This window comes from Camarhynchus parvulus, chromosome 10, assembly GCF_901933205.1.
Source record: "Camarhynchus parvulus chromosome 10, STF_HiC, whole genome shotgun sequence".
NCBI classification, from domain to species: domain Eukaryota; kingdom Metazoa; phylum Chordata; class Aves; order Passeriformes; family Thraupidae; genus Camarhynchus; species Camarhynchus parvulus.
The window spans coordinates 1,058,880-1,180,775 of record NC_044580.1 but is presented as its reverse complement, the minus strand read 5'-3'; the positions used below and the strand labels follow the sequence as shown (position 1 = coordinate 1,180,775).

Genomic DNA, 121,896 nt, shown 5'->3' with positions numbered 1-121,896 from the left:
CAGAACCAATTTTTGGGTTTGAAGATAAAATATCCCAGGTTAATAGAATTTATTTTTTAATGTGTGTTTTCTGAAAAATGTTTTAAAACAACCTATTTCAAAAGTATAACATTAGCACAATTGCTACCATCATAGGAAGCAGTCAGATCTTTGCTGGAGCAGAAGCTTCCCAAGTTATTTCTGAAGGATATTGGGAGTGGGAAATTGCAGGTCAAAGGGCAGGGGATGATGGGGGAAGGCAGCCAAGGTAGTCACTTTGAGTCAGAAGAAATCTGATGAAGGCTGTTGGTTAGCAATGAACACCTGCAGGTTACATGCATTCATTGAAGAATTTCTCAAATCCAAATTATGGAACAAATTGAAGGAAAAGTGGCCACCTTATGGCCACCACATTTCTTGAATTTTCCTCCCTACTGTGTTAAACAAATGATATCATTTTGCTGCTGCATTATTTTCAGCTTCCTGTTTTTAAGCTTACTGGCATTTCCTCCAGTCCCAGAAAAACTAATTTACTGAGAGATTATAGAACAGTTAGTTTGTGTTGGTTTAGGCAGACACTCAGATTCTGTCTGACATTAAAGACTAATCTCTACTTCCCTTTGGCTTGTGGATAAATGCAACAAACTTTCCACAGTCACATGGCTAAATAAGGATCTTTACAAGTAGAGCAGGAAAATTAGTGTGGTCCCTTTGAAAAGTTGTATACACTTGAAAACAGCAGCTCTCATTGGAATCTTGTGTCTGATGAGCATCAGTAAGATTCCTGGTTTGTGCTTCCATGTTCTGTGCTGTCAGCTCTGAGGAATGGAGATATTTTTGGCAGTGGCCCTGATAAACTGGTAGGCCATAAACCTTGATACTCAGATAGGAGTGAATGATGATCAGATGTTTATTTTGTGGTTTGTATTAATTGTGTAGTTTGGTTCTCCCCCCCACCCCCAGCATTTGCTGCAAGTGAACAAATTTTGCTTTTTCCATCTAGTGGCAGTCTGTCTGCATGCATCAAAGCACCAACAGGCTTTTCCCTTGCTTGTATGCAGAGTATGAACCATCATTCAAGGAGACATCTTGTGAGACATCCGGGCCATGCTGGCAGCTGTGGCATAGTGGAGGTGGCCTCATTCTTCTCTGTCATTTGCCTTTGGCAACTGAGTGTGTAGAAAGAGGTGGTGCAAGCAGGACACACACACCTTTAAGCTACAAAGCAATTATTTGTTGCCTTATGCACACAGTTGAGACTGACAAGTTCCCAGGCTAAGGAGAGCTGGCAGGGACCTGACAGCAACAGGGGAAAACAGTGTTCTCTTGTTCCCTGGTACCAGCTCACCCTCAGAGCTGCTGAGTTGCCATCCTTTTTGAATCCCTGGTTTTTATTCAGGTCTTTATGCCTTTCCAGGAAGTGACATTCTCCATCTCAACAATCTTGCCTCTGTCGGTAAAGTTCTCTTTCTCATTTTGTCCAGCCCCAGCTCACACACAGCTCTTGCTCACAATTTGGTGGTTTTCTCGGAAATCTGAGTGGGGATTATGCTGCTGCAATTCAAAACAGAGCCTCAGGTCACAGAGGGCTGAGAAAAAAGGAGGAGGGTAACTGAGGAGGTGCTGCCATGAACTCTGCTATCTGTGGCTGTGTGCTGGGCAGGCTGGCTGGTCTGGGAAATCTGGCACACACCTTCTCCCTCACTCTGTGCTGGCACAGAGCTAAGAGCCCATAGCTTGGATTAGGTAAAACTGCATGGAAACTGTTTTGGAGCATCATTAGCAAAGAAAATAATTCTCTCAATTGTCTAATACTGACACAACCCTGTTTAGCAGGATCTGAAGGAACCACCCTAGCACCAGACAGTTCCTGCTTGCCTTACAAAAAGAGTTATTCCTAAGTGTATTCCAGGGAAGTGCTCATCCAGCATTCCTGATGCAGGAGAGAACAGAAAATTTTCATGGCTAAGCTCTGAAGTTTAGGGACAAATTGAGCTCACAGTGAAGAAAAGGCAACCAGAGGATATTACAAACCTGTTAAGGATGGATGAGCATGCAAGAAGTCTATGCCAAATATTTCAAACTCTACTCTTAAGTTATAAAAATTGATAACTCTTGTGGTTATTTTTTTCTTTCTTTTTCTGTGTGTAATTTTTTTTTAATTTTATTTTCTTTGCTAAGTATATGACAGCACTGAAATTCTATGAATTGCACTGAAATTCTATGAATTGAAATGCTGCGCTTGAAGTGAGAGCAGCTGAAGTAAAAATATCTGTCATAAAATCCACATGGTGACCATGAAATTATAACAGATGTGAGACTGAGAAACTCAAGCTGCCTGGACATATTGAGTGAATGCTGTGCTGGGACACAAGGCAGGGTAATTGCTTGGTTCATCAGGTAGCCAGAGACCCACAGCATGAGAAATCAGTCCTGACATACTCCTAAACCAGTATGCAAGATACATAATAGTGGATGAATAGTTGTGATTTGCAGTAGACACCATAATGTACTCAAATGCCAACCCTGGAGGAGGAAAAACTTGATTTACTACAGTAATACATAAAAGAAGACAAATGAAGAGGCTTCTGAAAGGAGATTTAATATAAGCTGTGCAGAGAGGATTTAAAGAGCTCTTATCAAAGACTTGGATGTATGCACCCCTATCCAATGTGTTTTCAAAAAGACTACACCACAAAGAAAGTGGTGTGGCTAAACAGGAATGGGAGCCTTGTTAAAGTAAAGAAACATTAAAAAATAATCAGATCCAAATCATAAAAATTGAGAAGAGCATAAACTCTGGTTTTAGAATTACCTTCCACCAAAAAAGGAAGCCATAAGAACTGAGCTGTATCCCTATCATTGTTCAGTTTGCTACTCAAGCTCTTCTATTATTCTCCTGTACAATATGTTCACCTGTCCTCTGCTCATGCTAGTGGATATATTTAAATTCATCTTTCTTCACAAGGGGTGGCCAACTCTAATGAAGGCCTTTGTTTTTAGAAGTCCTAACTTGTGTTTCATGAGAAATTTGCAAAAGGCTGTTAAATATGAAGACATAATCTAGTTCTGTGTGCTTTTTCATATTTTATTATTTTAAATTATAAGGGTAAATATTAGCATCACAGAAGCACATCACATAGGCTCAACTAGTATAAACTAAAATGAGCAATATTATAATCCAACCAAAATGACAGTTCAGATTAGATCATGTGCTCACAACTTTATGAAGTCATAAACCTGGTACAGTATGTAATCAAAGCATGTGCCTACCAGAGAGAAGAATGGCTATTTGTTAATTTTGCATCAGGTGTTTGAAATAGGAGTTGTTTCCCTTTGGTAAAGGCCTGTCTGTAACAGAGCACTTGAGCAACCAGGGATTGCCAGGGCCAGGGTTTGCTGCATGAAGGGTATTGACTGCAAGAGAGGATAAAGCCTCTTTAGCCAGGGTTAAGGAACTACAGAGATCTAAGCAGGCCCTTTTCCATTTTCTGCTCTAACACTTTCTCCTGAAAATCTCATTGCCTTGCAGAGCTATTGTTCACCCTTTCATTATTTGTTGCCTTTACCTACATGAGCACAAAGCTTGCCAATAGTTTTGCATAAAGGTTCATGTCTGGACCAGCCTCAGGACTAACAATGGTAGATCAATATGGGCAACTTTCAGATCACTCTGCTTTGATCTCAAATTAATCAACAGGATTATCAGCTGAGGTTTGCTTTTCAGCTAATTATGGACTGTCTCTACAAATCAGTTTTTCTGCACTAGCTGACAGTCAAGTTAATTGTGCACTTTGGACACAATTCTGTGGAACCCAGTCCTCTCCAAGGAAATCTTTAAACTTAGGTTCTCTTCAGAGTTGGTGCTCATTGCTCTGTGCTACAAATGAAAATCTCAGAAAGAATCCAGCTATCTATTTTAGGGTAGGTAACTGGAAAAATTATTTTTTTATTTTAGTTCATCTGAGAACACATAATAATTTATGTGCCAGTTGTGTTTTTCAAGATTACTCTTCTGTGTCCACTGAAGTTTTGGAGTTTCTGTGTGATCTGAACACATTTTCTTTCATAAAAAATGTACAAATGTAAACTGCTGTAAATATACCTAATTTTCCCTGTTTAGTCTTTACAGTATGTAAATGGGTTGTAATTTGGAGTCTGAATTATTAAAATCCCAGTCCAAATTCTATGGTTACATATCCTTAGTGCTTCTTACCTATTCAGTAAAAGCTAGTGTAATAGAAAATATTTTTAAAGTGAAAAATATATTTCTATACAGCTTATTGGCATTAACTGGGAAATTTGGAAAAAACCTTTTTTTTCCAATCACAGCCTGAAAAACTCCTATATGATTGAACTGACTGATGCCTTAATTAATTATGAGATGCTTTTATCCTTTCCTGTCTGCACTGATTCCCAGAAACAGTGGTGCTTCTGCACACAGTTTAACTCCCTTGTAAACACACCCATCTGCTCAGTGTTTTCCTTCCTGCATAACTTTTACCTCAGAGGTAAAAGCAGCTGACTGAGGGTATTAGGCAAGAAATACATCTGTTCCTGCAGATCACCTTGTTAAAATGAAATGGGAAATCAGGCAATGGTGATTCTTTCAGATAATCCCTATGTTGACAAATGCCAGCTAGAGTTCAAGGGTGTGGGTGACAGGACACTTCAGAGACTTTACGTTATGTGTCAAAGAACATTTTTATTTACTACTTGATATCTCAGCATTGGAGGCTGTTATAATTTAAAGTGGCCTTTCTCAAAATTGTGTGTTCTCAAAAGCAATGAAATTTGATGTGATTATTAGCCAAACTGTTGTGTCATGGAAATCATTATTATTATTCCACTGACTCCAAATATTTTTCTTGGTGTCAAGAGAAGTAGTGTCATCTTCAGATTTGACCATTTTAATGGCAGAAGTACACACAGAGTGTTCCTATGGGGTTTAGAGCGGCGGAAGGATCATTTCAAACTCTGATAGAGACTGGGGTGGGCCTCTTTCAGGCTGGTGACAAGTTTCAGAAGTAGAATGCCAGCAAAATTCAGCTCACCAAAGGCACTTATACTGACTGGCTCTGTACTTCGTGCACAAAAACCTCATGCTCCCAGTTTTATTCCACGGAATTTTCCAAGAGCATCTATCAGTTTCACAGGTCCCAGAGCCTCTACAGGAAAGAAATGTCACTGCAGACCAGACAATTTCAACAGCACAGTCATAGTTCCCATGTTATTCTTGTGCTGCTATACTAAAATACTGAATACAGAATCTGGTCTGCTTGTTGCTGTAATGGCAAGTGTTTGATGTGCTCACTGCTCTCATGAAGTGGACACAGACAAAGTACATGGATTGGGTGTTTTGTGTGTAATTGTACCCTTAGGTGTGCTCAGCTGCGTTGAACCTCATAGAACACTGTCTCACCAGGGAGTTTGCCAGCTTTCAAGCTGAATTTTGCTTGGAAGCTGTGCATCTCCATGCTGACTTCAACTTCTTCCAGAGGATCAGAAGATATCTTCCATGTTTGGCAGTCCCTGGTTTTTAAAGTGAGGACTGACTGTTCTATTCTTACTGATTTTAACTTTGTGTAGATCTTATCCTGTGCATTTTAGAAGAGAGAAAATAAAAATTGAAATGACACAGACTGTCTGCAGGAGAAATGCTTCATGTTGGGCTGAAATACCTGGGTATCTACCCAGGACAGAATCTGGTATTCTATAGGTGAGTAAGTGCAGCATGGACAGGCAGGCTACAAGGTGTGCTGGAGACTACTATTTAGAGGTGTCAGCTGGATCAAAAATATTTAGTTTGGTATTTAAAGGATTTTTAAACTGAGATTAAAAATAAAGAAAGGTTTGAACATGAGTGGTTTCTGATCTAGCAGTGGAATTCAGGTAGATCCCTGTGTCCATGCCCCTTTATGTGACTAGGATTTGGTATAATGTGTAAGGCAACTTGATGTGTGTCTGTAGTTCAGGACTACTACTTTGCATTCTTTAATGCATAAACCAAGAGATTTGTCGTGCCAATAATCTGATTTGCACAGACCACTGCAGCACAGCACATGAGTGCCTAATTCAGGTACGTGTTTTTTTAACACAGTACTTTGTTATAGTAACACCAGGAAAAAAGTATATATGGTTCCTGTTGTCAAAAATAAAGATGTAGGAACATAGTAAGCAGAGGCTCCTAATTTCTTTCTCATCTGCCAAGTACAGCCTTCCACCTAAAAACCCCAATCACCTGTAAAAGGTAGTTGTTAAGCTATTATTTTATTAGGTATTATTAAATAGCTTCCTCCTGATAAGTGACTGCTTACAATATGTACAGTAACTTAAAATACCATTCGTATCCATAGGCTTCAGCCTTTCCAAGTCACGTATGCTGAATGTGCAGAGGGTTAATGTTTCATGAGAAAGGCAAGCTTCAGAAATCAGGGTAATCTATAGATAGCATCATTATTGAATGTTGGCATTTAGGGCTGTGTAATATTCTGAAAATTAAAGGTTTGTGTTTTCCAGTATTTTCTACAAATAGTTAACATATACTCTAGGCCAGGTTGCCTTTATTGCTTCCTAAGCAGCATACAAGAGGCTGTGGGGACAATCCACTTTGTACCTGAGAGGTCACAAGTACTGGGATACAGCTAGAACTGTCAAAAAATCCACCTCAGTAGGATGTTGCCAAAGAACTCAATTCTTAGGCATTTCTTCCTCTCTGTTTTTATGGAGAGCCTTTTATTCATAAAATATGAAGCGAAGGACAAGGAAAAGGAAGTGGCACTAATTTGCAGGAGAGCTGTACCAAACAAGGAGCCTTTCTGCTGAGGTGACCATGACACTCCAGTGACACTTTCTGATTTGGCACAGTTGTATTACAGCCTTGAAAAACATGGGTTCAGCACAATCTGTGTCAAACTTGACATCTACAACCATGTTATGAACTGTCACTGTTAAAGTTTCCAATGGAAGTGAAGTCAGGATTTCACTAGAGCAGCATCAGTACTTACATGAATCTCCTGTTTGGGTGGTGGCAGTGTTGCACTGTCACATTGCCTGTGGGGAAAAAAGTTGCAACTCTTGGCTACAGCTTTAAGTATCTAAAAGTTAGAAAAAGCCAAAAAATACTGAAGTTCCAGAGAAGATTGGAAGACCAAATATGAGTGACAGTTGAGACAAACTTTTGGTCTTAAAATCAGGCTTGAGCTGCTTAGTATCTCTTATCTGTTGAGAAGAACTAAAGAATTTAAGGGCAGATACTATGTGTTTGAGTTCAAGTACAGTCTTTAAATATGTTGTGTGTTGTGACCTTCAAGTGCCTCACTTCTGGAATAACTGATAACTTGCTACTTGTATTTGGCTACATATCTACTTATATGAGAATCCTGGTCTAATAAATACCCAGATTATGAATATAAAACAATAAAGTTGGAATGGTAATTGTACTTATCTTCAATTGAAATACAATAAACGCTGAATTTAGATAAACTTTAAAAATGCAATTTAAAGTTAGTTCCTCATATGAAAGTTAGTTTCAACAATTAAGGGGCAATATAAAGACCACGTTTTTCTGTCATGAGAAATGACAGTAACCCCTCAGTCTTTGCAATCTTGCTGAGGTGTGTGGAAAGGCAATCCCCAAACCCAGCAACTTACCCTCTCTTGAGTGTGGCCTTGCAGGGTCTGGAGAACCTGTGACCCACTGGGAGCAGCCTCCACAAGTTCAGCTTTGAATAGCAGATTTTGCACCCCTTGAAGCACTCAGCCAGTGTACACGAGGGTAAATAAGAAAAAGAAGATACTGGCATTAAAAAGCTGCTTAGAGGACTGTAATTCTCTCATTATGACTTACTGGGTTTTGCTGGAGGACTCTTCCAATATCCAAGTGAATGTGCAAGAAAATAAAATTTCTAGGAAGGGCAATGTCTTGGCTTTGGATTAATAGATGTTTATGTGTGCTTCCACAATGAAAAAATTCAAGTCCTTGTCCATGAATGAATTTAGACTTATGATTTAAAATAAATATGTTCTGTCCAGACTAGACTACTATTGCTTTGTTCCCCACTTAAAGGCAGCATATTTATTGAAATAAGCACATTTTTATTTCAACCCATTTTCTACCTAATTAGTGGCATTTTCATCTTCACGGCACATCACTGAAACAAAAAGCTATGACTCTCAACAATTCTGTCAGAAAAAGCCTTCATGAAAAATTAAGTTAGATTCTTCTTATGATAGAACTTAGGTGCTTTTTGAAGATTCTCTGGCTCAGGATAAAATACAGCAATGTAATTTAAATTCCAAACTTCAGCTGATATGACATGCATGTGATCAATACTGATAAGATAAATCAAGCCTCCTGGCCTAGAAATTTCATGCAGAAATGTAGATTCTATAATAAATCTTTCAGATGCTGATAAGGTGCAGTAGATAAAGGAAATGATTCTTCAAACTCTATTGAAAACCACCTGTCACATCAGACTGGCCATGGAGCTGTCACCATCTGTGGATACAGCATTATTTCATTCCATGTGGTGTTTACACTTTGCTGTCCTTGTTTTTTCTAATCACATGAAAGCTGTAAAGATCTTTGGGTCTAGACTCTTAACTAAGGTCAGTGGGAGTTCCAATTTTTTAAATCTAGATTTCTCTGAAAACGTATTTATAGAAGCCAGTGAGGATAATTTTATGCAGGGTTTGTCTTGGAGGATAATGGGTACATGTTTATTTATTTATTTAGAAACAGATGTGGCATTTTTATAGGAGGAAAAATATAATCATTGTGTTAGGATTTAGACAACATGTCTGGTTTAAAATTATTCTGAGAAACAGAACTGGGCTTTCTGCAGATGATTGAAGTTATTTTTATGAATAAGACAGGCTTCTATTTGCATATCATTTAGTTCTTACATATTTGTGCACAGCAAGTTTTTTATATTTTATTGTTGGATCACAGAGAGAAAGGACACCCAATGAAACAGTATCACAGCTTTTTGCAGATGTCAGCTCTTCTCCACTGAGAACTGAGACACTCCAGCTGTTACAAGGGAAAAGGGAAAGCAGATTGCTGTGTGTTGGCATCTTCTTAGTGCATCAGACATCTGAATATATCTTAATCTGTTGGGTTTACTTACTGCTAAAAAGATTAAGTGTTGCAAAAATTCCTAAGAAATGTCTTAATTGTTAGCAGTGTTCTAAGTAGTATCAATTGTTTTACCTATTTTGCTACTCTAGTCCTTGTAATTTGGGTGTTTATTCTAGTATTTGACATAACTGTTTAAGCACCTTCTGTTTTCATTTATTGCACAAGTGCATTCAGAGCTAAGGAAATCTCCTGTGTATTACTTAAAAAAAACATTAAAAATAGTGCAAAATGAAGCTATTATAAAAATTTAAAATCAAAAGATAAATAAGACTAACCCCAGTATCAAATACTACTATTTTACAGTATACTAAACTTTTCTTTAGAAAAGACAAATTGGTAAGAACATGAATTGATCTCTTTCATTTGTTAGGTCCAAAATTATGTGCTTTAAGAATATAGTTACTTATATATACACTGTAACAATCCAAAATTGTGACAAGGGAAATCCTTAGTAGCTGGAAGGAATGAAACATCCCTCATAATCAGAGTCCACAAGGGACTGGCTGCTCAGAGAAGCTGTGGCATAATTGGTTTTTGGAGATTTTTTAAAGTTATCTGAACACTTTTGGCTTTGACAACGTGATCTAACTCACCAGAAAGTCCTCTTCTCCCTGCAGACTTTGTGATGAGAGTTGATGCAACATTACCTGGCTGATTTCCCAGCTGCTAATAGGCATACATTCTGTTTAGAGAGGTACAGTGGGTAAAATTTGCCATCTGTTCACTTGCCAACAGTCAGAGGGTAGGAGCTGAGACAGTATAATATTAATGCAGAAAAACAGGAGAAGAAAGCTTGGCTATTGAGCTTTCAACCTATGTACCCACCTCAGATTAGAACTGCTGTGGCTATTATTTATTGGTGCATGCAAGACTGTGTAACAAGCAACTCTAAACAGATACTTGTTGTTGCAGTTATTCAGAAAACTGAAGCTTTAAATGATACTTTCAATGCAGATTTTGTGTCTTTTTTTAGGCTTCATATTTTTGGTAAAGGTTTCCCTAAGAAGTTTGATCAAACCTTGCCACATAAAATAGCATACATACGAAGTGTCACAATCTTGTATTTATATATTTTTCAGTAAATTAGTGCAGTGATGGAATCATCAGATGCTCTTATTTAACAGACTGCTGCAATAATATAAAAGAAGCCTTTATACAGCAACTAAAACGTGTTTTTGATGACTTTCACCTGAGTAAAGCTAATTATTCAATTCATATTTATCAAACCAATCATTAGGAAAAGGCAAGTAGAGCGCCTGGGGTTTTCCCCAGGAAGAATTAACGTTATCTGTGTATTCAATGAATGGTGGGCAAATACCAATATTTCTGTTTGTCCTGGATCTGTTCTCCTAGATACAGAATCCTTATGTCATATACCTGTGGATGAGGGGTTTTGGGGTTGTTTCCCTCCCCCACACCCCCTTTGGACTGTTTGCCTTTCTGACTGAGAACACACCAGGAATGGCACCTACCTCCAGACAGAGCAGCATTAATTAATCAGTCATTTCTGAGTGGTGTCCTATCTGCAGGGAGGCTCAGGCAGATGAACAAGGGGTTGTTGGTAATAGAGGTGCAATAAGATGTGTCTTTATTTCCAAGTAATATTGCAGTATTTAAACCACACACATGGTTGATAAAATATCGAATAAAACTGCTCACAGGTTTTCCATTCTTAATTCCATTTAATTTCCCCTTTATTTTAAAAAATCAATGTAGAATTTACTGAAATGGGATGTCTGACACTAATGTGACTGGCTGGTGATCTTTTCCAGGTTAAATCACATTCCTTCAGGAGCAATTTCTGATCCACTACATCTCATGTCTCTGTTTTCTGGGTAAACATAGAATTATTTAGGTTGGAAAGGACCTTTAAGATCAAGCCAAACCTCTTGCCCTGCACTGCCCAGGCCACCACTAAACCATGTCCTTAAGAGTCACATCCACAGGAACACCCCCAGGGATGGATCCTCCACCCCTTCCCTGAGCAACCTATTCCAATGCTTGGTAACCTGAAGAAATTTTTTCTAGTATCCATCCTAAGCCTCTCCTGGGGCTACTTGAGGCCATTTCCTCAAATAAGACAATTTTATAAATTTATGGAGTTCTTTAGAACAATACTTTATTAATCAGGATATTATTTAACCACATAAAAACTACTTTTTGTGGTTTTCAACACTCTTTATAGTTGTGATTAAATTTTCTTTGGTGTTTTTTTTCTGTGCAGAAATGATGACCATTATGAAAAATGAAGTAGAAGATGGATATATCATCCTGGTTATATTGTATAATTGTTACAAAGAAAATTTACTACCATTAATTTGCACAATTGTTCTTAAATTGATGTACAACTGCTCCCAATTAGCCAGCACTTTTGCTTAAGCTTTAGTTATTTAGCTGTGGTTTGTATACACAGAAATTAAAATCTTTCAAAACTTCATTTTTAAAAATCACAAGTGAAAATTCATTACCTGATAGAATGCCAGCAGGAGGTTTATTCACAATTTCCTGACATATTTTCTTCCATTGTCTCTTCCCAATGACGGGAAAAGCCAAGGCTCTACAAAACAATTAAACAAATAAATTGAACATAGAGTAGGCATGTATGTATATATGTATATATATATATATATTGTGTGTGTGTGTGTGTTCCTAGCAAAGCCCTCTGGATTTACCTTAACTGCAGCAAGAGGGAGCTTGCAAGCCTGAAACACAGGCTGTAACAGAACCTGAGTGGTAACAATTGCTGATGGACCTTTCCTCTGTCAAACTTAAATATTTTCCTTCAGCTTTGTGGTTTTGTAAATTCTGCTTGCACTAAGATCCACAATACATTTGAAAGCTATTTAAAGCAGTATTTGTCTCACCGTGTCATATTTATGTGGTGTTGATCTATTTTCACATACTTTTGAGGGTGAATCCTATTGCTAATATTGTTTTCTACTCTCTGCAATACATTTTTAGACTGAACGTGCCATTTCGAGCTACCAAGTGCTGTGCTTCCATGAATAATTGAACTCCTGTGAGTTCAGAATGACTTTACAGAACCAGTTTGAGATTAGCACTCCAGAGATTTAAAAATTTGTTCCAGGGTTGACATTGCTACCTGCAGGTTCACCACACGGAGCAGCATGTTCCTATGTACATTCTCTGCAGTGCTATTACCTCTAAAACATCTGGGCTTTGAGATTTTTTTCTCATTTCTGTTTACTTCCTCTGTGACCTTCCTGAACTGCTAGATTAACCGTTAAAACAGTTTAATTAGCAATTTTTAAAGCAGAAATAGAGATTAACCGTTTAAACAGTTTAATTAGCAATTTTAAAAGCAGAAATAGAGATTAACCATTTAAACAATTTAATTAGCAATTTTTAAAGCAGAAATAGTTTTCTAATCCCAGGTCCCGCCAACCCCAGGTGAACTGACGTGAACAATTCGCCCTGGGATGGCACCAGCACCACCAGGGCCCCAAACGCCGCGGCCCCACACAGGCGAAGGGGCGGGACCCGCCTGAGGGGGACCTGAGGGCCGCCGGGCCGGCCGCCTTCCCCGCACCCCGCCAGCCTCCAGCCCAACCCGCACGGCTCTCCGGGGCTGCTGAGGAGCCGAGGCGCGATGCCAGTGACGGGACGGTGCCTGCGGGTCAGGAGCCGGGGCGCGGTGCCGGTGCCGGGACGGTGCCTGCGGGTGAGGAGCCGGGGCGCGGTGCCGGTGCCGGGACAGTGCCTGCGGGTGAGGAGCCGGGGCGCGATACCAGTGACGGGACGGTGCCTGCGGGTGAGGAGCCGGGGCGCGATACCAGTGACGGGACGGCGCCCACAGCCGCTCCTCCCTCACGCGCTCTCCTCGCCCCGCGAAGCGCCGGGGAAGCCGCGGATCCGCGCCGCAAGGGGGCGCCGTGTGCCGCCGCCTCGACCCCGCCCCACTCCGCGCGCTCGTTCGGCCCCGCGGCTCTGAGCGCCGGCGGCGGGCTCGGGATTCCCCACAGCCGCCCGGGGTCTGTCCGTGCTCGGCACTGCCGCCGCGCCGCCGCTCCGAGTCCCCCCACGCCCCCCACCTCCGCACCCCGGCAGGCGCTGGGCTGCGCCCCGCCCCGTCAGCTGACTGCCGGGGGCGCGCCCGCGCTGGTCACGCCGCGCTCGCCGCCCCCTCCCCTGCGCTCCGCTCCCCTCCCAGCCGGCGGCCGCGGCTGAGGGGCCGCCTACGCCATGGTGCTGGAATCCGTGGTGGCGGATCTGCTAAACCGCTTCCTGGGCGACTATGTGGAGAACCTGAACAAGTCTCAGCTCAAGCTGGGCATATGGGGGGGTAAGGAGCCCCTTCCCTCTGCCGCTCCCGGGCCGCCGGAGTCACCGGGGATAGGGTCTCGCTAGCCGCGGTTGCCCTGTGAGGGTGCGCGGGCCGTGAGAGAACCGGCCCCTCAGAGGGGCAGGCGGTGGGTTGGCGGCCCCCTGTGAGCAGAAGGCGAGTTCCGGGGCCGCGGCCCTCCGAGACGGACGGACGGAGGGACGGTCGGTGTGTGGCCGCACAGCCCCCGCTTCCTCGGAGCACCGTCGCTCCTTGTGTGCCCGTCATCCCTGGCGCCCCCTCCCTCGCGTCGCTCTGTGGGGCGGGGGCCGGGGCGCACGGCGCTGGCCTCGGAGCGCTTCGAGGGAGGAAACCAGCGATAAACCCCCTGTTTTTTCTCCTATTCCTTCTCTCGGCTGCTGGGTGGAAGCACGATGGTGCTGTTGTGTCTGTGGGCGGGCTCATGGCGCAGTGCCCTGGGTGGCGGGAGCGCGGGGTGCCGGTGCAGCTCATGGGGTGCTTGGAGAGCCGTGTATTTCAGTTATCGGTGTAAATAATGCGTGTTAAACAGGGGTGCTTGGAGAGCCGTGTATTTCAGATATCGGTGTAAATAATGCGTGTTAAACAGGGGTGCTTGGAGAGCCGTGTATTTCAGATATCGGTGTAAATAATGCGTGTTAAACAGGGGTGCTTGGGCAACCGTGTATTTCAGTTATCGGTGTAAATAATGTGTGTTAAACAGCCGGGATAGTGCAGGTGCGTGGAGTAGCTGTTCTCGGTGAATGCATCAAAACATTTCCGTTCGCTACGCTGTAGTCATGCAGAAAGCCGGCTGAAGTGCTGCCTAGGGAAGCTGGCTGGTTTAGGTGCCTTCCCTGGGTAGGTCATCACCTTATTTTTGCTCGTCATGGTTGTGTGTATTTTAGCATTTATGAAATATTAATACCTATACTTCGAATGGACTATAGCTGTAAGGAATCTGACATTAAAGGACTAAGAGGTATATTATATGGGCTTTCCTTGGGTATAATTCTGGGCCAGTGTTTCATTTAGAAATCCTATTACGTTGTTTGCGTCAGGAAAAGTTAATGTGTTTGTGAAAGCAGGCATGTGTTTTTGTGGCTCTGTGATTCATGATTTTTCTTTGATGTGAAACCATGAAAAACAAGATACCATTGTAGACAAGAGTCCAAGTCTAGCCTACGTTGTTAGAACTGCAGTTCTCATTCACACTAAGTGAGTAATAAGAAATACTTCCTAATCTTGTGGGTGTATTTAATAGAGTAGAAACATGTTGACGTCTAAGTTGGTGATGTTTTTATCATCTCTTCCAACTGAAATTTTTTCTATAACCCATGTTTAGTGGCTCTTACAAATTACATATTTGTGGTTACAGAATTACATATTTCCAGTTACAGACTAGCACATTTATTGTGCTATTCTGTAACTGGAGTAAGATTTTCAGGGTTTATTCATAAGTATTTGGTAGGATTGTGGTTGTGTTCGTTCTTCTAACGTGAGTAATACTTGAAGTAATATTTTCTGTATTTCTCCTTTCTTCTAAACAGGTAATGTGGCACTTGACAATTTACAAATAAAGGAGAATGCATTGGTAAGTGTCTTAATAACTTCAAATTGCTTTTATGGGTCTAAAGATTGAGGCTTAGGATAAAATGTTGCTCACTGTAGTCTCACAGAAGGATACACTGAGTTCTTTTTGACTGGTATAGGAAGTAATTTCTTGGTTAACTCCTTCCAATTTTGCTTATTTTACTGGAACAGAGAAAGAAAAGTTGTGGTTGAAAAACAAGAAGTAACTTGCATTAAGTTCTCATACTCTTGTCTGGAAAAACAAATGACTTGGCTAATTTTCATGTTCTTTAATTTGGCTAATGAACATCTGTACTACTGAGAGAATCTTACTCCAAAATTTAGTGTGTTTCAACTTCACTAAAGAGAGCTGTTACTCTTCTGTGCATTGAAAACACATTGGATCTTTATATGACCTGATCACTGGCTTCTCTTTGTTATTCTAAACTTTCATATTTTACTTGTCCATTTCATCCATTCCTGATGGCTTTGTTGTACTTCAAATCTATTGCTACAAATATCTTCATGTCTAGGAGATAAGAAAGGAAAGAAGGGTTACTTTGTGCACACCTTTCCTTCTTGTGGGGATTGATTCAGATTCCAGCAGTTCTGAGGCAGAAAAATGCAGAGTCATGTATGTGACTGATCAGAGCTGAGACCAAATCAAGAACATAAAGTAAGGGATGGTTCTGACAGCCTTACAATTTCAGTGTGTTAGATTTCCATGCAAAAGTCATTATCATAAGGTCAGTATTGAACACCACTTTTAGAGAAGTAGCCTACACTTGAAAAAGAAGGGATCAAAGGAATATGTTATGGTCCAGTTCTTCTTTTCTTCCTCTAGTTTGCCTGTCTGCTGCTGTCTTGTTTTCCTTCTAAGATTTTCCAGTAGAAAAGAAGTGGCTTTTAATTTATGTATGTAAATAAAGTACTTTGCAAATGTAATTTAAATTTATTTGATTTTTACTACTTCATCTGTTTAATACTTTACTTTTGTCATTTACAGAGTGAACTGGATGTACCTTTTAGAATAAAAGTTGGTCAGATAGGTAAGTTTTGGTTCCAATACAACTATTGCAATGGAAATTTTAATATAGGCTGTTAGGTCAATCTTGCCCCTGAATTTCTTTTATCAAGTTTTCTTAAGTGTAATTATACTCACTGTTGAAACTGGCATAGAAATTCAACTTGACTGCCATTGATGTTATCTGGCAAACCCTGTTTGTGTAACTTTACGGATTGATATGAAAAACACATCTGAGAGGTTCTTCCTGGAGACATGAATGATCAAGGGAGCTGTTTAGTGTAGACAGAGAAACTGACAAATATGCCAAAGGTTTAGGAACTCTTAGATTTTTTTTTTTACAAATTTCTTTCCCTGGTAGTCAGCATTGCTTTTTCACATGAAACATTTGTAGATTTATATATGTGTAGTATTTTTTCTTCTCCTTCCTGGGAAAATCATTGTCATCCCAGTGAATTGAACTTCAGTCCTGATCTCAGGTTTTGATTTGAAGTATTCTGATTCAGACTATGACTTTTTGCTTAAAATCATGGCATATGTTTGCTGTGTATGTATTTTATCACTTCAAGGGCTTTATAAAATGTTCATGCCCATATCTTTTCTCCTAACCTTCTAAGGTGTTTAGGACATCAAGATAAAGGACCAGTGCTCTTTAATGCTGGAGGTGTTCTTTGGACCACAGTGGAGATGTTTGTTTTGATGTAACTGTATCTGCTTTGTTTAGATAAACTTACTCTGAAGATTCCTTGGAAGAATCTCTATGGGGAGGCAGTTGTTGCAACTCTAGAAGGCTTGTATCTTCTGATAGTTCCTGGAGCAAGTATGTCAACTTCTCAGCAACATTTAAGTAATGGAAGAGAAAAATATCCAAGGGTACCATGTAAACGAGTGTATAATAGCAAGTAGTTCATGTGAGCCACCATTTTTACATTCTGCTCCCTCAGGGAAGTTTCTACACATATGCTACAAGTTAGTAGAAGGGTGGGAGAAAACAGCACCTGTTGCTTTTATGGAGATCCTTGGTTTGCATCCATTCCAAGTTCACTTCAACAGCCAAATTTCCTCTAAAACATGCTTATCCTAAATCCAGCTTTGTGGCATGGTTTAGATCTTTAGCTGTTTATCTGTTGCTAAATGATAACAGTCAAAGTAATAATTCCATTTGTACTGTTTGGAGGGAGAGGGAAGAGGGTCAAAGAACTTTATTAGTTTTCTCTGAAATCAGAACCTCTGGTGTGATGAGAAAACTTGCAAGTTCCTGGAGCATGAAATATATGTATAGAAGAACTTGAAAAATCTGTCTTATATTGCACAGACCACTCTTAGGAGTCTGAATTTCCACAGAAAAACTTTTCCTGTGAAATAGTGCATAATTGTATAAAACCAGCAGTTTTGGAGGCTGCCTGCAGTGTTCAGCAGTGAAAAAAGATTAGCCTTTCCCTCAGACAAGGTGGTTTGCAACATGATGTTGTATATGGTGTGCATTGCTTGATAATGCATTTATATAACTTGAGATTTAGGATTAATACTCTCCCAACTTGGCTTACAGGTGTTAAATATGATGCAGAGAAGGAAGAAAAATACTTGCAGGATAATAAGCAAAAGGAACTGGCAAGAATTGAGGAAGCCTTGCAGAAAGCAGCAGAAAAAGGTACTGAGTTAATAATGCAAATCTCCATTGGAATTTGAGGACTTAAGCTGTGCTGTGAAACAAAAGTCCTGGTTTCTAGTTGACTTAACAAATTTTGTTTTTTCAGGCATCTAGCTAATCTTACTACCATGCTTTGAAAAGTCTTTTTACTCTAAAGCTTGAAAGAAATGTTATTTGTTTGTTTACCATTCATTTATCTGGTCAGTTTCCATGGGAAATGGGAATTTATTCATCTGGTATGTCTTTTTTTTTTTCCCCTTGGTGCTTTAGGGGAACAGGACCATACAGAACAATAGAAAGTACATTGCATGAGGGTAATGTTACCTTGCTTTGGCACCATAATAATAGATGGGTGTTTAACTGTGTGTTTTAGAGGTGCATGTAGTAGGGTGTTCTTTGATGAAAGGAACCTTTAAGGGGAAAGGTAAGGCCTGTAAACTTTTACTGCAATGCTTTTGTTTCAGTTTCTGCTGTGCTTTTATGTACTGAGTTTGGACTGGTTTGGGAAATGAGACTTTTGTGAGCAGGAAATAATTCATGACACAACAGAACGACTGAGTACGAACATAGGAACCTTAAACTTTTGCTCTAGATCATAGAAGGTGTTAAGCTCTCAATTAAGTCCTGTTAACTTGTTTAGTAGTGGTGATTTTTTTTTCCTGTTTGCTTGTATTGTCATAACCCATACCTTTAATAGAATTATGGTATCAGTTGGGCTTGTTTGGACAGAAACCAAGCTCAGAACCAGTGACAGGTAACTGCATGTGTTGGAGGAAAAAGTTATCACTGAAGTTTTTGTCTGAATTGAGACCTATTTGTTGGCTTGTGTAGTAGTTCTTAAGATGCGTTTCTATGATACTTGTAATGCTGCAACTCATGGAAAAGTTACTGGGAAAGAGATGATGCTTTCAACACCTGGAAAAAGATAGTTTGGGTGTAATCTCTTTGCTCATTTAATTCTCCAGGGATGGGAGAATCTGTGACCTTTCCCCATGCTCTGCTACTTTGAGAGGTACATGTGCAGTTTCCTTCGAATGGCAAACCTACAATCTGGCTGCAGTGAAGAAGGGAGCTTTGCTTTATTTCTTGTCTTTAATATGCCAGAAAATATATGAGGGCTAAGTGAATGAATTTTTCAGCCAATCAATTCACTTGATACTGGGGTGAAGCAGTGTTGGTAGGGGTTTAACCTCAGTTGTGCAGCACATGGATCCTGTACAGCAGCAATGCTTCAGCCAATGCTCTTTGCACCAGTGGCAATAGGATGAAAGGATATTGTGATAAGATGAACTTAACCTAATGGGTACTGCTTGAGGAATTCCAGTTCTGTAGCTTTATGTATTTAAGAATGAGTCTGTGTGCCTCTGGCAGTTTTCTTTCTCAAGAAAACTTACTACATCCTACAAAAACTTACTACAAACACTACAGTGTTTGTAATGCTTTTGAAAAAAATCATCATAGAAAAATGATACTTTAGTCGCTCAGCTGGTTATATAAAGAACGGGAGTTAGATTTAGTCATGTTTTGCAGCTTTAAACTGTAAGCCTTGAGAAGGAAAAGCAAGAGGAACATTTAAATTGGATTATTTTCTGCTCTAACTCGAGCAGTTCTGTTATCCTGTGATCATATTTCAGTGGTAGCCATTTGTGTTTGTGGTGCTGTACTAGAATATTGTACTCAAGAGGACTTTTGTAAGTCCTGCAAGAGCAGATCCTTTGCTTTTGCTAGATATAGAAATCTTGGAGCCCATGTAGCCCTACTGAACCATACAATTCTAAGAAATTCAGCTCTCTCTCTAGGCTTTTAAGAGCACACAATAGCTGCTGGAAAGCTAGGAAATATCTTGAACAGAAAGTTGTTATGGTTCATGAATTTTTTTCTGATTAATACTTGATTAACATGTAACATGAGTAACATGTTTAGAATCTTGAGTAACATGTTTAGAATCTTGAGTAACATGTTTACTCTTGAGTAACATGTTAACATCTTGAGTAACATGTTTAGAATCTTGAGTAACATGTTTACTCTTGAGTAACATGTTAACATCTTGAGTAACATGTTTAGAATCTTGATTCAGTCCTTAGATTTAAGAGTATAAATAGGCCTAGAGGTTATTTCTTTTGAGATGCTATTTAAATACTGAGCCAAATGGTCGTGGCAGTGTGTTGGTAAGGTAGTGTGAGGGGGAAGTGGAAACTGCTGACACAAGCCGTTGAAACCATTTTCTTTTTCTAAGCTGTTACAATCTGTCTCTATCAGACCTCATGCATGGAGACCAGAGGCTGCAGGTCTTCTGCTGGTTACAAGAAGAAATGTCAATTGCATGATTTCCCTATGTAGGTAATCACTGGAAGTGGATATTCTGAAGTGAATTGGGCTGTGAGATACTGTAATGGAAATACTGCTGAGTCATACAGATTTGGTGAACTTAATATTAAATCACAAGTTGATTTCCTTCTTTTAAACCAAATGCATTTCTTTGGTTATTTGCTGCCATGTGGACCAAGGCACCCATTCACAAGATTCCTTGTATGGGTTGGAGAGTCTGGTTTACAAGGACACCAAGCCTGGTGGGTATGCATGATTAGATACATTTTATACATGCATGATGAGCAGGCAGTTTAGGTTTTTAAAAGTCCCCCCTCTCCAAAGCAACCAAAGGTAGAAGTGAGAAAACAATACTTGTTTGGTAAACATCCACATATTGGTGGTTCTAGAAATAAGATTTTAATGAATGTGGATTCAAGTGGAATCTTGCAATGACCTAGTCCCTTTTTAATTGAGTGGCTGTTTCAGAAGATTAGGAGACCACTTGGATTTCTATGAGTCATGTTGAGCTCAAGAATATTATAAAATGCTGACAATATTCTACTATAATTTTACAACACCATCTTTAGCTGTTAGGAGAGTAATTACCCTTACTTAATGTGTCTGGGCTTAAAATAATGGAAGTCCAGGCTGTCTTGAAGCCATGGACAGACAAAATGAGCTATAGCAGGTTGAAGGCATTAGCATGCTTTCCCCTGCTTCTCTTTATTTGCATTGCTCTCAAGTTGGGCAAGGAAACAGCTTCCCTTAAAATTCAGGGGAATTATTGTTTTTTGTACATGCTTTATTTTTAACTTCTGAAACCTGATTTTCAGAAAGTTACACCTGGCCAAAGTTTCTTCCTTGAGCTATTGTCTAAGCATGGGTTTAAAGTGTGCTTAAAAACATACATTTAGTGTAGGAATGTGCCCAGTTTCTCCATAGTAATGGATGTTGGTGAAGAAGTGGAATATCCTCTTTCCTTAGTTTTTTCATCTATGGGAGTGAAAGCCTGAGACCTGCAAATTCAATAGTAGGTGAAGGAAGCTGTCCTTTTAAAGTAACCTTGATAAAGGATTACTTGTAGTGTTAAAAGGAACTATGCAAAATAAAATGTTTCTATTTGTCTAGTTTTTCCTTTTTATTATTTATCTAGTGACCACCCTATCACTTTACCTGCAAGACAAGTTGAAATTTTGGCAGGCAATTTCCCTCCTTTGTTTGAGCAGGCTTGCAAATGACATCAAGGTGTTCCCCATGGTTAGGTTAGGTACACTGTTAAACTTGCTTCCTTCTTGCTTTGTGGGATACACCCTTCTCATGCTCCAGCCCCATAAAGATAAGCACAAGCAGCACTATTGCTGAATTATTTTTGCTGGGACTGCCAGAGGAGGAAAAGAAACAGTGCAACTTACCAAACTGGTTTTCTTCAGAATTGTGGAAAAGTACGAGCATCATTTAAATAATGAAATGGTTGTGATTGTGTGGGTTGTAAAATGTATGTAAATAATGGAATTTCATTTCATGTACAGCTTTTAGAATCATCATTTTTGTATGTCTTTTTTGTGCTTACTGGATTTGTTCTTTCAGAGTTGATTATCATGAGAATCCTATTGAAAAGTGCTCTTTGGATTTCCACATACATCTATATCTTAACTTGAAAATTATGTCCTTATATGTTGGAAGCCTCTTCTAGATGTATATTTCATGCTATGAGAAGTAGCTGATTGTTTGTTTACCACAGCTGCAATTCTTGCAAAGCTTTTAATGAGACCTTCTAAGCCATTATGCTTTAAGACAGGCTAAACCTTCTTCCATATTTTCTTATGCTGTCTTACATTTCTGCTTTACTAACTTGAATTTTATCCTTTTTCCAAAAATTGCTTGCATTACAAAAGGACGTAAGCGTAAAAAGTACAAAAAGCATTTTAAGAGACCCTTTAGAGGTCGTGATCACTCAAAAGGTGGGTAACAGTTGTGGCTTTTAACTTTAAGGCTTCTTTTTGCTTTCTGTTTGGATTAGTTTTTAATAGCCTTGGCTGTCCATCCAGTGAGACCTTTTTCCTCCCATTTGAAAGAGAGGTTATAAATTGGAGAGAGCTCTTTTTGCTGTTCGTCTGTTCTCTGGATCCAGTGAGGCTGAAGAGAGTCCTTGTTTCTCTTTACCTGGATAGTTGTGCTTGTTCCTTTAACTTGAGCTATCTGTAGTATTTACAGCAGAACTGTAAACTAGTGGCACTTCACAGTGACTGTTGGAAAAACTGCATGTGCAAGTTAAATCTGTTTGTCTGATTTTTGTAAGATTCCAGTAATAGGTAAAGAAAACCTGAAACTGGTGCTATAGCAGTAAACAATCTTTTTTATCATCTTTTAGCTCTGTTCTAAATAACTGATTTAATGCTATGACATATTTAAACAGGAATGAAATTGATGCTGTTCCCCAAGAGGATAATCATTGTCTACAAACACCAAACCATACAGGATTCAACATTAGCATGTGTCTAAGAATTGCCATGTCCCATGTGCTTGTGTTGTCATGTATTTGGTCTTGGAGGAAGCTGCAGCTGTACACAGACTTGCAGTTGGAGAGAAAACCTTGTGGGGACCCAAGATAAACTTTGCAAGGTGTCACACAAATTGCTGCTGGCAGCTGCATATGGCTGCAAAAATGTTAATGGGTTCCTTGCACTTGGAGATCATGGAGCTTCGATAAGGACTTCTGCCTTTTTTTTTTTTAGTCAGTTAATAGGAGGAAATGTGTGTTGCATGCAGAAGTCATACAATGTTTCTGTTTTTTCTGAGTTCCTGACTAATTTTTTTTTGATTGAAATCTAATGCTCTCTTGACTGAAACTGTTATATCATGTTCAATAGTGAAGTCTTCATTTTTAAGCAGATTTCCTGAACCTCTGAACACTTTTAAAAAAAAATCTCATTTTTTTTATTAGGATGTACAAAGTTAGATACCTGCTTTGCTCACCATGCATTGCATATGTAAAAAGTTAGAAACAGTTCAAGTAAGCTGAGTCAAAACCTCTAGTCCTTATTTTTCTTTATAGCCATGACTGTTTCTTCAACTTGAGCCATCTGTAGCATTTCCAACAAAAATGTATGAGCTTGGTAGGCTGATCAGTGTCATTTACTGGAGTAGCCATGTTGTAGGGAGGGCACTGAACACAGCAGTGTGGGCTGTAAAGGCAGCTAGAGCAGAAGCAGCTCACTGATCCAGCCATACTACAGGTAAAATGCTGAAACACAGCCTGATGGTAGAACCATATCACTAGAGTGAAATAATGAGGGATTGTAAATATTACTTCTTGCATATATTTTGTGTTAAATTACTCTGGCTTACTCATTTGCTTCTTGTTACCCCTCACTAAGGTACTTTTAAGAGAGAACCTTTTACCTTAGAAGGAGTAGAAGGAGTGTATTAATCCAGAACCTGCTGTGTACCAAAATGTTTTGACTGAAATTTAGACATGTATTTTCTTGTGGTTAAGTTGTGCATGGGCATCTAATATCACATCTTCAGAATACAGATGTGCAGAAAAGGAAAAAAAAATGTAATCTAAATAAGTGAAAACTGTAATGTTAGTTTAGAGGAAGTATTACATTTACATTGATGTAGTTGTTGGTGTAATGAAATTCAAGATGCAATTCTTTCACTAAATACTGGCTTTTTAAAAATTCTTGTTCTAGACAAACCAAAGGAAGAGAAGAAGGATACTTTCTTAGAAAAGCTTGCAACTCAAGTTATAAAAAATGTGCAAGTCAAAATCACAGGCATTCACGTTAAATATGAAGATGATGTAAGTAACTGGGACATATTGTCTTCACTGTAAATTGGACTTGAATGAGTTTCTGATTCTCTTGTCCATAGAGAAACTGTATTTGCCACCTTAAAAAGTTGCTGTGGTTTCTTCTGAGCCTCTTCAAATAACTTGTCCCAGATATGACTGAATGCCGGAAATATGGATATGTGAAACAGATGTTCTCTTTGCCCTTGTCCAGTGCTGCCTTGCTCACTGAATGTGGGCAGTGTCTGTTCTCACATATTGCTGCGTGCAGTGGATGCACAGAGTTTTTCAGTGTCCTGGGGAGAGTCCAGAAGGGCAGAAGCTGAAGGGTTTACAGATGGGTCTGAAGACAAACTGTTAAAAACACTTAACTGATAAACAAGAATGTTTGTTTATGTGAACCAAACTGGTATTACTAGTTTACCTTCCTGTAGTTAAATGATTAAGCTGTTTGTTATGAGACAATTGAGTTTAAAAGAAAAGCACTGGATAAGAGGGTATTTCCCAAACCTTTCTTTGGGACTGTTTTCAGAGACACTAAAGTCAAAGAAGTGCATGTCATAGAGTGATATATCTGACTGAGATGTGGTACTCCAATTTTAATTTTTTTTCCTGTATGAAATTATGTTAGAATCCAAAAGAAAATGTTCAATTTTAATTAAAGTCCTAAGTCTTTACACTACAGCTGTATTAGTTTTGGCCTATCTTAGTGGGTTGCAGTAATGTTTCAGTTAGATTTACTAAGCAAATTAAGTTGCTCAGAACAGTTCAGGATTTCAGTCAACTTCAAAGCCTATGTCTGTCTGCAGCAAGAGAAACAAATAAATACCTGTTATTTTTTTATTTTTGCAGATCACAGACCCACAGTGCCCGATTTCCTTGGGAATGACGTTGGGCGAGCTGAGTTTACTGGTAATGTGTGTGTGACTGCCTGTTCTTGTGTGTTCAGTCTGCTTGTTTTGGAGTAGCAGAAAGGAAAAGGAACATGGTAGGAAGATACAGGGACAGTGTGCATACAGCTGGAACTGAAGACAATCTTTTATTCATGCAGATAGACTGGCAGTTTGAGCAAGCAGAAGGGAAGAGGATTGAGGAACATCACACTTTCTGAGACTTGGTGATTTGTTCTAATGATTTGAGTGACCTTTGAAACTGGGCAGGTTATATCCAGGCATAGTAAATGAGGGCAAACATTGCATCATGGTGATCAAGAATTTGGTATTTTGCCAGGCCTTTTGAGAAATGGGAAGTGAAAATTTCAGCTAACCTCTCTTTGCCTTAGCTGTTAAGCATTTTCTGGGTAGGATGAGGAGTTGAATATCAAAGTATGAAAGTAAACTGACAGATTTTTGTATGTTATCTTGATGTGTGTGTATGCAGAAAAACTGGATGCATTTGTTGCTTGGAAGCATAGGATAGACCCACAAATATGTTAGCTAAGATGTACAAAATTGCTTTTATCACTTTGAACTTTTAGACAACAAACGAGAACTGGACACCTTCCATCCTGAATGAAGCTGCAAAAATAATATACAAGGTAATGTGTTGTGGGTTTTTTTCCTACACATGTGAAGAGAGCAACTGATCTTGGAGACTAGTAAACCTGGGACTCTAAATAAAGTTGGAAAATAGTTTGCTTTTTGAATTCTCCTGTTTTTCTTTATTTTTGATGTATGTTTAAGCACAAGTAGAGCACAAATAACGTTTTATGTAAGGCATAAAGTTAAACAAACTCCATAGCTTGAATAATTTATCTTAAATGTGAATGCTGATCCCCTTGTTCAATGCACAATACAGCAAGCCTGTGTGGAAACCAATTTCAAACAGGTTGTCTAATTACCATTTCCTAATCTAATTTGTATTCCTAGTGTAATTGGGATTCTGGGAGCTGAGCAGTTTCTCTGTTCTCCCTGCCCACCTCCTGAACCACCCCCAAGCCTGTGCAGGAAGGAGTACACAGAGATCTAAGGAATTATAGGAACAATCTAAGAGGGGTTTAATAGTCTTGGCTTCTTCATTAGGCCAAGTACCAGTTTTGTGCACCCTTGCCCTTGTAATCCAGGGTCATGTTTAACAGATGTGCATGAATGTGTGCTTAAAGAACTTGCAATTCAATTATCATTTCAAAATAGTATTGTCAGATTAAATACATCTCAATACTAATGGTTCATTTGCTGTCTTACCTGCTTTCATATATTTTCTGTTTTCACAAATGGAAAGCTATATTTATAGAATGGGTTGAATACAGAGTATGCAGTTTGTTTTATGTTTTCTTTCCTGTGCAGCTTTTGTGCCTGGACAGCCTCAGTGCTTATTGGAACATACACAGCAAAATGTATTATCATGGCTCCCGTGAACAAATACTGGTAATGTAGAAGAAAATGCATTAATTACCATATTCTCTGGCTCTTGTAGTATTCAAAACTACACCACACTGACTTCTACCCCACTCCTCACACTTATGGTCACTGTATTCAGGGTCATATGTTAATCCATTGCACTATTGTTAATAATATTTTGTGAACCTCATTTGTTGTCGACCCCTATAAGGTTTAGACATGATATATTTTTCACCTGTTGTGTTTATAAAGGTATTCTATGTGTCCTTGTACAATACTACTACTTACCCTTTTTCTTTTGTGCTCATCTTTATGGATACCTTTATTTTTGTTTTATTTTGTCCTTAACAAATAATGTACTTAACCCAGTGAGCTTGGTTCTAACATCAAAGATGGAATCAAAACTGTGCAGTGCTTAAAACCATCCAGTGGTCTAAGAACAGCCAAGTTCATTTGGCATTGCCTGTCTGTGGATGTTTTCCTTTTTTTTTCTCTGAATCTCAGTCTGAAGTGAAAACACAAATTGATACACAGCTTGAATTGACAGCTGCAGAAGTCTGCAAAATACACGTGAACTTAAGTTGGTCCACTCAAAGTTTTGATAACTCTAAACAAGTAATGCTCTTCAGCAACTGTTAGACAGAATCGTATCCCTTTACAGGACCAGCTGAAAAAAGGAATTCCCTGTCATGGTCACCAGCCTGAAGACTACCAGTACAGTAAGTGAGCTAGGAATGAGCGAATCTAAACTGTTCTGAGCATGTTAGTGTACAACAGCCTGATCTGATTCTGCAGGCATGGCCATACTCTCTTCCTTTAAGAAAAACCATAATGTAATAGAACATATTAGGGCTTGTATGCTTTTTGACTATTGCAGGACCATCTTAATTGTCATTGGTAAGAATTGCATCCTGATTCTGTGGGGCTTGAGCATGCATGTTATCTATTGATGTGCTCGATCTGTTCCTTGTTATATTTAAGTAAAAAATCCATCTCATTTTTTTTTTTAATCTTCAAGTTTTCAGACCAGTGTCAGCCTCTGCAAGACTCTATATCAACCCATATGCAGAAGTAGAACTGAAAACTCCTAAGTTTGATTGTAATGTAGAAGTACAGAGAATTATCATTGAATTCACTAAGCCACAGGCAAGTTGGTTTGGTATTTATCACCCATTTCAGTCTGTGATGAACTATAGTGTTTTTCATTGGAAAGCATTCTTAGAGATTTGTGTGCTTATATGCCTGTAGGATTTCTAAACTGTTTAGCAGTACCTGTGGGAGAAGTGTAGGATCTTTTCCCCTCTGTGTAACCATCTCTTCCTTGTGATTCTTGTACTCTGACACTCTTACCTGTGGACCCTCTGGGAACCATCTGATCTGTATTCAGCCCTTCCAGCAGCATTCTTTTCACCTGGAGAGCCCTTATCTTATTAAATTATAATCCAGTGTTAGAACTGTGGAGATGCCAAAGTACGAGCAAGGGTGGGAATGAATGGACTGTGCTGGCTTTGGCAACAAAGCCTGCTGAAGTATCAAGGAAGTAATTTAGATGGCTCCCCAGAAATTTTGTGTTCTCATTTATTGAGAGATAACTTGCAGTTAGTTGGCTAAAGAGCTTTTTAGCTCTTACTCATGTCTAAATGTATATATATGTATAGAGTTCAGAACTGTACCAGTAAGGTGCACGAATGTAAATGCAGCTCTGAAATGAGGGCAACTGCATTGACAAACAGAAAAGTTGGTTTGACAAAGCCTGGGAGGTTGTGCTGAGGAGGCTAGTAAAACTACAAACTATTGTTCTTGGAGGGAAGCAGGGCTTCAAAGTGGTGTTCTTTGAGAAGAATGGGTGCAGTCAGTCCACTTTGAGGTACTAATGAAAATGCATCGACTTAAATTTCTGTGTAGTTTGAGGAATGTGAAGGCCATGGTATACATGCAGTTGGAGCAGTGCCTGCAAATAAAACCTGAACTTTGCTAAGAAACTTTTTCCTGTGTTTAGTACCTCAGCATGATAGACCTGCTGGAGTCCATAGATTACATGGTTCGCAATGCACCCTACAGAAGATTTCGGCCAAATGTACCTCTCCATAAAAATGCCAGGGAATGGTAAGCTGTGTACATTCATGCATTCTTTGGGAGATGCTGGAGTCTTCTCCAGTCTCTTCCTTCTCCTTTGTGATTAAAAGTAGTTTTAAAACTAGATCATATGCTGATGTAACTTCCACAGAGCTTTGCTTAGCCCTTAGATTAAAGTGATAAAAGATCCAGTTGATGAAAATCTCACTTGCAAAGCTGAAGTCCCCAAAACTTGAACAAAATGCCAATACTCTCACTAGAGGTTAAAATGCAATTTTAGAAAGGCTAAAGAAAAAACTTGGCAAATGTTATACGAGGGAAACGTGTGTTAGCTGTAGATTTGAACTGATACACTTTCTGTTGGCTTTTTTCAAAGTACTAACTGATGCTGATTATCAAAGTACTTAAGTGCACCTAGTGCTGTAACAGCCCAAATTTGCAAGTGTGCAGAAGTCAATAATGAAGGTTTGTAGCTCTTACTCATTAAATGTAAGCCCTCTGTCCATTTTTCGAAAGTGATGTTGAGAACATTGAAATTTTTATAAGCCAAGTTATTCAAATCACAAGTGGTGAGCAAAGTGTTTGCATACTAATAAACTACCTCTGCAACCTGTAAGTTGTAGTGCATAAATGAAATGGAAATTGTTCACTAAGAAAAAATTATTATAGGTGGAAATATGCAGGTAACAGTGTTCTGGAAGTTCACATCAGAAGATGTACTCGAATGTGGTCATGGAGTAACATAAAACAGCACAGGCAGCTTCTGAAGAGTTACAAAAATGTGTACAAGAACAAGCTCACACAGAGTAAACTGTCAGAAGAAACACAGAGGCAAATCCAGGTATGAGTCTTTTCTCTTTGGAGGAATTATGTTTTAGTCCCTCTATGAAATAATTTTTTAGACATAATTGAGAGTAATCCAGGTTGATGGTTTTACAAGAACACAAGAGGTCTGTGAAAAACCTTCTTAATCTGAAGTTCTGTGTAACCTATTGTGGAAAACAAAATAAAATACTAGTAAAGTGCCATTAAAAACAATCTATCTTTGGTTGAGGATTAGTGAGCATGGATACTTTTAATTAACAGCAAGAGTAATCTAATCTAATCTAGACTGCCTAACATTGATTTTAACTTCTAGTGAACTTTGCAGCTGGGGGTGGGATATACCTGTGTTAGAAATGAGCAGAGCTAGAAATCAATTGGAATGTAAGTATGAAGGAGCTGGTAGAAAATTTATAGTGGAGAGCCTTTCCTAAATGTGTTTTATCAGCAAATAATTTGATAATGCATTTTTGTAGGACCTAGAAAGAAAACTTGACGTCTTCAATACAGTCTTAGCAAGACAACAAGCACAAGTTGAGGTAAGGAGTCTTTTCTGTTCAGTAATATTGTAACACTTCAAATAGGATGGTTTTGTCATGATAGTATTTTTAAAAACATTGTGCTAATGTGTATGATAGCATAGGTAGGTTGGAAGACAAGTTTCCTATCCTTCCAGGACAAGAGTAAAGTGATTTCCAAGCTGGAAACCAGTTCAAAAACAAGTTCAAAAGTTTTAAATGGTACAAGATTGGTCCTCAGGTTTGTTATTACTAGGTTAAGAAATCTACTAGATTTAGGAATGTAAATGCTTTTTGTACTCTCTTAAATACTGTCTTTTTGTATGGTTCCTACCATTTTGTAGTCTAAATGCTGGTGAAATGTGTAGGAACAACTGTCCAAAGTAAAAATAAGGCATGCTTGTGTCTGTGCGTGCACAGATAGACAGAGACACGTCCCTCACCCTGGTCCTCTTTTTGGCTCTGTCTGCTGAGTCAAAGATCTATTAATTCCTTGTGATGTGGTGTTGCTGTCCCTCAGTTAAATGCATGTTCAACATGCACACATACATGGATTATTTACAGAAAAAGAGTAATACTATAAATCATGTGTTTTGTCCAATTTGTTTTAATTTTTGGCTTGTAGACAATAAGATCAGGACAAAAGCTACTGAAGAAGAAGAGCGCTGAAGCAGAAAAGAAAAGTGGAGGATGGTTTAGTGGTTTCTGGGGTAAAAGAGAATCTAGGATTAAAGAAGATGAAGAATCACTCGTACCTGAAAGTAAGTGTAGATTGTAATGCACTAGGGAGATTTTACATCTTCTTATACATTAAAAAGAAAACAGTATTTTTGCTTCCAACTGTGCAGGAGAGGGTATGGCACAAACAGTGCATTTCATGGCACCTCTTACTGAATATTGAGCTGGCAAATAAGGCATTCTTCTAAATTGGCCATAAGCTTTTCAGAACCTTGGTGAGGAGAAAAATCTGGCACTTACAGCTATAGTGATAATTTGCAACAATTGGAATAGTCTGTTTCTGGTGATTTGCTGTTTTGATCAGAGGTTTGATCTACTAAAATTCCGGAAATCTGTTTTCATCATGAGGGGCTATGGATGGTTTTGTAATAAAAATTAAATTGATTCCTGTGCTACATCTGTACCACCATATATGAAAACTCTTGTGTGAATTATTTTGCAATCTGGAATTTAGTGCAGTATGAAGAATCAATGGAATGCATCACCACAGCTGAAGTAGTAGGAGGCAATTGTGAAGAAAAGGGGTAATTGTTATTTACTAAGGTGCAAATTATGTGGGTTTTTGGTTTTTAGCTCTTGATGAACTAATGACACCAGAGGAGAAAGCTAAACTGTATACTGCCATTGGATATAGTGACAGCTCCCATCACCTTTCATTACCTAAGCAGGTAAGCACCCTATGGGATGGTTTAAAAAAACAAACCACACAAAACAAATGAAAGATGCCTTCAGCTCTCTCATCATCCTGAAGAAATGTGAAGGCTTCAAATTCCAGTAGGAAATATTATTTGATCCTTCTGAAGTTGCTGATTTATGTAGTAATAAAATGGTACATATATTGAGCAGTCAGAACCCTCTCTTGGGAAGGCCAAGACTTGACATTTAGCAGTAAGAACAATAAAGACATACAAGCTATGTCTTCTGAAATGTAGTTATTTAATGGGATCATAATGATTTTGGTTGATCTAGTGAGTCCTTTACTGAATGTAGTTTAGCTATGCTTGCTTCAGGGTTTAAAAAATTCCCTTAATGCTGAAAAGAGTGAAACTATATTTGCTCTGCCTTTGTTGAACTACACTGTTTTATGTTAAAGAAATGATTGGTAAACACTGAATAAAGTACAGAATCTGTACTTTGCTTTCTGCATAGAGATGAGTGTCTAATCTTAGTTGACGGGAAAAAGTTAGACACATTTTAGTTTGTTAAAATGAGGAGTTCTGAAATTTTTTTTCTTATTGAGATGATTAATTTCAGTTTCCTCTGTTTTTCTCACTAGTATGTTGCCCATGTTGTGACACTGAAGCTGTTAAGCACTTCTCTTACAATTAAAGAAGACAAGAATGTGGCAGAAACTCTAAAAGTGCAGATAATTGATCTGAGTACCAAAATATCACAACGCCCAGGAGCACAAGCCATTAAGTAATTGGATTGGTATTTTCTTTTTGTAGAAACATCTCTGCCCCTCCTCACCCCACTCCCCAGCTTCTTAACTTTTCTTGGGTAGTGCTTGTTGTACACTGCCTTGTAAATTTGTTGGCATTCTGTAATTGTACTCTGTTGTAAATAATATAATTTGGTGAATAACATAGAATGGAAGGAAGAAGGGAATGCTGTCTGCTGGTTTTCATGAACAATGGCAACCTTGTTCTTGAATATAAGTGTTGAAGTGCTGAATATGACTTTTGGGAAGTGATAGCTAAGCCATGGGAGATGGTGTGGCAAACACACTCCAGCCAAGCTAGTGAATGTGTTATTCACTGCCTAAGAAATGAAAAATTGTGTGTTTGTGCTTTAGTTGGAAAATCGGCCTGAGCATAAGATACTGAGACCTTCCTGTGTTTTAGGAAAGGGCACACCAGAAATAGTGAACAACGATTATTGGATTACACAGTCAATGAATAGGATTGCCATGTCTGGAAAATGAATCTGTGCACTTTTTGCTTTCATTTGCAGTTCCTTCAGTTCAGGCTTCATGCATAAGATCACCAGCTCAGCCACTGACACTTGAAATATTTTTGCTGAAAACCATTCTGGGGAATTTTCAAGGTGCACCTTGAATGCTGCACAGAAACAAAGAGCTTTGGCATTATTTTACATAAATACATGCCATAAAATTTAGTTGTTGAGACTGAAGCAGTAGAACAGATAGTCTTACAAGTGTTATGTTTCTGAAAAAAAATTTAGTTCAGTTATCTCAACAGAGCCAGGCATATGCCACTGATTATGGCCAAATATATTGCCTCCCAAAGTCAGGGATTTTAATGGAGGCACAGGACCTGAAAATCAGTTTCTGATGTAATAAGTACTTCTAAGGATGAGTGAAGTTGGTGTGGTTTGGTGGTGTTCAATGGCTTTCTTCAAAGGTGTTTTCCTACAGGCTCCACTTGACACTGTTATCAGGGCAGTTCTCAGTACAGAATTCCCATTTGCACCAAAAGAAGTCTGTGACTGCTTTTTACATCCATACACAGTAGTAAACGTTCCTACACTTTTTATTTATGTAACATAAATATTCTGCCTTTCTTTTCTCTTGCAATTGAGTCTAACCCTTCCCCAGTTAAATATTTTTTACTATTCATTTTCTTTAGGGTTGAAGCAAAGCTTGAAAATTGGTATGTGACAGGCCTGAGACAAGAAAACATTGTGCCATCTCTTGTGGCTTCCATAGGGGACAGCAAATCTTCTCTGCTTAAGATTGAGTTTGATGTTAACCCAGAGGACAGCACAGCTGACCAGAGCCTTACTATTGAATCACAACCTGTGGAAGTAAAATATGATGCAGTGAGTAGTAACCAAAACTCTCAGGTGTTTCTGCGTCCTCTTTCTCTGCTCTTACTCTCTTGGCTCTATCCAGATCTGATTTTGAGTTTTTGTTGAGTGACTTATATGTGTAATGCCATATAATGCTAATTCTTGTCTTTTATTTTTTTTCTTTTTTTTTTAAGAGAAACAATAAATGCAATGGTAGAATTCTTTCAGACAAGTAAGGGAATGGATCTTGAAAGATTAACAACAGCCACATTGATGAAACTGGAGGAAATCAAGGAAAGAACTGCTACAGGTAAGATAGTAAGAAATCTCAGTGAAGGCAAACCCTTAAATTGTTTCCATGTGATTACCCAAACACTTGGCTTATGTTTTGATTGATGACCAAATGGTGGGATTGGGATTTTTCCTTGAGTTGGTGCCCACATTTCAGCTGGGATGCAGTTAATTACTTCTCACTTCATTGCTTGGAGATTTAGTGAATGTTTTGTGGGAAGGAGCATTGAGTTTAGTAAGAAATCAGTAGAATGCTATGAAAGTCTTGATTCAAGAGGCTTTATCTTTCAGATAACATCTCTTTATAAGCTGACTGTCACAGTTGTTTCACATTGACATTTCCATGGCCTTTCCTTTTCCTTTAAGGATTAGCTCATATTATTGAAATGAGGAAAGTCCTGGACTTGAAGATTAATCTGAAACCTTCCTACCTGGTGGTTCCACGGACTGGTTTCTACCATGAAAATTCAGATTTGCTGATTTTGGACTTTGGTACATTTCAGGTATATAAATGACATCTCTGATAACCTCAGGAGAAGCAAATATTCTCTTTTTACATAGCTGTCATCTGGAAGCATCTTCCTTTCAGAAGGCAGGGTGATCATCTGTGCCAATGTATTTTTAACTTAGCATATTTCTAACCAAATAGATTGGGGTCAGCAGTTTGATCAGAGGTGTTAGGGTATCTTTGATGTACTTGTACTAATCCTCCCCAGGAAATATGTTCATGTTATAATCATGATTGCAATACCTTATCATTTAGTATCTTTCATTTCTTTAGCAGAATACATAAACTTTTGTTTCCTTTTTTGTAAAATTATAGCCTTTTATTAATAAAAGTGAAGATAATTTTTCTCTTGAAGTTTGAAAATCAATTGTTTCTCTAAAATGGAAGGATTGCAATCATTTAACTTGATTTAATGACTGATTAAATATTTATTTTAGTTGTATTCCATAAGTAAAATTATAGATTATTGAAAAAACTATTTTGAATAGCTTGAATTAAGTGGATTGATAGCAGTAACAACAAAAAAATCTACTTAGCAAGAATAAGTGAAGTGTGAAGTGACTTAAGCTTTCTCTGTAAGAGTCCAAATGTCAATTATTAACCCCTATGAATCATCTTTTCATCTTCACTAGAATGAATAGCACATGTTTGTTTTAAAGACTTAACTTTTATTTTGTTTGTGTGTTTAGCTGAACAGCATAAATCAAGGCAGTAGTGAAGCTTCTAACTTTTCATCTTTAGAGGAGATTATGGACAAGGCTTATGACAAATTTGATGTGAAAATTAAAAATGTGCAACTTCTTTTTGGAAGAACAGGTAACAGAACAACATAGCTGCTGTTTATGCAAAAGATTGTCAAAGGCTACTTACCTGTAATAAATAAATATGTTTTTTAAAGAAAGAAAGACAAACTAAAATCAGTAGTTAATGAAAAGATGGGTTATAATACATGTTGGGTGCCAAACTTTGAAAAAGTTGGTTAGTTTCTGCTCATTTTTTGTTTGGACCTGTGCATCACTTTAATGGTAGCAATGAATGTAAATGAAAAGAGCTATTGTGTTTTCCATCTTACACAGGAAAAGCACAGCTAAAATCTGCCTTAGTTCTTCACTTAAGTTTGTGTAATCAAAAGAATGCTAGGTTGCTCTTCTATCTTTTATCTGTCTGTCCATTTGTTTTTCTAGGGGTCAATGTAGATACATCTTTCAGTGTAGAATTGGGTGTAGTGCTGCTGAGGTAGTAGTGCTCACAAATGGGATTAAAAGCTTTTAAAATACTTCACCTAAGTTGTTTTAGGTTTCTTAAGTTGTTTTTTTTACCCTCCTAGTGATGCCATTTGATTACTTTAATGATGCCTTAATTAAAGCAATTAGCAAGTGATATTTTTTAAAATCTAAATTTACTGGACATTTTCAGGTGAAGACTGGAAGAAGGCTCGTTTTGAACACCCATCAACTTTGCACATTTTGCAGCCTATGGATATCCATGTACAGTTGGCAAAATCAATGGTGGAAAGAGATTCCAGGATGGCAAAGTATATATTAATGTTTAAAAGACTCATTTAGAATTACTTTGTACTTAGAGAAGTGTTTTCCCTAAAGGTTCATTTGCACTTTGTAATTTGAAGCTATTAACTAAGAAACTGAAATAAGTTACTACTGTTGGCAAAATCTTTTTTTTGGGTAGTGATTCTCTGAAGCCTTTCCTGGTTACTAACTACTGCTTAAGTCCAAGTCCTGTTTTAATGCAGAATCCCAGGCTTTACTGTAATGTGATCTCTATAGAGGAGTATCCATATTGTTAAGATGTAAATGAAGAATTGGTACCTTTTGTGTAGGAGTTTAATCAGTTGCTTTTTTTAAAAAAGGTTTAAAGTGTCAGGAGGACTTCCTTTGGTGCACGTCAGACTCTCTGACCAGAAAATCAAGGCAATCTCTGATCTGATTGATAGCATTCCACTGCCTCAGAAGTCACCTATGTCAGTTCCAAGCACAAAGGTAAGCTGACTACAACTAAAAAAAACTTAAAAAAACCCCAAACAAATAAAAAAACATCATTAGTGTCTTTATTGACTTACCATCAGAACGTTCTGGGCTTCCTCAAGCCATGGTGGAGCCTTTGTCATTGTTCTGCTGGTTTCAATATAAGTATTGGCAGAGTTGACCTTGCCAAAGAATGTGGGGAAAACCTTGTGGAACATTCATCATCACTAGAAAATATGAACATACCAAGTTATATGAACTTTAAAATACTGTGTTGGTTATTTTGCTCTTTTCTTTCCCTCCAGGTACCAGCTATTCCCACAATTCCTGTTGTTGGTAAAGGGTTGCTTAATACACCCCAGTTGTTAGCAGAAATGGTGTCAGGTAAGAAGCTACAGATGGGTCTTTGTAAAGGTAGCAGCCATAACTTAGGGGATAGCTGATATTTACATCTGTTATTGATGTTAGAACATGTAAGGACAGCAGAGATGAGCAGGGTGGGTCAGATCTACCCTCAAACACCTAAGGAGATTTGATTAAGATGCTGGTGTTACCTCAGATGAATAAACTTGCTTTTTCTGAAAAGTAAACCCACTTCTTAAAAAAAAATTAATATTATGCATAAGCAACCCGTTCAAATGAGTGAACTGTAAATACTAACTATATTAGGTTGTTCTGACTGTTTTGTATTAGCAAAGCTCTCCCTTTTCTGAAAAGGCAGAACTAGAATAACACATTACTGAGAAATTACTGTTTTGACTCTGAATTTGAGCATTTATTTTCATGGTTGTTCTAGGGAAAAATTTCCTATGGTGGAACCTGGACACTTGTTTACTGGAGCTTCCCTTATTATTACTTTCTTATGTGTTCTTGAAAGTCTAATGATGCCTTTAGAATCTAGTGCTGTCTTTAATGGGGCTTTAATTTTGTTCACTTCTCATTCAGTGGGTAAGAGAGCAGTATAGATCTAAAGTTTATTTTATCAAGTTTGATTTAAAGTGATCATGCTGTTAAAAATGCAATTGGAATGGAAAAGAGAGAGTGGGATATTTAGCCCTTTTTCTGGAAAAAGTTTACTGACAAAGTAATTTTGCTTCTCTAGACTCTGAAGAAGAATATTTTGATTTTGAGGAAAGCTCTGAACCAACTGACAGTTCAGTAATTAAAGGAGAAGAAATAAGAAAAGAGGAGCCTGCTCAGGAGGAACTGACAGATCTTCACCTCAAGTTTGAAATTAAAGAAGTAAGTCTCTAATTCTGTTTTCCCCTGCCTAAAGAATGCTTCAAAAATTTCTAATATTCTTTCACCAGTATTCTCTAGATGCAGAAACATAATCACCATACAAAACCTTCATGTATACACATGCATATTTCTATGCATATGAGATATTTCTTGTCTGTATGGGATGCATATAAATAAAACATGATGCATACACACAGATGTATTAAAAAAAAAAGAAAGAAGTCCCTTATTGGAGTATTTTTACTAGAAAAAATTAGTACCAACTCATAACTAGGGGGTCAGAAGTGGGAATTTTGCACTAGAGAAACAAACTCAGTCCCAGGCAGGTCTCTTGCAAAGAGAAAATCCCCAAATATTTTTTGTATTTATATCTTTCACCATCAATCACTTCTCCTTTCTATTATATACTCTAAAATCTGTAATAAAAACAGTGCTTCTGACAAAGCAGGGAGGGCATTAATCTTGCACTTTTGTTGTTGGTTTGAATGGTGAGAATACTGCATGTGAAAAGATGGCATAACTACATTTCTTGTTCATCCAGGTTTTAGTAGAACTCACCAGACAAAAGAAAATTGAGGAAACAGTACTTGTATTTGATGTAATGCATCTTGGGACAGAAGCTACTGTCAAAACCTACAATTTAGCAGCTGTATCTTATTTGAAGAAAATAAGCTTGGATTACTATGGAATTGGAGGTAATAAGCAGTGGCAGAGAAGTGGACTTGTGTGTGTGTAGCAATTAGTTGGAGCTCTCCTGTGCCTTGTGCTCTCTGAAATGCAAATATTGTTCCAGTTTCCTAGTTAATCTGCAGCTGTCCATTGCAGTGCTTGTGCCACTGATAGAATTGATAAGCTCTGGACTCTCACCATAATGCTAATGGGATAAATAAATGGCTCAGAGCTCAGTCTTTGGGTGGAGAAGGGATTTGCCATTTTGGATTTAGCAAAGAGAAACCAGTGACTCATATTTGGTGGTGCAATGTATTTTAGCAAATGGTACTGAAAGTTAATCCCTACCTTCAAGGCACAAATTGTTTGGTTCTATGAAAGAACAGAAATGATCCTAATTCTTGTTTATCTCATGTGGTGTTTTACAGGTAAAAAAGCACCCATTCATCTAATTAGTTCCTCAGACAAGCCTGGATTAGACCTTCTGAAGGTGGAATATGTCAAGGTATACACAAAGCTTTTAAAAATTATTTTTGAGGCATTTGTACATATTCTTAATATATAGTCTATATTTAGTCCTAAACCTGCTATTCAGAGCTAGTTGGATTATTTTGTATCTTCTGAAGAGAACAGTGACTGGTTGAAATTAATATTAAACATCATGCAAATCATTATTTTCAGGCTGACAGAAATGGGCCGCAGTTTCAGACAATTTTTAACAACACTGAACAGATGATTCAAGTGAGTATTTACAGATTTTATTGCTTATTTTATTTTGGTTTGCTTGCTCAGAACAGGGGAATTAATAAGACTTGTTTGCTTTCCTGTTTTCCTGCCTTCCAGTAGGAGATTTCAAGAGTTAAAATGTCCTTAAAAATTTTTATACCACTTTAGAGCAGAATGTTTGTCTGTTGAACTGTTGAAAAAGTGTCTGTCTAGCTCATGTGGATGAAATTCAAGCTACTGTAAGAATGCACCTTCTCATGCATCAGGGATCATGACATTTAGGGGCCCAGTGTGGGAAACTACAGTGGAGTCACAAAGTCTTTCACTTTCAATGTTAAATAATCTGTGTTGTGAGTGCCACATATTCAGCACTCTGTTGGCTGTCTTTTGTAAGGAGTCTAAATCCATGTCTGACTATGATTCTTTTATTTTACTAATGGTGTATTTCTGAGGCAGATTTTAGTCTAAAGAAAAAGAGTGGCTTGAGGCATTCTTGAAATAGATGATCTTGAAAGGATGGTGTTTTTTGTAATAGGTTATTTCTCCTCTTTATACCTCTATGGCATTATTTTACCTGCCTTATTTTAGTATGAAGACTGAAATATTTCACTTGTTATGTAATAGTTTTAAAGTATCTATAGATTTCATCTGAGAGCTTTAATTACTGAAATGTTTTTGCCAAAAAGCAGTTCCTGAAGCTGCAGCAGGAGATGAGAGTTCTAATACTCCAGTGCTGCTGAGTTACCTGTCTTCATACATACATGGGCTAGTGCTAATGTCAAGAGAACTCAATTTTCTGTACATCATCTGGAGCTGCTGTTGCCTTGCAGCTCTTCAGTGGCACTTCTGTGCCTGGAAGAATTGCATTTGGGCTCTACTTCCAGTTTCAAGCCCATTCAAGTGGACAACTTTTTTTAAACTATACAGCAGGCACTTACTTACCTTTTAGACTCCTTAGTGGATTTTTTGAGGAATACCCATATTCTAAATATCTACATGTGAGCCACCTGCTGTACTACTGTTATTGCAGGAGCATTCAAGCCCAAGGCTGTGTTTGACAAAATTAATTTTGCATCACTTTTTTTTGTACTGTGGAGGTTACAGGTTAGCAGTTACAGCTGTAAGAGCTGGGTTCTTGCTAGGTTCCCTTATTTTCTAAGCTTATCCCCATTCTGCTTTACAGAAAGCTTTTCCCTTTATGATCTGTTGCTGGGCACACATGCAGCTTCTCTGTTTCTAGGGAATGGTTCTGTTGCACTGGGTACTTCTGCACCTCAGTCTGACTCTGATACCTTTAAGTATCTGTTTGATCATATGGACTCTCATGTTTTCAACAGGTCACTTTTTCATCACTGAACCTCCTGTTGCACACAGAGGCCCTTATGTCTGCTGTCAGTTTTCTAACAGCTGTTAGTCCATCAGGCAGTGAAAGAAGTGGGGAGACATCATCCAAAGAAAAAAAGCAAGAAGATGACTCCAGATTGAAGAAAGGTACAGTTGTGATTATCCAAATGATGGTTCTAGAAGGATGTGTTGCATACTGGCAAAGCAAATCCAGAGAAATGTGATTAGCTTTGTAGAAATAAAGATGAAAGTGAAAATATGAGTCATAGGTGCCTTGAAAATCCCACCTTCTCTTATTTCTAGTGTCTAAACCTTCCAAGGATAAGGATGTGTTTGACTTCAAGCTTTTTGCCAAACTGGATGCCTTCTGCTTAAATATTTGTGATGAAAAAAAGAACATTGCAGAGATCAAGATACAAGGTATTAACTTCTTTATTAGAAGTAACTGCTCTGGTAATTTAGTTTCAAAGCAATTGCTAATCATTGGACTAAAAATAAGGCATAAATATGAAGCATCTGTTTTGATTTATTTGTTTATTTATTGTTATCTGTGCAAGAATGGCTTGTTGTCTTGTTTTTAAAGTCAGCCTTCAAGTCTGTCGTAATGTTTTGGCCTCCAGCTAGAAAGATGTGCTATGTTATTACTCAAATAATTAGGTTCATCCTTTGAGGGAGTTTGATTATGGCTTTTCATGTTGTACTAAGTGTTTCTCATGTTGTACTAAGATATTTTATGGTATACTGTAAAGTTATTTAGGATAAATTATGATGTAGGATAAGAAAACCCCTTCAAAATGTTTTCTTTAGTTTTTAACCCTAGGAATTTGTTTGGGTTCCTTGTTTTGGTTTTGTTTTCTTGATTGGTTTTACCCCTTGGAAGGGCTATCAATAATTCTTTGGGGAGTTTCACTTTTGTCTGACTTTAACTGCCATCCTCATAGTTGCTAACACTCTCATGAATATTTAGGAATGTGTGATATGCGAGATTAGTACTACAGTTCATAAAGTCTTTTGCTTGTGCCCATCTCTAAATCATATAATGTATTCATACAAGATTATGTATGCAAAATATTGGATTCAAATAGTTCAGTATAGTAACATCTTTCCTGATAGAAAATCTCAGTGCACTCACTCAATAGCTTGAAATGCATTCACTCAATAGCTTGCTTATTAAGAAGTGGAGGATGGATTATTTTTCTGTGAATAGTAGCTCAGTTATTTCCAGAGATGATTGATATTGAGACAGTATTTGTATTACATCTATTTTTATTTGGTTTTGGTTGAAGCTGTAGTACAGTCATTCTGAAAGTAACTTAATAACTTTTCCTCACTTCCTCTGCTGGTGTCCCCACCCTGAAAATAACTGTTCGTTCTGCTGTGCAAGACTCTGTTTCTGTTTTTGTACTTTGCAGGTCTTGACTCATCTCTTTGCCTTCAACCAAGCCAAACTGTATTCTTTGCCCGACTTAAGGACATAGTTGTCACAGATGTTGATTCAAGGACCCTTCATAAAAAAGTACTCAACTACAAGATTTTAACTTTTACTTGATTCTTGGTTAGTTTGATGTGTATAAAAGTGAAATGTAATACACATTCCACTCTTCTAAAAGTATTTGATTTGTCGTGAACAAGTATTTTCAAATAAGGTACATCATAAGGAAAAATTTTCGTTTTACAAGAATGGATGTCTGAAAGGATTAGGAAAACTAGCAATCTAACTTGTAATCTGATAGGGTGATGGTATCTTTAGTTCTTTGTGTCATTACCTCTGTAGAAGCTGCTGATGGCTGGTGGGTGCTGTTTCTCTTTCTAGGCTGTGTCTATAGTGGGAGATGAAGTTTTCAGTTTCAATCTGACATTAAATCCTCACGCTACTGAGGGAGAAGCCTACACTGACATGTCAAAAGTGGATGGTTCTGTATGTTTGAAAGTGGGCTGCATCCAGCTGGTGTACCTTCACAAATTTCTCATTTCTCTCCTGGTAAGTCTTATTTCCCTTTCTGTCTTTCTGCAGCATTCTCAGATTAGTCTTCTGGGCGGTGCTCTCAGTACAAGTGTTAGGTTTCATTTCCTGAAAGAGAAGGGATGGGTTTAATTTTTTCTATGTACTATTAAAAAGTTTGGTTAGTAACTGATTTAAATTTCAATTGAGTCACTTCCCACCCTCAGTTTTGGAAATAGAGAAGAACTTGGTGCTATTGAGGTAGTTTGGGGGTTTTATGTTTGCTGCCCTTTCCACTCCTAGCAAAATTCTGAGTTCATTGCAGACATGTCAGAGCTAACACTAGAGGAAAATCTTCCTGCAAGGTGGGTGTCATGATGCCTGCAGATTAACCAGTGTAAATATCAGTGTGTCTGAGTACACTAATGATAGCTTTGTCAATAAAGCACCAGTATAGGTTCTTTAATAGGAATTCAATACTATTCAGGGAGGGCGAGAGGAGCTTTCAAATTTATGTCCCTAAAAGCTAATGAGCTAAGGAAAGAAGGAAAAATAGAGATGAATTTAGAATAAGTGGATTGCACTGGTTAGTACTTCTTTGGCCCTCTATTAGAGGTTATGACAGAAGGCACTCAGTTGTCTTTTCTGTGAAAAATTCAACTCCCATTGATGTAGGCAGCATAATTGGTGGATGATGGTGAAAAATGGAAAAGTGACCTCGAGTAAAAACTATTTACAGACATTTCTCCATTCTCTTCAACTGCTTTTCTAGACCTTCTTGAACAACTTCCAGACAGCCAAGGAGACGCTGAGTGCTGCTACAGTCCAAGCTGCAGAGAAGGCTGCTACCAGTGTGAAAGACCTGGCCCAAAGGAGTTTCCGGCTTGCGATGGACATTCACTTGAAAGCACCAGTTATAGTTATCCCCCAGTCCTCCATTTCCCCCAGTGCAATAGTAATAGATCTGGGCTTGATTAAGGTTCAGAACCAGTTTGTCTTGGTGTCCTCAGAGGGCAGTTCACTCCCTCCAGTCATTGACAAAATGGATGTGCAGCTGACGAAGCTGAAGCTATCGAGGTACAGTGATTAATACTCTGTAGAACATGAATGTTCTTGCCTAGAAACCATGTCCTAGTGTCACATATTTGGTATTTAAATGCCTTTTATCTTAGAGCAGTTAGATCAGTAATAAAATCAGAAACTGTTCTGCTTAGGAAAGTGTTTGGTGCTGCATTTGAGATTTTAAGATTTTCAAAAATCTAACATGTGACTTCCAACTTTCCAACTGTTCTCTTTTCTTCCTTTCTGTGTTTCAAGGATCACTTTGGAGACAGATTTGACACATCCAGATATTCAGATACTTCACCCTATTAATTTAAGCCTATCTGTGAAACGAAATCTCTCTGCAGCTTGGTTTCACAAGTTACCAGTGTTGGAGGTCACAGGGTATCTGGATACAATGAATGTAAGTCTTGTGAGAAGGTGGTGATAATACTTACTGTGAGAGCAGCCCTTAATGTTATTTCTGGGCACAAAGGGGCAACAAGCTGCTAATTTCTAGTAGGTGTGGGGTGGATTTCAGCAAAGAAATAGAATTTAGCCCCACCTAGGTGAATGTAGTGGTTTGAGAGGATCACATAAATGGTTTTGTGACCAGTTCTCTGTGCAAGAATTCTTTGAAGTGAAGCAAGAATTCTTTTCTTCTTTAGAAACAGAATCTTCTTGAGAGGAGTTTAAATTAATGCAAACATTGCTCTAGTAACTCCAGCTTCCTATCTTCCCATCACCCTTGAGTTTGTTGTGGCATTTTATGTACTGTGAAAGAAAGTACCAGGGACATCTCAGGTGAAACTGAAATGAAAATATCATGGAGGGGCATGTCACTGACGGGAATGTATTAAAAGGATAGGTACATTAAATGCTACAATGTATACTGATACAGCACTGGAGGTCAAAACCTTTAATCTCCTCAGACTTTTCCAATAAGAATTTAATTTTCTTATTGAAGGGATGATTCTGCTGGCAAAATAGCTGTAAATAAGCATTCTTCTTGCCAGGAAACATTGTTCTGCTTTGTTAGCAGGTGGTAAGTTCAAGGAACAATGTGTTTTTCCTGAGAATTGTGATCTGCAACTTTTTAGGTTGTGTTAAGTCAAGAGGATTTGAATGTCTGTCTCAAAGTGTTGACTGAAAACCTGGGTGAAGCGGAAGAAACTCAAAAGGATGCAAAATCAGTGCTGCAAAAGGAAGGTCAGAGATGGAATTTGTTGTGAATACTAAGTGTGTTTGCTTTCAGGAGTAAGAAAAAGCATTTATTTTCTGGAAAGGAAGTTTAGATCTGAGTGTATGGGAATAAGCTGAGTCTAATTGATAAACTCTTTAATTTTGCAAGGACAGTGTTCATATTTGATACTTAAAAAAATTGGTAACATTACAAGACAAAATTTGGTAATTGTGTTAGCTAAGTTGTCAAGGAACTAGCAAGGCATTGAGATGTCAGAGTCATCTTATTGCCAGAACATGTTTCTATTTCCCTTTCATGCTCTGAATTTAAAGGCTCTGCTTATGGAAATGTTATTAGCTTATCTTAGGTGAATGTAATCCATCCAAATGAATAAAAGAATTGGATGTGTTTCTTGAGCTAAACAAATGATGGTAGTTTCAAAAGTTAAGTAATATATTGAATGTTCCAGGTAAAATGAAAGAACTGGAGAGATCAGTTTTGATACAGGATAAGAGTGTTTCAGAAGGAATGCTGTCTGAAAAGAGACAAATAACATTAAATGAAGATGTAATCAATATGCTCCTTAATTTTGAAATCAAAGAGGTATGTATCCATCTGTACAACTTATTCAGTCTGAGCCCTGTACGCATGTTTCTTAGAAGTAGTGGGCTATAAAGTCCATTTTAACAGTTTGACTTGGCAAATAAGAGAAAACAAACAAGAGGAAGAGAGCAGGGGTCTGGGGAAATCTTTAGCACATTGGTCTTATAGGGTCTATTTATAAAAATGCAAAATATCTAGACTAATATTAAGTTTCACATTTAGCCTGTTTATAACTGCCTGCTGTGTCTGAACAGCTTCACTGAAATACTAAACTTCTTTCCCTTTCCATATTCAAGGTTGTAATAACCTTGATGAAGCAGGTTCAGAAGGAGAGATATCCGTTACATATTCTAACTGTGCTACAGCTTGGGACCAAAACCAAAATTAGAAATCATGAATTGGCTGCAGCAGCATATCTGAAGAGAATTACAATGAGATGCACTGAAATACATGGTAAGTTTTCTAGGGAACTGATACAATCCGTAGAGTGCGTGCAACTGGATTTATAGCCAGAGGATAACATATAGTAACCAATAATGAGGGGAGGGAAAGGGTAATTTAGATAGAATTAATCTGTTTTAGCTGATACCAAGTTTTACTGCCATTGCTAGAGTTAATGTATTTGAGTGAGTTGAGTACTTTGAGCAGGAGTGTTCCTGAGAAGTATTCCAGCTGTTCAGTGGGTTTTGATGAGCTTCTGATTCTGTGCTTTATGAACAGTTCTGGCAGCACTGGAAATGCTTTGGTCAGGTAACAATTCAAAGTGACAGTGAAGTGATAAGTAAAATAACCATTTATCTGAAGTAGAAAAGTAAGGTTTTCAGTATGAAAACATGAAGGTAGGAATGCAAAGAACTTGAATTTTAAGTCTTGCTTCAAGAGCAAGATAAGTTAATTTTTACTAGTTTAATTTAAAGTGAAGTGAATATAGCATTTCACAAAATAATGCTTCATGTGTAGCTTCTCAGTGAAAATAGCTGTTTACTTTCACTATTTCAGCAAGAATAGTATTTAATTAGTATGTAATAGAGATCTAGCATGGAGGCATTGCATAGGTGGAGTAAAGCTTGTGGAAACACTTTACATTTTTATTTCTTTGTTTGCAGACTCAAAAGGAGATCCTCTTTGCATTCTTAATTCCTCAAGTGAAAGAGATGAACATCTTTTGAAAATGGAATATATTAAGGTTTCAATACATTTTCAGTAAAATTACATGGGGAGGAAAGTAAGGCTTCCATACTTAGCCTGTAGATTTGTATCTAAAACTTACCCAGGTCTTCTCCTATATAGCTGTTTTTCAGTTTAATATTTCATTTAATTCTCCACTGCTTCCATGTAGCTCTTGCTTCATAAGTCAGTGCTATTACTGAAATCACTGTCAAGACAAATATTTGTTTGTGTTCTATGTGTACAGCACAAATGGGCACCTGTGTGAAACTTAACAGGTGTGATGGTCTTTGTGCAAGTGAAGAGTGGCCCTACAGGTGATAAAACTGGCATTTGGAGAGTGATATGTAGCTAGCTTAAAAAAGCCTTTAAAAATTGCATGAATACTTGGGAGCCTGATAGGTTGTAGAACCAGTGGGCTCCTCAATGCTCTTATCTGGACTGGCATCATTTATATAGTGAAAAATAGATTAATTTGTACTGGCAAAGGATTAAGCATAAATGGATCCAGTTTAAGTAGATTCTAGATGAGACAAAGTTTTGTAAGTAGCCAGTTGAATTTTCACAAAATATATGCTATGAAATGTCCCTGAGCAGAGCATTGTGAATAACTCATTCTGGTTATCTTGCTTATGCATCATCTGAAAACTTGTTTGTTCAGGCTTCATCACTTTCCTTTGTTTTCTTTTGAAATTGGAAAAAACTTTGTGTGAGGCTAAATTCAAGCAATTCAGTTAATAAAATTATTCATAATTAATTATTGGCTAATTCAATAGAGACTGACTGTGTCCCTTTTCTTTTGTTTTTTCCTTTTAGGCTGATCCTGATGGACCAGACTTTGTTACTACTTACCAAAGCACCAAGCAAAACATCAATGTAAGTACTGGATGTACTTAATTTGTTTTTTTAAGCTTTTTGAATCATAGCAGCTGTGTTAGTTACTCCCTTTTTTCTTCTCATTGAAGAGGAAAAAAAGAGAACAAAACCAACCCAAAACCAAAGTCCTGACTCTCATCATTAAAACCTACTGCTTTATATTTAACTACGTCAAAGACAAATCCAGGTGGAAAAAAAAGATTTATTTATTGACTGAGGTATTGTTTGTAATAATGAATTTAAACTAAAAACTATACATTTTTTGCTAGTTAGAAAAATGTCCTTATGAATTTTAACTGAGGCCTTTAGCGTGTGCTTTGTTTCTGGAGCCGTACACTTGGCAGAGAGATAAACCAGGGCCTTGTGTTTCTGAGCTTGTAACAGTAACAGTGAAATTGAGATGTGAGCTGGAATATCCAAGTAGCATTCTCAGGGGTCTTGAGTGCAATTAGTCCTTTTAGTTCTCCTGAAAGCAGCTATTCATGAGTGATTTTCCATGGCTTCAGTGACTTCTGAAGTAAGCATGTCATTGTGCTTTGGAAATGTTTCCTTCAAAACAGCAATGGTGGGTCAAGCAGCTTCTTGGGGGCCTTGTGTGGAATAAGTGACTGATGCTGGGTTTCACTCAGCAACACTGGCAGGAGTAGTTGCTGCTCACATACTCCCTGTTCTGATTGCAAATTTTGAATCTTACTGGGGTTTTTTTTGTTGTTGTTGTACCATATCTCCTAAAACATCTTCACATGTGGTTCTGAAGTTGTCAACCAGAGTGCTGAATGCGATGCGATCAGTGAAATGCAGCAGAACTAAAGAGAGTGTCCTGAAAAGGCATAACCACGTGAGGCATCAGTTTTTAGATTGGCACAGTTCCTCTGTAGCTGCTGTAAGCTTCTCTTCCCTAGCTCCCTCATCTGTTCTGGAGCTTGTGAAGTTGAAGGGGATGGAGATAGAAGAGAGTCAGATACTTGTGAAATTGAGCAAGAGGCTTTTTTCCTTGGTTCTGTGACAGCAGCTCTGAGTTGTTAGGGTATAAACTGCTACTAAATCACAATATGACTTTGTCTCCTTGCCTTCCTTTTAGGTCATCTTTTCCTGTTTGAATATAGTGCTTCACACAGAGGCTTTGCTTTCCATCATGAGTTTCCTCACCTTCAGTGTTCCATCAGGTGGTCTTCCCAGTACTGAGAAATCATCAGAGCACAAGCCTCACATGAAAGAACAGGAAAAAGGAAGCACTCTTAGACCAGGTAGTGTCACATTACACAGGCTGTACTTCTGTTGTTTAACAGCATCTCATCTTCAGTTTCACAGGATATTATTTCCAATTACAGCATTGCAGTCTATTTGGTGGAAAACAAAGCATGCACAACTGTAAATGGGGAGAAAATAATCTTATTAAAAAAACATAAGCAGACATTTTTCCTGTTGCTTAATTTTACAAATTCTCCTTACTCAATATAACTTTTCCCTGGGTGGTGGTCTGATTTTCATAATGAAAGTTGAATAAATGATGTTGCAGTGTGCAGCCTTTCCAAAGGTTTAGTGTCACAACCATGTAGCTTTGCAATCTGAGAGCTCTAAAGAGTGCTTACATTGCTGAAAATAAATACTGCTCTGGGGAAGCAAAGAGGAGTTCTGAACTGAAGGGATGGTGTGTTTATTTTAAGTATGGGTCTTGTAACCTTGAAAAAGGAAGAGTTTTTGCGTGGAAGCTCCTGAATATTTTGTCAGGTCCTGTGTTGTTGATTCTTGTGCTTGTAGTGTTGCTTGTGAAATTCAAGGTTTTCTAATTCTAAAACTATTGGGATTGAGCACAGTGGCTGTTATATTTTCTGATTGTACAGTGTTGCTGCAGTTAACATGCCTAAATTGGCTTTGCTACTTGACACAGAGAGGAGCACTTCTCATGTGATGAGACATGTTTCTAATAATGTAGTGTATACTGCACTCAGCAACTAATGCATGAAAACTAGGTATTAATGAGGAGAAAAGACATCTTGATGGCTTTTTGCCTGTGTTGATTGGTGACAGTTTGTGTGCGTGAAGGAAACTTTGAATAAATGACTTTTTTCACATTTTAACTAAGGATTATCATATATTTTAGGGAATGACTACAGGTTACTTTTGAATAGTTCATATATTTACAAAACTACTAGTCTAATATTTGTTTAAACAGTGGGCTTGTAATATTTGAACTCCTTGTATGTCTCTTGTGTTTCCTGTGCAGTGGCTGGTGATGCAGCCCATGATGATGTCTCTGAATTAAAGCTCACTGCAAAGCTAAATGCATTCAGTATTACAGTGTGTGATCAGACCTGTAGAATTGCAGATATTAGAATACAAGGTAAGGTGGTTTTTATTTAAATATTAGATGAAGCTGGCTGTAGCCAGAAAAATGCTGTTTCCCTCCCTTCACTTCTAAAAGGCCAGAGTGTGCACTGCAGGTGTCTCTAACATTTGTTGAAATATATTTTGGTTGTGTGAAATGATCTGCAAGGAAAAAAATGTTGGACTCAGAAAATGAAGACGATTTGGAAGTGTAGTAAAATTAAAAGAAGTGAAGGCACTATGTTTTAGATACCAGACTTCCATTTTTTAATAGCTCGATCCTAGATAGTGTTGGGGAATTGTACTCTACTCTTACAATCAAGTTATGTTGGCAACTTTCTCATGTGCAGTAAGGCCCTGACCTCTCTCTCAGGCTTAGCATTCGTTATTACATAGGAGAAAGCTGGATTCTAAGCTGTTATTATCCTTTATATTCAATAGTAAATAATTCAGGGGTTTGTTTGTTTTTTAGCAGAAGTGTTTACTTAGAAATTTGTTGAACTGCGTTTATTTCCTTCCTTCTTTTGTTTCATTCAGGAATGGATGCATCTGTGGCTATGAAGCCTAAAGAGATTAAAGTGTTCTCCAGGCTTGAGGACATTGTAATTACAAATGTTGATCCAAAAACAATCCATAAAAAGGTAATGTGTTGAGCAGATTGTAAACAGCTGAAGAGACCCAGTTTTTCAAGTGATTTAGTGACAGCACTGTAGTTTAATTTGCTGTGTAACAGAATGCAATGTACGATGTAATACTAAGCAAAATGTATTGGTTAATTTCCTTCCCCTCAGAGAAGCAAAACATTCTTCCAATTAATGTTCTTTTTAGTTATGTTTGCACTGGTATGTTTAATTCTGAGGAGCAGGGGTTAAATATAAAATGGGCTATAGATAATCAAGTGAGAAGAGGCTTGTACTATAAAATAGGTGATTCTGTTTCCTTTTGTGCCTACCATGTGTCCAAGTACTGCTGCTAAGTTGCTGTGGATCTTTTTGGGGAAATATTTGTTGTTTCATAAATACCTGGTAGTATTAACTATGTGGACTTAATCTTCTAGGCTGTCTCCATAATGGGAGATGAAGTGTTTAGATTTCACATGTCACTTTATCCAGATGCCACTGCAGGGGAAGCCTATGCTGATATGTCAAGGGTGGATGGTAAAATGTCTCTCAAAGTGGGCTGCATCCAAATAATTTACCTGCATAAGTTCTTCATGTCTCTCTTGGTAAGACATTAGTTGAAGTTCTTTTCTTGACATTCAAAGTTCTTTTTAATGAGATGAAATGCAATCAGCTCATTTTGCCCTGTACCTGGTGGTGAGCTGATGTGCAAGCACATAAAGTATTTTGCGTTAGAGTTACCACTTAAGTTGCACTGCTTTACAGAAGATTGGTGACAGAAGTAATGAATGGAGCTGATAGCTTTCATAATATCTTAAAAATTACACAGTTAAATAATGTTTAAGCTTATTCATGATTTTAACATTTTTCTCTTTTGAAACAAGTGTGGTTGAATTAGCAATTTCATATTTAAACCACAGGTGTTAATTTTTGTTAAATTTACATTTTGCCTGGACGTTGCCTTTGAGAAGCTTTTTTGTTTTCATGGAACTTTTACTTTTTTTCCCTACCTGTGAATAGAACTTCCTAAACAATTTCCAAGCAGCACAAGAAGCCCTGACTGCAGTCACTGTGCAGGCAGCAGAAATGGCTGCTTCCAGCATGAAGGACTTTGCTAAAAAGAGCTTCCGCCTCCTAATGGACGTCAACTTGAAAGCTCCAGTCATAGTTGTCCCTGAATCTTCAGCTTCGTGTAATGCTTTGGTAGCTGATCTTGGCTTAATCAGAGTTCAGAATGAATTCAAGCTGGTGTCTTCAGATGAATCTCCTCTTCCTCCAGTCATTGACAACATGGATGTGCAGCTGACTCACTTGAAATTATCAAGGTAAATAGGGAGCTGTTCCCTGAGTTGAAGTGTCTTTGTAAAGGAAAAGTGCCCATGTTCTGTATGCAGCATTCTTCTCTTATTTGTACATGGAAGGCAATGAGAACATGCTAAAACCAAGCAAAAAACCTTGCCAAGCTAAGTTTAGGAGTGCTTTTAGTTAGAGTCACAGGTCTACAATCTCTAAAGCTTCTTGGAAAGAGAGCAATGATAGCCTGGTAACTTGAGTTCATCTGGAGTGCATACAAGGGTGTAAGTGCCTATTTGCTTATTCTTGAATTAATGATGGCTGTAATTTTGCTAGATTAATATGGTATTATTTGGTCTTCTGCAACTAGTCAACAATTTTCCTCTGTTACTTCCATTGTCTTTTTTTAGGTGCATTATATCCACAGATTCACAACCAGATTCTGAAATTCTGCGTCCTGTGAGTTTGACTTTACTGGTCCAGAGAAATTTAGCAGCAGCATGGTATCATAAATGCCCAACAATTGGTATCAAAGGAGACCTAAAACCAATGCAGGTAATATCATGAGTAATTAAAATTATATCAAAAGTTACACAGATTCTCAGAATAGTCGTCAGCTTAGTTAAGGAGCTTGTAAACTCATTTCAGTCAGTGTCCTTTGCAGTATGTTGAAAGACTTCCAGCTGGATCATCCAGTTCATGGATTTGTTGGAGTTTTGATACTGTATAATGAATAGTTTTTGGTGTAGCTGCATGCAAATGGAATAAAACGTGGTTTTATTTTTCTGGACGTCCGTTGGAGCTATCCATGGACTCAACAGGCAGTAAAATCATTGAGGTTATTTGTTGAGTTACCATTTAAAAACAAAATTTGACAATTCAAATTGTTTAATCTATAACATTCAGGTTATTTGAATGCTTAGTAGGTATATTAGGAATGAAAAGGTTATCTCTAATACACAACAATTTAAAATGATCTTTGCAGAAGGAGAGCTCTATTTTTCTTTTCCTGCCTTAACCATGTGGATTTTAATGGGTAAAACTAAACTGGGGCACCTTTTCCTTGTTCCTGAGCCCTTTTACTTGTTCATTCCTGTATCTGTGCTGTGGCCAATTGTCACACTGGTGAAGCACAGAGAAATAAGAGATTTAAAGGAGTACCAGCAAAATGATTCAAATATAGGAAAAATATTCTTAGATTGTGTACTATGGGCTAAGTGACTGCATCTTGTCACTTAGCACTGCTTGCTTTTCTGTCATTCTGTAATGTTATGACTGGATACTTATTCATTAAATCTTTGAAGGCTTACTGAATGGCAATTGCTTTAGTGCATACAATGCAAATCTTGGCTTTAATGTTTTCTGGTCATGTGTTTGGGTTACTGAATTGTTGAGAAGTGCTTATGTTTATCAATTACCCATATTTTTAATAGGCAAAGATCCTTTACAAATCTAGAAAGTGTTTACCATGTGGACTGTTATTTCTTGTTGTAACTCCTGTTTATAACAAGTAAAAAATTACGTAGGAGAAATGGGCAAATAATTTTGATTATTTTGGACAGGATAATTGTGACTGTCCCGTGTGTTTCTGCTGGAAGCAGCCCATGGTTTCTCCTCAATGCTTGCATACTGTGTTGGATGAAATGTCACCAAAACTGAACTTGTGGCTTTATCACTTTACAGATTGCACTCAGTGAAGGTGATCTAACTGTTATCATGAAAATTTTACTCGAAAACCTTGGAGGGGCTTCTTCCCAGCCACATACTGTGCAAGAGAATATTGAGGATATGCAGATACCTAAAAAAGGGAAAGCTCCACATGAATCAGGTGGCTCTGAGGGTATGTTCAATTCAAAGGCTGAATATGTGTAGGCAGAGGGCTGTTTGCAAATTCAAATATCATATTTTTCTGAAGCCTTACAAATTGTTTTAACTGTTACAAATATATTGTATGCATGAAAAGTTATAAATAAGAATATATGCACTTACATGGAGTGTGAGCTCCTGATGGTCAGAAGTTTTTGTGATGTGTCTTTTGTGATTCATTTCTCATATGATGGTATTCTTCAGTTTATGTCAATCACTCTTCTGTCTGCATGTGGTTAAGAAAGAAAAAAGCCAAATCATCTACCTCAGAATGTTAATGCACAATTATAACAATCAAGGAAGATATAGGTATTCAAATAGTGTGTCAGTGTAAATAGTGCATGTCTCTGGATGAAATAGAGTTAATACTTTGCCAAATCTATTTCTTCCCCAAACTTAACATTTTCCATGTCAAAAAATTGCTCTTTAACCAATAGTTGAATTGCTTTACTGTGAATAGGAACTGGAAGGAAGGGTACTGCAGACTCCCTGAGCAGACTTGGTACTTTGTATTGTTCTTCATTAAAGTGAACAAAGAACTTCAGTGAACTAATGACAGCTTCTTTTAAGGTTCTAAACCACTCTGTGCTAGATAATTTTAGCATGCATTGGATAGAACAAAATTAAAAATGTGAATTGTTTAGAGTAGTCTTCTGGATTTAGAGCTTTCCCTCTTTTTTGTGATTTTCTGATCTTAATTTAGAAAACCCCAAACACCAAACTAACCAACCAAAAAAACAAACCAAAACCAGCCAACAACAAAAAACCCAAAACCAGCAAGCCCAGTGTTCAAAGAAATGTGAAAATATCTTCTTTTCGCTGACAGGTACCCTTGTTGATTCTGGACAAAAATGTGTTTCTGCAGTTCAGTCTCCTGTGGAATGTTATACACTGCTTAAATTTGACTTCAATTTTGAGTCCCTTTCTGTAACTCTCTACAACAGTGACACAACTCAGGTTTGTGACAAAGCTTTTACCACACAGGTGGGGTGGGCAGCCAGGGCTTCTCACATGGACAGAACTCAGGTCAGAAAAATGAAGTTATATCAGCTGCACTGGCTTTGTAATGCTTTCCTAATGGAGCCTTGAGCTTTCCTGGGCAGACAGTGTCCTTAAGAGGAAGAAGGTATTTTCATTTCTGAAAGTCACACTAAAAATACTACTAAACCACCAAAACCACCCAGCATTTGATTTGGTCATTCAAACTTTGATTGCAGTTAGCCAAAATAAAAATGAATATTTCAAAAGCAGGAGTTGTTAGTTCAGACAATGCTAGTTCTATGCATGCTGCCTCTAGAGTTAGTAGGCAGATCCAAGCTGTATATTGCCCATAATTTTCTCTTGCATATCCCTGGGTGTGAGCAATCATGGGCATCCTCTCTCTGCTGAAAAAGAGAGAAAGATGTGAAATGTTGTCTTGTTTTTATGACTTAATAAAGTCTGCTTTGTGTAGATGTGAAGGTGCTTGCTTTATACATCTTTGTGTATAGTGAATTTTATTTGTGTATAATTTTTAAGATGTTCTTGTGCAATGAGCATCACAGGGAAGAAGGACACTGTAATGGGATATTATTTTAATTTCACTGTCATATAATTCCCACTTATTGCTGAGGTGCTCATGTAGATGATGAGTTAGTGTGATGAGAGTGGAGGGATCCTTTGGTAAGGGATCTAGAGTTCAAGTAGATTGTCCTTCAGTGAAGCATTCTGAGCAACTGCTGCCAGTGTGGTGCAGAAACAACTTCACTGTAGCCCAGCAGGATTTTTGTTTTCTCAGTGAATTTCTTGAACTCATTTGTATGGGTGGAGGACTGATGATAGCAACAGGCTAATCAGATCCTTCAGTTGCTGGCTGGTGATGCATATGGCTAGCAGCAAGGGAAATGTGTCACAGCTTTGTTCAGTGGTACCTAACCCTGCACTCTGTCCTTCTGCAGGAGTCTGTGCTCTCAGTGCACAGCGACAAACTGCGCCTCGGGGAGCTCCGGCTGCACCTCATGGCATCTGCAGGGAAGATGTTCTCAGATGGCTCCATGGACATCACTGTTAAACTCAAGGCATGCACCTTGGATGATCTCAGAGAAGGAATTCAGAATGTCACTGCAAGGTGGGTTTGAATGCGTCAGAAATGAAACAAGTCCAGCTTGTGAGGAAGGCTTTTTCCTTGTTCTATACTTTGCTTCACATGGAATTGATAAAACTCAGTAGTGCTGTCAGCTGTGGCCTGTAATACTCTGTGCTTAAGCAATGAACAATTTTAATAATGTTCAAGAAGTTTCTACTCTTTTATGTTGATTTCTTCCAGAACAAAGAAATCTTGGAGGCTGGCATATTGCAGTAAACTGTAGAACAGCTGAATAGAGAGCACCCAGCCTCATCTAGAGAGTTGTGTGCACTGAAACTTCAATGTGATTGTTATGTGCTGCATGCATACTTTCAAAAGTGTAGCACACTAGTCTTAAATTGAAATTATTCTTCTGCTAGAAAATCCTCTACCCTTTTATATCTAGAAGAAACACTGCTTGCCTATTTAGTAATTCTTCTTTATAAAGGGCATGGAGAGAAAAAATGGCAGTACTTATGCATCTTTGTTTTCCTAGATCTATGTGTTATGATGTTTGAGATGTTTCTTATTGAACTTGTTTTCCAGAATGATAGACAAGAAAGATGACACAAATGACACTTCTATGATTGATATAAGATATAAGCAGGATAAAAATGGAACTGAAGTTGTTGCTGTCCTCGACAAGCTGTACATATGTGCTAGTATGGAATTTTTGTTGACAGTAGCACATTTTTTCATTAAGTCAATGCCAATATCTTCAGCTGAAGGATCTGCACAATTCCAACTAAAGCAAGTTGCTGCTGGGAAATCCAAGGCAGATACAGGTCTGTAAAACCAGTTTCCACGCACCTCCATTTCCCTCCTTTGCAGATTTCATTCTGAAAATTACGCATCCAAAAGTTTTCAAGATGCTGTCTTGGTATCAGACTTAAGAAATTAGTTTATTCTTCAGGATGTGTAGATTGGCCACTGACAGAGTAGATAGCTTTCCTCTTTCTGATTTTTATATTCAAGCTGTTTTTTTTACCTTGTTTTCGCAGAGATATCTGTACGGCCAAACATGACAGTAAAAGCTGTGATTATGGATCCAGAAATTGTATTTGTTGCTAATTTGACCAGTGCTGATGCTCCTGCCTTAAAAGTTTCCTTCCAGTGTGACTTTTCGCTGACATCAGACAAGCTTGCACAAAGGATGACTGCTCAAGTGATGGCCTTCAAAGTGTTGGCCTGTGCTTTTCTCAAAGAAAAACAAAGCAAGAATGTTACCACGGTAAGGAAACCAGTGTTTCATGATGAAAGAAACAATTAGAAGGGGTGGCAGGCATGTTCCTTAGCTGGCATATCTATAGCACTCAAAACTCTGTTTTCATATCACTGATTATTCAGGAGAGAGGAGGGGCCTGTGCCTTTTAAAGGTGAATCTTTTATCAGTAGGTGCAGGAGTTGAGCACTGAGAGCTCTGTCTAAAACCTATGCTGTGCATTTGTAAATGACATTAAAAGTTTCTTAGTGAAGAAACTGTATGAGGGGTTTAGAAGCCCAAGACCTTTTGCAGTGTTTTTCACTGCCTGTTGGTTTCCTTGTTGCAGTAGAGCCCTGAGCAGCATTTTGTCTGAAACCTCATTGGTACATTCCTGCCAAGGGAGCCTCAAAGGTGGCCTGGGTGCTTATCTCACATGTGCTTATTATCTTCCCTTATGCATTTAGGTTTTTTAAGGATTCAGGGTTTTTGTTTACTATTTTATCACTGTGGTTGGGCTTTTGTTTTGTTTGGTTTTTAAGCATTATGTCAGAAGCTTTTATTTCACTGCCTTTTAATCTTCCAGTACAAAATTGTGCTTGTGCAAATTGGGATGTGGGATTCTTGCACTATATGGAACGTTTTTACTCTGAAACATGTTGTTGCTTCATGGGATCAGTGCCCCTTTGGCCCATGGAGTAAAAAAAATATAAAACCTTATGAAAAGGTTAGATTTTAGGAGTCGCTTTAATAATCAAATTGTTTCTCACTCAGGTGTTACGGCCGTGCTCTTTGGTCATGGAAAATATGGTGCACACTTCAGGGTTACACACAGTGGCAGTAACAATAGAGGAACTAGCTATTAAGGTAAGATTAATTAAAATTGTCTTTGGAAGAACAGCTACATTTCTCAAACTGTACCTTGTTTTTTATTGTTGTGTAGGGTTTTAAAAAATCATTTAAAAATTATTATTATTAAAATTTTATTTTGTTTGCATATTGTTATTTACATTTTTTTTTTCCCCATGAGTTTAATTCCAGAAATATGCATTTTAGAACTGTGTTGGAAAAAGTCATTGTGTGTTTGTCATTTTGACAGTCCCTTGACTAGAAAGTGATAAGTTAAATTCTTCAGATTCTAGGATTCCTCCTACCACTTCCCTCCAAAGTTACAAAATAACTCTTCCCCCTGCTGCTGCCTCCACTATTTTTGGGATATTTTGTAGGAAAGGAAAACAGGAGGAGGTCCATGAACAGATTCTTTTCTTTGGAAATTAAGTTGCATCCCTGAAAAGACTTTTCATGTTTGCTATTTCTATTCATCGTAGATTTTGTATTTTAATTGAAGACTTTTTTCTTTTTTCGAGATATCACCAATAATTTTGAATACTGTTGTGACCATTATGGCTGCCCTAAAACCCAAAACAACAGAGGAGGATTCTAGAGGAGCAACAGAAGTTTCTGAGAACTTGTGGCAAGTGAAGCCTGTGGATGAGTGCAATGCTTGGTTCCTTGGTGTTGACATAGCCACAGAAGCAACAGAAACTTTTAGGGACCATGAACAAATTCTGAAGCAAGAGAAATTTGATATTGTAGTGAAATCAGTTCAGATGACCTTGGAATGTGGCCTGGGCCATCGAACTGTCCCTTTATTGTTAGTGGAATCTACATTTTCAGGTGTCCTTAAAAACTGGTCCTCACTGATGGAGGTCACTGCTGATATGTCACTGGAGGTATGTGGGGTTTTAGCAGTTTAAAACACTTCTGCACAGTGCCTGAGTTCAAATAACTTTTTAATATACTTTATATGTGCTGAATTAATAATAAGTTTAAATTGAAATGCTCTCAGGAGTTCTTTAGTTAGGCAAGTGAGCATAACATGCTTTGTACACAAAGTTGGAAGTCAGTTAATTTTAATGGCAGTTGTAATGTGAAATAATCTAGTCCTGTGTTTCTGTATTATTTTTGCATATTCAAGTTCTGCTGTGTGAACAATGAGCTTGGCTTACTTGAATAGTCACATTTAACTCTTATTGCCCCCCCCATTTTGTTTGTTTCTCCAGCACTGTGTTTATTGGTAAGGTAGAAGTTACACTCTTTTGCCAAATGAGATTCCATTCTGAGGTGGTAAAAGTCTCTTGTGGAGGCAGCATGTTAGAATTTCACACAACCAGATGTGCAGCTGCTCTATGCAATGCCTTTACTAACCCCTTGTCATTTTACCAAATTACCACTTTTTTCACTCTGTTCTTGGATATACAAGTAGCCTTCTTCCATTGCTGTGTGCAAATAATGGTGGAGTTTGGATGCTTAATTGTGTACCCCTGGGAGAGGTCACTGTGGTTCCAGGAGGGACAAGCAGAATAGCTGAAAGGGAACATCCAGAACTCCTGAGTCCACAGCTTCTATTCAGATCTGCAGTGATGGAAGCAAGTTAAAACCTTGGTGTTGGCTATGAGTTAAAGGAATCATTCCAGTGGACCAGATTCAGACTATAGTTGACTCAAACTGTTACTTCATAGTACCAAAAAGTACTTGTGGCAGTGAAGTTCCTGGTCTCAAAGTCTTTGAAACCATGTGGGGGCAGATAAGATACTTGATTATGTTAACTGAAAGTGTTAAAAGGATATGGCATTACCAGGATGCTTCGTTGCTCTCAAAGCAAGCCAGGGAATGAACTCTTGAAAAATGGTGTAATTTGTGAAAAATATGTGATATATTACACTTCTGTCTATTAGTTTTTAAAGCCATTAAAAGTTAATAGTTGACCTCCAAAACATGAAATGAAGATTTGTTGTATTCTTATTAACGTTTTTCATAATAATTGTTTTGTATTTAGAGACCTTATTTAATTTTGTATATTCCTTTAGGTTCATTATTACAATGAAACCTATGCAGTGTGGGAGCCACTTATTGAACGAGTCGAAGGAGGAAGGAAGCAATGGAATTTAAAGCTGGAGGTATCTAAAGATACTTGACATTATGTGCAATGGTTTGTACAGGCAGCTATTTTTAAATTTCTTTAAAGTTTTATGGGGCATTGACCTTTTGAATGCTGTTGCTTGAAGGAACTATGCAGTTTTACATGAAAAGAAAAATCTTTCTTTAAATGAAGCATGTAACCATGCAGAGAAGAGAAACAAATTTGCCTCCTGTGTTGATATAAAATTCCCATGTTTGTTTAAAGCATCTGAGATTTAGAAGGCAAAGTAGATATTACTTTGCTTGCACAATTGTCAGGTGTAAGTCAAGTAGTTTTTTCCTGTTTTAACATAGGAGAAAGTAACCTATAGGTTTGTAATTGTCTAATGGAATTTTTCATTTTAGATGAAGACTAACCCTGTCCAGGAGAGAAGTCTGCTGCCTGGGGATGATTTCATTGTTATTCCTGAGCCACAAACAGCAATTAACATCTCTTCAATGGACACAATGAATATTACAATATCCAAATGTTGTCTTGCTGTTTTCAGTAACCTAGCCAAGGTAATAACAATCAGTTATGTACTTCCATAGGAAATTCTGAATTATCTTTGTTTTAAGAACTATATTGGCTCCCAGTCAATGGCTTTTCTGCAGCTCTGACAAATGTTGCCTGGAGGGGCTGAGGAGTTTTACTCAGCTCCTTTAGGCTCAGCAAAAAGGTGGAGTTGTCTTTTGAAAGAAGTAGCTTCTGTGTTAGACCAACAAATGTGCCTATGCAGGACTTAAGGAAGTGTCACGTGCAGGTTAACTGAACATGAAATGCTTTAATAAACACAGCTGTTTCCTACAATACTCATTCTGAAATATTAAAACAGAAATTTACTTCCTTTACATGTTTTCTGTTTAATTGAATACTAAGAAAATTGTGCATTTTAGGATTGGCCTTTAAACTGCTGGAGCAGAATGTCCTGTGTGTTAAAAATACTTTTTACCCCTATAGTAGGTGTGCTTATGAATGGTCGAGGCTGCTTTTCCCTCCTTTTTTTTCTGGAGGGAGGAAATTTTGGTCACTAAATCAAGCTGTTTTTACAGACTGTGACTTATGTCTGTCTATTTTTTAATTCTGAATGAGCAGCAGTTGTCTAAGTAGTTGCTTACAGTGTAAGTCTGTATTGGCAGTCAGTTACTGTGGCTTCTGTGTAACCAAACAAAAGCTTGTAAGTCCAAGTTGTGATTGAATTTGGAGCTTGTGTTCTGACTTGTATGTCCCAGGTCTTATGTTTCTCTTACAACCTAAGATTTGGAAAAATTCCCCGTGAGGAGTAGGAATGCTTATTATAACATCAACATTTACTGCAAATCACAGAAGGAAATTAGATTCTCTGGAAGTAATCTGTACTTGCCTGAAATATTACTATACAAAACATAGTTCTGCTGTATATAATTCCTCCCCTCTTTAAAAAGGTAGTTGCTAGGAGCTGTCTTTTAAAGCCCTTATAGGTATGTTATTGTGGCTATTTGTCTATGACATATTGTATATGTTTTTATTTACAGGCATTTTCAGAAGCAACTGCATCCACCTTTGGCTATTCCTTTAAAGAGACAGCACCTATCATAGTGAAAAATGCCCTGGGTGTTTCTCTCAAAGTGCTTCCTAGCTCCAATTTTCGGATAGTGGGTTCAGTTGAAAAAGAAAACGTGAATGAAATAGAAACTGGTCAGAGCATGGAACTGGAATATTCTGTTTTTGATGCACCCCAGCGAGGAAGGTTGTCTGCACTGCACCGACAGGAAAGCTCTGTCTTCTCTTTAAATTTAGGTATTATGCTAAGGAGTGCTGTTTGTTATCACAGGCTGGGCATGGGAAGATGGGAGTTAAATTCAATGTGGTAGAAATTCAGGTCAAGTGTGTTGTGTTGGAATTACCTTTGAATATTGATGCCAATTAAAAAAACACCACAAAACAGGTACTGGGCTTCTTAGAAAGATGGAAAATTCCTCTGCTCCAGTTTTTCAGAAAGTGAAAAGAGTGATATTTTTTTCCTACCCCTTGGGAGAACTGGAAGGCATTCTAGTGGAGTCATTGATAAACCATCTTAGAGGCCCCTGTGACATAGGCCTGTGTGTTCCAGCTCCTGTTAGACAGGATTTCCATTTCTCCTATCACTACTTTTATTTAGCTTTCTGTAGTTACTCAGCTACTTGAGACCAGTTATGATTCTGTGGTTTTAGCTTTGCCAGGAAATATTCCTAAGAAAACAGGTTACAATAGCCACTAATATGTAATCATCTGAGTTTTTCCCTTTCTGTCACATCCCATATGAAGGTACTTGGTGATACAAGGCTTGTTCTGTGTTCATTAATTCAGCCAACAAATACCTTTGATAACTGCTTGCAGTATTTCCCATGCTGTGTATAAATCATAATGTAGAGCTGTGGAGTTGAGGAGTATTTGGACCCCAAAGCTTTCCTTCAGTGGTACTTGAGTACCCTTTAAGGTGCTTTTGCCAGAGGATACTTTGCTCTCAGGACTTCTGCTGCTCAGAGTGACCCCGAGATGTGTTTGAAAGTCTCATTTTCCCAGCCTGGCAGTCGAAGAAGAAGTCAGGACTCTTCTATTCTTGTTCTCAAGGTTATTTATTGTTTCTTATCTATAAAATTCTTTCTCTGGCCAGCCGAGGTCTGCTCAGCAGGTCAGACAGAGGCACACTGACTACCCTCAGGGCAGTGTTACCTTTTTATACTAAAAACTACGTGTACATTATTGACCATAACTTCCCAATACCCATCACCCATGTTAGACAGCGAGCTTCTACTCTAGACCAATCCAACAGTGCCAGCATCACAGCAGAAGATGGAGTCCAAGAAGAAGAAGAAGGAGAAAGGCTGGACATGCCCAGATTCCTCCCTCTTGCCTCCTGAACCCCCATTCTAAAAACCCCAAAAAATCTATTTTTCACCCTGTGACAAACTAATTATTATTCTATTTAGACTTTCATGGCTTGCAGATCCTCATATAAGGTTGATAATTTTTTCCATGGGTCATAATCCAAGTCACAGGTGCCTTGGGCTCTGTGCTAAGGTCTCTGAGCCTCCTGGCAGGGGCTCAGGCAATCCAGGACAGCCAGAGGGATATCCTGAATTCTGACACTTTGGTTCTGGTTGTTGCTGACTTTTGAGTAGCTTAAGCACTGTTCACATAGGAAATGGTAATGTAATTTGTGTTTCTAATATAGTCTTTTGTCTGTTTTTATGGATCAGAACTTGAGGGATACAAGGAGGCCCTGAGCATTCCTGTGGCCAAGCCAGGCCGCCGCCTGTACAGCGTCAGAGACGGCGCCGACCGCCCAGACTCCGTGGTGGTGCAGATCGATGCCACAGAAGGAAATAAAGTCATTACTGTGCGCTCCCCTCTGCAGGTAAAAACCAACCCCAGGCACCGGCCCCTGGCAGTGCTGCTCTTCCATCAACCACCTTCCTTTTCTTCCTTAAGGCATTTCTTCAAGATCCTACTTTTCCAAAATGTTGCTTAAAAGCCACTTACTAAGTGTTTTACTCTGTTTGTTATGTGAATTTTCCTTTGGTTTTCTCTTTCCTGTTTGGCTTTCTAATGTCCTCAGCATTGGGGATGCTTTTTATGCTACATGACATTTTAAGCATGTTTTTCAATTCTTGGGACTTAGAGTTTTCTCATATACTTGTGTATTAAGACAGCTCAAGTCTGTTTTCTAGAGTAATTTGGTTAAATCTACTAATGTTGGTTTTCCTTGTTGTTACTAATACTTTTTCCTTTAGAAATTTGCACTGTAGAAATTTGTACCATAGAAATGTAATGAAAAATTACTCATTCTGATTCTAGATCAAGAACCATTTTTCAATTCCATTTGTGATCTACCAGCTGGCTAAAGGCTCCAAGTTGCTGAAGCCAATTGGCATATCCAAGCCAGAAGAAGAGTTTCATGTTCCTTTGCATTCATACAGGTACATTTCCTCTGCTCTGTAGGACCAGTCTCTGTTACACTGATGCACAAATACAGCATTAGTTTTGAAACCTTAATTTGCATGTGAAAGTCTTCCTGACTGGACTAAGACTCCAAAGTGCTGTCTTTGTTAGATAATTAGTGTGCTGCAAAAGCCATGACTTTAAAATAGATGAAGTTAGGTGTCAGTGTGAAGTTGTGTACAATTCCTGCTGTTTTCTTACAGGTGCCATCTGTATGTCCAACCAACAGGAATATTTGAGGGTCAGTATAAGGAGTCTACAACTTACATTGCCTGGAGGGAAGAGCTACACAGGAGCAATGAAGTCAAGTGCTTGTTGCAGTGCCCAGCTACTGAGACCAATTTCTTGCCTCTTATCATCAGCTCAACAGCTGTACCTGATGAACTAAATTTTATTTCAAGTTCTGTAGAGGAGTTGGATCCTGCCTACATTATCCACCTTTGCCCTACACTGACTGTGAGGAATCTTCTACCATACTCCTTGAGATTTTTACTTGAGGTAAGTTACTTTATGGTTTTATTTGTAAATCCTTTACTTGCTTTTGAGTAAGAATGCATTTACCTAGAAGTGAAGGTGAATGTAGGGTGGAAGATGCTGAATGTTGGGTTTTGTATTTTCTATCGTAAATGAATGAGGCAGATAATTCATTCTGGATGTTTTTGGGGATTGTTTTAAATTTCTGTGTACCTGACCAGCTCTGCCTTGCTCCTTTATTAGGAATCCTGTACTGGATTAGTCTTTTTCTTTTACATTCTTCTGAGATTCTGTTGGCGTTTTGCAAGCTGTCTTTAGCTTCACAAGAAGAGATGTAAGAGAAAGCACCTGTAATTTCTAGAGCTTTTTTTTCCTATGTAGAAAATGCAAATTCTGTCCATTCTGACAATGATTCTTTCTTGTGACTGTTGTGAGGTCTTGCACAAACTGGAAGAATCTTTGAAGGATGTTACACAGTTTTCCTCCTGTCTGTTCAGTATTTTCAGTATCTAGTATTTCTTCATTAATCTGAGTGATTTTAGTAAATACAACAGGTGTGAGCATTTAGAACCACCATCCTTGTTTTTTCTGTTTTGTCCTATTTGCATAACTGGCTGTGACATTCATTGAGATCTTTGTTTCTTTCGCTTTGTCCAACATCCCATTGGCACTATTCCCAGTTTTCCTCACCTCCATGGTACTTCAGTACTTGGAGTTACAGAATGTAGAACAGAATGGTGTTGCCTTGACTGAGGAGCTAGAAACCAATCATTCTTATCTATTTCTGAAGTCACTGTACCTGTACAGGGGTTTGTACTTATTGTCTTCACATCCCTGGGCTAATCAAGCCTGGCTATTATTCCATACAGTTAAATATGGTGTTTATCAGTAAAAATGTTTTATCAGTAAAGATTAGGAAAGCTGTTGTTGCTGGATGCTACTGCCTGAGCCACGTTGTGCTACCAAATAGCATGGCAGAACTGGCAGGTCTGAGCCTTGGGGGTTCTTTAGTGTGAAAAATCCTGGCTGTGTATCTGCAGCATAGTCCAGTGCAGTGTTACACCCAGTATTGTAAGAATATGAATAAGAAATCATTGCCAAAATCCTTTGGAAATCATGGAGGAGAGAGGGAGGGAGTGGAAACAGGCGATATGTTAGAGCAAGTTTGCCTCCCTGAGATCCAGAATTAAGCAGTCTGTAGTGCTCTGCAAGTAAAGTGCTGTTCTCAAATTATTCACAGCATCAATCTCAAGTGAAAGTGATTGGAGATTAAGACATGGGTTACTGAGGTATCAAAAATGTGCATCCTACAAGAGAATAAAATGCTGGTTCTTGAACCAGCATTTAAAGTCTAATTTTTATGTGTTGAAAACTTAATTTACCGTGTCTAATTTTGCTACAGGGAGCCGCAGAAGACGGTGAATTAACTGAAGGGAGTGCTGCAGATGTTTTTCATTCAAGAATCAGTGGAGAAATAATGGAGCTTGTGTTGTTAAAATACCAAGGCAAAGACTGGCATGGCCATCTTAAAATTTGTGATGAGATGTGTGAATTTTTTCCTGTGCGTTTCACGTCCCACAGTGCCTCAGAGCTGACAGTGGATGTTTACATCCATTCCAGGCGGGTCGGGGGCCACATGGTCCTGTCTGTGTTCAGTCCCTACTGGATTATCAACAAGACCTCCCGAGTTCTGCAGTACCGAGCTGAAGACACTCATGTGAAGCATCCAGCAGACTACAGAGATATTGTTTTGTTCTCATTTAAAAAGAAAAATATTTTTAGTAAGAACAAGGTACGCTTAATTTAGGTGGCAGTCTTTAGGCTATGCTCTGAGGGAGAAAACACAAACACTTGTTATAAAAGGAATATTTTAATGTAGTTTTTAAGTCTAAAGGTTTTAATTTGACTGCTGCCTTCTTTGGTACTTGGACATTTAAAATGCACACTGTAAATATTCTATTTTGTGTTACATACATTCCTTTTGTTTTGATTTTAGTGTGATGTGATTTTTACATGTTCAAGTGAAGAGCACTGCAGTAGAAGTTGTTTTGAATACTTTTGGGAAAAAATTTTGGAATTTTTTTTGAATTTAGAATTTTTTAGATAACTTTTTTTTACCTAACAGTTGTTGAAGAAATAGTTGAAAAACTACTTATTTGATTATTTGCTTCCATCTCTTCAAGTTTATGAAGCACCACAAAGTTGTGGGCTTTTTTCCCCATCTATGTGTGCTGTCATGAGCATGAGTCAATGAGGACTACTCTGCTTTGATACCTTTTACTGTAACATCTTTCCCAGAACTTGATCACAGATAAATAAATCAGAATATGAAAAGTGACGCTAGATTATTAGGTTATCCTAATTTATGGGAGGTGTTAAAAGCACTTAAGTGTTGTCTTTGCATTGCTATATGTGATGTAACTGCACTCCATAATGCATTAACTACAGAATGAAAATGAGTTTACTTTGCATGTTGTTTTTTGTGTGTAGATCCAGCTCTGTATTTCAACTAGCACTTGGTCCAACAGCTTTTCCCTTGATACTGTGGGAAGCTATGGATGTGTCAGATGTTCAGCTAATAACATGGACTACCTGGTAAGATCTGTTTCAGTAATTTGTGAAGCTCTCTGTGTTCTTTTAGCTTGACTTTTTACAAAGGTGTAGTACTCTCTGTTTGCAAACACAACGATGAATGTGCATAGTGGAGATAATTGTTCACAATTGCTTGCAAGTGTTTGCACTCCTTATCCAAGACTGCATTTTCACAACCAAGCAGAGTAAAGAGATGTGGGGAGTTGTGTTTTCATGTACTCTTTAACTGTTTTCTGATGATAATGGTCATTTTCAGTTGTCATGATTTACTCCAGAGGCGTTTCTGGTAGATTTTCCCCACAAAAGCTACAGCTGCAAAATGCTACTGCTAAGCCTGTCAGTTTACCCTTGTGTTAGTTGTGTTGCATAATCTGCTGATTTTACTGTATGGTTGGTGCTTTTACTTCAGGTGGAAGGAGCAAGAGTGTTGTGTGTTAGGCTTTGTAATCACACTGATGTTGTCTTTTCTACTTTTCTATCCTGGCTTTTCTCCTTAGCTTTTTGTTGATTATTTGCTCAAATTCTCCTTGTTCAACAGGTTGGAGTTAGCATCAGAATGAGCAGTTTCAACCTTACCAGGATAGTTACCTTCACTCCATTCTACACAATAGCAAACAAATCTTCTCTGGAACTTGAAGTTGGAGAAATTGGTCCTAATGGTTCTCTTCCAACTCATAAATGGAATTATATTTCAGCTTCAGAGGTAATGCTTCATGTTTTTTCCTTTTGATATCACTGTAGACAAACAGCTGGTGTTTAGGTGTCACTTGAGGGAAGAGGAGTTCCCTTACAGAAGCTGTCTCTTCTGGTGGCATGACATGGATGTTTCACATCCCAAGGGAACTTGAACAGTACAGGTTGCATGTGCTGGTACATTAATCAAGTCCTTCAGTTTAGGTAAGTTAGATGTGGATGTGTTCATCAGGAGATACTTGGCTAAGAGCTAAGACATGTGAAGTAGTCTCAGACACACAAACCTGTTTGTTTTACTGCTGGCTTACTATATTGAACATACATGAAATGGTCAAGTTATGTGTATTTCTTGTCTTACAGTGTCTTCCATTTTGGCCTGAAAACTCATCTGGTGAACTTTGTGTAAGAGTAGTTGGCTATGAAAGCTCATCCAAACCATTCCTGTTTAAAGCTCAGGATAATGGTACTCTGCTGAAACTGGAAGAATTGGTGAGACTGACTTTGTGTAGTCTGTTGTTAACTCTCCATTTTAGCCCTATGGTAGCTTGACTCAATAAAATCATCAAGATCAAAACCTTGTGCCTTAAGTTGTGGGTACACTGCTCTTCATTCAGTTCTGTTGCATTAAAAAAGTTGTGAATCAAGTTTGCAGTGTTGTTAATGTTTTCATAGCTGTGTAGTCAAGTTAATTTGCTTGTGACGAGCTTATAGGAAACTGAACAGCTCTATTGCTATTAAGTTGCAATAGTGTGCTGCACCTCTGACATCTGGGCTTTTTGCAGAGGGTATGTCCTGGGTGTCTTCAGTTTGTTTAAGTAGGTAACAAAAAATACATTCAGTTTTAGGATTTCTTGATAAGCAATTACATGTTGGAGACACACAGTTCATGGTTAAATTAATTTGATTCAAATTAGCAATATTATAGTTTCAGAACTCACCCTAGCCTAGCACGAGGGAATGTGTTTATAAAGGTACCATGTTCAGTAAAGTCTTTGGATATAATGTTTATCATAGTTCTAACCTGAATTAATGCTGGGCTTTGTCTAACTTCCTCTCCAGAATGGGGGCTTGCTGGTAGATGTGAATGTCTCAGAGCATTCTACTGTGATCAGCTTCACGGATTACCACGAGGGAGCTGCCCCAGCTCTGATTGTGAACCACACTCCATGGGACTCCCTCAGATATAAACAGAGGTATGTGCAAGGAACAAGTCACCATTACGTGTTTAACCAGGGGTATCCTGGTTAAACATCACCAAGATATCACATGGGTATCACCAAGAGCTGATGAACCTGCAGCTGGAGGGGTGGAGTTGTTAGTACTGGGGTTTGCTTGCACCACTTCCATCAGTGCTTTTAACCAGTGAATGCTGTTATTTTCTCCTTTTCTTTTAACCTGCAGTGGATTACAGGAGGAAATGGAGTTGAAACCAAGGCAAGTATGCCTCTTTGCGTGGACAGATCCAACCAAACCAAGAAAATTGACTTGGGGCTACTCTCAATGTTTTGGTGAACATGACCTACTTAAGGTAAATTTTCTGAGGGGAGAAGGAAATGATGAACCAATTTAGGACTATTTCAAAATTAAAACTATCTGGGAGAAAGCTTGATCAGTAACTTTGCCTCTATGTCATCCTGTAGGAGACTTATAGCTACTGTCAAGAAGCAAGATTTTAGATGTTTTGGTAGTCCAGCGTGTCTGTCTTTAATTAGCTGCCCACTTGCACCTTACACTACAATGAATTCTTCAGAGGTGGCGTGGTTTTTCTGTTGAGTAACACAGAGTTAACAAAACTGAAGAATATTGCTAGCTAAAAGAAGGGATAGGAAAGCAAATTTGAGTTTCAGTTGTACGGGAAATGGGTTTAATTTCACACACCTGAACTCAGAACCAGTTACAGTGTGCTTTACTGTATAAGCACTTCCTTGGGTCAAATTTTTCACTTTTAAAAATGGTTTTAGTTTAAAACCAATTTCCTAACCATAAAATTATGGTTATATTCATGATTCTTTGGGGCTTTTGAGAAAAGGGCTTTAATTATCTCAATTTCCCCTTACAAATTAAAAATAAGGGGTAACTGCTTTTGAAAAGCAGAAGTCTTAGTAATTGTCTGGTTTTACTGTTTCATGGTATATGATTTATTGCCTCCTTCTGCCAGTACTAAGATTTGAAGCCTTTTGCTTTGCTCTGAAGGCTTTTGTTCCCTAATGATTTCCAATATTATTCTAAACCTCAGATATTGCTGGAATGTTTAGTTTACAGAAGTGGGAAAAAAATATCCCAACCTCAGCTTCTTTCCAGTTTTAGGGTACAAGGTGCAACGAAGTCAGGACAATGCAGTAAACTGAACAAACAGGAAAAATACTGAGTTCTGGCTTATGTTTCTCTGTAAACTTGTTTATAAACATAGAGCAACATCAGGGATTCACTCATGTAATATGGTTTTTTTTCCCCTGATACAGGATGACTGTGGCCAGTTCCCGTACAATGCAAACACTCAAATTCACTGGGTGTCTTTCCTGGATGGACGGCAGCGAGTGCTGCTTTTCACAGATGATGTGGCACTGGTTTCCAAAGCACGACAAGCAGAGGAGCTGGAGCAACCCGACCAAGAAATAAACTTGTCAATCCATAGTCTTGGACTTTCTCTAGTTAACAATGAAAATAAAAAGGAAATCTCTTACATAGGAATCACTAGGTACCGCCCGTGGATGTGTAAATGTTCTTTTGAATAATCAAAATTTGGCAGTGTATTACAATTTTAGCAATAGAGTTGAAGGGGGTATGTTTCAAGTTAAATTAAGTGAAGCATTTTTAATTAAAATGAAGTTTTGCATTTACTCCTATTGTGGAATTAGAACCAACAGGACTTAACTGCCCCCTTTTTTTGGCTTACATTAAAAAAAGACATAATAGTGGTTTTTGAGCCTGAGAAATTAGAAAATTATGTTTTACAAGGTTTGCATGCATAAGAAAAGTATAAGTACTCTAAAATTGGTAACTTTGTTATTTGTCTTGCAGTTCTGATGTTGTTTGGGAACGGAAACCAAGGCAAAAATGGAAACCATTTAATCAAAAACAAATAAACCTATTGGAACAAGCATATCAAAAGTATCTCTCCAAGAGTGCTTTCCAAGGTCCTGGTTGGCATAAACTGGACAGCAATACTGAGGTAGGTATTGAGTTTTAGTGTTTAAATGCTTGCAGAACAAGTGCAACAGTTAAAACAGATTTCTGTTTGCTAAGTTGGGATAGATGCTGTGTGAAGAAAAACAGAAACAAGAGGCAAGATTTTTATTTAAATAGTTACACATTTTACACAGTAGAATGTTTTTGTCTTGTGGTGATACTGAGGCAGTACTGAGGTATTATCCAGGCTTGTGTTATGAAGTAAGAATTTCAAAGGATTTTTCTTTTGTGTGGTAGAAAAGATTGCTCAGTGTCTGCATGTTAGTTGTGAACCTATATTTGCAGTATATACCCTAAATTCTTTGCAGAAATTTTGGTTTTAGCTTCTTAATAAGGTGCAGTTCCCATTACTTGATATGGTAAAGGAGTCTGCAGTGTTCAAGGAGTCTGGAAATGAATCCACTTACCTGAGCTTGTTCAGACATTAATTATACATCCCTGTATTCCATGCATAAAGAGTGTATTCAAATGGCTAAGTCCAATACAACCATTTTAAAGTACCATAGTCAGGCTTATTTTCTATATCATCCTTTCATTTGAAAAACATGTATATGCCCTCAGCTGTTGAAAACTTGAATTTTGACCATTGCAGTAGTGCATTTATAATACATGGTATCAAATCTTTTATCTGTAGGTCATTGCATTTCACTCTCAATAAAGGAGAGCTTTATGCTTCTGCTTCTCATAACTTAAAAGTTGCAGGATCAGGAGGAAAATGTCAGTTGGGAAAGTAAATCAGCTGCATATAAATATCTTTAATTATGCCAGTGTAATATATAACTCATGAAGAAATAGCTACTTAGGTGACACAGAGGTTCCTGCTTAGGACAACTAAAGCTGCCGTGTAATGTCCTTGTCAGAATAAATGGTGGTTTTCACTGCTTTCCATGCAGTTAATTAGATGGAGAAGCTCAGTAGCCTGTGATCTGATAATGAGGAAAACCACAGGGTTTATTTGCTAGTCTGTCAGCTAGTTATGTACCATTTTATTGTTTCCCAAATTAAACTGTATCTTAGCTCTGCTTCCTTATATTTGCAGGTGAATTTTAGCAAGTCTCCAATGGAAATGCGTCTCCCCGTCAGATGCAGCATCCGCCGTAACTTCCTGTCAGGAATTCAGGTTGAATTCAAGCAGTCACCTCACCAAAGGAGCCTACGGGCTCAGCTCTACTGGCTGCAGGTACCTGCAGTTTAATATTTAAACCTTCCTCTGGTTTTGAAACTAGACAGACATATTAAGGCTGTGCTTTCATTCATTTTTGTGAAGAAGTATTAAAAAATCAGGGATGCCCCAACAAAGGCAGGAATGATGCATCTGACTCGATGTTCTCAGAAGGCTAATTTATTACTTCATTATACTATATTATATTAAAGAATACTATACTATACTAAAGAATACTGAAAGGATACTTACTAAATGCTATAAAGATACTAATGAAAACTCCTGACTCTTTCCAGAGTTCCGACATAGCTTGGCCCCAATTGGCCAATGAGTCAAAACAACTCACAGCAGAATCCAATGAAACAATCTCCAAACACATTTCACATGAGCAAAACGCAGGAGAAGCCCATGAGATAAGAATTGTTTTCGTTTTCTCTGAGGCCTCTCTCATTGCCTTTCAGCATCTCAGGAGCAAAACCCTGGGTGAAGGAATTTTTTCAGACAATGTGAATTCCACAAAGAAGTATCTCCAAATCTTATGGATGTGGTGCTTTTCTCCCTACATCAGTAGCAGGGGTGCTGTGATGGAAAAGTATTGCAGAATTGTCATCCCAGGCTTTTGAAGTAGTGTGGAAAGAATTCCACGAAACTGTGTGCTAATGTACAGCAGGGTGCTATGATGGCGAGTTTATTACTAAAGGGCTGTATTTTGGTGTTTTAAAACCTCAACCTTTTTCAAAATTTTACTGTAGTTTTTACACAGAAGTGTAACGTTATTCTACAGAGTATATCTAGGTGTTTAGAGACCTTAGTACAAAAACTGCCTGTCTAATGGGAAGTAGAAAACAGGTATTTAAATATGCTAAATAGTATGCAGTAATGTATCTACATGTAATATTAACACAGAATTAGTGTGCAACACTTGCAGCAGATCAGGATAGTCCAGTGAGGACTAGTAGTGTTGCTAAATTTACCAGTAGAGCACTTTAGCAGGTACTGGCAAGAAGTGTTCAGTGCTAGAGGGAGATGATGTTGAGTCATCATCATTGCCATCTTCATCTCCATTTGCTGCCCTTCACTGAGGACCCTGGTGTTTTTCCTGACCAGCTGATGGGGAAGTTTGCTCTTTCCTTTTATCTTTCATTTTGTTTTTACTTTTGCCTGAAGGTGGTTTTCACTATACAGTTAATGTTTGCCATCAGCTGCAGACCTTGTAAGGGAGTCTTTGTGGGTTTGAACCTCTCTAAGCATCCCTTGTGCAGCACTTGGAACCATCTGAACCTTTATAACTGAATTAGTAACATTCCACAATGGTATCAGAGTAATCCTTTTGCTCTTTCCTCCTTCCACCCTAATAAGTAGGGTATTCCTCTTGAACACAATTTATAAACAAGTTATTCAAACCTTCTGAAATGAGAACTGTTTGATTATCATGTCACTAAAATATTCCTGTAATTATGCGTTAATTTTTTAGGTTGATAATCAATTACCAGGATCAATGTTTCCTGTTGTATTTCACCCTGTAGCCCCTCCCAAGTCCATTGCTTTGGATTCAGGTAAGAGAAAGCCTATAGTAATAGCAGATTTATTCAGCCTTGAAAGTAGGAGCTTGGCCATTTATTTTTAAGCGTTGTTTTTCTCTTTAGAACCAAAACCCTTCATTGACATCAGCATCATCACTAGATTCAATGAATACAGCCAAGTCCTGCAATTCAAGTGAGTGTAACAGTGAATTGTAATTTACTTTTAGAGGTGTAATATATTTTAGAGGGGAACTTTGTTCTTAAGTTTGTTCTCCTATCTAAACCACTCTTGACTTCAGATTGAGTTTTTAAATATCTCCAATAAGAAAACATCATTCAAAAAGGAACTTCATTTTAGAAAATAAGGACTGACCACGTGAAGGGACTGTTATGCAAATTCTTTAGTAATCAGAATTATTTCCTTCTTGTACTGCAGTATCAGAGTTGTGTGTCAGTTTGCTGTGCAGTGCTGGCCAGTAAGCACTTCTAACTATAAATTGAGAGTTGATATTGTGGATTGTAAATCTTAGTATGTGACATTGCACAGCAAGACTTGACTTGTATAGGCTGAGCATGTAATATTTAAGTTAAATTTATACAGGTATACACTTTCTTTCCCATTTTAGGTACTTCATGGTTCTTATCCAGGAAATGGCACTGAAAATTGATCAAGGATTTTTAGGAGCACTTAGTGAACTTTTTACTCCATCTACAGACCCAGAAGCTGAAAGACAAAGGGTAATGTTTGAGAGAAACTGACTTTTACTGGAATGAGACCATAAGTGATTGAGGAATTTAGGTGAAAATCAATATAATAAAAAGTGGAAAAATCACCCAGAAATTTTGTCTCCATTATGGGTTGTTTGGGGCTTTTTTCCTATCCATGGATTCATTAGTACACTCATATTTGAATAGTTAGTTAACTGTATTTAACTATGATTATTTTTTCTACTGTTTATTTATATATATATATAAACACATTTAGATATAATATGATTAATTGTATTACATATATGGATGAGATTAACTTCCTTTTTTTCTTTTTAATATTGAAACCAGTCTAAATTAATTCAGCAAGATGTGGATGCACTTAACACTGAGCTGATGGAGTCTTCCCTAACAGATGTGTCAATGCTCAGCTTCTTTGAACATTTCCATATTTCTCCAATTAAGGTATGCAATAGAGAGATTATTGGTTAATAAATCATCCAATTAATTCATTACAGTAAATCCCTAGTGGGGATTTTATATTCTCTAGAATTTAATACTTTGTTGGAAAACTTTCCCTGTTGCCCATGAGTACAAACAGACCTTTAACCATAACTAAGAGGGGAGAATCAATGGGTATAATAATGCTGAAAGCCAGATAAAATACTGGATAATGTATCATAAATTGTATTAAAATACACTTTAATGGGATTATCTTCATGTCTCTCTTAAAGCAGATAGTTTTTTGGAGCAAGGGAAGATAAGTCATCAGTACATTAAATGAGAGCTTTCCTCAGTTTTCATCACTGATTTGTTTACATGTGCACCACATGACCTGCTCTGGTTTGGCTTTTCTTTGGTCTTGATTTGTCTTGTTTTACTAATTCTGCCTTGACAGTTGCATTTGAGTTTGTCTCTGGCTTCTGGTGGAGAAGCATCAGATAAGGGGGAAGAGATGATAGCCATCCATTCTCTGAATTTGCTGTTGAAAAGTATTGGAGCTACTCTAACAGATGTGGATGATGTTATTTTCAAGTAAGTGAATTCAATTGGTTGGGGTTGGTGGGTTTTTTTTTGGTTTTTTTTGGTTTTTTTTAATACTTTGACTGCTGTACACTTAATAATTGGACCCATGGTTAACCTTGCTGACTGACTGTAGTGTAAATTTATACAGCCTCAGGGGAAAGGGAGGAATGGAGAGGAGATGGGGTTTGGGATCCTTTTCAGGCAATAGTCTTCAGGATTCTCTGAAGGAAAGCAGAAAAGCGTTTGAATGAGGAAGGGTATTTTTAACTAATGTATGATTACTTGTCTTTCAGACTTGCTTTCTTTGAAATTAAATACCAGTTCTACAAGAGAGATCAACTGAGGATGAGAGTTATGAGGCATTACAGTGAACAAGTAAGCTTGTTTAGTCAAGTCTTTGTGTACAATTTTGAGTATGTTTCTTAAAGAAGATTTTATTTTTTTCACCAAATACTTATTTGGGCACTCTAATACCTTGCTTGGGTAGTAAATTAAAAAATGAACCAGGCTGAGGTTCTGATGTGTGTGACAACAGCTCATAACACTGCTTTTGTTGTTTGCCTTTTTTCTTCCCTCTCATCATTTAGTTCCTGAAACAGATGTATGTTCTTGTACTTGGATTAGATGTTCTTGGAAATCCCTTTGGTTTGATCAGAGGGCTGTCTGAGGGAGTTGAAGCTTTCTTCTATGAGCCATTCCAGGTATGAGTTCCTGATTCTTCAACTGTGTCTTTATAAAAGGCTGTTTGAATGTGCTGGTAGGGTTATAGTTTATTGTCACTGTGCTCCACACTCTGAACAGGCAGGCAGCAGTAATTTTTTAATGTGAATTTCAAAGAAATAACCTATTCAGATGGCCTTGCATCAATGTAAAGGAATTGCTAGTTTTTCTTGAAACAGATGCATCACTGTGTGGTTTTCTGCTATTCCTAATAAGTTTCATTTTTAGGGTGCTGTTCAAGGACCTGAAGAATTTGCTGAAGGCTTTGTAATTGGTGTTAGAAGTCTTCTTGGGCACACAGTGGGTATGTATCAGTGTTCTCCTTTGGTGAATTCCTACATTATTTTTCTAGTGAGTATTTAAGGTTGTCATACTGTTGCCAGTGTTTGTGGTACAGATCATTCCCACATTATTTACCTGAGACCATCTGAATATCTGTTTGTAGACTGAGCAACCAATGTGAGAAACATTGCATTTATAACTAAATTAGTAACATGCTCTGAATGAATGAGAAGCATAATTTTAATGGTTCTAAAATGTCTGGAGAACCCTGAGAAGTGTTCTGTTACAATTACTTTAGATTTTTATTTAGCTGTGTCTTGACAGTAATTAGAGAAAACATTGTTTCATCCATTATGCTATGTAACATGTAGTAAAGTGCTATAAATGTTCCCTGTTGCTGTATGTATGGATATCAGACCAGATTCTGGCATCTTCTCATGGATAACATGGCTCTGTGTGAATTCATCATGTCTAAACTGAATATGAAGGGAAATTGCTATGGACTTGCTGGCTGTGTGTTGTCTGCTGTTAAGCTGTGAAAGAACAGTAACTTCTGCTTTGTGCCTTGTTTCCTCAGGTGGGGCAGCAGGGATGGTGTCCAGGATCACTGGTACTGTTGGCAAGGGCTTGGCTGCCATCACTCTGGATGAAGAATTTCAGCAGAAAAGGAGAGAGGAGATGGGTCGGCAGCCAAAGGACTTTGGGGAGAGCCTGGCCAAAGGAGGAAAAGGCCTGTTAAGGGTATGGTTTGGGGATGAGTGTTTCATCTGCCAGCTTGCTTGAAAATTACCTGCAGGAAGTTTGAGATCTTTTTTGTTGGTTCATTAACTAAACAGAAGAGACAGGCAGTGGGTTTATAGAAGCCACTCAGTGTAGTGCATCAGCTGTAGTGTTTGAGGTCATGTTTCTGGTCACCTGAGGAATTGGAGTTAGGATTTGAACGGGAAATCACACCAAGTTCTGCTGTGAATTGTATAAAGAAATAAATAGTTACTCATATTCAAGAAATGTGTTAGGTAATTGAGGTAACTGGGCCCTTGTAGGTACCCAGGTTGTGGTAATTGGGAATGGGCACAGCTGTGAGCAGCACTGACAGCAATGAGCCATGGAGTGCCCAGGGGCCCTGAGCAACCCCCAAAGGGAACAGAGGGCACACAGGTGCAGTGCATCAACATCAGGGGTGTAAAAGGTTGGGCTGAAGAACAAGAGGAGCAGATGCTGCAGCCTTCTGAAGTGGTATGGTGTTACTCTGTTTGGGTTGAAGCTTTCTGAAGTTGTATGGTGATACTCTGTGCATCATGGCCGTCTCAGCTGTGACATGTGGTACACCAGGCCCTTACTTGACCTTGCAGTCAATTCTGTCTTTCAAGTCTTTGCCTCAGTTATAGTTTTCTTAAAAATATTAAGAGAAAAAACAAAGCCAAAGCCCCTAGCCAAACAGTGTTTCTGATACTGAACTTTACATTATAAACTATTAAAATAAAGATTTGAGACAACAGATTGCCCAGTTGGACTGACAGCATTCCAGTTTCTCATTGGGAACTTCATTATCTTTGTTTTAGGGTGTTGTTGGAGGTGTGACAGGCATCATCACTAAACCAGTAGAAGGTAAGCACAAAGGCTGCATTCCACTGCTTAAGTGGTTTCTCAATACTTGACAATTTATTTTGTAATGTTAAAAAATAGCAACCAAGTATGGTGATGCTAAGGCATAGCAAAATGTTTATATTTCTTATTCTAATGTGAATTTACACAATGATTTCCTCAAATGTTTTTATATCTGTTGTTGGCTTTACCACCTTTTAAACATTTATATGGTTAAGAATGGCTTGTCTCTGTGGTGTATTTTGTTAGGCCTGCTGTAGTACCCAATTCATTGTCTGAAGCCAGAATAAAGATAGTAAAAATAATAAAGTAAAAATCACCAGCTGAAAAAGTTTTTTGGGGCTCCAAAGGTCAGAGAAATCTCAAAAAACAAATTTGGTTTTATGCCTGAAGTCAGTATTTCTTCCTGTTACTTCATGAAAATGATAGATGATCAAAAACATCCAGGATAAAATGCCTCTTATTAATCTTCATGTGGCAGTGATTTAAATGTTGGGAGTCAGCTGTAACTGTGTGGTATTTTACAGCTTTTGTGTGGTACTTAGATATGTAGTCCTTGTCTCTTGGGTGGGTGACCACACCTGCTTTCTGAACACTCCTTTGGTTCTCCCATAGCTATATATCACCAGAACTATGTAATTTTGAGATAGAAATAGTTAACTTCTATCATACTTGTGCATCTTAGTGTCTTCAGAACATTTTGTTATTACTGTCGGCCTATAAAAAACTAGTTTGTTGGCCTATTGTCCAGACTGAAAGTGTGAGAAGGACAATCTTGGTAGCATCTCAGTGTTGGGCCCTTCAGAGGCTGGTGAGGTGTTCAGTGACCAATGATGTGTCTGAGCAGACCAGGAGGCAGTGGGTGACTTTCCACAGACAGGTCTTTGTACAGTAGGACTCTGTGCAGTCACTGGCTGTGGGCTGTTTCCAGTACAAAACAGCTCCTCTGTAGCAATAATGCTTTAATTCTGTAATTAAGCAGGTCATGAAAACATTTATTTTTCTGTTTTTATTCTTTTCAAGGGGCTAAAAAAGAAGGTGCAGCTGGATTCTTTAAAGGCATTGGGAAGGGGCTTGTAGGAGTGGTAGCCCGGCCGACGGGAGGCATTGTAGATATGGCAAGCAGCACCTTCCAGGGAATTCAAAGGTACAGTGCAAGAGGAAGTTCTCCTCCTATGTTGGATACCAGGTGGTAAAGTGCACCAGTAGTGCCACACAACTATTTGCTAAATACAAAAATCAGGATGGTATGTGAGGTTGAGGAATGTCCAGTAGCCTGTAACAAATCTATTTTATGATGATGAGGAAATTGCTGCTTTGGAGAACGTGCTGCTCTGTGGTAGTTCAGGTAGGCAGTAACTAATCACTGTGCTAGTTCAGGTAGACAGTAACTAATCCATTTTTTCATTTTGCTCCTTCCACTGAGGAGAAATGTCTGTTAAATTTACTGTGAAAAACAGCCCACTGAAATTTTCAGAGTAAAATTTCCTAGTCTGAAATTTGGTTAGCAGTGCCCATCAGGGCCTTCTTGTGTTTTAATGGTACCTTTGGATACTGTGTTAATAAACTTGAGAACCCTTTGTAAGTTATCTGCATTAGGGAATCAACTTCTCTAGCTTATTCTGTAGCTGTTTAATTGACTAGTGCTACTTTTGATTTATTATTAGCAGTGTGTCTTTACATCTGCAAAGTACCCAGGATGTGTAAGTGGGATGTGTGGCAAGTGAAAGGCTGACTTCTAAAGATGTACTGGTGAAACTCAGGCTTGTATTAAGCTTACCAGAATCATGTTGCACTGTCTGTGGCAGGGTGGCAGAATCAACTGAAGAAGTGTCAAATCTCCGTCCCCCACGCCTCATCCGTGAGGATGGCATCATCCGGCCCTACAACAGGGTGGAAGCTGAGGGCTATGATTTATTTGAGGTATGTTTTGCCTTGTAAACACAGGGTTCCATAAAGGATTAGGTGCAATCAATCTGTAGCAGTCATTAAGTTTAAAAATTTGTCCCAGACTATTTCATAAAGCAAGCCTGGATAGCAGGAAGGCCCAGTGCTTGGAGTAAGCTGAATGCAAAATGGAAACTGCAGCATTGCTGTTCTGTGGTCTTCTCCATTTTATGTTCATTTCTCATACTCTGGAAGGAGGTAGTACAATTAAAGATTATAAGGATTAAGATTTAAATCTGTGAAAACCCCCCATTTTGATAGATCCAGATTTTTGTCTTTATAACAAAGCTAAGGTTGGTTTACAGACTAAGCAACAGACCTTGAATTGTTTGGTTGTATCAGCGATTAAAAAAACTGCATGAATTTTCATAATACTGCTGTTTGGTTTTTCCTTATGTTGTTCATAATAGCAATCTGTCATAGCTACAGGCACTGTGTGGACATTTAGTCTGCTTTCTCATGTGGATGTGCCTAACATATGGAAGATGAACAACATGAGTTTTCAAGTTCTTGATAGTCAGAATCTGGATAATTTGTGTTTTAGACTTTGTGTTCTTAATACTTAGCTTTAAATGCTTATTCTGTTGCTAAAAAGTTGGAGTAAAATAACTGTCTACATTAACTTGGATATTTGCTAGTTGCTTGTACATGGTCTTTTAATCCTTATTCCCTGTTCTATGTCTAACATTTCTTTTCTTTCTCCTTCTCTCCTGGCATGCAGCAAGAACTGGAATAATGGAGTAAACATTTTCCATATTTCTTGTCTGTTTCTCTCACAGTTTTTCATCTGCCTTAAGTATTTAGATCAAGGGCATGATTGCATTTACCATGTCCTCTCCCCTTCTCAGTCTTTTCTGTGTAGCAGTTGAATAAAACGGTGTTTGATGTTGTCCAGGCTCAGCAAACAAACTTGAATAACCATCTTCAGTAAGATTAGATGGGAGAGACAGGGAGGGTTTGCTTCCTGTATATTTATTTTTCTGAGGATGCTTAGCTCCTTTTGAATGGCAACAACAAAAGGCACTTGGAAAAAAGGATCACGGTAGGTTAGATCCTGAATTTATTTATTTATTTATTGGTGCTCTCCAGAGGTGGAGCTGTAGACAGAGGGGCAGAGCAGATCTTGAGTAAAATTTAAAATAGTGATAGAGAATGAAAGTAACTTCTGGGAAAATGGTTGTAATTTCAAGTTTTCATAGAAATGCTGAGAAAACCTGTACTTGTGGTTTCTGTGCTGTGCTATAGCCCTGACAGCTACACATCTGCTGACCCACTCTGCCATCAAGTTACTACTGCTGGTTCTTTATGAATTTGCTCAGTTAAACATACAGCTAGCTTAGTTGACTCTGACTTTTATTCACAGAATCTTCAGGGGCTTTGCTCTTCAACATAAGAAATAAGTATAAACTGTCAGCTGTTAACAGGAATTTACACACACACGCATATATAAATAAGTATATATGTATTTCTATACTAAGCAATGCCATAAACTTCATTACTAATACATCTTAGAAATTAGCAAGCTAAGCTTCAGCTGTTGTCAGAGCAAATTTTTTGCCTATTATATGGGAAATATGTTCAACAGAAGCATTTTTTGCTGGTAATGCCTTTTAGAATGTAATGGTCAATTTAAAATTATTCAAAAGAACATTTAGTGAATTTTTCAGAGGATTAAATGAAATTAAGTTGTGATATCCTAAGCAGCCCAATTTTTTCTTCTTGAATGTTTTGGTTTGGTTTTTTTTTTCTCCCTATGTTTTTTATATCTGGCAAAAAGGAAAAAGTGGCACAGCCAACACAGAAAATTTGATATTATGCAGTTCCTCCACATCTGGTATTTGTATTTTTCTTAAGAGGTGTAGATTGGAACGGGATACAAACCAGGAATAGATCTTCTGTACAGTTCACTAAGTACTGTTGGTTTCTTTCAACAAGTCACTTAATGGAATACAGGAGAGGTTTAATTAACTGTTCTTGGTTTTCGTACTAGAGGTCAGTGTTGGGAAGGCTTTGTTTTCTAATGTAAGTTAGCAAGCAATGTAAAGCAAGACAGGACAGTGTCTTTACATGAAATCGGATATTTAATGAAAAAAATGAGTCAGAAAGTCAGTCCTATGTGCATTTACAAATTTAATCACAATAGCTACAAGTGCTGCTTATTTTTGGATCCAGTTTTGATCCTATATTAGAAGTAGTTCAGCCAGGACTCACACCTTCTCATCTACTTTAACTACATTCAATGCATATGTCCCTTTAAAATAAATATAAACTTACAGGGTGGAAAGCTTGTAAGGTTACCTTAAGGATCAGATGCCTCAGTACCATCCAGTGATTGGATGGAAATATGTTTTACTTAATTACTTTTGTGTGAAATGTAGGTATTAGAGCTTGTCTTAGAGGAGCAAAATGTCGGTTTTAAAAGAAAAGGTGCTTATTCCACAGGAAAGTGAGGGTTTTGGTGCAAACTGAGGGTGAAGTAGATGAGTTGAGTTGTGTAAAGTTGTTTCTGCAGTTCCTGGTCCCAGAAGTGCTGGCTGTGATGTCTGTGGGCTGTGTAGGGATGTGCTCAGTGAGTCCCAAAGCTGGGAGTGAGATGTGATGTGAGCATTCTGTGCCTCGGCTCACGGGCAGCACACCACGGCTTTGTTACTCCGAAATGCACAGCAGAACACAAGGGCAAATAGGGCAGCTCTAGCAGAATTGTTTTCCAAGGAATCACTTCTCAAGAGTTCCAATCATGGTCTGAGCAGTGTTGGAGCTGAGTTTTGCAGGAGCAGGTGCTGGGAGCCTTTGGTGCGGTGGGGCTGTGCCTGTGCTGGCAGGGCTGTGCTGGCCCAGCTCCTCAGGGCTGCCATGATGTCACTCATGCATTATTCAATGCCTGTGGCATTACTTTGTTTCACATCCCAGTTAAAGCATGGAGCTTTATAAAGAATGCAGAACACCTCATGAATAATTGAGGCAGGGTGGTGAGACAGTGTTGTGTGGCAGAGCATAGACTATGCTGGAAACTGCAGATTCTATTTCTGCTTGACTCACTGTTCTGCTGTGTAAATCTGCATTGGTTCTTTCATTTCCATGTAAAATAAGAATGAGTTAACTTCTTCAAAGTGCTGTAGTATGCTCATAAAAATAACAGCTTTTGATTAAGATGTCTAAATTTTAAGAGTGTGCAGATCATGGAGTAATTTACATCAAGTGCAACCTCCCTTTTACATAACACCACCGCCATTGTGCTGGCGTCTATCAGGTGTATTGAGACTAGCTCACAAATACTGCATCTTTTAGGCACAGGCCTCAGTGGGAGCTCTTGCTTTGGTAACATATTGCATGTAAAATCTAAAAATACTATTGGGATTGTTTCTGAAGTTATGAGAAACAGGCTTTCTCTCCAAAGCTTTGAGTTTGAATAGAGAAATATGCTTATGAATAAATCTGTTTAAATATGTGGCATGTCTAATTTCTTCGTATTCAACAAAAGGATTCAGAATATGGATTGCAGCCTTTGAATTACAGTCCTCACATGGTGGTGGGTTTTCTATTTCTTCAATTTTTTACTTCTTTTTGAAACAGCTAAGGTTCAGGTATAAAATGTGAGTTCATATTTTCATTTTAGTCATATGCTGCCATGTTTCTTCTAATGTTTTGAAGAGGCTTTGAGATAAGCAGTTTTTCTGGCATCTTTTTTCCTTTCATGTATGTTGTACAGTTTCAGAACTTTTTAAGATGGTCAGAAAGGGATATTTTTTATAGAAGATGTTGGTTGACCATATGGTTTTGCTTACTGAAAAATGCTGGATTAAAATGTGTTTCAAAACACAACATCACTAGTGATCAAGTCTAGGAAAACACTATGCTGTTGATTTCAGCTCTTGAATATTCATCCACTTTTGAGATTAAAGGAATTTTTGGAGTCAGTTGTGATGTATGATGATGCTTTAAGATATTTGTTGAACTTTTGAATATATGAAAATAAAATGCAAATAAGAAAAATTCAAACGTTCTTTTAATTGATTCTTATGTAAGCTGATCTTTCAATTTTGGTTACTGAAACTGCATAGAATGAAACCTGTTAATCACAGACAGACAAATGTGGAGTCAAGTGCAGCCTCTATTGTCATCTCATTGGTTTTTGGGTCCATCTAAGGAAATAAAAAAGAAATGGCCATTTACAAGAAGTAACTAAAAACCTACTGCATTCTTAGTCTTCCCTCTTTAGGTTATTGTTACTAGTTTGTCAGAAACTTGAGGAATGAGACCTTGAGGAATTTGCTGTTGTAGAGGCTGAATTCCACAGTAACAGCTGTAAAATGAACTGAAAGTCATCCTACTTTGCTCTGAAGAACATCAAACCAATTTTGGGGCACCCATTTGCTAAAAGTTGATCTGAAGTATTTGCATTCTGCATCCAGGCATTCTTCCTTATGTTTCCCCATGTTTCTACACAGGAGCTGCCCATTTTCCCTTAAAACAGGTTATATCATAAATAAGGTGCCTGTATTGACCTGGAGGGTACTATTGAATTTAGTCAATACCTTGAAGGGTATTGACTAAAGTCAATATATATTGACTTTATACTTATGTAATTGTCTTGCCATTTTTTTCTAATTAAACACTATTTATAAGTGTTTTTAGGAAAAATACTTATTGCATGTTAGGAAAACCAGTAGTTGATACAGATTTATTCTCATACCCACTTTGAGGCTAGGTTCCCACTGGTAGCATGTTATTAATTTCATAGTTTTATCTTTTTCTGCATGATGTTTTGATGTGTATTCCTTTCCCACAAACATGTTCAGGTATCACTCTGTGAGTCTTGCTGTCTTTAATCCAGTGTTATTGAGAGCTTGGTGTGGGGGTGACTGTGAGCCTGTGTTCTGTGCTGTCTGTGTTGTTGATGGAATATTGTAATCCTGGTGACATGCTCTAGGAAACATTTTACTTTAGTCAAAGAGTATGTACAGAATGGGAAATCTGAAAAAAAACCTCAATGAGTAATTACCAAAAAAAAATCCAAAGAGCACTTCCGTACTTTATCTCAAAACTTCTTCTGTGTTTGCAGGTTGTCACTTGGTGTCTATTTAAAACGTGATGAGTGATTTAATCTGCACTTTCACACACCTTTGTATTTTGGGTATTCAATGGTCATATCTGCTCAGTTCAGAAACCTGTTTTTGAGGTGCGTTGAGCATTTGTATCTTGGGAGTTTGTTTCTGAGGGTCTGAGTCATGTGCCTTATAAAAATGCATGACCTTTGCAGGGTTTCACTCTTGAATGAAGCCTGCAGCATGGGCTGTAGCAGAATGAACATTATTAAACATTACTAGCACAGAAAGGAAATCAAAGCTGAAGAAATAGTCTGATACAGCAGTGTCAGTGTTCTACCTTTGAGTGGAATGGATCAGACTTCTCAGTGACTCAGCTTCAGGACTGAGAGCACTGTGAGAACCTCTCTTTAAAGAACTAACCATGAGGTAACTTTTCAGAAGGCTTTTCAATTCAAGACACCAATTTGGGGTTTTTGGTGTTTAGTGTTTTGTGTTTTGGTTTTTTTTTATTTTTTTTTTGTTTTGGTTTGGGTTTTTTGTTTGTTTCTGTTCAGCCCCAGAATTATTTTCTGTTTCTGTTTCAGAAGTTGCACATCAGGAAGTTGGAAAAAGAGGTTTATCGATACCACTGTGCAATTCCAAGAGGCAGAAGAGCAAATCTTCTTGTTACCAACAGGTATTGAATTTTGAATGCTTTCTAAGGGCTTGACATGATTTCAGCTTGGGGATTAGACATCTGGCTAAGTCTAAATTGATTGCTCTTCTCTGCCTATCTATTTTCCTTCTCTATTTTCTTCTTTTGTTTTTTTACTATTTTATTTTGTTCCTTAATGGAAAATGTGATGTAGTTGTGATGTCAGAGTTGGATACTAATTTGGGAAGATGGTTTACTCTGAGATCAGTGATCCTTTCATCATAGTGGGGGGTAATAGTCTTTTTTTCCCTCTTCATTTTTGATTTTTCAAATTAGCTTGTTATAAGTGTTTGCAGTCAAACTAACAGTTTGATAATACATGTTTATCATATTGTTAATTAAAGAATATTCTAAATGAAGTCTTAGGTCTTTGTACCAGTATGCAAATTATTATTTAACTCATCTGACAAGTTGGCAGTCCTGAGTTTGAGGACTCAAAGCTTTCTAAATATGCTTAGATAATGAAAAGGATTATGATCTCCACATCCCACAGGTCACCAGTTTGCACCTTGCCTGAATGTATGAGAGAGGCTCATCCATAATAAGACCATGGAGGTTTTCCAGTGTGGTTTTTTTGATAATGACCAGCCCAGCTCAGAATTCAGGCTGCAGATGGACAAGATTTCAAGGCCATGAATGATAATTGGGCAATTTAGTTGTTTGCAGCCTTAGCTAAAGGTGCAGTTCTCTCCTTAGCCCAGTCCTTGGCCTGCTCATGGTGTGTGATGTCTTGGATCATCTGTGGCTCTTAAAGACCAAGTGATTGTCTCAAAATGCATTAAGGAAATATGGGTGCACTGTGGCTGAGTGGCTGCTTGTAATCTGCACAGAAAATGCCTTCTTAAACAAATGCTTTCATTTTGTTTATTTTTTCTAGCAAAGTTCTAGTCCCAGAGAGGAATTGAGTGTGAACTTTTTTTTTTCTTGAACAGGAGAGTGATATATGTGAAAGAAGTGGAAATCTTAGGCCATTTAACAACAGAGTGGGATTACTTATTTGAAGAATTCACACGTTATCCCTCCTATGAAGCAAATATTTTAAAAATTACGGTTTGGGTAAGAATAGCATGTAAATTTTCTTCTATTTAATATTCACTGAAGGTCCATACATGCTTTTAGCTTATTTATGGTTCTAACTGCTAACTAAGAGACTGTGTGACAGGATTTACTGAAAGTTTCTTGAAAGTATTACAGCTGGGTTGGACAGAGACCATGTTGAAATCTCACCTGAAGTTGGCATTCAAGCCATTTATGTGTGAGATTCTGCACTCTTGTTTTGTGAGTCATCTGAAGCACATTTTTGTTCCCCTCTGCAGGAGGAACAAAAGATGTTCCAAAGAAAGGACAGTACAGGTCATGAATGTGTAAAGACTGTTCAGCTTTGGGATGAAGCTACAGCAAGGGTATATTCTTTTTTTTTTTTAATTTAATCTTCTTTTCTTATTATATTGTTAACTGTTGTTGAAACTCAGCATGTAAAAAGATGGTAATGTCCAGAGACTTGTTAGAGAATAGGCTGCTGTGCCTGAAGACCATTTACCATAATTTTGTGTTGAAAAATGTGTGTTTTTCCAAGAGTATGATGAGACCAGATAGTCCAAAGCATTCAAGACATTTTATGCAATAAATAATTTAATGTTGAAGCTACATAGTCTTAGGGTTTGTATGTTAAAGCTCATTAAAGGAAAATAATTCCAATATCTGAAGTACTAGGTTGTATTAAATTCCCTATAGTCTGTAGGATTCCACATACCTCCTCATTATTTCAAGATCACCTAAGCCAGTACAAGTGGACCTTGTATGCACAGACTTATTTAGATTTCTCCCTCCTCTGTCTCCACACATGTTTTTCCTACCATTTATCTCTAAATGTTTGTTCCTGTTAGTGCCAGGGAGCCTTTGTTCTGTGGATGGTTGGGTCTTGTAGTTAACTTACCTAAGGTGATCCATCAATTTGGGGAAATTCCAGGGTACTTCAAGAATAGAAAAATTTACCTAGGAAGCCGTGTGTGTGACTGTGGTGTTGTACCAGGTGATGAGAGAGGAGGAGTTCTGATACCAAATGTGAAATCAATTAGGCCCACAGTATCTTGGAGCATGCTTGAAATTGTAGCTGCAGTAAATGGCAAGTCAGCAGATGGAATCAGAACCAGGGCCAAATTGCTGCTATTAAATTGATTGAGCCTCCTAAAATAATGGGTTAGACTGGGAAGGAAAAAAATTGCTATAATTTTGAGGCACTTTATATACTGGAAGAGTCTATCTTAGTTCTACAGTGTGTCTTGTCGAAAAATGTTCCTTCAGCTTTCTCTTCCAGCATGTCATCCAAATCACACTTGGCATTAAAGAATTGAAATCCTTTTAGTTTCTCTGTGTCTTAGTGGCATGGCCAAAGCTGGAGCACAGAATACACAGGTCATACTGGAAGGAGACTTCCTTGTGTTTAATTACCTTTTTTGGGATTATTTCCTAACTGCATTTTGCTTTGCTAATGTTTATGCTGGTATCTATACATTAAAAGTTTATTTTTCTGCTCTCACCTGCAACACTGCCCATTTACTTTTTGTGGATTTCTGTTTGTCACTTGAATATTGTGCATATGAATCAGGAGCTAAGTACCTAAATTAGACCAGCCTATGTGTGTGTGGGTTTGCATCTTTGTTGAATTAGGTTTTAGTAGCATCTTATAGAAGAAAAATGCTACCTGCTTTCATTGTTGTTTGCTCTCACTGTGTTGTTTTGCAGAGGGTTTGTGGTGCCATTCAGGAAGCCCTGGCAACACGAAAACAGGAGAAGCTGGTAAAGAGAGCATCCTTGCAGTGGAGGAAACCTTAAATGCTGTCTTGATAGCCAGGATTTATTGGGTTTGACACTTGGTATGCAGTTTTCTCCCTAAAATTGATTAGGAGCAACATGGAAACATTGGGCAAAAAGTAAAAATAAAATATCTGAGGTCTTCTTTCAAAGTTAGCAGCCGTTAACACTTCAGTTTTAGAAGTTATGCATAATTTGGAAGGAATGGGTTTCTAAAACATGCATTTCAGTTTAAAAATTGCATTTTTTGATAAAATGTTTTCCTGCTCTGAAATTTTATTTTCTGCCCTTTTACTGTCAGAGATTCTAAAATGATGTGGTTATCTTATTTGCACTCTAAGGTTATGGTTTACAGACCAGTGGTAGTGGTTGTGGTGTTTTTTCAGATGAAGCACTTCTGTTAGTGATTGAAACAAATTAAGAACTCTATTGTAGACAATTCTCCTTAAATGACTCTACACAATTTAGCTAATATAATTTCATCTCTGAATTTTAGTATTAGAAAATACTGCATTGAAGCAATGTAATAATTTCTATATATGAAAGAAATAGGCTATTGTTGTCTGGAAATGTTTACTTTGAAATGTTGTCACATTGGAAATGAAAATCTGCACTTTAAAAATGGAAAATATTATTCACCTGTCATGTGCCTGTTTATGGTTTTGGTTGTGTCACTGTAGCCTAAAGAATTCTCCAGGAGGAACAGCGCACTGGGTTTAGCATTGTATGTCAAAACCTCAAATCTAAGAAATGAGCTCTCCATATTTCGGTGTACAGTTACTCCACTGGAAGAATGCCATCTCACTGAGTTGAAACTCACCTCTGATGCAATGTTTTTGTTGCAGTTTCTCCTCCTGAAGGCTGTCAGCATTCAGTTTAACACAACAGTTAAATACCAATTGTATGCCTGGCATGAATAACCCCATGATCTTCCTTGAGACAAGTTCCATTCTTAGCAGGAGGCCCATCCATAGGTAACTGAGTCAGGACTAGAGGAGCAAACAGATTTCAGATTTGAGTTCAGTGATCAGTGGACTGGGAGCTGTTGCTGTCAGCCTTTGGCTCTCAGATCAGAAAATCAGTGTCCTTGCAAAAACTCATGAAAATTTGACCTTCCCAATTTCCTTTTCTTGGAAACAATATTTTCTATTTCTTACTTCTCTTTTGTGCTAGATAACACCTGTAGATACAAACTTGATGAACTAAAATGACAGTATTTTTCTACAGATCCATACAGTGCACCAGGCCTGGAATTTTAAACTCTACACTTAAGGGTTGGTGCATTGTATAAATGCACTCTTTACCTGTACCTATGAGCTCACCACAGTTAGAAAGTTTAAGATATTTGTATGCTGCCAAACACAGAACTTGTAGAGAGCATTGCACACATGATTTGATTGTTGTTGTATGCACATGGCTATTAATCCACTTTGCTACAAGGGAAAAAATGTGGTACAGCTTTAATTCTTGCTATCACCTGTTTTCTAGAAAGCTCTGCTCAACAATAAATAAAATAGCTGTCCAGCTTGTATGTATATCATGTTCATATTTTAAAAAAAAACACAATAAATTTTTATATGCAAGTATTTGTGCTATGATTTAAAGTTCTGTTTCTTCTCATGTGCATTAGTGTGCCTCGTGTCATTGACACAGTAAGAAAACCATCAGAGTACAAAGGCACTGCAAAAGAGCTTTCTACAGCTCAGCAGTTGCTGCATCTTGTGTTCTGACATTTAGGGACAGGTGTGTGAGTACTGCCTCTTAATGCACCCTTGAAAATAGGTGTCACTTCAGTCTACTTGGTGCATGCTCAGACAGCACCATGTGCCTGCTTTTAGGTGAATTGGAGCTTAAAACAGTTCTGAAGACACCTTTCTGACTCCAGTCTTCTGCTTGATTCCCTTATATACTTCCTTGTGGTTTTGATAAACTTTCTGGCTTGAACTGTAAACAGGAGATATTTCATTTGCTCGCTTTGTATGCAATTAGGTTCAATGAAGAAAATTCTATTTAAAATAGTCTGAAGGAGCAGTAGGTTTTGTTTCGAACTGCACATCTTTGCAGTGTGGGTTGCTAGCTGAATTTGAGCTGGTAGATGACCTCCAGCTGGAGTGATGAATGACCTTCTTTACCACTTGGACCAAGAGGAGATGAGAGAGGAATTCCATTTCTTGCTTAAATGAAGATGGATATTTGGGAGGAATAGATTTCCAGTGCTTGTCCTGGGCTTGCCTCTAGTGTTCCATTCCACTTTACCATGTCTCCTTATGGCTGTGCTTTGTTTTTAAAGTGGCCTTTGGCATAACTGTATCCTCTGCAGCTGCTGTTCACTCTACCTGAGCTTTGCTCTCTGACTTTGGGAACTTTCTTTTCCTGTTCCCTGACAGTTCTTTTCCTTAAGCTGGTGCATGTTCTTGAAGTGCTGGCTGAGGAAGTTAAGGGACAAGGAGAGGCTCTTGTCTAATCTCTTATGTGTGCCCAGCAGAAGAACAAGTGCAGAATTAAATTATTTTTGTATGATCTATTGAGGTAAGAGGTAACAATATGTTTCAGACAGTCTTGAGTGATGAATTTCAACCAGGTGCTGTGGTGCAAGTGAAAAGTGTTTTCAAAGATTTTGGTGTTGTTGTGGGGAGGTTTTTTTTGTTTGTTGGTTTTGTTGTTGTTGTTCAGTTTGTGCTTTATTTTTTAAGTATCTGGCAACAGAATGTTTTTCCATACCTTAAAGATTTTATGCCTCTGTGAAGCTGTGGAGTTTTTCAGTATTACTGAGCACACCAGTTTGCCAAGCTGTTGACATCTTCCTACCTATTCCTGCCAGTGAGTGCCCAGAAACTTTTTGCTGTCTCAAAGGCAATTTTAAAATGAATATTAAGACAGTAAAATTAGTGTGAATTACAACTCCAAGCATTTAGGTCAGGCCTGGGTCCTTGCTTTGTTTCTGTTACTCCCTTGCTTTCTGACTCATCGTAGGTTTCTCCAACTCTTCAAAAGTGTTTTTTTTTTCACAAGGTGTGGGTGAATGTTGAGTCCTTGTGACTGTTTCTCAGTCTGTTGCTCCAGCTGTAGCCTCCTGAAACCCTTGTGAAACCTGCTCAGTCCTTTGTGCCAAGTCCTCTGTGCCCTGGCATGCTCAGTTGTCCCCTGTGCCCTGTCCCCTCAGTTGTCAGGTAAGGAGCAGTACAGCCTTCCTCAGTGTAGGTCTGTGACCCAGTAACCATTTTAAAAAGACAGTAGCAGAAAAATGATAATACAGTCAAGCTGTTTCATTGGAAAACACATTAATATGCTTGTGCTTACATTTTTAGAGCTACTTAATTCTTTACAAAAAGAGAGAATGATGTGAGAACTTTAGGAGTAGATAATGGCTGTGTGTGCTTCTTCCCAGAATAGTGCTACCAATGCCACTTAACCATGAGCTTTAAGGAGCATTTTACTTTGGTAATTTTCCTTGAGTTTCTGCCCAATCTGGAGACAAGTAAATATTCACCTGCTGAAATGTTGTATTTTAAAAATGCAGTCAGCTTCTTTACAAATTTCTTACATGAGTTTGGTCCATTTTGCTGTTAGCTGTTCAAGGGGATTTTAGGCTCTCTTTCAGTGATAATTTTTAATGGATTTTATTTAGACTTTTTCCTCTCAAAGTGACCCTATGGTCATTGAGTACTGCCACTCATTCTCTACATTTCTGTATTGTATTCTCTACAATTCTGTATTGTAATTCTAGAGAATTAACAATAAACCAACCACTTACAAGTACTTATGTGGAATTTTAAAGAAGCAAATAGCATCACACCATTCTCAAAACCCCTCAGACTGTGGGATATCTTTGCAGATGTTTGCAGCCTGAGTCCACGTGGTCCTGGGCAGCACTCTCTGTGTCTGGACTGTGCAGTCTCAGGAGATGCCTTCAAAGCCCTGCTGATCTGGGATTCTGTCACTACAGGAAATCTAAAATACTCCCTCTCCCCCCAACACCAAAGAAAATTACCCAGGAGAATTTGGAAAATTACCTAAAATTACCCATTTGTGTTTCCAGTGATAAAGTATATGCATCAAAAGAACTCATACCTCTCACCATCACATTTAACCGTTTTCTCAAAGTTTGCAGAGCCTGGAAGATTGTTTGGTTTTTTTATAGGCACAGAATAGGGAGTAGTTTACTAGTAAGAGAAGAAATAGTTTTGAAGGGGATAAATTGTAAAGTTGAAGGAAGGGGATAAGTAATTCACCTTAACAATCAAGTACCAATGTTCTTATTTCATAGCTGGCAATAAATAAGCTTTTGTTGTAGTGTAACAACACAGAGATTACAGTAGGTGTATCCTAATCTTGGGCTGTGCTTGGCAACAAAGATTATTTATATAAGGGTACCTTGGGTCACTCAGAAGATTTAAAAATAAAACTTAAAAGATTTAGTTTTAAATGTGTAAACTGGCTTGTGAAACCTTTTGAAACTAGCTAACATCTATTTGAAAAAATAATTCTTTCAACAGTTTATAAAGTCATATTTCATCAAACCTGAGTATGAAGACTTGATTTGGAATAGATGCCCCAGTGGACTGACCAGAGAAGTTTTATCATATGAAACAAGTGGAGGGATTTGAGAATCAACACATACAGCTTGAATTTCATTGGAAAAATCAAAGCTTTTTTATTCAGCTTTGTTTAGAAGCTGTTAAGCTTGTGTATTAAGATTTCCTGGACAAAGGTATTCTTTGGAGGGAAGGGGCAGTTCCCAGTAAACCTGTGATGCCTCACAGCAGGAGAAGGACAGATCAGAGTGGGGGAAAGTTGTTTCAGAAATAGATGTCTAATTAAAATTTGTTCCAGGTATGTGAATATTTGTTTAGTTTACTAATGATCCTAATGCAATTCCACCCCCTGGATTATGGATCTTATTTGCACAATCACTAAGTAACATGAGGCAAATACACAGATCTCCAGATCTTAATATTTATTATCTCTGTCCTGCAATTTTCTTCTGTTTTGGATTTTTCTAGATATTTATCATCAACTGAGGTGGTAGCTTACTCTGGTTACCTCAGTTGTCTGAGGGAGAAAAGCTGAAACATAAAAGCAGAAGTAACTCCTAAAAGGAAAAAAATGACCCGTTGAAAGGAGCATGTGGGTTTAAAACTTGATTCAGTTCACTGTATCTTCACCCTTCCTGTAAGTCAACAAGTAAACCTCTAGGTTGACAACATTTTGTATTATTTATTATAAAATGAGATGGTTAATTGTTTTTCCTGATCTTTAGATGGCATAGAGGCCAGGGGAACAAGGGGGGTGGGAGGAATCCCATAATACTGACATGGTAGGTGGGGAGTGGAGGAAGGTGGAAGCAGGATAATGATAAATCCATGAAATGGCTGGGGCCTTCTGAGGTAAAACCAAATTATTAAAAAGCTGATTTGGTATCCTGACACAAATTCCTTTTAATTGGGAAAATAGCTAGTTGGGAAGACCAACAGCAGTATTGAAAACAGTAACTTTGTTAGATCTAACAAGGAAAAGAATTGGATTGGATTTCATTCAGAGAGGTAGAGCCATTCCCAGGTACTTTACTGGAGTCAGCAGATAGAGCACTGAAAATGCACTTTATTGCTAAAATGACAACACTCAAATTCTAGTGCTGGTCTTGTGTGTGTCCACATTGTTTTTACACTCTGCTGTTTATCAGAGGCACAGTAAAGATGTCCAAGTCTGCAAAACACTTGTCCAAAACAAAAGGCTTGAAAAGTAGGGAAGCAGTTTGTGCACTAAATAATGGAGTGAGTTTCCAGGGATTTGAACCATCTCCCCACCAGGTGTGACATGCATTCCTCTCACATAGAATAAAGGCTTTATAGCTAAATCACTGAGCTGTACAGGTCTGGTCTCTGCACTGATAAATGTGGCCCTGAATCTGCCCTTGGTTTAGTTGATGTATGAGGGCTGGGTTGTGCTTATAAAGCTTCCTCTTGTGTTTGTCATCTTCACCTCTGGCTGTGCTTTCCCTTTCCCTGCTGGAAAGAAATTTGCTGTTGACTTCTCAAGATCTATGACATTACACTAAGGTGCTCATAAGGAACCAAAAAGATTTCTGCAACTGATCCCATAGAATTGTTGCAGGTTAATTGTCAGTAAAAGCAGCACAAAGGGATATAATAAAATAAAAATAAAAAGCAGGTTTAGTATAATGAGAAACTTTGAACAGTTGAACAGCTAACTCTTTAGGACCTTCTCCACACTTTAACAGGGTGCACTAACCTTGAGTAACTGATGCTGAGAAACATCATTCTCTGAGCTGCTGTGAAATTTAAAAAATAAACAGCATGTTATTTAAAACAACTTGGATTTGATCATAAAGATATTTTACAGTTGCACACTCATTGTAGCACAGCAGAAATCTGTGTGGAGTGGCACAGATGAGTGTGGCAGGGTTGCAAATGAAGGGATGCTGCTGTAAATTGTTGTTCCAGCAGATACCCACAAGGTGGGGGAATGGACCTTTGCATTTTACTGCTGTTGTCTTGCATCTTTCCTGCCCCCTCCTCCTGCCTGGGTTTTAAAATCACCTGCTTGATGTGGTCAATGCAGAGCATGGAGCAGTAAATCAGAGCCTGTCAGGAGCTTTTCAAGCTGTAGATCCAAATCTGGAGTTTTACAAGTGTTGAAAAAACACTACAAAGCTCACTCACATGTTATATCTTATTTGTACACAGTGTAATAAATAATCTGAGTTGGTACAGATTTCCATGGGTGCAGATTTCTTTGGTGGGGAATGTTTTAGTGTACAAGCTTTTCTGTGTGGTTTTTACTTATGTGTTCAATCTGTTAATGGCATTATTGATCTGTAGGTGACTGTGTAACAGGCAATGTCCTATTTTCCCTCTCTGTATCTGATAAATTCAGAGACCTAAGGCAGCCCAAGAAGCCATCAGAGGACTCTTTAACAGGGTTGTGTACTTTGTGCTGTTTAGCTAAAGTTAATAAAAATCTAATTTTTCTTAGTACTTTTTAGTAGATACTGCACATGTTTCAAATAGTATTAAAAATCTAAGAGTAATGCAAACAAAACAAAAATTAAAAATTAGAAATATTATTCTATATTTTGGTCATGACTTCTGCTTCTTTCTTTAGAGACTGCCACAACAAGCTGCTGATAAAGAGTCCTCACTCAGCTTGTGTGGTTCAGTTGTAGGAGCCATTCTCACACCCCTGAGCTTCCAGGGCTCAGTGTCATGGATGTTCCTTTGCAGCATGCAAGAACTTGAGATGCATAAGCTCATTTGCCCTTTTTGTGTCTGTATTGTTTGTTGCAAGTCTCTTTTTTTGTCTGGTTTTAGAATCCTTTCCAGTCCCTTCTTTCTGAAGATCTCTTCCCAATTCTTTGCAAAGTAAGGCTACCTAAATGTTTCATAATTTGGCTGAATTTTTTACAGGCAAAAAAAATATTTAGTGAGAGAAAATATTCCTGGAACAGCATATGGGAGAAAAGACAGTCTTGACTGTAGGGGAGTTGCACATTCTAAACCAGGTTATTTCTGATATTATCAGGCAAAGAGTGCTCTCTGTGCTGGGTTCTGAGGGCTGCTCAGATCCTCCTGCCATCACTCACAATTTCCTAACCTTGGAGCATTTAGAGCTTGCAGGCCAGGGCTGAGAACTGAGGAGAAGGCAGGAAAAAGGGAATGAGGCACTTGGAATGAGATTGCTGCCCTACTCCTTTTGTAGACTCTGCCCAGCTGCTCTCATCCTTGCCAGGAGGAGAAAATACCTTGGGGTTTTGTGGTCCAGCTAATGTATCCAGCTTAGCCAGCAAGTAGCAAAGATTGTATTTTAGTTCCCAGTTTGGCCTTTTTATTAATGGATTTCTGCTGGACATTGTGTCTGTGTTAATATCTGCCCTTTTTGGGGAAAAATTAAGCCTTCCATTGGCGCAAAGACAAATTGAGCCAGCTGGGGTAGCACTGACACACTTGAAATAACCTGAGTAACAAATTCTGGGTGGCCTCTCATTTCTTTCTAATAACTTCTGTGGCTCATTCCTGACTAATCTAGAGACATTTGCAGGATTTGGGAGCTTAGAACAAAGGAAAAATGGAGAATGAAAAGTGGAGAAACCTGAATAGGCCAAGAGACTTGAGATTCATGTTCTGACTCCAGTACTTGCTCTCTGTGATCTGTACTGACAAAGTTTAAAACCTTAATATAACCTAGATGGCAGAGACATTTATATTTGACTTGTGAGATGTTCTTTAAAACTTTGCTTTAGATAGAGGTAACACTTTGTTTTTGTTATAGATTAAAGTCAATGGAGGAATTCTTCATGTTTGTTCTGTAGATGTGTTACATGTTCTACCTCTAGCACTTATGTTGCTATTTCATTGTAAAAGTTAGAAATGCTAAAGAATTAGTACATGTTTTTAACTCTTGCATGCTGAAATGGGGACTTTCATTTGAATGAAGTTTTTATTGAAAAGTGACTTCTTTTTACAGTGTTTCCATTTTTGTTGACACAGAAGAATTGAGTACCAGAAAAGAAATAAAAAATTTCATCTGGAAGCTGAAATAGTCTGGTTTTGAGGTGTTCCAGTGTTGTCTGATGCAAGGTTCAGAGGCTTCATTGGTTCTGTTCTTTTCTGTGTGCTGAGGTGTCACAGTCACATTTTCTGGAAAAATCCCTTTGCCCAGGATTCTTCTCCTGGGAAGCTGAGAAGCCTCAGAGAAAAAAAAACAATTATTATCTCATTTGCTTCTCCTGTCTTTTGCTGCTTTGAAATGTGTTTGGAGATTGTTTACCAACAGATGATTGCTTCATGGATTTTTGTGAATTATTTTGACTTACTGGCCAATCAGTGCCAAGCTGTGTCGAGGTTCTGGAAAGAGTAATGAGTTTTCATTATTATCTTTTTAGCCTTCTGTAAGTATTCCTTTCTGTATTCTTTAGTATAGTTTAGTATAGTATTCTTTATTATAATATAGTATCATAAAATAATCAATTGGCCTTCTGAGAGCATGGAGTCAGATTGATCATTCCCTCCTTTGTCAGGGCACCCACAAATACAGTACTGAGCTCTGTGACCACTTCTGGGGCACATCAATAATGCTCCCACTGGCAGAGTGGACTCAACAAAATGCCCCAAAACCAGAGGCAGGAAGCAAGGGAAGGAGTGGGAAATTCTAGCAGGGGGCTGTTGGCAGGCAGGCTATTGATCAGTGCAGCAGCAGATACTCAAGTGCGGCATTTTCAAAGGCCCCTGCCAGGTGAGCAACAAGCAGGCACTTAAAGCTCCCAGTCCTTGCAATGACATTAGTCAAACAGATGCCAGTGGGCAGTAAACAGGCCATGATTTAGGATGCAGTCACCAGTGTAGCTAGTGAAGATAAATTGATGTAAAAGCTTTGCAGGATGGAGTCTGTCCAAGGTGTGAGCATACCTGTGCACTTGGGAGCAGGGCAGCTATCCACTGGCTTTCTGAGGAGATTTGGGAACAAAGACCTCTTCACATTTCATGTTTATAAATATACAAAGAAAATGGTGGGAGAGCACAGCGTGGATCTGAACTTCTAGCAGTTCAGTTAAGAGACTTATTGTGCATTTTCAGTGGAACCTGAAATAGATTCAGTTTGTGAGATACAAAGCAATACAGGACAGAAGAATGGCATTGTCCTTGCAACACAGGTGAATGCTTTTATTACCAGCTTTTCTTGAGACAATATGCTTCTCTTTAAGCATCCATGTGGAGATCATAGCATAAGTGATTGCCTGCATAATTTATTATTCAGCTGTTCCACCAGACCTACTCTGTTACAGGTGATAAGGGCTTGGGAAAAACCTCTTATAATTAAGACAATTATAAACTCCATTTTTAGCATTCACTCTGGACTAAAATGGGGAGGGGAAAGCACAATATAGCCTCACATTTCATTCATAAAGTTACAGTAAATGTTGGAAGAGTGGATCATAGAGAAAATGACTTCTGTATTGAAACTTGTAAACACTAAAAGATTTGTGTGAGTGATGAAGGTGCCTTGTGCTAGTGAGTACAAATTCCATGACTATAGTGGTGATGTTAGAATATGAAATTAAGAGAGTTTTATGTCTTTTGCATTCCTGTCAGCTTATAGAAGCTCAGTGATATACAGGATGAGGTGGCTGAGACCTCCAAAGAAGTTGTGACAAGAATAGTGTATTATGGAGCATAAAAACCATTTTGAGCTTGGAACATTGGAAAGCTGTGAGAGTAGCAGACTTCTGCAACAAGACATATGGAAGGTATCTTAGCCACTTGATAAGCAATGCTGTAGCCACTGATCACAATAATTTAAGGTTTCCTTTCCCAGGTGGTTGACTTAGGCACTTGCTTTTCACTGGGAAAGGCAGAGCTGGGGATGACAGTGCTACTTTGGGGTTGGTGTGCAGTTGCTGACATTGACTTTGAGGGTGTCTTACAGCAGAGTTTTTATGTGCTTTTTAAAGCCTCACCCTTAAACACTCTGGCTTCCCATCTGGCAAGCAGGATTGCAATGCTTTTGTAAATGACTGGTATTTGATGTTTAAAATTGTCAAGTAATCAAATGTAATTAATGTAGATACTGTTAACTCCTGTTAAATCTCTGTTCAAGTCATTCTGTGCATTGACAGAGCACATATGTCAGTAACAAGGAATGATAGATGTTTGTTGGTCCTTTGATGTTTTATAAACATCAGAAATATTAATCCCTTTACACATGCTCATTTTGGCTGATGCTTATAAACTAAAACATGCCAAATATATCTATGTCTTCATGCACCTCGCCCCTCACTTCTGTAACAATTAGTTAAAATTCCTGTGGGGCACTTTAAAATACAATAATAATTGCTGCTCAATATTTTAATAAAAACATTCCCTGAAATCTTAACAGCTGAATTTTGTCAAACTGGATTTTTTTAAAGAAATAGGTTTAAAGACAAAGTGATTCTTTGCTATTCAAACCTGCTACTCACTGCTTGATCAGATCTACTTCCCTATTAGAGCAGTACACAAAAATTGGAATAGTTGTTTTTTAAAATGTTGTTTTTCAATCCTAGTAAAAGCAAAAGTTTCAAACTTAAGAATTCTTTTGCAAAGCTGATTGGATCTCTTGAGCCAAACCTCTCAGGGATGGCACAAAAATTAAACACAGTGGCTTGTTAGCCTTCCAAATAATGTATGCAAAAACTTAGGAAAAGTGTTCTTGTTCAATTTTCATAAATGAAATATTGTGTTCCTATTTTGTTAATGGGAGGGAAAGGAGGTTAGTTAAAAGGGTAAGTATGCTGACACTGATTTGAAGAAGAGCTGCTTGGGTTCAGTTAAGAAGTGAAATCAAAACAAGAGACTTCTGTCCCTCTTCCCTCAATGAAGAGCAGTGACACGTGGATCAGAGCAGCAGCCTCCACATTCCAGGTAACCAAATGCTGCTGAAACTTTGCTTTCTTTGATTGTATCATGAAACCTTCAAAACTTAGTGGTTTTGTCCTAATGGATGCTGAAGGAAAAAGTGAAAAAGGTATTATTGGAACAGGAAATTAGATTTTTTTCATAGCTGGGTTTTAGAGTCAACCTGCTCCTCTTACATTTTCCTATTAAGCCTTAGGAAAAAAAAATTGTCTGCTGAGTATATCAGACTTTGCATGATACTGTGGAATGGAGAACGTGAGGCAATGCTGAATTCTCCTCAAGACACCAGTATTCTAGAGAGGCTGGAGCTATATTTCTCCTGTGTGGGTGTTTGAGCATTTGAATTGGCCATCTGTAGGGACAGCAAACTGCTTAAACTTTGTTTTCTTCTTTGTGAGATATTTCTGTAACAGTCTGAGAATTAAAAGAGGAAATGGAGATGGCTAGCTCTTTCTGTTTAGAAAAGATATAATGCTTATCTGGAGAATTTTCTTAAGAACTTTAGAAGCATAGTAAATAAAAGCATGGAGTGTTTTTAGGTTATATTTAACACCAGAACTCTTTATTTTGTGCATTTGGAAGTCTACATTGAGTTAGTTAAAATAATAGCTCTGTGATAATAAGTAAATTCCTCCAAAGATTTTTCACAAGGTTTAAAAAAAGCCTTAAACTTTTAAACCCCAGAAATTAGGTACATGTGTTTTACTTGTTTCTGTCTTCACTGTTGTCAGTGCCAAACCAATGAGCACTGTTTATTATACCTTCAAGCTGACTGAATGTGCTGAAATTCACTTTCTAAGCCATTTATTTCATATAAGAAAACTGGCTTCTACTGTGATTATGCATAGTTTTGCCCAGACTTATTTCCAGTTCACAATGAAGCTCCCAGCATTTCTCCTGTGTAGAGTTTCTACAGATAAATGTGCATTAGTGAGCCATCATCATGTGTAAAACTCCATGGCCTGCCCAGCCACTGCTTAAGTTGAAAAGTTTTCATCTAAAGCCCTCAATTACAGAGCTTTCTGCTTGTGACTGTTCCTGATCTATCTCAATTGCCTTTCTTTCGAAAGAGACAATGATTTAAGATTTGCTCTGAACATAATGCAAATGATGGATGGTACCTGACAGTTGCCATTGTTTATCCAAACAGAATATTATGTGCAGGAAGGTCTGAACAGTCAGTCTGGGTTCAGTTCTGTTCTGGGCTGAAGCTAGTTTTGTACATTGTGTGCATTTTTCCTCTTGACCACCAAGAAAGGTGTTTTTCATGGTGTTCCTTTTCAGTAGGAAGTCAGCACTGGCAGTTCTAAGGAGAAGTTCTGATACCAAATTTTAACTACCTTGCAAAAACTTTGTTGCTCAAAACAAGCCTATGGAGGGGCTGATGCTGTTAATGAATACTGATGATAAAATTACTTTAAAAACAAATTTTCCATGGTTTGGTATTAAATTCCTCCACACAAGAACCTTGTTTTCTATCTGTGTTCTGTGTTAGACCACAATTCTTGGCAGTGGCTCATTTAAGGAAATCCAGAAACATTGAGAAAGAACCAAGTTATCTTTTCTTCTGGTCATATTTATTTGAAATTTCAGTACTGTAGAGAGACAACTGCTGAGCAGTTATTTTTGTGAAGGTCCACATTTCAGTTGCACATAGGCAGCAAGAGTGGAAGCTGTCTCAGGCAGACATTGTTCCACATGGAACAATCTGTTTGTAGAAAATATCTTCCAGGCTGGATCCTGCACTAGCCTGAGGAGCAAAGCTAGCAATCAGGTGCCATTTAGAGGGATTAAGGAATTAAATTCGGGTTTGTTTGCTTTGTTTTTGGTGAATGTTCATGTTTATTTCATGAAGTTCAATTAGCAGACTGTAGCAATTTGATCTTGGTTCATTTTCTATCAAATCTGTGAAAACAGGAGCACGTAGTGACTGGGTTTGTAGGAATATGAGCTTTGGAAAACCTATCAAGAATTTCCTTATTTCGAGAGAACATTTGTTACAGTGATGGCAGCTGAATTTTGTATAATGGGGACAGTGCACTGGTTTGGAGATTTCATTACTCAAAATGGAGGTGAACTTTAAAACCACTTTTGTTTTTGAATAATTGCTCTGTTTCTGGTGATCAAGATACACTGACAGGTTAAAAAAAAAAAGGAAAGAAAAAGGCAATATCTTTTTATGAAGACAGCAAGTCCTACATGCACACCAAGCATATCAGAGCAGTGACACTGCCACAATAAAGCAAATACACCACTTAAATTTCACAAAGGGTTTCAGCGTTAGCTGATGCTTAATCTGTTGCAGAAAGAACCTTTGAATTTTCTGCTATATTTCATCTGAGAGAAGCATGGTCAGAATTTTTATTGATTTTTGAATAACTCCAAACTGCTGTAGGGGAGGCACTAAAATGCCAGGTTCCCCATTTGTGACATGTTGGGCTCCCACCCAGTATGTTTACAGCTGGATGTGAAAAATGTCCTTTGGTTTTGATAGGAGGAAAAAGGAGTGTTATAGCTTCAATGCAGCTTTCAGAGTGATCTCATTAATTATGAAGGGATGTGTAGCCATATGCTCAAATGGCTGACTAGGCTTGAACATCTCCCAGTCCTGCTGGAGCCCTTGAAGATTGTTGAAGTAAATGTAAACTTCTTTTTTCCTCCATATTGTCCCCCCAGCATTTGAGCTGCCATAAGCTGATCCAAATCCGAGATCTGATGCTGCACTTCCAGCGCTGTTTTCACAATAAAGAGCAAGAACCCAAGTGAGGCATGATGTTTGAGGAATCTGATTGCATCATTATACTGAAGCCTTCCTGAACCTGAATTTCAGAATTCACAGCAGCTTTGGTGTTATTAATGGTTCAGTAGGAGCTGGGTCAGCAGGACTTTGTGCCTTATTTGATTATAAAGAGTTATCTTCCATTACAGGCTGCTTTTGCTGCACAATTCTGCTTCTTGCTCATAGTTTTTGCCTCTTATCTCCTTCCAGCTGTCCAGTTTGGACATGGCTTCCTTCTCAGTGTTACAGGGATCCAGTAGCTATTTTGCCAATTGTCAGGAGCAGTGATACACTAAAACACACCAAGAACATGGCATTGCAGTTGGAATTGATAGCAGATACCTGGCAATTCCCCATGTACCAGTCAGTGCCATGTGAGTAAATACTGTGATTGCCTCAGTAGTCATCCTGCTGCTGATGGAGCTCAGTTGTGGTGTCACCACTGTTCATGCAGCTATGTGTAGGAATGTGTCCCCTGATGATGGAGTGACAAAACTGTCCTTTGTCTCCTTAAAAAGGAAAAAAGCCCAGAGGTTTCTTTCCTCAATTAGCAGAAAAGGCACCTCATAGGATCTGGGGGACTTCACCCCAAACCTAAGGATAGCCAATTGGACAGGAGTCCAAAGTCCTGCCTGAGCAAAGGCACTAGAAAAAGAAGAGAACAAAGAAACTAATTGCTTTTGTGAGGTGTTTTACCAGGAGCAAGAATCTCTTGCACCTGGCTAAGTTTTTCTCTGTAAAGAGTTTTGATATTTTGCCTTTTATTAAAACTTTTTTGTTTCCAACACTACCACAAAAACCATCCTGCTGATTTTATGCCTTCTAAAGTAGCTGAGCTATCTTGGGTGTGATATAAATCTCCAAGAGCTTATGAGACCAAGCTTGAGGAGACCATATATCAGCTATGGTTGTGAACAAAGCAAGGAAGTGTTAAAAAAGTACTTCTTCACCTGGGTCATCTTTCTTGTCCAGGGCACAGCCTGGCCCTGCAGACGGTGGGACTGGCACAGCCACATGGGCAGCCTGGGGGCAGCAGGAGGCAGCCAGGTGGAATCTCTCCTGGGGATATTCGTCTTCTTATTCAACATGAATATGAAGGTGCCGTCTAGAAGCATGTCCTAAGCAAGACAAGTTAAAATGGCTGGATCTTGAAGTATTTCCTAAATAAGACAAGTTGAAATGGCTGGATCTTGAAGCATATCCTGAATAAGACAAGTTAAAATGGTCTGGTCTGTGAACAAAGGTTCTCTCTGGTATCTGATGGGGTGTTTTCCTAATCAGCCATGGTTAGGAATACAGGAATTGTATGTTCTAAGTGATGTCATATATCAGAGAAACACTAGATTACCTCTTGTTTTCTCCTAGTGGAAACATAGTACAAGAACCCCAAAATTAATTCTGGAGAACAGAACTAAAAAATATATCTGGATATTAGGGATCTAGCCAGTGAACTAAAAGTCTTTTAGTAGATACAGACACACCAGGGTAGCCAAAACATAATGATTCTACCCACAAAAAATACTGCATTTTGCAGTGTGAAAATTTGCAATATGCTATACCTTTTGTGGTGAAGAAATACAAATTTTGCCCTGTAAATTGATGCATTCCTGTACAAATTGAAATGAATATGCATTAATGTAAATAATAAAATAGGCAGAACTTGCCATGAATTGTTTTGGTTTTTTTTTTCTTAAGCTTCAAATGTGCCATAAATATCATATTCAATAGTGTTGACAATTCCAATAAGTTCAGAGGCACTGTAAGGCAAAGCTGAGGAGCACCAAAGCTGAGTGTATCCTAACTGTTCTGTAAGGTAAGCTGAAAGATAATGTCACTGCTTCAGGGTGGGGGAACACGAGGTGACAGTAGGATGAAGATTAATCAGCTGTGGCCATAGCACACCCAACTGCCTGTCCAGCATACCTTTTGTTGTAGGAAACTTGCCAAAGATGATTTATAGGAGTGGTTTGCATGCTCTGATGTGGGAACTGGCAAGGGACAGGTCTGGTTTCTGATTTAAACAAAAGACATATTTGAAATATAAATTAGGCTGGTAAGACAATATGGTGAATAACTTGGAAATATTATCATTTGAACCTGTGGTAATCTATGGCATAGCTCATATTCCAGCTGCTTGATTTGTGAGTATGCAGACTTGCTGCAGGCAGTGAAGGTGTTATGCAGCGTTTGATCCCAGTGACTTCCAGCCTTGCTGACTTGTACTGTGGTCATATCTGAGCCATAATTCATGTTTGGCTTTCTACTGAAAAAGCAACTCTGAAGCTTTTGTTCATGATCAGCAGCAAATCCAACTCAGCTGGCTCCACAGTTGCTGTCATCAGTCCTCTGCTCTGCTGTCCTCTCCTCTTTTTCTGCTTGCCAACATGCCCACCAAAAAGGGCTGCTGAAGATACAGTGCAGCCTTCTACTCTCTCTGTTTAAAAGCTATTTTATTGATAGCTATTTTATACTAATATGTCAGATGCTAAGTATCTGTTCAGCTGACAAGGGCTGTTTTCAGCTGTCCTGATGGTGCCTGTGGTGTAGATGCTGGTGGCAAAGCAGGCAAAGTGACACAAGCTGTTCTCCATGTCCAGAGGGAAGATTTTGGTAAGTGCTATTTTACTAAATGAATCTTGATTTTTGTTACTGTAGCTGCCAAAGGAACCCATTGCAGAGCTGCTCTGTCAGTCCCCCCCATCTTATTCCACCCCCAGTGTCAGTGATCGCCCCACAGGGAGAGGGAATGAGTTTGTCCTGGTGACCAGAGACAAGGAGAAACAAGAACAAGCAACAACCATCCCTTCACAGAAGTTATTGACTATTTCACAGCCAATACTCTGCAAATCAGGTGATGCAAAGCTTGCTGGAGAGGATAGTTATGAGAATAACCTTATAAAGATTACCAGGTGTTGGTGGTGTTAAAAATGTGAGACCAAGTAGATTCCTGAGCACAGAGCTGGTAATCTATTTAACCTCTAACTATGAATAAATCAGGCAACACCAAGATGAAACCTTAGCTAGGCACACAGTGCTTCAGCAGCTTGGTTACATACATGCATGCACTCTGTTACTGCTGATAGAAATTCAGGGAAAACACCAAGGAAGGCTGAAAAAAAGTTTTCCAGGTGTCTTAGTGCTCATTCCATGAGCTCATCTTTTGCACCTGGTTTGGAGCCTAAACTCCAATCTGTTTCTCTGTATGTGCATGAGGGACTCAGACTTGGCTCTAGAGAGGTCAGGGGAAGGAACAGACCTGTCCTTGCATCTGTGCTCCTTGTAGCTTTAGAAAATGTTCCATTTTCCAAAAGGGACATGGAGCACAAGGGGAAGCTGCTTTGTGCAGCTTTGAGGTGTCACGAGGCTTCTCCTTCTTCCTGTCCTCTGTCCCCAAAAGGGAGAGAAAAATGCAAAATGCAGAGTCTCTCTTGGTGTTACTGGTGTGCAAGACAAATGTGCAATGTTGTCTGGCATTTCTTTGATGATGTATGTGAACCTACTTCCTTGGGCAAAGGAATCCAGTTCAGTAAGGACTGCATGTTCTATCAACAGGTATAAAAAGATATAAATGAGAATTAACCAAGAAAATAATATTTAGAAGTCCTGAAATATTGCTGCTTTCAGGGAAGGTCCCTAGCAGGAATTTTTTCCCCAATTTTATATATAAAAATATGTATAAAAATGGAATTACTAATTTTATGATATTTTATATAAAAATTCTTGCTTGGTAATTTTAAAATTCTGCAGGGTAGCAGTGGCACAATGAGTTTCTACTGTAAAACTTCAACAGTTGCTTGAAATGCAACTTTGCATTGTAGATCAAACATTCATGTGATGTGGTTGTGTGTATGTTGGTCACATTCATTAACATGCAAGGTCCCTCAAATACTCTGGTTCTTAAAGGAATCTCTTCACAGCTAAACTACCTGTAGGATATTTTATTAGGAAAAGATCTCAGACTGAACATAGACCTAAAAATCACTGTAATGCATGAATATTGTTACCATTTAGCAGTGTATTCCTTGGAGTTCTGGGGTCTTGGTTAAACTGACAATTCTCTGTATAAATCTGTATTTATATTTTAAAAGTGAATGAAAATATTATCAGAGATCAAAATTGAGGAAGCTTGAATCCTTACTTGACCAAATTTTTAAATAATCCTAGCAAAACAGTTCTTAAAAACGTTGATTTGTCCTGGATTCAAACTGGCTTAATATCTTAAATGTCATTCCTTAATGTGAGGGGGCAGTGGTGTAAAAATGGAGGAAAATGGAAAAAAAACTAATATGTTATGTGGCTTCAGTTTTTTAACTTGCAAGTATCTTAATTTTCTAAGGAAGTGCTATCATTTGTTTGTCTCCTGAAAAAATTGTTAACAAGTGGAAGTATACAGGATATATGAGGAGTTTAAAAGCCTTCATTTTCTTATCTCACCAGTTGTTTCTTCATGTAGGTTGTCCAGAGGCCTTTACTGTGTGATGCAGTATATTAAATTGCATGAGTAAGAGAAAAAGCTTACCTAAACTTTATGCTTCATGATTGAGAATCTTGGGTAGAAATACTCTTGGTGACTTCAGTCATTCTTTTCTGGTTTTTACTTTGCTGTTTTCTGCCATATCCATTCCAAATTTTCAGCTGCAATAAATTAAACATCTGCTAGACTCTGTTTTTAAGAAAAGCTGAAAATCTGTATTAAATAATGCCCACAGCAAATGTGTTTGCCTTTGGCTTAGCCTCCAGCTTGAAGACTGTCCAAAATTTGATGTTACTGAAGGAACACGATTTCCATGGGTTTGCCTTGTTAATGCTGAAACATTTATATACACTGTGTTTTGGGCTTCATAATAAACTCTGGTTGTGTGTGACTATCCCAAACAGGGAATTTTCCTGGTAATGCTGCACTGGATTTCCCAGGCAATGAGGCTGCACAGTTACTCTAAGAGAGCCAAGGCCTGTCTGCTGTGTCATTTGCAGATTATTTCTGACTTGGGATATTTTATCTCTGTCTGAGCCAGCTGAGTGGCAATAGCTGATCTGAGGGGGAGTTTCCTGTCCTGTGGTGTTGGCCAAAAGAAGCCAAAACAAAATCCGACTCCACAAAAAGCCCAGAAGCAGCACTGATTGCCTGGCTGGGCTGGTGTGTTGGATTTGGCTATTTTGAGCCATCTGACATCTGCCTTTTAATCAGTGTCTGGGCTGTGCCTCCCACTATTTCAGCAGTGGTTGCTAAGTGAGATACTGGGATGACATTTCATCTTAGCTTTGGTGTATTAGGACTACATCATGAATCTCTCTGCCCCAACAACTTTCATTTAGCTAAGATTGGGCTTATTTTCACAAATGAGCATAATGGTAGCCATTAGTATTGGCAAAACTTGGCAGCTGCAGGTTTCCTTAGATAAAAGTCCCAGTAGATTGTGATCTTCATCAATACAAGGTCATTCCCACTTCCTTCTTTCATTTCTTCCCATCCCAGCAGATCAACTTGAATAAATACACTAAATTAAATAAATGATCTTTCCTTTCCAGTTGCACTTGATATGCCATGATGCTACATAATTTTGAAAGTGCCTTTTCTAAGAGATGCTTGCAAACAGCAGGGAACCCAAATGCAAGGTCATGTTTGTCCACATTTCTTTTAAAAACTCTTATCCTGGAGTCTGTTCTCTTCCAGCCTCACACCCTAAGTCTCCTTTGCAGGGGAGCTGGGGAAGGGTTGTGCCTGTTGCAGTGTGTTCTTAGGCTGACAAATATGGTGTCCACTGAGCCAATACAAAGATATTTGGTGCTTGAACTACCTTGAGCACTTGTGGACCATGTAAAATACCCTTCCAGCACTTTTTGAGGAGTACAGAACCAGGCTCATTTCAGTAATGACAGCAATGGCACGCAAACAGAAGCCCAGGTGTGCCCAGGGAGGCCAATGGCACCTGGCCTGGAGCAGCCATGCTGTGTCCAGCAGCACAGGGACAGTGACCATCCCCTGGGCTGGGCACTGCTGAGGCCACACCTCAAGTGCTGTGTCCAGTTCTGCAAGCTGAGGGGCTGGAATAATTCCAGAGAAGGACAGCAGACCTGGGAAGGATCTGGAGCACAAGTCTGGTAAGGAGCAGATGAGGGAGCTGGGGGTGTTTAGCCTGGAGCAAAGGAGGCTGGGGGACCTTGTCCCTCTCTACAGCTACTGAAAGGAGGGTGTGGTGATGTGGGGGTCAGTCTCTTCTCCCTGGTAACAAGTGACAGAATGAGAGGAAATGGCCTCAAGTTGCCCCAGAGGAGGTTTAGATTGGGTATTATAAACACTTTGTTCAGGGAAGGGGTTGTGGAGTGTGGGGGGATAGAATGTAGAAAATAGTGCAGAAGATAATTCACCCCTGAGGAGTTGTAGCTGTACTAATCACCAAAGATTAGGAACAGGCCTGCCCTCAACAGCTGTGTCCAATAAGGATGAGTGCTACAAAAGAGTTGGAGTTGGTGGCTCTGCTGTGAGGAAGGAGGAGTCAGTGCTGTGAGGAGCTGCCCATGAGAAATCACCCAGGAGGCATGGAGCTTTTACAATAAGATGGCAACAAGGGAGCATTGGAACAGGCTGCCCAGGGAGGTGCTGGATCACCATCCCTGGAGTTATTTAAAGCCATGTAGATGTGGTGCTCTGGGACATGGTTTAGTGGTGGGTTTAGCAGTGCTGAGTTAAAGATTGAACTTTATGACCTTAGGGGGCTTTTCCAATCTGAACAATCCTGTCCTGCTATGATTCTAAGTGACCCTGTGATGCTGTATGCTCTTCACCTCTCCTGCTGGAGTATGAGAAACGGTGGTACTGGGAGTTGTGGGTATCTCAGCTGGTTTGCAGCCTCCTGATGCTCCACACACTCCTTAAGCAAGAGAGGGGACTCAAACAGACCTGGGTCACCTCCAGCCTGGGACAGGCCTTGTTGCAGAGGACCAGTTGGCCAGGTTAATCCATCCAGAGTCTCACTGCAGCTGTGAAGTCTCCCCTGTGATTTTCCTGCAGTGCAGTACAGGTTCAGCAGTCAAGTGGTCATGGACAGTGATCTCAGGAACAGCTTCCAGAGCTTCTGGAGATGGAATGATACATTCCTTTTCTTCTTAAGACAGTAGCAAACTGTATGATTTGGATGAAAGCAATAATTAATTCAGAAAATATTTTAATCTCAAAATATAGCTTTTCTGCGGCTTTCTAAAGTCTTAAACCAAGTGGTAAGAGGTCAAGGAAACACCTGCACCAGGGATTTCAGCTATTTAAAGTTCTTTGTTAAAATCATTGAAAAAAGTCCTGGTAAAAATGAAAAGTTAGCATCAGTATGGGAATATATCTTTCTTAGGAAGTGACAAAATAAATGGCTGTTAATTCTTCCATCTAAGCAGGAAATGGCAGTGTCACTTCATGTAGTGTGTTTCTTCTGTGTTCACAGAGCATTTGGTTAAAATAGGAAACCTGGCTAAAAGGACACAGTTTAGTTTTGACTTGAAGTCAAACTGCTTTAGCAACTTTTGCAGGAAACTCAGATAACTTTAATGCCCTGTTCAGGCATTGTTTACTTGACAGGCTTGTAACAGCTACACTGCTTGAGCTCCTAGAAGACAAAATTTGTTTCATACCTTGAGGGTGCAAAGTCCCAGGGCAGCAGATGGCCCTATGATTATTATTTCCAACCTGTCTTACCTGACCATTCCTTCCCTGTATGAACAGCTGTTTCACTCACTTCAGTGCAGCCCAGCCTGAGTGGCTATTTTTCTTCTGCCCTTTTCTTTGCACACAACATAAATCTCTTCTTTCCTTTGACCTGGCCTGCAGTTTCATCCACCTGTGCATGCCTTCAGCAATGTCAAACTCTTGCCAGATCTACTTCCCTTTTTCTAGATAAATTCTTTTGAAACTAAACTTTTTTTTTCAGCAGTGCTGAATAGATGGAGTCTTCACTTCTTAGATGCTCACCCTGGGAGTGCTCAGTGGGTGTGAGTTTAGTCCACTTAGTCTGTTTTAGTGGACTCAGCCCAGTTATTGAGTGGCATCAGGCCATGCGTGTTAACCACTGAAATGGACCCACATTCTGAAACTTGCAAGTTTTTAGCTGTGCAAAGCACTTCATATCAACCAGTGAAGTTAGTTTTCCAATATCATGAAGGTAAATGTTCAAATTAGAACATATCAAAATTAAGATGTTCCCAGACAACCTCAGGTTGGCCTCCTTATGAAGGAGGCACTTCCAAGGTGATTTTAAATTCTGTAATTACATGCCTTTTCTGCAGGACCTCATTTCATTTACTATGCAGGATACTCAGAGCTCAACAAATGAGCAGTTTTTCAGTATTGCATTTTATCCTTATTGCATAGGCTCATGTCCTATTTACTGTGCAGTACTCACACTGTACTGGATATGGAAATAATGATTTCCATGAGGAAATTCATCATTCACAGTTAAAAATTCATTTTTGGAATACCCCTATTAGACAAGGTGGAGGCATTCCTTTCAGTTGTGGAATGGACATCTGGGGCAGACAAAAGTCTGGTACACACTTAACTGGATGATGACATTTTCAGAACCTCAGTTACCCATCTTTTGTTGTTTTTAACTGCAGGGACAACTCTTGTAGTGTTTAACAGTGCTCAGATTCTGCAGATCACATTACTCAGGATGGACCCCCATGAAATGAAAAATAAACAGAAAGCACAGACTTTCTGCCTTGTGTAATTTGCACAGCATCACAGATTCCTGGGGACAGAGCCAGCAGCAAAAGCCAGAGTAGGAAACATGACAGGAAGTTTGTTCTTTTGTGTATGATCTTTTTCTCCTCAAGCTTCCAGATTCTCTCAGAAAGGAAGACAGGGCAAGGGGATGCTACAGGCAGCAGCTGTCTTCCTTTTTCTTTTCTGGACACTATAATTTTATTCCCTGAGTTATCATTTTGTTCCCTGCTCCCATCACCAATTTAAGGACTTGCAGATAATGCACACAGGCAAAGAAAACTTGCTGAAGTTGCACAGTGGATCTGAACCTCTTTCCATTTAGTTTTTGTAGGAAAAAAACCTAAATTTCCCATGGAAATTTCCCTGTTTTCACCTCCTTCAGTAGGCAAGTGGAGTCAGGCCATGGTGTAACAGAGTAACTTGAAGCATAGCAAATCTCTGTTGTTGTTGTGACTGTGTCTTTCTTTTATTATATGGATATTTCTTCCCCTCAATCAAATGTCTTGATTCACAACCCAGAGTCTGGATTTATCCATTTTGAAATGCTGATAGCAGTTTCTTTTAGGTAACTTGAAATGCAAATAAGGATATATTTGAAACAAACTAATCCCTAAAAAGACTTGATGAAGTACTTGTAAGCTTATTTTTCTGAAAGCTGAGTCAAGTCCCACTTAAACATCAAACTGTCTTCCTGCACACAAAATAATGAGTAAGTGATGCTCTGAAAAAGCATCACCAGACACACTGCCGATTATGTTCTGTGGGTTTTATTTTTACAGTAGAAACAGTGTTTTACTAGATCTAATTCTCTGTTGCAAGTAAAAATATGTATTCCCAAAATAGGAATATTGCATGGCAATTTAAAGATCTAAAAGATAGTAGCTTTAAAAAAGGAGTAGTTGCTCCTGAAGAAGCTTTTTTAAGCTAAAATCTGGCTGGTTATAGGATGTTCTACCTGTAGATCTGCTTCTCTCTGAATGCAGAAATATTTACCAGGAGTACTAAAAAACTGTAGAACTGAGGGGGTTTATGCAAATTTGTAATATAGATGCAGTCTTATTCATTTCTCTGGAGGAAATCCCACACTTTTTGCAGAGAAAATTGGGGAAGAACAGATGAATTTGCCTTTAGGTTCTAAACAGAAGATCTGGAAGTCATTCCGTTTCTTCTCTGCAGAATCTCTGGAAGACATAGAGTGAAGAAGGTGATTAATTGCACATATAGTATGAAAGTTAGCAGGATCAAGTTTGCTTGTTTTTGATAAAGATAGTAAATTGAAAAGTCAGAGATGATGCACAAAGGCAATAGGCCCATTTTAGCACTGGGACTATCATTTTAGTAATACAGTTGGGTGGCATCCTGCATTCCTTTTTCTTTCTGAAGGTACAAATTTATATTGATAGAAATAAAAGATTGTTTCCTGTAATGAACTGGATTTAATTTCCTGTATAGTAATATACTTGTCTTCCATCTGGAGGCCCCTGTAAACCCTTGCAGGTTATTTAAATGTGAAAAGCATCTGGTTCAGACCTGTGAACATGAGAGAACAACTTTCATGTTATGTGAGCTCTGCTACTGTTTCTAGGAAGACATAGTTATTTTTTTCTGTACTATCATACTGTGAAATTATAAGTGAAAGAGCCATAAATGGTGAAGAGGTATTAAAATTAAATAATTTTAAAAAACCCATAACTTTTAAAAATAATTAAGTTAGGAAAACAGAACTAAACTTAAAATGTTTGACTGCATGTACAAAGTTGTTTTTTCAGGCTTAGCTATTGAAATTCAAGTGCCTGTTGAAATTCAAGTTCAACAGAGATCTTTAATGAGCACATGTGAAAAAAATTACAATTAGAAATATTTTTTAACATAAACACAGATTTTTTTTCCCCAGGAAGGACAAAGAAGCCTGAAAAAGCCATGTTAGGTTTTAATACCCTGCCTGAACTTATTGCCTTGAGGTGATGACAGATAATACAGTTCTCACTTGTAGAAACAGCTATGGAAATGTTACAGAAACCATTAAAAGTAGGAATAAGAACTACATTTAGAATATTTCTCTTACTCAGCAAGCATTATCAATTAATTTTCACATTAAACTTCATCCAGACCATAATTAATTTTCTTTTTAGGACCACAGATCAAAAATTGCTTTTGCTTTTCTTAGGAAGTTACAATATCAGAACAGCAAATCCTGGGGGCCTGATATCCTCCCCAACAAACTGATTTAGTCTGCTCATCTTAACTTTTGGGGTAACTGTCCTAAAGCCACTTCAGGCACAAAACCTGAGAATTCCTTAGCATGAAGGATATTCCTGAGCAATATTCCTGAATATTTCTGAGGTCAGACAGTTTAGCAGATTACAGGGCTACTCATTTGTCAAACTTTTGGTATAAATTCTTCGGTATTTCTAGGAGTCAAGTGTATATTAGCAGTGTGCTTCTTCTGAAAGCAGGTGGCAAAGTGCATGGACAGGCAACTCTTAGTGTGTGGACAATAACTAAAGTTGGGTAATAGATTCTGGCTCTGTGTATTGTCAGAAATAGAGTTCCTCCTCAGAGCCCCATGGGCTGTGGAGCCACCCTTCCTGACTGGGATCCCCTGTTCCATAGGAAAATTTATTGTGAAATCTCACTTGTAACCCTTTCCAAAGAGGGTGGATAGATCCATGTGCTTTGTGAAGAGCACGTGACGAGTTTTTCATGCAGCAAAAGAACTAGAGTGGTTTCACAGTGTGAAAAAATTGATTATCCTAAATAAAATCAGTTCAGAATTCATTCCCATTCAGAATTCATTCACCTTGCTAAGGTCAGGTTTATGGGCAGAACTGACAAAGAGGGGTTTTCTGCTCACCTGCTGAGCTAAACTGCCTGTCAGCTACTGGGGGCTCCCAGAGGAACAAACTCTGTGCTTTCTGTGGGCAGAATCGTGTCCTACAGCTTTATTTCATAGCCTGCACTGTTATGGGACAGCAGGTAGGAAAAAGAGAAATTCCTGATTGAGGCTTGCACATGGAATGTCCTCCTGAGGTGCTGCTGAACTGACTGAGCTCTGCTGAAACTGAGCTCACCGGATGCCTCTTGCCTTGACTTTCACCAAATTGTTCTCCTAGGATTTTGCTCATTTGTGTTAAAAGAATCATGAGCTACGTAGACTTAATCATACCAATGTGTTTTACATGTCTGCCCTGACAAACACTGAGCCAACTTTGTCTTTTCAAGGTGCAGAAAACAGAAGACTGAGTTAATAGGAAAACTCCAAGTTGAAATTAAATTCAACACAGATCTTTAATAAGCACATGTGAAAAATTTTAAACTAAAAATTTTTTCTAACTTTTAACTTATAACTTTATAAACTTTTTTAACTTATAACTTTATAAACTATTTTAACTTATAGAAATATTTTAATTTTTTTTTTGTTTAAATCCAAATGCATTTGTCTTAGTGGTTTAAAAGTGTCAGTTTAAACCTCTCTTGTATTGCATCTGTACTGTATCAAGATGGTAGCATAAGGTTGAGGTAAGAATTAATAAGGAAAACTTTAACATTAGAAGTAATATTAAATGTGAAATGCAAATTAATATAAATAGGAATTAGGGAAAGAAAAAACCCGGACAAAAAACTTTTAAAATTAGGGTTGTGAACTACTAAAAACAATTGATGTTAATGGAATAATGTGTGTTCTCAGTTTCTTGAAGGAGAAATTCCCCTTCGGAATGGAAGGCCGGAGTGCTTGCCCTTTGAAATGCCAGCTCTGCTACTGTTGTAGCATTTCAATCTTTCATTAAGTGGTAAAAATGTATCTAGGAAGACTTCCAGTTCCAGAATTTAGAACTTTTACGTTTCACAGGAGTGAAATGTAAAAGTTAAAGGGGAAAAATACTAGCAAAGCTACTTTTGAAACTTAGACCTGGAGCCTGTGTTGCCTTGAACAAATCTGATTTTAGGGATAATTAGTTATCCTGGAGGTACCTGTTACAGTCATAGCATGGAGGTTATAGAAAAGGGCAGGGGATGAAATACAAAATCTATTTAAAAAATTGTCATCCTGGCAATGCCAAACCAGTATTTGGTCTTGTGTATGCTGTTAAACTCTGGGATAAACTTATATTCTGGAGAAACCTATGAGAGACCATATGGAAACTGCCTACAACTTTTTTCCAAAGAATACCTCAAATAACAAGCCATAGCTTAATCCTCCCCTCAGCTTCCTTCTTAAGCTAATTTTTCACTTTAAAATATTATAACAAAAAAAATTTATAACAAAAAAAAACATTATGCCAAAATTTGCTGGACCTGAATTCAAGCAAGATGCAGCCTTGCCTTCTCCTGCCTGCAGTTTGTATGGCTGTGTTGGCTGCCTCTGTGGAAGGAGCTGCTGCTGCTCTGAGGAGCTGTGCTGCCTGGTGGGCAGCCCTGTCACCCTGATGTACTTGAACTGATACTGTTGACAACAGAGAAATGTGTGCTACAAAACATTTCCTACCATAGATTATTCTTCTGGATGCAGCTCTCTCCAATTAGACTGTCTTCTTCCCTTGTCTGAAAATACAAAGGCACACAGAACATCAGAGGCTGATAAACTGTGATAACAGTTGCATAATGACTTTCATAAAATAACTTTTGCCATAAAAATAGCTGTTCATAATTGCTTTTGGGATATTTGAGTTTCTGATTCTTCTTGGATCATTCTAATTACTTGAGGTACTTTTTGGAGAGGTTTTTTTTTTAATTTCCTTTGGGCTCACTGATAAACAGTTTGATACTCAAATGTAGATAAAACACAATTGATTACACAGTATTTTGTTGTTCAGCTGGATGCATATCACTCATGGCTGCAGGACAATCAGCTTTGATTCTCTTGGGAGTTACTGAACAAGATTAGTGTTTTTATTCTAATATTAAAGAAAATTACATTCCCAAAGAAATCCATGTAGCTGTAATAGCCATGAGCTGGGAGAGTTTAAATGCCATCCTGCTGCAGCCCTGTTAGAGGGTTTGCAGTGAGACATCCTGGCTGCAGGATAATTGGGATCAGGCAGCTGGAGCTGTGGCTGCCTTGGCTGTGGGAAGGGCTTTGCAGAACCTTATCTCTTCCAGTAAACCCAGGGCCATCAAACAAAAAAGATAGAATTATATCATGATTTTCTGTTATCAGTTGTTGACATGCTGATATAGATTAGAACTTGTGTAACCCAAACTGTTGAGGGTTTCAGATGTCTCTGTGTCTGTTCATAACAAGTCAGTTCTGGCAGTACATTCCTTTTGCTCTGCTTCTTCCCATGGGAAATGCACCATTTCCCTTTCTGAAGTTTTGGGTTATAATCCTGCCTTGGCTTTTTGTGATTACTGCTTGAATATTGCACCTCCATGCAGAAGGGAGCTGCTGAGTGCATTTGATTTATATGAGATATATGAGGATATGAGGTTTTGGCTGGAGTCTACACTTTTTCTTTCCTTTTTTTTTTTTTTTTCAGCTCAGTTCTTACTTTAAATATACAGGAAGTCAGTTTATCTACTGGTAGCCATATAGCATCTTGTATTTGGGAGATTTTAACAGTTTCTGTGGGATGTACACGAAAGTATTGCCAGCTTCTGGAAGTCTTCAGCACTGAACAATGCTGTTCTTTTACAGATTTTTCTTTTTGTTCTTTTCCTGCTTCCTTTAACAGACTTGTTTCTGTGTATCAGCTTGATGCTACAGAAACTTTCATGTTGCCAGACATCATGAAACTTACTGCGCTGCCAAAATCACAGAAACACAGAATTGATAGGGTTGGAAAGGACTTCTGGACATCATCCAGTCCAACCCCAATATAAAATATCTAATTCCAGGCATAAAGTATGAATGCCTTTCTTTTGCTGGTCTCCTAAAGTACTGTGTCATATCTACAGCAAAAAGTGCTTTTTGGTTAATGAATTATTAAGCTTTCTAATTTTTTATGAGCAGCTAGCTGCTGGGATTGTGCTAGTGGAGTAAGCAAATAAAGTGTGTTCACTTGTAGTTTGCACTGACAGCTGTTTTGGGAGCAATAGAACAATGTATGTTGTGCTGAAAATGGGAAATAGGAGCAGCAAAGACTGGCTGATACTACCAGGCTTCTTGGAAGTTTAAATAAAACTGGTAAGTGTACTTGCAAAGGAAATTTCCCTTCCTTGACAGGAAGAAAGTATCCAGCATATTTACAAACCCCTTTTTCTAACAAAATGTACCTACTTTGGAGATCTTACAATAAGCGCTGGTGCCATTGCCATCTGCTCTTATTCTGCCTGCCTTTTCCATCTGGATACAAACATACTGCTCTGGATAAACCTAACTCCTTGTGATGCCTCAGGTTTAGCTTTTCTATTTTTCAGATTCTGTTCTGCTTTAGTGTGGGGGTCTGGGCTCCATATCAGGGGATGTTGAGCTCTCTGCACAGAATGGGGAGACAAAACAATTCCTTGTGTAGCTGGGGACTGAGGACAAATGATCCAAATCTCAGCCCCAAGAGCACAAACACCGTGGACCAAAGAGAGAAAACAAGCAGGATGGGACTGCGTGGACTGGAGCTGTAATTGGACAATTAACTCCAATATGCTAATGGAGCAAAACTTATAAAAGTGTGAGACCCCGTGACCTGTGGTCCATTCTGTGGCCATTTTGGGTTGTGCTGCCCAAGGTGGATCCATTGAGGCCTCTCAATAACTCCCTACTTTATTCTTTAGCTCTGTCTAGTCTCTGTTCTGGGCCAGCCTCCACAAGGCACCACTTGTTCCTCCAGCCCCGCTCAGCTGAGGTGGCACTTGCAGGATGCTGTGAGCTCCCAGGGGTTGCCTCAGGAGGGGTTGTGGCCCTGCTCCTTTACTGACTGCAGTAGAAGGAAGTGCTGAGCAGGGCTGGGTGGGATTCCAGTGGAGCTGTGTCCATTTAGAAAGGATGCAGTGGATGGTTTGGTGAAATGAGTTTCCATACCCAAAGCTGTTTGCAATGCCTGCATTGGCATAATCCTGAGCATCTGCTATGGGGAGAAAAAATCTACAGAGGAGCTTGTCTCGATGCCTTTATGTTTCTAATGCTGACTAGTTATTAGATTGCTGAGAAGTTATTAAATATGAACTGTATTTTGAGCTTTGCAAGTGTCTGTTGATTTTTCCTCTTTCTTATTTATGAGAAGTTAGTTTGAGCTTTCAGTTTCATATATTGTTTTTAAGTATTAAATTGATTTACTTTATACTCTTTGCCACAGTGATTGGAAATAAGTGTTCATTTTAAAATGCAAATTGCACCAAGGTTATGAGTTCCTCACCCATGGCAGAGGGTTCACAAAGTGGTGCAAATATGTGGCTTGACAGTGAGCCAATAATTTATGTGACCGGGAACCTGGTTGCTCATCCCTTAATCCTTCCAGCATTCATGTTTCACCTCTGGATGGTCTTGCCACACTGTAGCACAATAGAACATCATTTGTAAGAGAGGTGTTACTAATTTTCTAAGGAGAAGGTTGGGGAGGGATACAGCAGGTGTATGATGTACTCAGATCTGCTCTGACCCACTGGTCAGATATCCTAATATATATTTTTATATATATATGTATATATAACAGACACAATACTGTTTCTGCCTCTGGATGTGGGGCTGGAAAGTCTGACCATAGCCATGTCTCATTGGGATGGCAATTTCAGGATGGTGTTTGAGCATCTATGGTGGACCAAATCCTCAGCAGAGCACCTTGGGGACCTCTGAAATAGATTCTTCTCCTTTCTCCAGCTCACTGGGGCTCCATCTCTCTGAAGGATTGAGGCTTTGTTGGTATCAAACACATGAATAAAAACTATTGCAGGAGCCATTTGAAGGGCCATTGAATCTTCTCTGTGTTACTTGATGAATACCTGCTTGAGTGCATCACTCTCTGACCAAACAAATTTCACCTGTGTCTTTTCCTTCTGATGTAATTTGTGCTGCAGTTTCCAAAAGCCTGGCACCATCCAGTTCAATGTGAGAGTAAGGGAATGGAATCTGCTGGTTCAAATGAATCACACCAGGTTGCTTTTATACATAAAATGCTATATAAATAATTTGTATGATGATATACCCCTCCTCCACTTCTACTCTTCCACTGATTCCCTTAGTTTCCTTCTCATTTTCTTTAAGGTAACGGTCCCAGTCTCTTCCTCCAGTTCAATCTGGTCAGTTTTGTCCTGTGATTGAATAAGAGACAGGCTGGCCAAGAGACTGGGCTAGTGCATCCAGAATCATTAATTCAGTCAGTCAAACAAATGGGAGGCAAGAGAACAAGGAGCAGGGACCAATTGGTCACATGGCAGGGGATCTGCCCTGGAGCATGGAACACACTGAGTTCAGCCCCTGAGCTGCGTGGCCACAAATGCCATAATGATTTCTTAGCATGGCCCTGGCTGTGGTAGCTCATGCCAGCCTGCTGAGCAAGCTTGGCCAGGCTTCTTGAGATTCACAGATAAGATTTATTCCTGAAGCCTGACCTACATGAGTGTGTATCTAAATGTGTGAAAGCTGTGATTTGATGGCAAGCAATGAAAGGTCATAGAAAAAGCAGGCAATGCATTTAAATCAAAATGATGAAGCTGGGTAATTTCATTAGCAACAGTTGTATTTACTGGAAGTCACAGATGGTGCAGTTTAGCTTATGGCCAATTTGTTAAGACAAAATAAGTATAAAGAAAGAAATATTCCAAGTGAGAGGTGGTTAAAAATTAAATAGGCACCAGATGGCTCAAGATTGTCCTTCATAGAAATTTGGTGAAAGAAGACATAAACAATCCAAAAGCATTTCTGAATGGGACACTTAGAGGCTGGCTGGTCCTTTATCAGAACTAGGTTGAAAAGCAGAGCAATTAAACTTCCCTCATGTGCTAATGTTTGACATAACCAGAAAAATGTTCTATGTGAACTTTCAAATTATTTTCTATCTGATATGTTCTTTAAACTGAGACACAATATAAATGGAATAACCAATAAATGTTTCAGCCTTCAGCTACCTTTAAAATAACCTCAGCTTTTATTTAAGATGAGGAGAAATTTCTCTGTGCAGTGTATGTTTATACATCTAGATGTATGATGCCAATACATGAGCCTTTATGCTCAGAGAAATGGCAATATTTTAGTTCTTGCTTGCTCTGGAGAAGTGTTAGCAATTGTTACAGTTCCCTGATGATAGGTTACAGCCCTAGAGTGAATTCCAGGGGATGCAAGTTCCTTTCCTGGGTTGCAGTGCAATTATTTCCCTGGCCCTGGAAAAAATCACTTTCCACATTTATACACTTTACTTATTCACTAGCACGTACAGTGAGTTTTGGGAGTCAAAAGCTATTAATATTTTTTGCTTACTGTCCAGAGCTGCTAAAACTGGTTGTTAGCATTGATGCCTTTGAACTCCCTTGTAAAACAAATAACAATACTGATCTCCATGTTTCTGAGTGGATAACATGATTTTATTTTATAGAGTGCCTTGATTCTGTTTCCCGCTCACAGGCACGTTTTGTCCATAATAAAGTACATCCCTGTGCAATACCAGTAAATTCAGCAGTCAAAAAAAACCAAAAAAAGAGTAAAAACATTACAAATGATTCCAAGGAAAAGGAGTCAGCATGTGCTCTCTGGTTTTATATGGAGCACTACATATAGGTGATATCAGAGACACAGCAGAAATCCCTTTAAAGCAAGCTGCATATATGGAACTGCTTTTCCCAGGAGTGGGAGTGGGGGTGGGAAAAAAGGAAAAGCAAAGAAAAACAGCCTTGAATGAGAGAGGCAGCTGGAGACTGTGTTGACTAATTAATGAGCAACATACACTTAAGAGCTTTTACTCATCCTGCACTGGCTTTGCACATTTTCTACTGCATGGTGCAGTCTCTGGGTATGAAAGCTCAGCAAGTGGTGCCTGCTTGCAGGGAAAAGGCTACACTTGAAAAAGATGGCTGTACTCACTGAAGGGAAATGAAAGCATTTACAAATGTCCTGGAAAAGCCTGGAACAGTCCAGATGGGGAACATGATTTGAAGAATTTCACAATTAAATGAACTTAAAAGAAAAATCAGAAATGATCCAGGAATAATTTTCCCATGTGCCAAGGTAACAGTAAAGGACATGTACCAACCACAGCCTTGCCAGGGAAATACATTCTTCCATAAGAAAAATTTTTGTTTTGTTGTTTGGTTTTGGGGTTTTTTGTTTCAGCTGCCAGAGCTGCACCTATAAACAGGATGATGATTTACAAGCATGGCTTTGTGTTGAAAAACACCATCCATGTAAGGGTAATAATGATTTTTAAAAGTTATTCTTTAAAGACAAAAACACAAAAAAAGGATTTTGCTAACCTTGACTAGAAATAGCACAGGCTCTTTATTTTATGTATCTGCAGGGCTTTCTGTGTGGAAGGAGAAAGGGGGAAGGGTGGAAAGGCAGGCTAGGAGGAAATCAGGATCTTTAAAGTGTGCACTCTGAAAACTTTGTATTCAGCTGCTGCCTTTAAGTTATTGCTGCTCTGTGCAGAATGGTTCAATCTCAGTGCCCAGGCAGTCTTCTGCTGTGTTTCTGAAATTCTGTCCCTCTCTGCCTGAGTTAAGGCTGCTCTGATTGTACTCAGCAGTGCTGAACCCAGCAGTCCCTGCCTGGTAAATTCTGCACCTGCCACCCCACCCAGCACAGCTTCCATCACCCTTGCAGGGGATCCTGGTTCATGAACATGCTTCTCTTTCCTGCTCACAGGCAAACCCAAACGTTCCTGACCTCACAATTGCCTTGGGTTTGGGGCTGGAGACTCACCCCAGTTACAGAAACTGAGCTGTGTGTGATTTGTTGGTACCTGTTTGGAGCTGATCATGTTCCATAGTCAGGGAGCCCCTTGTTGCCAATATCCTTTGTCAGCAGAGTGGAGGAACAGAGGCACAGGGGGTGGAAATAAGAAACAAAAAAGACTTATGGGTGAGCAACAAGAAGAGTTGGGCCTTTGTAGGTGGTTGAACAAATGCTCTGAAATTTCTGTCAACTCCTTGTTAAATGTGGTAGAAGCACTACAGCAGAGAAAGTATAAAGCTGGCAAATTGCATTGCAAGAAATTTGTAAGTGGAATGAATTTTCAACTCCACATCCAATTTCCTACCATAGCTCCTTCATGATTAAGCAGATCGGATGCTTGTAAGTTAAAAAAAAAGTTGGAGGTGAATTCAAACTAATTGAAAACTCTGATACATTCTGTATATCAGCAGAGAACAACTGAGGCTTGGTTGTAGACATCTGGCAAATGAATGTACCACAGTGTATGGAAGGGGTGTTAGAGGTGGTGCTCCTGTCCTGGGGTTCATTTGTGGTTTCCTTCTGGTTTTGAAATCCTCCATTATTTAGATCAGGTGTGGGTTGTTAATCCTTGGTATTCAGAATAGTTCAGGACAATTCTTGATTCTCCTGTTTTTCTTACTGCATGTTTGAGTATTCAACAAGCTTCTTCACCTGACTAGTTCTATTGTGCTGTCTTGTTAGATGAAGATGGGTTTTTGTAGCAAGCCTAGGCCTTTAAATGTTTTTATTATGGAGATTTTGTTTTCAAATATCTGTCATCTGTTCCAGAATGGTAGC

At 38.5% G+C, this 121,896-nt stretch overlaps 2 protein-coding genes across 4 annotated transcripts; one reads left to right on the top strand and one right to left on the bottom strand.

Annotated features, from left to right (window-relative positions):
• Positions 1–11,612: 11,612 nt before the first annotated feature.
• On the bottom strand, positions 11,613–13,326 carry LOC115907491 (serine/arginine repetitive matrix protein 3-like). The gene is made up of 3 exons (XM_030955433.1): positions 13,322–13,326; positions 12,693–13,173; positions 11,613–11,678 (listed from the first exon to the last, which is right to left on the bottom strand). The coding sequence occupies exons 1-3, from the start codon at positions 13,324–13,326 to the stop codon at positions 11,613–11,615; spliced, it is 552 nt and encodes a 183-aa protein (XP_030811293.1).
• Positions 12,998–89,427, top strand: VPS13C (vacuolar protein sorting 13 homolog C). Of its 3 annotated transcripts, XM_030954988.1 has the most exons (85): positions 12,998–13,424; positions 14,972–15,015; positions 16,000–16,042; positions 16,742–16,837; positions 17,567–17,668; positions 20,176–20,238; positions 21,874–21,939; positions 23,674–23,783; positions 24,624–24,683; positions 25,249–25,308; positions 26,057–26,137; positions 26,772–26,829; positions 27,129–27,256; positions 28,110–28,216; positions 28,856–29,027; positions 29,485–29,547; positions 30,152–30,287; positions 30,838–30,932; positions 31,541–31,683; positions 32,853–33,049; positions 33,212–33,325; positions 33,673–33,809; positions 34,504–34,630; positions 35,231–35,348; positions 35,682–35,811; positions 36,102–36,180; positions 36,899–37,038; positions 37,580–37,733; positions 38,136–38,212; positions 38,389–38,448; positions 39,771–39,924; positions 40,081–40,197; positions 41,190–41,293; positions 41,591–41,758; positions 42,492–42,796; positions 43,037–43,184; positions 43,861–43,969; positions 44,413–44,546; positions 44,843–44,999; positions 45,653–45,732; positions 46,530–46,589; positions 47,671–47,836; positions 48,817–48,933; positions 49,455–49,558; positions 49,975–50,142; positions 50,558–50,862; positions 51,241–51,385; positions 52,514–52,670; positions 53,523–53,653; positions 54,634–54,803; positions 55,347–55,585; positions 55,802–56,031; positions 56,776–56,868; positions 57,369–57,734; positions 58,872–58,961; positions 59,329–59,484; positions 60,478–60,742; positions 62,185–62,342; positions 62,783–62,904; positions 63,130–63,424; positions 64,803–65,192; positions 65,891–65,995; positions 66,531–66,695; positions 67,046–67,174; positions 67,745–67,878; positions 68,087–68,213; positions 69,148–69,383; positions 69,707–69,857; positions 70,914–71,054; positions 72,511–72,592; positions 72,683–72,752; positions 73,186–73,297; positions 73,619–73,732; positions 74,166–74,302; positions 74,587–74,668; positions 74,881–74,994; positions 75,242–75,317; positions 75,873–76,036; positions 76,858–76,903; positions 77,924–78,047; positions 78,709–78,823; positions 84,480–84,571; positions 85,522–85,645; positions 85,906–85,992; positions 87,335–89,427. In XM_030954988.1, exons 1-85 carry the CDS (start codon positions 13,325–13,327, stop codon positions 87,422–87,424), a joined length of 11,280 nt encoding a protein of 3,759 aa, XP_030810848.1. In that variant the 5' UTR covers positions 12,998–13,324; the 3' UTR covers positions 87,425–89,427. The 3 variants fall into 3 exon arrangements, with proteins under 3 accessions (XP_030810848.1, XP_030810849.1, XP_030810847.1); XM_030954989.1 differs by lacking the exons at positions 20,176–20,238; positions 21,874–21,939; XM_030954987.1 differs by lacking the exons at positions 12,998–13,424; positions 14,972–15,015; positions 16,000–16,042; ... (12 more) ...; positions 29,485–29,547; positions 30,152–30,287 and having other exon boundaries at positions 30,894–30,932; positions 32,853–33,045; positions 33,210–33,325.
• The last annotated feature ends 32,469 nt before the right edge of the window (positions 89,428–121,896 follow it).

Excerpts from the sequence above, each read along its gene's own strand:
- LOC115907491 (XM_030955433.1), bottom strand. Across the intron at positions 11,679-12,692 it reads AGCCCCGGAGAGCCGTGCGG|AGCCTTGGCTTTTCCCGTCA; the intron begins GTTGGGCTGGAG and ends ATTGTTTTGTAG.
- VPS13C (XM_030954988.1), top strand. The coding sequence starts at position 13,325 with ATGGTGCTGGAATCCGTGGTGGCGGATCTGCTAAACCGCTTCCTGGGC. Across the intron at positions 23,784-24,623 it reads ACGTTAAATATGAAGATGAT|ATCACAGACCCACAGTGCCC; the intron begins GTAAGTAACTGG and ends TTATTTTTGCAG. Across the intron at positions 43,970-44,412 it reads ATCAGTGCTGCAAAAGGAAG|GTAAAATGAAAGAACTGGAG; the intron begins GTCAGAGATGGA and ends TGAATGTTCCAG.